This window comes from Lepidochelys kempii, chromosome 13 (genome assembly GCF_965140265.1).
Source record: "Lepidochelys kempii isolate rLepKem1 chromosome 13, rLepKem1.hap2, whole genome shotgun sequence".
Classification (NCBI taxonomy): Eukaryota; Metazoa; Chordata; order Testudines; family Cheloniidae; genus Lepidochelys; species Lepidochelys kempii.
This window is the reverse complement of record NC_133268.1, coordinates 37,849,859-37,984,250: the sequence shown is the minus strand read 5'-3', so window position 1 is coordinate 37,984,250 and position 134,392 is coordinate 37,849,859. Positions and strand designations below refer to the sequence as shown.

The window sequence follows — 134,392 nt, the reverse complement described above, 5'->3', positions numbered from 1 at the left end:
AAAACCTCCTAAGCTTACTTTTACCAGCTTAGGTTAAAACTTCCCCAAGGTACAAACTATTTTACCCGTGGACTTCCACTGCCACCACCAATCTTTATCTGGGTTCCTGAAAAATCATAGTTTGGACACATCTTTCCCCCCAAAATCCTCCCAACCCTTGCACCCCACTTCCTGGGGAAGGTTTGGTAAAAATCCTCACCAATTTGCATAGGTGACCACAGACCCAAACCCTTGGATCTTAGAACAATGAAAAAGCATTCAGTTTCCTTACAAGAAGACTTTTAATAGAAGTAAAAAGAAAAGAATCACCTCTGTAAAATCAGGATGGTAGATACCTTACAGGGTAATTAGATTCAAAACATAGAGAATCCCTCTAGGCAAAACCTTAAGTTAAAAAAAAAGACACACAGACAGGAATATTCATTCTATTCAGCACAGCTATTTTCTCAGCCATTTAAAGAAATCAGAATCTAACACCTACCTAGCTAGATTACTTACTAAGTTCTAAGACTCCATTCCTCTTCTGTCCCCGGCAAAAGCATCACACAGACAGACACAGACCCTTTGTTTTTCTCCCTCCTCCCAGCTTTTGAAAGTATCTTGTCAACTCATTGGTCATTTTGGTTAGGTGCCAGCGAGGTTACCTTAACCCTTTACAGGTGAGAGGATTTTTCCTCTGGCCAGGAGGGATTTTAAAGGGGTTTACCCTTCCCTTTTATATTTATGACACAAGGCCACTTCTGCCTCGCTTTCCCTGCCAGCCTGGGACTCCAGCACCCTGCCTGGTTGGGGCCAGACACGCCAGCCTGCTCCAGCACAGACCCAGGTCTCAACCACATGCCCCAAAGCTGCAGACTTAACTGAAAGCACGTTTGACCCTCAGATGCCCAACTCCCAATGGGGTCCAAACCCCAAATAAATCCATTTTGCCCTGTATACAGCTTATACATGATAAACTTATAAATTGTTCACCCTCTATAACACTAATAGAGAGATATGCACAGCTGTTTGCCCCCCCCCCGAAGTGTTAATACATACTGTGGGTTAATTAATAAGGCAAAAGTGATTTTATTAAATACAGAAAGTAGGATCAGATGGGGTCATGTGTAAGAAAGAAAGGAAGAAAGATGTGTATGTCTGAGAATGGACGGAGGGTAGATAGACACCGGGGGGCTGGGACATACAGTGGGTACCACTGTACTGGGACATACAGTGGGTACTCCTTGGTTAAATCCCCCCAAACCACCCTGAAATGCAGCTACCAATTCTTAACTCCTTTTATTTTCGATCAAACACACAATTCCCATCTAAGTTGCGAGTTAAACGATGGAGCAAATGAGACTCTTCTCCCTCGCCAGAGTCCACGTTGACCAGACCTCAGGACACTACAGCCCTGCACACACACACACACAAGGAAATCCAGTCCCTGCCGTGGGATGGTGGTAGAGGATTGAGGGGCACGGGGCTGAGCTCAAGCTCCAGCGTGGGCTGCCCCACGGGGACGTCCGGGGAAGGACTCTGCCCTCGCTGCTCTGGGTTCTGCAGAGCTCAGACCCTTCAGCGGCCGTTGTCGCGCCCTCCGCGCTGCCGTGGAACATGGTCCCTCCCTGTGTCCGGAGAGGGGGCCGGAGCCCAGGAGGGCTGAAGATGGAGGGAGGGAATGAAGAGGACGAAGCAGTGCTGTCCCCTCACCGCACCTGTGGGACACAGAGAGCAGAGGGGTTCAGCCGGTGCCGCTCACGGGCAGCATCCTCGGCTGGGAGAGCAAGGCCAGAAGGGACCCTTGGGACCATCTAGCCTCGCCCAGCCATGCCTGCATCCTGCCAGGATGTCTGGGTTGAGCTGGAGCTCATCTTCCAGACAGAGACACCAGCCTTGTCAAACCGCCTCAGGGAACGGCCACTGCCCACCGGGTGCCGCACACCAAGTCCCTGGGGAGCCGCAGCTGCCTCCGCCAATTCTCCCTGCTTCTGGTACCAGCCCCATTGCAACGCAGCCCAGCACAGAACCGGCTTCACGGGCACCTCTGGCCCTTTGTGCTTCTGGGCCTGACCACAGATCCTTAGTGATCACGGCTGAGTGCTTATTGATTGACACTCATTGAGCCTTGCTCTTGGAACATTTCCTCTTGCTTCTTAATTAGGGATCGTTCATTTTTGGTCATTGATCATTAATTCCTCATTATTGACAAGTGATTCTTATCAATTGATAATTATTAGCAGCGTATTGATGCTTGATCCTCGATTCTTTAACATTAATTACTGATCTGTGAGTGTTGATTATTGATAATTAATTGCAGATTAATGGCTATTCAGCATTAAGTACAGATCACTCCGTACTGACCAGGGATAGTCAATTCGTGATTATTGATTTCTCAGTGATAAACAATTGGAATTGATAATAGACTGTCGATACTCATATATTGATCACTGCCGCATTAACCTTGATGGGAGCTCATTAATTAGTGATGACGGGTGGTGGATTATTAATAAGTAATCATTCCTGATTCTCTCTCATTGATCGTTGGTCACTGTCAGGAATCAGGGCTGGCAGCAGAGCCAGTCCCAGGCAACCTGACGTGCGCACCTGGCCTGGAACCGGCTGCCTGATTGGCTCCACCCTGATTGCTTGGCAGAGTCAGCAGCCCGGTTCATGAGCCCAGCAGAAGTTCAGCAGCTGCCCAAAGAATTTCCCCAGGGCTGCAATACCAGCTGTGACTCCTTGTTCCAGCCCTGCACCTGCCTTCTTCCCTTCTGGGTCCAGCCCAGCTCCTGCCTTTTTCCCGTCTGGGTCCAGCCCGATTCCTCCCCTCTTCCCGTCTGGGTCCAGCCCAGCTGCTGTCCTGCACCCAGGCTTTCATCCCTCCACGTAACCTGTTCCTAAACCTGAGCTCTGACTCCTGACTTTGCTGTTAGCCTCTGACAACCGTAACATCATAGAGCTGTGGGACAGGGAGAGACCTCCACAGCTCACCTAGTCCCCTCTCCATCCCTGGCAGGTATTTCTCTAACCTGCTCCTAAAAACCTCCAACAATGGCGGATCCACAACCTCCATGGGCAATTCGTTCCAGTATTTACCCAGCCTGACAGTTAGGAAGGTTTTTCCAATATCCAACCTAAACCGCCCTTGCTGCAATTATCGCCCATTGCTTCTTGTCCTGGCCTCCGAGGTTAACAAGTACAATTTTTCACCCTCCTTTTTAGAACAACCTTTTATAGATTTGGAAAATGTTATAATCTCATTCCCCCACCCAGGCCACCCCAGTCTTCTCTTCTCCAGTTTTCTAGCCCTTGAATGATTTTCATTGCTCTCCTATGGTCTTTCTGCAAATTTTCCACATCTTTCCTGAAATATGGTCCCCAGAACTGGATACAAGACTCCAGATGAGGCCTTATCAGTACGGAGTAGAGCAGACTAATTACTTCTCGTATCTTCCTTACAACATTCCTGCTAATACATCCCAGAATTCGTTTTTTTCCCGGTAGTATTACATTGTTGACTCATATTTAGCTTGTGATCCCCTGGGACCCCCAGATCCCTTTCGGCAGTACTCCTCCCTAGGCCGTCATTTCCCATTTGTGTGTGTGCAACTGATTGTTCCTTCCTAAGTGGAGTACCTGGCATTGTCCTTATTGAATTTCATCACTGAATGTGGGTGACTAAGTAGTTCCTGCGGCTGGCGGCTGGCTGCATGCTGATGACGTGGGATCGATTCTTGAGCACGGGTTGTTGCTCTCAGCGGTGACGCGGGACCATGAAGGCAGCTGTTGCTCTTACCTTAAGTAGCGTGATGCCGGCGCTGTACAACAGGCTGAGCAGGAAGAGAGCAATGAAGGCAACAGGTGTCCAGAGACCGTCAGATTCCTCCTATCCTCCTTCAACAGAGATGCCTTGGTCCTCCACTAGGCAGTGAGGAGCTGGGGATGAGACAAACGTGCCGGTTAGAGAGGCCTCTTCGTTAACCCAGGGAGCTGAGTGGGCACAGTGGGGAGCTCCGATCTGGGCTCTGGGCAGGAGATCCCTGTCCAGGGTCAGAGACAGAGGGTCCCTGCCAGGGGAGACCGGGCAGGCTGCAGGGGGAGACCCCCCGTCACAGGCTGCAATTCTCACAGCAGCCTCAGGGATTTCAGCCCCAACTTCCATTAAATTTCATGCCCTTTGGCTCCTTTACACACCCCAGCCACCCCGAGCATGCGATTCCCCTCCCCAGGCCAGCAACAGAGCTGGGCTGAGACCTGCCAATGCATAGCTCAATGGGGCCATGCGCACCCATCCAACAGCGGCATCTTCCCAGCCAATGCCAGCTTGAGCCATGCTGGGACCAGTTCTCGGGCAGCAGAGGCACCAATTCCCCCCGATCCCTATTCTGGGGACCTGGGGAATTTACCCACAGAGCTGTTCTGAGACCTCCCTCAACTCATATCATCCCACAGGCAGTGAGGTCCAATGAACAGAGCACTAGGATGGGACTCAGGACCCCCATGGGTCTATTTCCAGCTCTGTCATTGACTTTGCAGGACCTCAGGCTGTGGCAGTTCAATGATGAGACAGAACACAGCTTTATGCAAGCAAGCAGGCTGGTCAGCTGAGATGGGCTGTTCTGCCCCCCACCTTCCACCTTCTCCTTTTATTATATTTCTCTCCCCTAAGCATTACACACTGCTACCGCAAAAAGATACACAAAGGAATGTATGACGTTGATTAATATACTTATTTACCATCCTTTATCTACTACAATCCTGGTTCTCAGGCCTTGAGCCCAGGCTAAGAAAGCTTCCCACAGTCACTGTCCCAACAATCAAGTTCTCATGGTTCATATCTAGCCCTTGTCCTTGGATAGAGCAATGTGTGCATTGCTTCTACAAAACAGTCAGGGTGTGCCCTGCCTGCTTCCAGGTGGAATAGCTAAACATGAACCCTTCATCAGGCAATTCACTCCCCTCTCTGTGCCTCAGTTTCCCTTCACATCCTTTCTCTGTTTGGACATTTAGCTCTCCTGGGCAGAGACTATCTCTTACTCTATCTGTGTGCAGCTCCTAGCTTTTTGGGGTCCCAAACTCAGTGGAGACCTCTACACACAACTGTAATACACCTAATAACGGGGCCATATGATGGGAACAACTTTTAAGCCACTACCCGCTTGGACTCCATTTCAACCCATGCTCCTAGAAGGGGAAAGATCTGTAGCCCATCACCACATTTGGGCAACACTTGACCAGCCCACCCTCAAGCCCTACGAAAAGGGGGGAAAGGGACGGCCAGCCCATCAGCAACACCCTGAGCTGCCCCATATTCTCAGACACTGGAACAGACGTGATGGCCCCCAACTGACTTCTCCCTTGGGGTGACTCTGCCACCATCATACAGCAGTGACCTCAGTCCCTGTAGGCAGACGTCTCCATGGCCCATTTCTAATTCCTTCAGCCGTCTATGTGGTTGTGTCATGGGGACTGAGTAAAGACCTCTCCCAACTCATCCCACATGGGACACCTCGCAGTCAGAGCCCCTTTCATCCACCACCAGCCTGGGCTCCCCTGGGAACCCGTTCCCAAGAGTTGGAAGGACTCACAGCCCAGCATTCCCTGAGCCTGTCCATGTGTCTTGTCAATGGCATGAACATCGACTGGGAAATGGCCTGGAGCCTCCTCAAATTAGTACACACCTGGGCACTCAAAGGGCTGGCATGAGAGGCCTCAGCTGTCTGGATGTACCAGCTGAAATCTTAATTCACTCACCAGTGCACTCTATGGCCCAGGTAGTGGATGGATAATTGACGTGACCTTCCTAGCTCTGAAACCTTGACTGGTGCATTTGTAGATCTTAAGGCAAGAAGGGACCATTACAGTAACAAGCCTGACCTCCTGTATATCACAGGCCAGAGAATCTCACCCAGCTACCCCTCTATGCAGCCCCATGACTTGTCTTTGCTGGGAGCATATTTTCCAGAATGGACCCCAGGCTGGATGTACAAATCTCGAGATGGCGACTCCACCTCTACCACTGGAAGTTCGTTCCAATGGTCCAATGTATATATTTATACATAGCAATCATGTCTCCTCTCAGCCTTCTTTTGGTTAGGCTAAACAAAACAAGTTCCTTGAGTCTCCTTTCATAAGACAGGTTTTCCATTCCTCGTTTCATCCTAGTAGCCCTTCTCTGTACCTGTTCCAGTTTGAATTCATCCTTCTTAACCATGGGAGACCAGAACTGCACCCAGTATTCCAGGGGAGGTCTCACCAGTGCCTTGTATAACGGTACTAACACCTCCTTATCCCTACTGGAAATACCTCGCCTGACGCATCCCAAGACCGCATTAGCTTTTTTCATGGCCATGTCACATTGGCAGCTCATAGTCATCCTGTGATCAACCAATACTCCAAGGTCCTTCTCCTCCTCTGTTACTTCCAAGTAATGTGTCCCCAGTTTATAACAGAAATTCTTGTTATTAATCCCTAAATGCATAACCTTGCACTTTTCACTGTTAAATTTCATCCTATTACTAAAAAGAAAAGGAGTACTTGTGGCACCTTAGAGACTAACCAATTTATTTGAGCAAGAGCTTTCGTGAGCTACAGCTCACTTCATCGGATGCATACCATGGAAACTGCAGAAGACATTATATACACACAGAGACCATGAAACAATACCTCCTCCCACCCCACTGTCCTGCTGGTTTCCACGGTATGCATCCGATGAAGTGAGCTGTAGCTCACGCTCAAATAAATTGGTTAGTCTCTAAGGTGCCACAAGTACTCCTTTTCTTTTTGCGAATACAGACTAACACGGCTGTTACTCTGCATCCTATTACTATTACTCCAGTTTACAAGGTCATCCAGATCTTCCTGTATGATATCCCGGTCCTTCTTTGTATTGGCAATACCTCCCAGCTTTGTGTCATCCCCAAACATTATTAGCACATTCCTGCTTTTTGTGCCAAGGTCAGTAATAAAAAGATTAAACAAGATTGGTCCCAAAACCGATCCCTGAGGAACTCCACTAGTAACCTCCTTTCAGTCTGACAGTTCACCTTTCAGTGTGACCCGCTGTCGTCTCCCCTTTAACCAGTTACTTATCGACCTTTCAATTTTCATATTGACCCCCATCTTTTCCAATTTAGCTTATAATTCTCCATGTGGAACCGTATCAAATGCCTTACTGAAATCGAGGTAAATTAGATCCACTACGTTCCCTTTGTCTAAAAAATCTGTTACCTTCTCCAAGAAGGAGATCAGGTTGGTTTGGCACGTATTTTGTCCCATTTACCTTTGACCTCAATGTCCTTAACTACTTTCTCCTTCAACATTTTTTCCAAGACCTTGCATACTACAGATGTCAAACTGTAGTTACTCGGATCGCTCTTTTTTCCTTTCTTAAAAATAGGAACTATGATAGCAATTCTCCAGTCATATGGTACAACCCCTGAGTTTACAGATTGATTAAAAATTCTTGCTAACGGGCTTGCAATTTCATGTGCCGGTTCCTTTAATATTCTTGGATGAAGATTATCTGGGCTCCCTGATTTAGTCCCATTAAGCTGTTCGAGTTTGGCTTCTACCTCGGATGTGGTAATATCTACCTCCATATCCTCATTCTCATTTGTCGTCCTACCATTATCCCTAAGCTCCTCATTAGCCTTGTTAAAGACTGAGGCAAAGTATTTGTTTAGATATTGGGCCTTGCCTAGATTATCCTTAACCTCCACTCCATCCTCAGTGTTTAGCGGTCCCACTTCTTTCTTTGTTTTCTTCTTATTTATATGGCTTGTGACAGGGCAAGGCCAGATGGCTATGGAAAAGTAGTGGGAGATAGATAGATTAGCTCCAGGCTAAACAAATCCCTGGTACCAGGATAAGTGAAATGGCAGCTGTTCCAGGTCAATTAAGACATCTGGGGCCAATTAAGAACTTTCCAGAAGGCAGGGAGAAGGCTAGGTTGATTGGGACACCTGAAGCCAATCAGGGGCTGGCTGAAACTAGTTCAAAGCCTCCCAGTCAGTCAGGTGGGTGTGCATGTCAGGAGATGTGGGAGGAAGTTGCGCTGTTGGAGAGGCTGAGTAGTACACACCATATCAGACACAAGGAAGGAGGCCCTGAGGTAAGGGTGAAGTGGAGCTTGAGGAAGTGAGGGCTGCTGTGGGGGAAGTAGCCCAGGGAATTCTACATGTCATGTTTCTAAAAGGTCAGCTACCATAGCTGATACTATTAGGGTCCTGGGCTGGAGCCCGGAGTAGACGGTGGGCCCGGGCTCCCCACCACCACCACCGTTGCCCCCTGATTAATCACTGAGACTGGGAGACAACAGAGACTGTGCAAGGAAGGATAACTTCTCCTCACCTCCCTCACTGGCTTATGATGAAAATGGCTCAGTAGACTGTGACCCTTGTCTCTAGAGAGAGAAGGGTTACGGGGAGGGTCACAGTGAGCCTCTGAGGCTAGCAAAATGCACCAGGAAACACGGGACCCACAGAGGCAAGGACAGAGCTTTGTCACAGGCTATAGAACCTTTTACTATTGCTTTTTGTTGCGGTCCAAATACAAGACAGAACAAGGCTTTAAGCAAGCAAGCAGGCTGGTCTGTCTTGTCAGCTTTCCACCCTCTCTTTTATTCTCCCCCTCCTCCTGCGCATTACATACTCCAACAGATAAAAGGAATACACTGGCTTTGTTTAATATTCTTATTTACCAATTTCTATCTACCGCATTCCATGCTCTCGGGCCTTGAGCCCAGTCCTGGGAGGCTTCCCACAGTTCATGTCCTCTGGGCGAGTTTCCAACATTCATGCCCTTGAGAGGAGCCGTGTGTGCACTGCTCCTACACAACACTCAGGGTGTGCCCTGAATGTTGCCAAGTGCATGAACCCTGCATGAATCCTTCATCCCCTCCTTTTTTGTTTATTTGTGCTCGGCCATCTCATGGTAGCCATCAATTTGCTTTTCAAGCCATTAACTCCCAGACAGACAAGGTCATAACTCGTGGAGCCTGCCAGGGCGGGTCTCGACAAAGCCTTAACAAAAAGGAAATACATTGCACATAGCAACAGCAAAAAATAAGCCCAAGAGGGTAAAGTGTAGTTGGCCGGGCCCCAATTAGCCATGCTAGAGTACTGGGAAGAGAGGTTCGCGTAAGCAGCAAGCATCATCTCATTCCCTATTTCCTCAGGGTGATCACATACTGGAATAAGGCACGTACCTAACAATTCTTCAGCTGCTACAAAATCAGATAAACAAAAGTGGGTAACATTTGCTATTGAAGCCAATCTTTCCCATAGGTTATATGTCATTCGGGCCCGTAACGGAGGAGGCGCTGCCGAGTCAACCCCTACAGGAAATAGCAGGCACATAAGGCACACAATCAATACACAATTAGCAGTGATTTGGGCGAGAATGGCCACAAACAGAGTCTCAGGAGTCTCTGGCTGTTGATCTGCTGCCAGTCTTCGTTGAGCCGCGGCAACCAATGCTTTCACTACTCCCCATGTCACGGGCTGGCTTGGGATGCTACGTCTCCTCCATCTCCATCCCGCCATTGTCGACCCGGGAGGCACCACGTTCTCCTCCAAGGTCAGCTGAAACTCCGGTATGGGGTTCGACAGCCCCTGGTGTCACGCCATGCTGTTTCAGTGCCGGTCGCACACACCGGGCCGGAACCCACAACACTCCTGCAGGGAGAGACAGAGCAGCATATCCCCGACCCCAAGTAATTAAAGGTACTGGGCCCAACCATTGCGGATCGGGCAGCTGACGGTAATAGACACGCGGTCTTTCCAGTACCTCGGACTTATGAAAATGCCAATCCGCGGGGGTCTGCTGATCTGTATTCAGTATTAAATTATTTAAAGTAAACAAAAGGACATGCAATTGTTGCTGAATGTCTCCTAAGGTTCGGAGATGCAGCTCCCCTTGTTTTAATTGTTTATCAAGCAAGGGAAAAGAAGTCCAGGATAGCTGGCTGTATTTCAAGGAATCCCTGTTGAGCTTACAGGGACAAACCATCCCGATGTGTCGAAAGAATAGTAAGTATGGCAGGCGACCAGCTTGGCTTAACGGTGAAATCCTAGCAGATCTTAAGCATAAAAAAGAAGCTTACAAGAAGTGGAAGTTTGGACATATGACCAGGGGAGAGTATAAAAATATTGCTCGGGCATGTAGGAATGAAATTAGGAGGCCCAAATCGCACCTGGAGCTGCAGTTAGCGAGAGATGTCAAGAGTAACAAGAAGGGTTTCTTCAGGTGTGTTGGCAACAAGAAGAAAGCCAAGGAAAGTGTGGGCCCCTTAATGAATGAGGGAGGCAACCTAGTGACAGAGGATGTGGAAAAAGCTAATGTACTCAATGCTTTTTTTGCCTCTGTCTTCACGAACAAGGTCAGCTCCCAGACTGCTGCGCTGGGCATCACAACATGGGGAGTAGATGGCCAGCCCTCTGTGGAGAAAGAGGTGGTTAGGGACTATTTAGAAAAGCTGGACGTGCACAAGTCCATGGGGCCGGACAAGTTGCATCCGAGAGTGCTAAAGGAACTGGCGGCTGTGATTGCAGAGCCATTGGCCATTATCTTTGAAAACTCGTGGCGAACGGGGGATGAAGGGTTAATGTTTAGCTATTCCACATGGAAGCAGGCGGGGCACACCCTGACTGTTTCCTAGGAGCAATGCACACATTGCTCTATCCAAGGACAAGGGCTAGATATGAACCATGAGAACTTGATTGTTTGGACAGCAACTGTGGGAGGCTTTTTTAGCCTGGGCTCAAGGCCTGAGAACCAGGATTGTAGTAGATAGAGGATGGTAACTAAGCATATGAATCAACGTCATACATTCCTTTGTGTAGCAGTGTGTAATGCTTAGGGGGAGAAATATAATAAAAGGAGAAGGTGGAAGGCGGGGGGGCAGAACAGCCCATCTCCGCTGACCAGCCTGTTTGCTTGCATAAAGCTGTGTTCTGTCTCATCACTGAACCGCCACAGGGGGAAGTCCCGGATGACTGGAAAAAGGCTAATGTAGTGCCAATCTTTAAAAAAGGGAAGAAGGAGGATTCTGGGAACTACAGGCCAGTCAGCCTCACTTCAGTCCCCGGAAAAATCATGGAGCAGGTCCTCAAAGAATCAATCCTGAAGCACTTACATGAGAGGAAAGTGATCAGGAACAGTCAGCATGGATTCACCAAGGGAAGGTCATGCCTGACTAATCTAATCGCCTTCTATGATGAGATTATTGGTTCTGTGGATGAAGGGAAAGCAGTGGATGTATTGTTTCTTGACTTTAGCAAAGCTTTTGACACGGTCTCCCACAGTATTCTTGTCAGCAAGTTAAGGAAGTATGGGCTGGATGAATGCACTATAAGGTGGGTAGAAAGTTGGCTAGATTGTCGGGCTCAACGGGTAGTGATCAATGGCTCCATGTCTAGTTGGCAGCCGGTGTCAAGTGGAGTGCCCCAGGGGTTGGTCCTGGGGCCGGTTTTGTTCAATATCTTCATAAATGATCTGGAGGATGGTGTGGATTGTACTCTCAGCAAATTTGCGGATGATACTAAACTGGGAGGAGTGGTAGATATGCTGGAGGGCAGGGATAGGATACAGAGGGACCTAGACAAATTGGAGGATTGGGCCAAAAGAAATCTGATGAGGTTCAATAAGGATAAGTGCAGGGTCCTGCACTTAGGACGGAAGAACCCACTGCACAGCTACAGACTAGGGACCGAATGGCTAGGCAGCAGTTCTGCAGAAAAGGACCTAGGGGTGACAGTGGACGAGAAGCTGGATATGAGTCAGCAGTGTGCCCTTGTTGCCAAGAAGGCCAATGGCATTTTGGGATGTATAAGTAGGGGCATAGCGAGCAGATCGAGGGACGTGATCGTCCCCCTCTATTCGACATTGGTGAGGCCTCATCTGGAGTACTGTGTCCAGTTTTGGGCCCCACACTACAAGAAGGATGTGGATAAATTGGAGAGAGTCCAGCGAAGGGCAACAAAAATTATTAGGGGTCTGGAACACATGACTTCTGAGGAGAGGCTGAGGGAACTGGGATTGTTTAGCCTGCAGAAGAGAAGAATGAGGGGGGATTTGATAGCTGCTTTCAACTACCTGAGAGGTGGTTCCAGAGAGGATGGTTCTAGACTGTTCTCAGTGGTAGAAGAGGACAGGACAAGGAGTAATGGTCTCAAGTTGCAGTGGGGGAGGTTTAGGTTGGATATTAGGAAAAACTTTTTCATTAGGAGGGTGGTGAAACACTGGAATGCGTTACCTAGGGAGGTAGTAGAATCTCCTTCCTTAGAAGTTTTTAAGGTCAGGCTTGACAAAGCCCTGGCTGGGATGATTTAATTGGGGATTGGTCCTGCTTTGAGCAGGGGGTTGGACTAGATGACCTCCTGAGGTCCCTTCCAACCCTGATATTCTATGATTCTATGAGATGGGGGATCAGGGCTCTATTCCCACCTCTCCCACTGACCTGCAGTGTGACCAGAGACAAGCCACCTGGGCTGGGGTCTTTAAAGGACTCTTAGGAAATTAGGTGCCAGTGAAGATAAACTCACAATTGCAGTGGGAGTTGGGTGTCTTGCTTCTTTATAGCATCCCTATTTTAATCCTTTTGTGCCAAAATATCCCATCCCAGCCTCTGTCTGCTTAGACTATCAGCTCCTTGGTTCCAGGACATTTGCTCTGTGTGTGTTCATACAGGGCCCATCCAATGGGGCTCTGACCTCAGTCAGGAGATCTAGGAGTTGCAATATCATAAATAATAATGGATGGATAGCAACTCACTGCAGAGGGATGGACAGGTAGAAACATGACAATGCATGAAGATGGATGGATGCAGAGAGAAGATTGCATAATTTTGCATGCATGGACATTGTAGAATCAAAGCAACAGGTATAGAATCATGCGATATCAGGGTTCGAAGGAACCTCAGGAGGTCATCTAGTCCAAGCCCCTGCTCAAAGCAGGACCAATCCCCTATTTTTGCCCCAGATCCCTAAGTGGCCCCCTCAAGGATTGAACTCACAACCCTGGGTTTAGCAAGCCAATGCTCAAAATACTGAGCTATCCCTCCCCCAGAGCCTAGGATGGGTGGATGGATCCTGTTTGGAAGAATGAATTGATGTAGTCTATAAAGAAAGAAAGAAAGAAAGAAAGAAAGAAAGAAAGAAAGAAAGAAAGAAAGAAAGAAAGAAAGGTGGGGGGATACATCTAGATATTGTGGGAAGAAGTGTGGATGGGTGGATGAGACACAGAGACAGTCTCCGCCAGAAGACACACCCTTCATCACAAACTCTGGCATGCTGCATTTTTATTTGGGCATATTCCACACACAGCCACGCTCTGTACACCAGAGCTCCCACAGCTTTACACACAGGCTAAGAGGAATCCCAGAGCCCACGAGGTTCCCTGGCCATCTCAGATACGCCGTGAGGAGCCCACGCGGCTCTGCTCCTCAGTAGCAGGTGACGTCGGTATCGGACAAGATCACAGAGACATTGACGGCGGTGGGTTTACCGGAGGCTTTGTCCACGCTCCGGTGGACGAAGGTCATGGGCAGACCCTCGTGCCCCACCACGCAGGCGTACGTGTCCCCCCGCTCCCATTCAGATGCCAAGACATTGAACTTGCTGTAGATGAAGTAGCGCTCCTCCTTCCCGGCCTCCCGGACGGGGCCGATGTTGGTGTAGGCTTCCTGGGGCACGGGCCGGTCCTGCTGGGTCCATGTCACCAAGATGGCTCTGGGCCGGAAGCCGGAGGCCAGGCAGGTGATGGTGGCCGATTCCCGGAGAGCCAGCTCCTCAGCGTGAGGAGGGGAGATGTAGACAGAAGGGGCCCGGAGGGAAACCACTGCCATGAGAAACAGCAAAGGGTTGATGCGAAGGATTGGGACCCAGGAGTCCTGGCTACCACCCTCCACCCTCATCACCCTGCTATATCCCACGAGACCCCCCACTCCCGACCCAGACCCATGGATACAATCCAGGAGTTCGGCCCACACTAACCCACCAGATCCAAATACCTTCCCTGAAAAGGGGCTAGAACTCAGGACTCATGGCTTCCAGTCTCCCTATTCTAACCCACGACATCCCACTCCCCTCCCAGAGACAGAAAAAGAACCCAGGAGTCCTGACTCTGTCCCCCTCTGTCTCATAAATTTGCCCATTTCATCCCACCCACAAATTTGCGACTCCCAGTCCCAAAGACCTCAAGCCGGATCACAGCTAGCACCCCCTAGAGACAGAAGGTCCCGTGTCCCATTCCCCACATCCTGAGCCAGCCACTCTCCCAAGCCTGCAGCCAGATTAGAGCTGGCGCCCCCTACAGGTGAAAGGCTGAGTTCTTACTGTGTCTCTTGCGGATGCTCTTGACAATGGCCGACGGGATGTCTTGGTGCTTCACGGTGCAGGTGAACTCCTCCCCCGCCTGCCACTCCTCCACGCACACCCGCAGGATGCTGGTTGCACTGTAGGTGCCATCTTCCTGCAGCACTGGCTCCCTGGAGACCACAGCCAACGGGCCCCCACTACCCCGGTTCCAGGAGACCTCCAGGCTGCCGGGGATTTCCATGCCACTCACCAAACAACTGATGGTGGCGTTCTGCCCTATGTAGAGCTTCTCCAGGGAAGGGGGAAGGAGAGAGACCTCCAGAGGGTGTCGATTACAGTTGCTGACACCTGGTGGGGGGCAGGAGGCAGCGTTGAGGGCTGGGGTGAGCAAATATTTCAACAGGCATGAGGTGGTAACTGAGTGCCTCTCTCTCAGGGGCGCAAAGCCCAGGGGCTGTTTGGGAAAGGGGCTGAGGGTCACTGGAGGTGAAAATAGGGCACTGGGTTCCCTGGTAGAAGGGGCGGGACCCTCATCTTATGGAGCAGGGGGAAAATGGCTGAGATTTTCCAACCAACCGAGAGATTGGGATTCCTGTGTCCCATTATGTTTATTTGGGTCTCCGGGTCACAGGAGCAAATCTGAAGATCTCTGGTTTTGTTGGGAAAAAGTCCCATTGCGGAAAACATGGCTGGGAACAGACCAGCCATGGTGGCTCAAATCTGACGGGAGTCCTGGCACCCGGGGACAATGTCTTCTATTGAATGTTGTGTGAAGGATATGCATGGTGTCACTCATGAGATTAGTTTCTAAAGTGGATGCTGCTGGAGCTGGGATTCCAGATTCATATGGACGCCCAAGCCCCACTGTGGGGTTTATCTCCTTTGTTTGCATGAATTCATCAGCTTCTGAATCCGATATGGAATCTGCCCCACCCCAGCTCATCTTTTCCTTGAGAACAGATTTTAATTGGGTGCCTGTCATGGCTGCAAATCCATGAAGACTTTCCTAATGTGCCAGCAACAAATTTGAAGAATAAGAAGGGACAATAAGGGCAAAATTGTGAATCTGCCATCGTGGGAATCCATGTTCAAGTGTGGAGCAAACAACACCCAGGGCGATCCATGGTTAAGAAGAAAAGAACATTTTCAGCGAACCACCTCCCAGCCATGAAAGATCTCTTTGAACTTTCCCTAAGAGCAAGAGTGTCCACCCCAATGTCTTGGCCAAATCACAGCCCAATGAGATTACATTCTGCACCCTCCCTTAAATTCTCTCTTGCAATTAGGACAGTTTTCCTGCACTTCCTTTAGTGGTGATATGCTCTGTGAGGCTGTGGAATCATCTCCTCCAGGGGTGGGGTGGGATCCCCATTACTTGGGGCATTTCGGACTGGATAATGCCTTGGAAATACAGGGAACTCTCCTGCACTGGAGTGGAGGGGACATTCTCCACCCAGCTCAGGTGGCAATAAGTCTTGGTTTCACCAAAGACAGCATCATAATGGAGATAGAAATCCTTCATTGCCACCCCTCCCATGAGGGCTCACATGGAGTCATGCGGTTGTTCATGCCATTGGCTGGACAGGATAAGAACACGTGTGAACATCCCCAAATTAAAACCTGCCTCTGAGAATCCACTTACCGAGGGACACCTTTTCCACAACCCTCTTGGGCTCTTCCATGGCTGGGTGATGCACCACCCAGGTGTAATTTCCTTCTCCTTGACTTTGCTCAACCTTCAGGATGCTGTAGGCAGAGAAAGTGCCATTTCCTGACACAGGGCCACTGTTGTAACTGGACTTGAGTTCCGGGGAGTTATTCTTCAACCATGACATGCTGATCTCTTCAGGGTAAAAGCCACTAGCTTCGCAGATGAGAATAAAGGAGACACTGTTCCCAGAGATGTCTTCGTGGTAGGCTCGGGAGACGGTGACTGTGGGCTCCTTCTTACTGATGCTTAAATGAAAAAAAAGAGGGGCAAGAGAAAAATAAGATTTGGTTAGCATGTCTAAGTTACGGACTTAGATCCAGCAGCTATCACTGTGTGAAGGGGCCAGGGAGGGCAGTTGTTCAGAGTATGTGTGAAACTAGACCAGGCAAAACAAAAAGCCAACCATTGAGCATCATCTCCCTTGAAACTCAAAGACTCAACTGGACCATCACCCAAAGACTCAACTGAACTCCAAAGCCTTCCCCGCAGAATGTACAGTGAACTTCAACCTTAAAAGGCAACAACTTAACATCATTATCTTCATCTTCATCACCATCGTCATATTCATTTTCTTCACCTCCCTTGTCTTCATAATTACTTCCTTCCTCTTTATCATCCTCTGTTTCAGATCAAAATCTTCATCATCATCCTTTTCCTCTTTATCTTCATCATCTCCTTCAGCATTCTAACATTCTTTCTCTTTTCTCCTTCAGCATCTTCATTTCCTTCTTCATTGTCATTGACATCATCTTCATCCCCTTCGAGATCATCATCCTAATCATTATCCTCAGCTTGGTTTTACCGTAATGCAGATGGGCAGGGGACTTTCAGCTAGTCCTGCGTCCCAAACCTGAACCCTCACCCCAAGCCTTGAACCACACTATTTCCTCTTCACCCCAAGTCTCCGCCATGCATCATCATGACATTGGGTCACCAACCCATTTGCTCACTCAGATGGAGCCTCTTCCCTCCTTCAAACGCTCACAGCAAAATTCAACACAATCAAGATTTTCAAAGGCTGGCTAAGGGACTTGGACATCTTGGGTATTTCAATGGGATTTGGGAACCTAACTCCACTGGACACTCTTAGAGAGTCTCACAAGAAATATCCCTGAAAAGCCGAATGCCGGATGACAAGCACCAGCCTGATTTCCAGAGATAAGAAGAACAAATGCACATCAGACCAGAGTCACAAATAGGACACTCAAAGTCCCTCAAAGGCCACATCCCCGGATCCCAGGGAGCCAAGGGAGTGAAAGTTTTAGAGGAGCTGGCATTCAATGATAAGAAGAAAGTGAGTACTGGGAAAACCTCTAAACTGGATATTAACGGTGATCCCCTGAATGAGAGATTCACAGGGGAAATATTAATTACGGCTGAAATACACCCCTGTGCTGAGGGCCTCGGCTCTGCTAAAGAGTTATTTGAGGGGTTTAACTGGGACTTCAAGGCTTCCTAGGACTTGTGTGGGGTGAGTTTCACCCTCTAATCCCAGTTAACAGTGACTGGAGTTTGCCTTTCCCTTTGAGATGACAAGGCTACTCACCTGTATTGCTCATGGTTATGTCCTGGGTTAGTTCTCCAGAACAGAGTGTGGTCACTTTGCAGGTAAATATGGTGCCTTGTCCCCATTGGGCAGTGACACAGGGGGAGAACTGACAAGGCTGGTGGTCCCGTTGCTGTTCTTCTTGAAAGTTTCTGTCTTCGCCACAGAGCTGACTTGCCCATCCACTTTCTATGCGATTCTGCTGGCTGCTAAGTCATAACCCAAAACTAGACAGGTAACATGACCAGAATTTTTGATAACGTCTTCATAGGAGGGTTTGGTTAAGTAGATGGTTGGGTCAAGTGAACTTCTGAGGCAGGCTGAGAAATGCAAAGAGATGTCATTGACCAGCATAAATAATGTGGAAAGGCAGAAAAAGACTATCGAAATCTAATCTAATCTAATCTATCCATCCATCCATCCCCATCAGAACACTGGTAGTATCCACCCCATCCATCCATCCATCCCCCCATTATATCTCTTTCTCTTCCCTTCCACCTACAGTATCAATTTCTCTGTGGTACTCCTATGTCTCCCATCACACTGGGGTCTAGGTGCAGTCCCACCTACCCTTAGGCAGGGCTGGTTTCTGAGTAACTCTCCACCCCACCTCCCCACCATGCAGAGGCGTAGCCCCTCACCCAAGCACTTGCTGGCATTGTGCATGGAGAGCTCTGTTCCCACTGCTGGGTGGGTCACTTGACAGGTGTAGACATCCCCCGTCTCCCAGCTCTGCCTGGTGACGGTCATGCGGCTCTGCCCCATGTAGGAGCCATCTGTGCCCATTGCAGAGGAAAAAGCCAGGGTGCGGGGGCTCCTCTCCTTTCCATTCACCAGCCATTTCACGTTGGCTTTGCCGGGTTTGAAGCTCAGGAGGAGACAAACCAGCTCCAGCTGGCTCTTTGTGGCGCTGTCCTCACAGGTGGGGACCAGGAGGTGAACCTGGGGTGGCATTGTCAAACCACACACTGAGAGCAGAGAGAGGGGAAAACACAGTCCAACGTCACTCTCTGTAGATCCCCACTCCCCTTCCCAAGAGAGTGCTAACTCTACAGTCCTCCCAGCACTGGCAAAAACCCCACCTTGTTGTGCTGTGTTTACACTGCGTACTTTATTCAGCCTCTAGGGATTAACTTCACAGCCATGTAAGGGATTAAAACAAATGGGAACAGGGCCCTTAAATCATTTAGGCAAATATTGAATGCCTCCGTGCATTCTTTCTGCACATGCTGCTGGAGTGTGTTCTCCCTGGTAAACAGCAGGGACAAAGCTGGAACTTGAGCTGTGTTTCTTTGAACTTCTTTTCCTTAATTAATGTCCCATTTAAGGGGGACTGTGGCGCTGTAGAGCATGACATGGCATCAGAAGAAAACCTGGGAGAGGACTGACTGTGTCTGATTATGGAAAAAGGGTCAAATGCTCAGGTGATGTAAGTCGACACAGGGCAACTGACTTCCGTGGAGATCAGTCGATTTACACCCATTCAAGTTCTGACCCCAGAATGCCTAGGTTTGCTGCTCTGGGGTTGTATCCATTTCAAAAGATGCCCGAGAACAGCCGGAGTGCAAGAAACACACACAGCTCCATGACAAAGAGGTGTAAGCGAGTGCTAGCTTGTAAGGGGGTGTAGCCCCGTTAGGGCCAGTGGTTGCTGGGAATTGGAGTTTCATGGGGCTGCTTGCTGCAGTCTATATAAGGGAAAGCTTCTGGCTCAGTGCTGAGGAAAGCACCTGAGGGGGAAATATCTAGATGTGGACCAGGCAGGAGGGTTAGGAACCATGCGGGAAAGGGGACCTTGTGGGAAAGGGGGGGTGTGCTCCCCATCCAGCTGGCTGAACGCTGGGGGGGCCCCGGGTGGCTGGGAGCCTGTGCTCTGAGTTCCACTGGTTTTGCTTTGAGTCCTTCTGTGTGAACAAACCTGGCCTTTGGACTGAAGCAGCGAATGAGCTTTGTTCTACCCCCCCGGTGGGAGGAGTCTGGGTCTGGGTTTGGGTTTGGGTTTGGGTTTGGGTGAGGGTGAGGGAGTAAGGCAGTGAGCCGAAGATTTCCCCTGTACAGAAGGGCAGCATGAGGCTTAGGTGCCATTTCAGACCAGCTGCGTGTCTAAGATTTCCCAAGGTGCCTGAGGGATTTACGTGCCAAGTGCCCAGGGGAACCGGGGGCCTAAATATTTTAGGCAGGGCTGAAAAACCTCCCCTTTAGTGGAACATAGGTCTCTGCCCAGGGGTGCGTTTCACCCTGAGGTTTCCCTCATTCCAGGGCCCACGGAGAGGGGCACTGGGGGCGGGAGTTCTGCAATGACAAAGCACCAGGGCTCAGTGTGTTTCAACACGGGGCCAAACTTTCCCCACTCTTGCAGGGTGAGATTTTTCCAAAGGCACCTACGGGATGTGGATTAAGATTAACTGGCTCCCAGACCCTCTAGGCGCTTTGAAAATCTCAGCCTGGCTGCCCCCTCCTCCCCCCGCCGCATGTCTTACATTCCTGAGGGAACTTCCCGGACACTGTCTTCCCTGTGCCTTGATGCGTCACGTCGCACTGGTAGGGGTCGCCCTGCCGGGAACTGTCGGAGGGGATCAGCAGGCTGCTCTGGGTGTGGAGCCCATTGCTCATCGTCACCTCTGGGAATGTTTTGACCCCCTTGGTCACTTGGCCAGAATTCCACTTGATGTCCACTGGTGATGGCAAATAGCCAGTTACGAGGCAGGCCAAGCTGGTGTCCGGGGGCACATTGCTGGTCTTGCTGCAGCAGGGAACCAGGGGGAAGACGGAGGGGGCTGTGCGGGTCGCTGGAAAAAGAAAGAGAATATGAGAGAAACCATCAAAAGGGGAAACTCTGAAAACCAGGCCACTGATCTACCAGTGTAAACCTGGAGCAACTCCAGTGGACTCGCTCTGGTTTTGTGCAAGTGATGCTGAAAGGAGACTCTGGTCCTTTAGAAGGCAGAAATATTCCCCACACGTGAAGGATTCATGCAGGGTTCATGCACTTGACAACATTCAGGGCACACCCTGAGTGTTGTGTAGGAGCAGTGCACACACGGCTCCTCTCAAGGGCATGAACGTTGGAAATTCGCCCAGAGGACATGAACTGTGGGAAGCCTCCCAGGACTGGGCTCAAGGCCCGAGAGCAAGGAAATTGGTAAATAAGAATATTAAACAAAGCCAGTGTATTCCTTTTATCTGTTGGAGAATGTAATGCACAGGAGGAGGGGGAGAATAAAAGAGAGGGTGGAAAGCTGACAAGACAGACCAGCCTGCTTGCTTGCTTAAAGCCTTGTTCTGTCTTGTATTTGGACCGCAACACACACGCCTCACAATGTGAGTCCAGCCCTCCTCAGCTCTCCAGTGTGAAGCGAGCATCAGTACTGTTATTGAACAGATGGGGAAACTGAGGCCTGGAGAGATGACGTGTGAAGAGTTCATGTAGCGTTCATGCACCTGGAAACAGTCAGGGCACACCCTGACTGTTGTGTAGGAGCAATGCACACATTGCTCTGCTCTGTCCAAGGACATGGACCATGAAAACATGGACCATCTGGGAAGTCAAAATAAGGACATCAACCGTGGGAAGCTTCCTCGGCCTAGGCTCAAGCCCTGAGAACAAAGACTGTAGTAGATAGAGGCTGGTAAATAAGAATATTAATCAAAGTCATATTATTTCCTTTGTTGATGCCTTTTGCGGTCGGAGTATGTAATGCGCAGGGGGGAGAGAAATTAAAGAGGGGTGGAAAAGCTGAAAGGGGCAATCCAGTCACCAAACCAGCCTGCTTGCTTGCCTAAAGCCGTGTCCTGTCTTGTATTGAACTGCCACAACGTGGCTTCCCCAAGGTGACAGGGGGAGTCTGTGGGAGATCTGGGAACCGAAGCCAGCTCCCTAAGTCCCTTCCTCTGTTTGATGACAAGACCGTTTGCTAAAGCTAGGGAAGAGCCCTCCATGAGTCATAGATGGATGAGATAACTCAACACGCGCGCTGTCTCCTCTGGTCCCTGCCCTTCTGTGCAAACAGATCTTTCAAACCATACACCTCGGATTCTGGGCTCTTCAGTCTGCCTCTCCGGGACACTGACAGGTCCAGGGGAAATTCACTGAGGATGAAATATTCACTCCCAGCTGGCTTTCCCAATTTTACAGTATTTTGGGGGTTCCAGTCCTTATTTCTGGATTCTGGTGGACTCTCCATGACACGGAGTCCTTAAAGCCAGCTTTGGCCTCTCTTTCTAACTGCTCTGCTCGACCAGAAGGTGGGGCTTGGGCCAGGGATCGCCGGGGGACGTGCCAATCACGGTGATCCCTTCTTCTGCCCTAAAACTCCACGAATTGATGAGTTTAAACAGGTCAAATTGCAGTGAACATTCCACCACCAGTCATCGTGCGACAAACCACCCAACTACTTCTCACCACCTTCGCAGGGGCAAGGACCAGAAGAGACCCTTTGTGTAATAAAGACAAACTGCCAGGAGACGTTAAAATAAAGAAAAGATGGCTAGAAGCGAGACACGAAACTTGTGTGCAACGATGTACAGGACATCTATCTATCCCCACTATCAATCTATCCATCCTGGGTGGTTGAGAGTCAGGACTTCTGGGTTCTATCCCCAGTTCCAGGACAGCCCTAAAGTTGTCTTCTTCACCCTCCCACACAGCAGGTTCTCAAAAAGAGCCCCCAGGAGGCCTCAATCTTTTCTGAGCTTTGGGACCTTCCTGGCTGAATCTCTGGGGAAAACCGACAAACAAACAACATGGGCTGAAAAGGGGAAGTTTCCACAAGTGAAAGTCACACCAATGTTGTTTTTTCACCCCGGTTTTAGCCCCCTGGGCTCACCCACCTGTCCAAATTTCACACCTTCTCACGAGCTGTAACAGTGAAAGCTCCCCAGTGGGCATCATCTATTGTTTTCAATCTATAATTATCTTGACTACCCTCTGCGGGGGGAAGAGAGGGGATGTCTGACAGGCAAAGATACCTCAGAAGAGCTACGCGACAGCCACAGAGCAGAGCTGGACTCCCGGACAGAACCCCTCGGTCTACAGTGCCGGACCACGACCCAACATGGTGAGTAAATTACAGGAAAGTGGCTGCTGTTGGCTTCTCACATGAGTGCAGAGGGTGTTTTAACCCTATCAGAGATAAATGGGGATAAGCTGGGGAGGCCAGACGGTGCCCCCCGCCCCCCACAGAGACTGGGGGGGGAGGGATAGCTCAGTGGTTTGAGCATTGGCCTGCTAAACCCAGGGTTGTGAGTTCAATCCTTGAGGGGGCCATTTGGGATCAGGGGCAAAAATTGGGGATTGGTCCTGCTTTGAGTAGGGGGTTGGACTAGATGACCTTCTGAGGTCCCTTCCAACCCTGATATTCCATGAGTCCATGAGGGGAACAGAGGTGCTTATCTCACACTCCACCTATAAGCTGGGATAAGGGGGTAGGGATATCTCAGTGGTTTGAGCATTGGCTTGCTAAAGCCAGAGTTGTGAGTTCAATCCTTGAGGGGGCCATTTAGGGATTGGGGGCAAAAATTGGGGATTGGTCCTGCTTTGAGCAGGGGGTTGGACTAGATGACCTCCTGAGGTCCCTTCCAACCCTGATATTCTATGATTCTATCGGATAACAGTTTTGAAAGAACTGTAGGGAGCGAGCCCAGGGCTAGGCTAGCAGGGGCTGCAGGTTACGATTGAGGGGCACTAGCAGAGCTGGCGGGGGGGGGCAGGCAGGGCTGAGCTAGCAGGGGCTGTGGGTCGGGAGTGAGGGGCATCAGCAGAAGTGGGGACAGCCCAGAGCTGGGCTAACAGGGGGCTGCAGGTCCGGAGTGAGAGGCACCGGCTCAGCTGCAGGGGGATGCCAGGACTGGGATAGCAGGGGGCTGCGGGTCGGGAGTGAGGAGCACCAGCAGAGCTGGGTGGGGGAGCCCCAAGCGGGGCTAGAAGGGGCTGCCGCTCAGGTGCGAGGGGCCCCCACAGAGCTGGGCGGGAGCCAGGGTTGGGCTAGCAGGGGGCTGCGGGTCGGGAGTGAGGAGCACCGGCAGGGCAGTGGGGCAGAGCAGGGCTGGCAGGGGCTGTGGGTTGGGAGTGACAGGCACCGGCAGGTCTGGGGAGAGCCCAGGGCTGGGCTAGCAGGCAGCTGGGGGTCAGGACTCAAGGCCATAAGCAGACGTCGGGCGCTCAGGGTTGGGGGGCTGAAACTAGAGGTTTGGGGGAACAGCTGAATTGTTTCTAAGGGGCTTTTGTTGTCTCCTCTCTTTAGCCCAGTCGCAAATATTTGCTACCAAAAACTTTCTAAACTGGGGTATAAATTTCCCTTTCCATGTCCCTTGTCAGAGGTAAAACCCTCAACTCGCCGAGTGCAGGAACACGTCTCTCTGAGCCGTCCCAGCCTCCCTCCACCAGCTCTGTGCTCATGCTCCATGCTGAGGGCTGAGCGTGGGGAGTTCCCAGCACAGCTAGATGTCAGCTTGGCTGCCTGGGGCTGGACGTAACTGGCAGCCCCTCTTCGGGCAACAGCTCAGAGTTCAGGCTCCTAATTTGGCCTTTGAGTTGAACTGGCTCCGTTTTTGCGGCGCATTCAGCTGGAGACGCGTCTGGCTTCCTTTCCAGGGGGGACGAGCTCTGACGTCTCCGGCTAAAGCCCACTGGAGATGCAGACCCTGGTAACTGCTCCCCAAGGTGCCTCAAGTTTGGGCTTCTAGAAAGTGAGGCCACTGAAATTCTTGGGAGATTTCTCCTGTAGAGTTTAGGAAAGTGTCCAGCAAAATCTTCATCCAAATTGGTTAGAATATGAGTGTTTCTTGAGTGGGAATCTGGCTAGAAAGGTCGTGCGCGAGGGGGCGTGAAAACCAGTCGACGACTGAGTTTGGGGGAGGGAAGGTTTTTTACTCTAACCCCAGAACTCTGACCCTAAACCAAACCTTAAACCCAACTACTTAGACCCCCAACTCTGTCCTAACTCCCTAACCAGGATCCTAACCCCAGTGTCCTTACCCCTGACAGATGCACCAACTCCTTAACCCCAACACCCTAATCCTCGCCCTTTCCCTATAGTCCTATCCTCATCCTGAACCCCAGCTCTCTAGCCCCTACTCCCCAACTCTGATCCTCTCGTCAAACCCAACGCCTAACCCTAACATCCCAACCTGATGCCCCCAACCCTGACTTTAGATTGTTTAGGCTGCAATGGTCCTGGGATCAGTAAAGTCCTCATCCTTATTTCTCTGTAATGCTCCTGGCACGATGGGTCCCTGATCCTAGATTAGGATTTCTAGTATGACACTGTGATACAAGTACTAATGACCAATTATACCCCTAACCATAACCCCAGCTCTTACCCTTACCTCCCCACCTTCTCCCTCTGAGCACTAGGGTTTCCATGTTTCCAGTGGGGTATCAAGCATCCCAGCATCAGAATTATGAGTCATCGTGGCAAACTGCCCCTTGGGATAGGACCCAAGAGTCTCACTAACTCCCTCTGGGAAATGACAGCACAACCGGTAGGAATCTGATGGATCAATGCCTACAAAATTGGCTAGAAATCCAATCACAACATGTCAAAAATAGAACTTGAGAGTGGAAAGGTATTTGACCCACCATTAAACCATCACCCTTAATTTTACCCCAGCAACCTCTAGCCCTTAACCCCAGCACCTAACCCTAACCCTTAATCCTCCTCCCCATGTATAATGATAATCCGAACTCTAACCCAAAGGGCCCAAATGTCCCGGGTTGATTTGGACAGTCCCAGTCTTTCCTACCAGTGTCTCAAGTCAGTTCCCAGGACTCTAATAACGTGTGTTTGAGCAACAGAATTACTAATTGGCCACTAGGGACTGATGATGTTGGCAGTGAACCTAGGAGCCTCGTGAGAATATAACATTTAATATTCATACCCAAGCTAAAATTGCTGGTCTAACTTCTGCATGTCTTCAGCTGGAGACCGGAAGACCCAAACGTTTCTGGTACCACACTTCTTCCGAGAGCCCAGAAGGGTCCCCCAATTTCAGTTCCTTGGTCAAAAACTTGGGTTGTTTTCTAGCTGCAGGCGCTGTGATTTCTCCAAGGAGAATTTCTCTGCCACTTGAGCACTTCAGCACCTAATTCCTGGGTTTTCTACCCAGCTGTGCCACTGACCTGCTGTAACCAGGTTCCTTCCTCGCCCTCTGCCTCAGTTTCCCCTCTGACCCTTCCTTTACCTTGCCTATTTGGCCTGTAAGTTCTTTGGGGTAGGGACTGTCTGTCATTGTGTCTCCCTGCAGCACCCGTGTAATGGGGCCCCCGACCACAGACAGGGCCTGTTTAGCACTAAGTGATTTGGGGGCCCTGCTCCTGGTGACTCTGTGACTCTGCCGGGAAGACGGGGGCAGCCTCTCTCAGGCACCCACTTACACACAGACCTTGCATCAGTCTCACGACAAGCTGTCTGCTGTGCTGAATGGAGCAGAGTGGGGCTCCGTTAGGGGACGCTCTCCCCCGGCATTGAGTGCTGGGCCCAGGGCCACGCTAGGGCCCCCGTGCTGCATGGAGCGGGGTAGGGGCTGCGTCTCATGGCCTCGCTCTCTCTCCCTTTGCAGTCAGCCCCACGGCCCCGTCTGTCTTCCCCCTGACCTCCTGCACCGGCGACGACACCCCCCAGGTCACCTTCGGCTGCCTGGCCAAAGGATACTTCCCCGAGCCGGTCACCGTGACGTGGAGCCCAAGCGTCGCCCCCTCGGGCGTGAAGACCTATCCCTCCCTGCTGCAACCTTCCAGCGGCCTCTACGCGCTCAGCAGCCAGGTCACCGTCCCGGCCAGCAGCTGGGAGTCTAACACCTATAGCTGCAACGTACAACACCAGCCCACCAGCTCCAGCATCTCCAAGGAAATCCCAAGTAGGGACAGCGCGGCGCAGCCCGGGGGGCGGGGAAGGGGAGGGGCTGGGGGTCTCTCAGGTCCCTGATCCAGTGACTGTGGCAGGGAGAGAGGATGGGAGCCTGCCGGCGCTGTGAGCCGAGGGAGTCGCTGTGGTGGGTGGATGGACGGAGAGAGAGAGACACAACGCCGAGAGAAGTGACGGGTGCTGCAGTGGAGGAAAAGGGGCAGGGGGCTCCGTCGGGGGCGCCGTGCTGCAGGGAGCAAGGTGGGGGGGCTCAGCAGGGGTCTGTACAAAAACTAACCCCTGCCACCCTTCTCCCAGAGGTCCAGCACTCTGAACCCGAGGTGGAAGTCCTCCAGTCCTGCACCCACAAGCCAGGCACCGTGCAGCTGGTGTGCTTCATCTCCGGCTTCTCCCCCAAGCCTTTGAGCGTGGAATGGCTCGTGGACGGCAAGCGTGGGCTACTTCCTGGTCACACCGACCCTGCCAAGAAGGACGCCGACAGCCGCACCTTCAGCACCCGCAGCAACACCACTGTCTCCCAGGACGAGTGGCGGGAGGGCAAGACGTACACCTGCCACGTGTACCACCCGGGCACCAAGACCACAAACCAGGACCATGCCCGCAAGTGCGAAGGTGACGGTCACTCCCACTAGGCTGCCTCGGAAGAGACGGGGCCGTGGCAGATGTAGAGGGAGTGGGGCCCTGTGATCAGCATCATTTTGGGGGCCCCCCCTTGGGACCCAGCCGAGAAAAAGATCATTCTCTCTTCTCCGCCCCGACCCCATTTCTCATCCTTGTTTTCTTCCTCCTCCTCCTGTAAGTAATAGCAAGTAAATGAAAATAAAGGGAGGTACCTTGACTGGTGTTGTCGTCAAACTTATTTTCCCACAGACCACTTGAAAATCGCTGGGGGTCTCGGCGGACACGTAATGATCTTTCCAAATATTGCGTGTACCATTTGTAAAAAAATGTAAGAAAAGGTGGGGTGCGGGGTCTGGGAGGGAGTTAGGGTGCGGGAGGGGGCTCAGGGTTGGGGGTGCAGGGTCTGGGAGGGAGTTAGGGTGCAGGAGCAGGCTGGGGGTTGGGGTGCAGGGTGTGGCCAGGAGTTAGCGGGAGGGATGGGCTCAGGGCTGGGGCAGGAGATTGGGGTGTGGATCACTTCCCTGGGGCAGCTCCCGTTTGGTGCGAGGAGTGCAGGTGCAGATGTGGGGATCTGCAGGAGCCAGGGAGGGAGTGGGGGTTGCCGGAGTCAGGGAGGGCAGGAGGCTGGGGGGCTGTGGGGGGGGTGCAGGAGTCAGGGAGGGCAGGAGGCTGGGGGGCTGTGGGGGGGTGCAGGAGTCAGGGAGGGCAGGAGGCTGGGTGCTGTGGGGGGTGCAGGAGTCAGGGAGGGCAGGAGGCTGGGGGGCTGTGGGGGGGGTGCAGGAGACAGGGAGGGCAGGAGGCTGGGTGCTGTGGGGGGTGCAGGAGTCAGGGAGGGCAGGAGGCTGGGGGGCTGGGGGGGTGCAGGAGACAGGGAGGGCAGGAGGCTGGGGGCAGTAGGGGGGTGCAGGAGACAGGGAGGGCAGGAGGCTGGGGGCTGTGGGGGGGGTGCAGGAGACAGGGAGGGCAGGTGGCTGGGGGCTCTGGGGGGTGCAGGGTCTGAGAGGGAGTTAGGGCACGGGAGGGGGCTCAGGGCTGGGGCAGGAGGTTGGGGTGCACAGCGCTTACCTGGGGCAGCTCCATTTGGTGCCAGGGGTGCAGGTGGGAATGTGGGGGGGGTCCAGGAATCAGGGCAGGGGGCTGGCACATGGGGGTGCTCCCAGTCCCCTCTCCCGAGCGGCTCACGGCAGGGCCTGGGGGGGTATGTGTAGGGGGACTGCGGGGACCAAGCTTCTCCCCCGCAGCTGCCCGGCCCTGGACCCCCCCTGTGTTTTACTGTCAATCCGCATCTGCTCCTGCCGGCTCCAGGGGCTCCTCTGCAGGCTCCGCCCCACCCCGGCATCACGCTCCCCCCTCCCCCACCTCTTCCCTGCCCCTCCCCAGCGCTGCCCCTGCCCCCGAACAGCTGTTTGTCGGCGCTCGGGCCTGCCGCACTCCCCCCGCACATCTCCCCCCGTGAGCCGGCAGGGGGCTGGGAGCACCCCCACACACCCAGCCCTGACTCCTGAACCCCCCCACATTCCCACCCCCACCCTCCGCACCAAATGGAGCTCCCCAGGGAACTGGTCCACACCCCAACCTCCTGCCCCAGCCCTGAGCCCCCTTCCTCACCCTAACTCCTGGCCACACCCTGCACCCCAACCCCCAGCCTGCTCCTGCACCCTAACTCCCACCCAGACCCTGCACCCCCAACCCTGAGCCCTCTCCCGCACCCTAACTCCCTCCCAGACCCTGTACCCCCAACCCTGAGCCCCCTCCCACACCGCAACTCCCTCCCAGCCCCCCACACCCCATGCCTGAGCCCCTTCCGCACCCTAACTCCTGGCTACACCCCTCACCCCACCTTTTCTTACATTTTTTTACAAAGGGCTCTTATCCGAAGCGCTTTACAATCGTTAGCGAACGGTACACGCAATATTTGGAAAGATCATTACGTGTCCGCTGAGACTCCCAGTGATTTTCAAGTGGTCTGTGGGAAAATAAGTTCGACAACAACAACAGTCAAGGTACCTCACTTCATGTTCATTTAGTTCTGTCCCGGAGTCCCCGGCCGATGCTCCGGAGCTGCTCCCCATGAAGCCAGGCAGGACTCTGGGGCAGTCGCTTTCCTGGGAGCAGCCTGTCTGCAGGACACACAGCTCACCCGGCTCCACCTTCCTGGCTCTGACCTCGGAGCCTTCAGCCTCCTCTGCCCCTCCCTGCGCTTCCCCCAGCGAGTCCGCCCAGGCGGGGTCCTGGGGAAGCCAGAGGGTCCTGCCCCCCAACTCCGCAGTCAGACGTGACTCTCAGCCAGCCAGTAAAACAGAAGGTTTATTAGACGACAGGAACATGGTCTAACCCAGAGCTTGTAGGTGCAGAGAAGGGACCCCTCAGCTGGGTCCATTCTGGGGGGCAGTGAGCCAGACAACCCCGTCTGCACTTCACTCCATGTCCCAGCCAGCCCCAAACTGAAACTCCCTCCAGCCCCTCCTCCTCTGGGCTTTCCCCTTTCCGGGGCCAGGAGGCCACCTGATTCCTTTGTTCTCCAACCCTTTAGCTCTCACCTTGCAGGGGGGAAGGGCCCAGGCCACCAGTTGCCAGGAAACAGGGTGTCGGCCATTCTCTGTGTCCAGACCCCTGCACACACCTGCCCTCTAGGGCTCTGCAATGATCATACACCCTTACCCCACCACCTCGATACTTAAGAACTGCATAGGGGAAACTGAGGCACCCCCACAATATTCAGAGGAAACATTAAGAACAGTCCTGCTTCATCACAACTTCCTATTAATTACAGGAGGAGGGTGAAGAAAACAAGAATGAGAAATGGGGGCGGGGGGATAAGAGAGAATGATCTTTTTCTTGGCTGGGTCCCAAAGAGGGGCCCCAAAAATGAAACTGAGCCCAGGGCCCCATTAACTCTAAATCTCCCACTGGGCAGGACCAAGCTTCTGCCCTCGCAGCTGCCTGGCTCTGGGGCCCCCTGTCATTGAGGGGCCCTCTGCCAGGGCACCCTGTGTTTTACTGGAAATCCACCTCTGGGGAGGTGGATGCCAGGGTGGGCTCCAGGGGGAAGAGGAGACTGGGATGGGCTTGGGCAGGGGAACCCAGGGCTACCTGCTGATCTGGGCTCTCCTGTCCCCAAAAGAAACAACATCTCCCAGCAACATCCAGGTCGTCCTCGTACCCCCATCTCCCGCCGCCCTGTATGTGGCCCAGAGCCCCATGCTCACCTGCCTGGTGGTCAACCTGCCTAGCAACTCCAGCCTACGAGTGGTCTGGTCCCGGGAGAAACCAGAGTCTATTAGCCCTGATCGCCTGGACATCGGGGAGCAGTTCAACGGCACCTTCACCGCCTCCAGCTCCATGCCCATCTTCACCCGCGACTGGGATGCCGGAGAGACCTTCACTTGCAAAGTGGAGCACTCAGAGCTGCCCTCGCCCCTCATCAAATCCATGTCCAAGAAGCCAGGTAGGAGGAGAGCAGGGTCCCTAAGGGGAGAGACTCCCCTATCCCCACCCCAGCAGGGAGGGATGCTCCTTAAGGGGAAGCCCCAACCCCCAACAACCTGGGATCCCGGCCTTGGGTCCCTTTGCATCCCCACGTGAGATGGAGACCATCCTATCCCCCATCCTGCTCTCCAGGACTACCAGCTCCCAGTCCCCAGCCCCTCCATCCTGGAGGAGAGAGGGGATGTTTCTACCCCCCCACACACACACACACACATTCCTTCTCCCCGCGTGGCCCAGCTGAGTGATGTGCATGGCTCCCCTGTGTCCTCCGTCCCCACGCACCGAAGGCAGGCGCTCTGGCCCAGGCATTTACCTCCTGCGCCCCCACAACGATGAGCTGAGCAGCTCCGACGACTCCGTCAGCCTCACCTGCCTGGTGCGGGGCTTCTTCCCCGAGGACATCTCGGTGCAGTGGATGAAGAACCACAAACCCGACGAGAGCATGGAATACATCACCACCCAGCCCATCAAGGACGGAGCCGGCGACTCGAACTTCTTCCTCTACAGCAAGCTGAAAGTCAGCAAGGCCAGCTGGAACAGCGGGGACACCTACACCTGCATGGTCATCCACGAAGCCTTGCAGATGAAGTTCACCCAACGCAGCGTCAGCAAAGTCTCTGGTAAATGAAGACGTCTCCTCCCAGCCCCACTGCTAGTATTGTCCAGTACAACTTCCTGTAAATAATCTCTGTGCCCGCAATGACAACAAATGAATAAACAGAACGAGTCTGAGCTCACCCCCAGGTCTCCTTGTTGTGGTGTCACTGGGTGAAATCTGCGGGTTGCCCAAGGTGGACAAGGTCCCAGGTTGCAGGCTGGGAGAAGCCGAGATGCTACAAGTCTGGGGATGCCAATTCCCAGATCCTGAATGGGTGGATACATATACACCATGGATGGATGGGTAGATACATGGGTAAAGGCCATGGAAGGAAGGATTGGTAGATACCATGGAAGGAAGGATTGCTAAATACACGGCTTGATGCCATGGAACGAAGGATGGGTTGGTGCCATAGGAAGGAAGGATGGGTAGATACATGGATACAAAAACAACACAGAAGCAGTGATGGAGAGGGGGGTAGATGGACAGTTACACACACACATACTACAGAGCCCATGACCAAGCCCAGGTCAGTAGGAAGGCCAGATGTTCAGAGAGATGGTTAGATGGATACATACATACTTGAGAGGGAAGGACTAATAGACCAACAGATATCACAGAGAGTGTGTTAATAGAGACATATGGTCATGGATGGTTGGAGATGGATAATATATAAAGGGATGATAGATAAGTGGATGGGGTTGCATGGATGGATGGAAGACATGGGTGAGGATGAATGGGTGGATGGTTAGGGATGATGATGGAGATGGATGGATGGATGAAAGGGGAGGTAGGAGAATGGATGGGTAAGGATCTATATGGATGGATGGAAGATATGGAGGATGGTTAGAGATAAGTATGGATGGAGCGTGGGATGGCTGGGTGGCTAGGTGTATCGGTGGATGGCCAAGCCATCCCTGGCATCTCACCGAGGCGAGATCCTCTCTAGGCTATAACCCATGTGTACCCAGAGGGGCACTGTATCAGGATCAGGATTTACCCTACACCCCCGTCCACTTCAGAGAGGAGCAGATGCCCCATGGGGATTTTCCAGACAGAGTCAGTGGTGGGAAGGTAATTAAAATACCCTGACTCCCACATCCACCTCCTCTGCTGGCTAGGAGGCTAAGGGGTTTCCCTCCACCCCTCACCCTCAGTGGCAGCTGGGGAGGGGGAGATAGGACAACATCAGGCAAACACCTCACAGCAGGGATCAGCTCCTGGGACTCAGTCCCTACAAAGTAGCAGCAGTAGTAGGGCTGTTATCTGGAGAGGACACTTAGCAGGGACTCAGTTAAAGTCTCACTAGCTCTGGTGACATAGGGGGCCCAGGCAGTGGGGTGGGAAGGTGAGGCAGATACCCCTATGGCCCCCCACATGAGTCCCATCTCCTACCCAGCCCCTCACTCACACACCTTCCCCCCCATGCGTGTATCAGCCCCAAGGCTGGATGGGCGAGCGCAGGGCTCAAACCCACCAGTGCCGAGCACAGAGCTCGCACCTGGCATTAAAGAGGGGGTAGCCTGCAGCGGCAGTGTTAGGGCTGTTATCCTGGGGGCCGTGCAAGGGCACACAGAGAAAGAGAGCGTGCGGCTTGGCTGAGAGAAAGCTCAGTCATAGAATCATAGAATCATAGAATATCAGGGTTGGAAGGGACCCCAGAAGGTCATCTAGTCCAACCCCCTGCTCGAAGCAGGACCAATTCCCAGTTAAATCATCCCAGCCAGGGCTTTGTCAAGCCTGACCTTAAAAACCTCCAAGGAAGGAGATTCTACCACCTCCCTAGGTAACGCATTCCAGTGTTTCACCACCCTCTTAGTGAAAAAGTTTTTCCTAATATCCAATCTAAACCTCCCCCACTGCAACTTGAGACCATTACTCCTCGTTCTGTCATCTGCTACCATTGAGAACAGTCTAGAGCCATCCTCTTTGGAACCCCCTTTCAGGTAGTTGAAAGCAGCTATCAAATCCCCCCTCATTCTTCTCTTCTGCAGGCTAAACAATCCCAGCTCCCTCAGCCTCTCCTCATAACTCATGTGTTCCAGTCCCCTAATCATTTTTGTTGCCCTTCGCTGGACTCTCTCCAATTTATCCACATCCTTCTTGAAGTGTGGGGCCCAAAACTGGACACAGTACTCCAGATGAGGCCTCACCAATGTCGAATAGAGGGGAACGATCACATCCCTCCATCTGCTCGCTATGCCCCTACTTATACATCCCAAAATGCCATTGGCCTTCTTGGCAACAAGGGCACACTGCTGACTCATATCCAGCTTCTCGTCCACTGTCACCCCTAGGTCCTTTTCTGCAGAACTGCTGCCTAGCCATTCGGTCCCTAGTCTGTAGCTGTGCATTGGGTTCTTCCGTCCTAAGTGCAGGACCCTGCACTTATCCTTATTGAACCTCATCAGATTCCTTTTGGCCCAATCTTCCAATTGGTCTAGGTCCTTCTGTATCCTATCCCTCCCCTCCAGTGTATCTACCACTCCTCCCAGTTTAGTATCATCCGCAAATTTGCTGAGAGTGCAATCCACACCATCCTCCAGATCATTTATGAAGATATTGAATAAAACCGGCCCCAGGACCGACCCTTGGGGCACTCCACTTGATACCGGCTGCCAACTAGACATGGAGCCATTGATCACTACCCGTTGAGCCCGACAATCTAGCCAGCTTTCTACCCACCTTATGGTGCATTCATCCAGCCCATACTTCCTTAACTTGCTGACAAGAATACTATGGGAGACGGTGTCAAAAGCTTTGCTAAAGTCAAGAAACAATACATCCACTGCTTTCCCTTCATCCACGGAACCAGTAATCTCATCATAAAAGGCGATTAGATTAGTCAGGCATGACCTTCCCTTGGTGAATCCATGCTGGCTGTTCCTGATCACTTTCCTCTCATGCAAGTGCTTCAGGATTGATTCTTTGAGGACCTGCTCCATGATTTTTCCAGGGACTGAGGTGAGGCTGACTGGCCTGTAGTTCCCAGGATCCTCCTTCTTCCCTTTTTTAAAGATGGGCACTACATTAGCCTTTTTCCAGTCATCCGGGACTTCCCCGGTTCGCCACGAGTTTTCAAAGATAATGGCCAGTGGCTCTGCAATCACAGCCGCCAATTCCTTCAGCACTCTCGGATGCAACTCGTCCGGCCCCATGGACTTGTGCACGTCCAGCTTTTCTAAATAGTCCCTAACCGCCTCTATCTCCACAGAGGGCTGGCCATCTCTTCCGCATTTTGTGATGCCCAGCGCAGCAGTCTGGGAGCTGACCTTGTTAGTGAAAACAGAGGCAAAAAAAGCATTGAGTACATTAGCTTTTTCCACATCCTCTGTCACTAGGTTGCCTCCCTCATTCAGTAAGGGGCCCACACATTCCTTGGCTTTCTTCTTGTTGCCAACATACCTGAAGAAACCCTTCTTGTTACTCTTGACATCTCTGGCTAGCTGCAGCTCCAGGTGCGATTTGGCCCTCCTGATAACATTCCTACATGCCCGAGCAATATTTTTATACTCTTCCCTGGTCATATGTCCAACCTTCCACTTCTTGTAAGCTTCTTTTTTATGTTTAAGATCCGCTAGGATTTCACCATTAAGCCAAGCTGGTCGCCTGCCATATTTACTATTCTTTCGACTCAGTCCAGGGCAGATGGACACACCTGTCACATGGAATGACCCAGGGACCCTCCCACCTGGGCTGTCGTGTTTCTACACACAGAGACACACACACAACACAGATTTCAGAGTAGCAGCCGTGTTAGTCTGTATTCGCAAAAAGAAAAGGAGTACTTGTGGCACCTTAGAGACTAACCCATTTATTTGAGCATGAGCTTTCTTGAGCTACAGCTCACTTCATCGGATGCATACTGTGGAAACTGCAGCAGGCTTTATATATACACAGAGAATATGAAACAATACCTCCTCCCACCCCACTGTCCTGCTGGTAATAGCTTATCTAAAGTGATCATCGAGTTGGGCCATTTCCAGCACAAATCCAGGCTTTGTCACACACACACCCCCGCCCCCCGGGATTTGTGCTGGACATGGCCCACCTTGATTACCATGCACATTGTAGGGATAGTGGTCACTTTGGATGAGCTATTACCAGCAGGAGAGTGCGTTTGTGTGTGTATGGGGGTGGGGGGGTGAGAAAACCTGGATTTGTGCTGGAAATGGCCCACCTTGATTATCATGCACATTGTAGGGAGAGTGGTCACTTTGGATGAGCTATTACCAGCAGGATAGTGAGTTTGTGTGTGTGGTTTTTGGAGAGGGGTGAGGGGGTGAGAGAACCTGGATTTGTGCAGGAAATGGCCCACCTTGATTATCATGCACATTGTGAAGGGAGTTGTCACTTTGGATGGGCTATCACCAGCAGGAGAGTGAGTTTGTGTGGGGGGGGTGGAGGGTGAGAAAACCTGGATTTGTGCTGGAAATGGCCCAACTTGATGATCACTTTAGATAAGCTATTACCAGCAGGACAGTGGGGTGGGAGGAGGTATTGTTTCATGGTCTCTGTGTATTTAATGTCTGCTGCAGTTTCCACGGTATGCATCCAATGAAGTGAGCTGTAGCTCACGAAAGCTCATGCTCAAATAAATTGGTTAGTCTCTAAGGTGCCACAAGTACTCCTTTTCTTTTTACACAACACAGAGAGAGACAAACATGCACCCACACAGATCCATGCACCTGTTCTCCAGACATCTCTAGGGCAGGGGGCTCAGTAGGGGGCACCGTGCTTCAGAGAGCACTATCTATTATGTATCAGAGAGAAACATTAGATCCCATCCTTAAAATTCTTGTGGCTCTGTTCTTAAAAACAACAGTGTTCAAAATCCCCACAGCCGAGGCAACTCCAGGTTGGCAAGAGAGTCCTGTATAAACAGGCCCAGAGGTGGCTGTGTTCCATCTGATGTGGCTTCTGGGTGTATAGTTACATTGGGATCAGGGTCATAGAGGCACACGTGTGAAATCCATCCATCCTGGTCTTTCGGAAGCTCCTGCACCATGGCAGCATCCCGGCACCTCGCCCACCTCAGAGGGATCCTGAGCCTCCTTTCACAGGCAGAGAAACTGAGGCCCAGAGAAATTCAACAAGCTTCAGTGCCAGGCTGTAGGGCCACGGCCACATGGGACAAGTGAGATGAGACCTGGGAGGCTCTGCATCCTTCATTTCATCACAGCGGGCAGGGGTGGGTGAACGGATGGAGGGGTTCCTCTTAGGGGTGGACTGCTGGGTGGATGTGGGAGTTGCTATCATGCATGGATGGATGGATAGAGGGGTGTGTCTAGGGATGATGAGTTTTGGTCATGGATGGATGGATGTACCTAAAGGTGGATGGCTGGAGGGGTGTATCTAGGAATGGTTGGATGGATGGAGGTATTTAAGGATGGACTGATGGATCGATGGGTGGTTTGTGGTCATGGATGGATGGAGGAGTGAATGGGGATGGGCAGATGGATGGATACATCTAGAGATGGATGAATGGAAGGGATGAAATGTCTAGGGATGTCTAGGGATGAAATGATGGATGCTTTGTGGTCAGGGATGGGTGGATGTATCCAGAGATAGATGAGTGGAGGGATGGAAGGATGGAGAGAGAAGGGGATAGGCGGGTTGGTGCTGGACTCACAGTCCGAGCTCTCTCTGTCACAGTGGCTGAGTTGGAGTTGATGTCTCTTTCTCTCCCCCCAGCAGAGGTGATCGTGTCAGGTGAGTTTTGCAGTGAGGATGGAGACAAGGAGATAGACGGCCTCTGGTCCACCATCTCGGTCTTCATCACCCTCTTCCTCTTGAGCGTGTGCTACAGTGCCACCATGACCCTGTTAAAGGTGAGAGAGAGAGAGAGAGAGAACGAATATAGGAACGAAAGAATGAATGAGTTTAGCACAGTAGAGAGTGTAAGTATGTTGCCGTTGTTTACATGTTAGTTTGAACAATCCCAGGAAAGCTCAGACGTGGATTGGCACCTCCCAAATTCATTGTCAGTTAAGTGTTTCTTGATTGGCCACTTACTGAGAATAGTCCTTTCCCAAGAACCTGAGCAAATGCTTGACTGAGGCTACTTAGAATCAAAACACATTGAGATACAAGTCCATAGCCAAAATCCATAACTTCAACTACAAAAATAATACACACACACACACAGGATCATCACAACCAGCAAATCATAACCTTGTCATAGACACCTCACTCCACAACCTTTGTACAATATTTGCTGCAAATATATAACAGTGGTTGCAACAATGATCCATGCGGTCACAGTTCATGTCAATAACATCACAGAGGGCAGCATGGAAGGGAAAGAAAGAACAGAAGAAGGAAAGAGAAAGAAGAATAGGTGAATAAGACAGAGACTGAGTGAATGAAACACAGACATAAAAGCAGGAAGGGATGACACAGACAGACAGACCGAGCCGCTCCCCCAGCCCTGACCCCTCTCACCCCTGCTCTCTCTGCCCCCCTGCAGGTGAAGTGGCTGTTCTCCGCCATGGTGCAGCTGAGGCAGGCGAGTGGCCCCGAGTACAAGAACGTTGTCCAGCGCGTGGTGTAGGGGCCGCTGCCCCCGTCCGCCCGGAGACAAGGGGCCGGGACTCCCGGCTCTATTGGTGACACCACCCTGAGTCCCACAGCTGCCCCCCGCTAGCGCTGTGCCCCTGGGAGACCCCCCTGGGGGGAGCGAGGAGCTCACCCCACATGGCCTAATCTGCCCTCAGCCACTGGGGACGTTGCCCCGCTGGGAACTGGGCTGAGACCAGACAACTTGCTTCATGCAGGAAACCAGCGCCCCTAGCGAGGAAACAACCCGAGTCCCACTTCCCACCCTCTCGAGCCCAACAGCCCCCTGCTCTCGGACTGGATCAGAGCCAGCGCCCCTAGAGCAGAAAGGCCCCCATATCCCCTTCCCCACCCCCTGCGCCAGCCAGCCCCCCGCCCTGGGGCAGGACCATAGCCAGAGTTGTGTCTGTCGTGCTGTATGTTGCATATTTAGCTCTTCATTGGGATTTTTATGGGTGGTGTGTGGGTGTGACTTGTGTTATGTGCACTGAGTGACAATAAATAAATAAATAAATAGATATACAAATCAGGCTCCATCTCATTCATAACCTCCATCCCCGACTTTCAGGGACCCCTGACACCCTCTAGAGGGTCATGTCGTGTCTGTAGGGGGCACCTCCCAGCATGGAGAATAAAATGAAGGATGCCCGCTGCACTGGCCCCAATGGCAGATGGGGGCCTAGCTACGAACCCAGAGAGCTGGGACTGATGGGCACTAAGGGGAGATCTCTGGGGCAGGGAATACCACTGATCAGCCAAGAAAGAAAGAAAGAAAGAAAGAAAGAGAGTTATGTGCATGTCTGAGAATGGACAGATGCGTAGATAGAGCTGGGATAGATAGATAGATGCGTAGACGGGGCTGGGACATACAGTGGGTACCGTTCTCCTTGGTTAAATCCCCCCAAACCACCCTGAAATGCAGCCACCAATTCTTAACTTCTTCTATTTTCGATCAAACACACAATTCCCGTGTAAGTTGCAAGTTAAACGGTGGATCAAATGAGACTCTTCTCCCTCGCCAGAGTCCACGTTGACCAGACCTCAGGATACTACAGCCCTGCACACACACACACACAAGGAAATCCAGTCCCTGCCGTGGGATGGGGGTGGAGGATTGAGGGGCACGGGGCTGAGCTCAAGCTCTAGCATGGGCTGCCCCACGGGGACGTCGGGGAAGGACTCTGCCCTCGCTGCTCTGGGTTCTGCGGAGCTCAGACCCTTCAGCGGCCGTTGTCGCGCCCTCCGCGCTGCTGTGGAACATGGTCTTTCCCGGTGTCCGGAGAGGGGGCCGGAGCCCGGGAGGGCTGAAGATGGAGGGAGGGAATGAAGAGGACGAAGCAGTGCTGTCCCCTCCTAGGAGCCCGGAGCCGGGCACTCACCGCACCTGTGGGACACAGAGAGCAGAGGGGTTCAGCCGGTGCCGCTCACGGGCAGCATCCTCGGCTGGGAGAGCAAGGCCAGAAGGGACCCTTGGGACCATCTAGCCTCGCCCAGCCACGCCTGCATCCTGCCAGGATGTCTGGGTTGAGCTGGAGCTCATCTTCCAGACAGAGACACCAGCCTTGCCAAACCGCCTCAGGGAACGGCCACTGCCCACCGGGTGCCGCACACCAAGTCCCTGGGGAGCCGCAGCTGCCTCCGCCGATTCTCCCTGCTTCTGGTACCAGCCCCATTGCAACGCGGCCCGGCACAGAACCGGCTTCACGGGCACCTCTGGCCCTTTGTGCTTCTGGGCCCGACCACTGATCCTTGGAGGTCACAGCTGAGTGCTTATTGATTGACGCTCATTGAGCCTTGCTCTTGGAACATTTCCTCTTGCTTCTTAATTAGGGATCATTCATTTTTGGTCATTGATCATTAATTCCTCATTATTGACAAGTGATTCTTATCAATTGATAATTATTAGCAGCGTATTGATGCTTGATCCTCGATTCTTTAACATTAATTACTGATCTGTGAGTGTTGATTATTGATAATTAATTGCAGATTAATGGCTATTCAGCATTAAGTACAGATCACTAGGTACTGACCAGGGATAGCCAATCCATGATTATTGATTTCTCAGTGATAAACAATTGGAATTGATAATAGACTGTTGATTCTCATTTATTGATCACTGCCGCATTAACCTTGATGGGAGCTCATTAATTAGTGATGACGGGTGGTGGATTATTAATAAGTAATCATTCCTGATTCTCTCTCATTGATCGTTGGTCACTGTCAGGAATCAGGGCTGGCAGCAGAGCGAGTCCCAGGCAACCTGACGTGCGCACCTGGCCTGGAGCCGGCTGCCTGATTGGCTCCCCCCTGATTGCTTGGCAGACTCAGCAGCCCGGTTCATGAGCCCAGCAGAAGTTAAGCAGCTGCCCAAAGAATTTCCCCAGGGCTGCGATAGCAGCTGTGACTGCTTGTTCCAGCCCTGCGCCTGCCTTCTTCCCTTCTGGGTCCAGCCCAGCTCCTGCCTTCTTCCCGTCTGGGTCCAGCCCAGCTGCTGTCCTGCACCCAGGCTTTCTTCTCTCCAGGTAACCTGTTCCTAAAGCTGGGCTCTAACTCCTGACTTTGGTGTTAGCCTCTGACAACCGTAACATCATAGAGCTGTGGGACAGGGAGAGACCTCGACAGCTCACCTAGTCCCCTCTCCTGCCCTGAGGCAGGACTAAGTCATACTTATTCCATCCCTGACAGGTATTTCTCTAACCTGCTCCTAAAAACCTCCAACAATGGAGGATCCACAACCTCCCTGGCAATTTGTTCCAGTATTTACCCAGCCTGACAGTAAGGAAGGTTTTTCCAATGTCCAACCTAAACCGCCCTGTCTGCAATTATCGCCCATCGCTTCTTGTCCTAGCCTCCGAGGTTAACGAGTACAATTTTTCACCCTCCTTTTTAGAACAACCTTTTGTAGATTTGAAAAATGTTATAATCTCATTCCCCCGCCCAGGCCACCCCAGTTTTCTCTTCTGCAGTTCTTTCAATCTTCCCTCACAGCTCATGTTTTCTAGCCCTTGAATGATTTTTGTTGCTCTCCTATGGCCTTTCTCCAAATTTTCCACATCTTTCCTGAAATATGGTCCCCAGAACTGGACACAAGACTCCAGATGAGGCCGTATCAGTACGGAGTAGAGCAGACGAATTACTTCTCATATCTTCCTTACAATATTCCTGCTAATACATCCCAGAATTCATTTTTTTCCCCGATAGTATTACATCGTTGACTCATATTTAGCTTGTGATCCCCTACTACCCCCAGATCCCTTTCGGCAGTACTCCTCCCTAGGCCGTCATTTCCCATTTGTGTGTGTGCAACTGATTGTTCCTTCCTAAGTGGAGTACCTGGCATTGTCCTTATTGAATTTCATCACTGAATGTGGGTGACTAAGTAGTTCCCGCGGCTGGCGGCTGGCTGCATGCTGATGGCGTGGGATCGATTCTTCAGCACTGGTTGTTGCTCTAAGCAGTGACAGGACCATGCTGTTGCTGTTTCCTTAAGCAGCGTGATGCCGGCGCTGTACAACAGGCTGAGCAGGAAGAGAGCTGTCAAGGTTCCTTCCCCACTCTGAACTCTAGGGTACAGATGTGGGGACCTGCATGAAAACCTCCTAAACTTACTTTTACCAGCTTAGGTTAAAACTTCCCCAAGGGACAAACTATTTTACCCTTAGCCCTTGGACTTCCACTGACACCACCAAACTTTATCTGGGTTCCTGAAAAAATGTAGTGTGGAAACGTCTTTCCCCCCAAAATCCTCGCAATCCTTGCACCCCACTTCCTGGGGAAGTTTGGTAAAAATCCTCACCAATTTGCATAGGTGACCACAGACCCAAACCCTTGGATCTTAGAACAATGAAAAAGCAATCAGTTTGCTTACAAGAAGGCTTTTAATAGAAGGGAAAAAAAGAATCACCTCTGTAAAATCAGGATGGTAAATACCTTACAGGGTAATCAGATTCAAAACACAGAGAATCCCTCGAGGCAAAACCTTAAGTTACAGAAAGACACACAGACAAGAATATTCATTCTATTCAGCACAGCTATTTTCTCAGCCATTTCAAGAAATCAGAATCCAACGCATCTCTACCTAGATTACTTACTAAGTTCTAAGCCTCCATTCCTGTTCTGTCCCCGGCAAAAGCATCACACAGACAGACACAGACCCTTTGTTTTTCTCCCTCCTCCCAGCTTTTGAAAGTATCTGGTCTCCTCATTGGTCATTTTGGTCAGGTGCCAGCAAGGTTACCTTTAGCTTCTTAACCCTTTACAGGTGAGAGGATTTTTCCTCTGGCCAGGACGGATTTTATATTTATCTCTTCCCTTTATATTTATGACAAGCCCCCCAAATCTCAGCTAGGGTGAAACGCTGGCTGTGATTTCTTCCTGGAGCTCTAGGAAAAAACAGAGTTAATAAGACACATGCACCTCTAAATATACTACCAAGTACATAAAGACTAACAATATTTTCCACATCTCAAGGACGATTTTAACCAGTTGATTCTGGGAAACTTTCACGGGAGAGTGCATCAGCCACTTTGTTAGAAGCTCCTGAGATGTGTTGGATGTCGAAATCAAAATCTTGGAGCGCGAAACTCCACCGAATAAGTTTTTTGTTATTTCCCGTGGCGGTATGAAGCCACTGTAGTGCAGCATGGTCAGTTTGCAGGTGGAAACGCCATCCCCAGACGTATGGGCGTAGCTTTTCCAGAGCGTAGACAATGGCGTAACATTCTTTTTCACTGACTGACCAGTTGCTTTCCCTCTCAGACAGCTTCTTGCTGAGAAACATTACAGGGTGGAATTCTTGATCCAGTCCTTCCTGCATTAAAACTGCTCCCACACCACGGTCCGACGCATCTGTGGTTACTAGGAACGGTTTGTCAAAGTCTGGGGCCCTTAGCACAGGGTCAGATACGAGTGTCGCTTTAAGCTGGTTAAAGACCTTCTGACACTCTTCGGTCCACTGAACGGCATTTGGCTGTTTCTTTTTGGTTAGGTCTGTCAGTGGGACGGCGATTTGGCTGTATTGCAGTACAATCACCTGTAATATCCGGCCAAGCCTAAGAAGGATTGAACCTGTTTTTTTGACTTTGGGACAGGCCACTTTTGGATAGCATCCACTTTGGCCTGTAGGGGGCTGATAGTTCCTTGACCCACCTGGTGTCCAAGGTAAGTCACTCTGTTTAGACCTATTTGACACTTCTTAGCCTTAACAGTTAGTCCTGCCTCCCTTATGCGCTCAAGGACTTTTTGTAGATGTTCCAGGTGTTCTGCCCAGGAATCCGAAAATATGGCCACATCCTCAAGGTAGGAGACTGCATATTCTCCTAATCCCGCTAGGAGACCATCTACAAGTCTTTGGAAGGTGGCGGGTGCATTTTGCAGCCCGAAAGGGAGGACATTAAATTCATACAGCCCGAGATGTATGGTGAAGGCTGACCTTTCCTTGGTGGATTCATCTAGCGGTACCTGCCAGTACCCCTTGGTTAAGTCCAAGGTAGAGATGAACTGGGCCCGTCCCAGTTTCTCTAATAGTTCATCTGTGCGTGGCATTGGATAGTTGTCTGGGCGAGTTACAGCATTTAGCTTACGGTAGTCCACGCAAAAACATATCTCCCCATCTGGTTTGGGAACTAGAACCACTGGAGATGCCCGTGCACTGCCAGAGGGGCGGATTACACACATCTGTAACATATCCTGGATCTCCCGGTCTATAGCAGTTTTAGCTTGAGGAGACACCCGGTAAGGTTGGACTTTAATTGGGTGAGCATTACCTGTGTCAGTGGAGTGGTATGCCCATTCAGTCAGTCCTGGGGTGGCTGAGAACGTCGGCTCGTAGCTAGTGCACAGCTCCTCGATCTGCTGTCGCTGCATACGCCCAAGGGTCAGGGAGAGGTTCACCTCTTCCACATCACCAGCACTTTTCCCTTCGTAGTAGACACCTTCAGGCCACTCAGCGTCCTCTCCGCCCTGGGCTGTAAACTGACAAACCTTTAATTCTCTGGAATAAAAGGCCTCCAGACAATTAATATGGTACACTTTAGGCTTTCGGTTGGAGGTGGGAGGTTGGAGGTGTTAATTATGAGATAATTAACAGCTCCCAGGCGCTCCTGGACTGTGAATGGCCCTTCCCACGATGCTTCCATTTTATGGGCCTGGAGCACCTTTAAGACCATGACCTGGTCCCTACTTTGAAGGAACGCTCTCTGGCATGTTTATCATACCAGGCTTTTTGCTCTTTTTGAGCATCCTGTAAGTTTTCTTTAGCAAGGGCTAAAGAGGTTCAGAGGGTGTTTTGTAGGTTGGTTACAAAGTCCAGAATGTTAGTTCCTGGAGAAGGTGTAAATCCCTCCTATTGCTGCTTCACCAACTGTAATGGCCCCTTAACCTCACAGCCATATACAAGTTCAAATGGGGAGAACCCTAAACTGGGATGTGGTACAGCTCTGTAGGCAAAGAGCAACTGCTGCAACACTAGGTCCCAATCATTGGAGTGCTCATTTACAAATTTACGTATCATGGCCCCCAAAGTTCCATTAAACTTCTCCACCATGCCATTTGTTTGATGGTGGTAAGGAGTGGCTACCAAGTGATTTACCCCATGAGCTTCCCAGAGGTTTTCCATAGTTCCTGCCAGGAAATTAGTCCCTGCATCTGTGAGGATGTCGGAGGGACAACCTACCCTGGCAAAAATGTCTGCAAGTCCTGGCACACACTTTTAGCCCCGGTGTTGCTTAGAGCTACTGCTTCCGGCCATCGGGTGGCAAAATCCGTGAAAGTCAGTATGTACTGCTTTCCTCTGGGTGTCTTTTTCAGAAAAGGACCCAGAATATCCACAGCTACTCGCTGAAATGGAACTTCACTGATGCGGAGTGGCTGGAGAGGGACTTTGACCTGGTTTTGGGGTTTTCCCACTCTTTGGCATACTTCACAAGACCGGACATAGGTAGAAACATCCTTGCCCATTCCCTCCCAGTGGAATGACCCCCCCAAACGGTCTTTGGTCCTGTTCACCCCAGCATGGCCACTAGGATGATCGTGGGCTAAGCTCAAGAGCTTGGCCTGGTATTTAGTTGGAACTACCAACTGTCTCTGAGGATGCCAGTCTTCCTGGTGTCCACCAGAAAGAGTTTCCTTCTATAAAAGTCCTCTTTCTACAACAAACCTGGATCGATTAGAAGAGCTGAGAGGTGGAGCGTTGCTCCGTGCTGCCGTCCAAGCTCTCTGGAGGCTTTCATCTGCTTCCTGTTAGGTCTGGAACTGTTCCCTTGATGCTGGAGACATCAGTTCCTCATTGGATTGTGGACCTAGGCTTGGTCCCTCTGGAAGCGATGTAGGGGATGGGGCTGTTTCCATTGACTGTGAACCGCTCTCCACTGGGACACTATGTTGGGGTTAAGGCTCCGGCTGAGCCTCTTGTGTAGGGTTATCGGCTACTGCCAGTTCAGGTTCAGTGGGGCTCTCTGGTGTTGAGGTTGCAAGTACTGGATTCAGTGCTAGCAATGGGTCCGGTGCTGGTTGTTCCGCTGGTTCCAGTTCTGGGACTGGTTCCGTCTGGGTCTCTGGGACTGGATCCACTACTGCTGTTGCAGACATTGGCCTGGGGTCCGGGTCCATCACCTCTGACCGGGTCCTGATAGAAGTTTCTGGAACAGAGCTAGGCCTCACGGCTTGTTTAGCCTGGCTGTGGGTGACCATTCCCACCCTCTTGGCCCGCTTCACATGATTGGCCAAGTCTTCCCCCAACAGCATGGGGATGGGATAATCATCATAGACTGCAAAAGTCCACGTTCCTGACCAACCCTTGTACTGGACAGGCAACTTGGCTGTAGGTAAATTGAAAGAGTTGGATTTGAAGGGTTGAATTGTCACTTGAATCTCTGGGTTGATTAAATTGGGGTCCACTAAGGAAGCATGGATAGCTGACACTTGTGCTCCGGTGTCCCTCCACGCGGTGACCTTCTTCCCGCCCACACTCACAGTTTCCCTCCGCTCCAAGGGTATCTGGGAGGTATCTGGGCCTGCAGATCTCTGGTGTGATTCCGGTGCAATGAACTCTAATCTGTTGGGGTTCTTGGGGCAGTTGGCCTTTACATGCCCCAGCTCGTTACATTTAAAACATCGTCCAGCTGACGGGTCACCGGGGCGAGGTGGGTTGCTGGAGAACGGGGTGGTGGGATGATAAGGGGTCTGGAGGGTTCTTTGGGAGGTAGGTGGGGCTTTGGGCGGCCCCCGGTAATAGGGTGTGGTCTGGGGTGGTCCCTTCTGGTCTCCGCTCCAACTGCGACCAGTTTTCTTCTTCTCTGCCACCTCCACCCATCTGGCTCCAATCTCTCCTGCCTCGATTACAGTTTTGGGCTGCCCATCTAGGATGTATCTTTCTATTTCCTCAGGAACACCCTCTAAGAATTGTTCCATTTGCATTAGGAAGGGCAAATTTACTGGAGATTCAACACTTGCTCCTGATATCCAGGCATCCCAGTGTTTCACAATGTGGTAGGCATGTCGGGTAAATGACACATCTGGTTTCCACCTTAGGGCTCTGAACCTCCGACGAGAATGCTCGGGTGTTATCCCCATTCTGACTCTCGCCTTGGATTTAAACAGTTCATACTTGTTCATGTGTTCTTTAGGCATTTCAGCCGCCACCTCAGCTAAGGGTCCACTGAGCTGCGGCCTCAGCTCCACCATGTATTGGTCGGTAGAGATGCTGTACCCAAGGCAGGCCCTTTCGAAGTTTTCTAAGAAGGCCTCAGTATCATCACCTGCCTTGTAGGTGGGGAACTTTCTGGGATGGGAAGTGGTACCTGGAGAAGGATTGCTAGGGTTTGTTGGTATATTCTGCTGAGCCTTTACCTTCTCCATCTCCTCCACATGCTTCCTCTCTTTTTCCTTCTCCTCCAGTTCTTTGGCCCTTGCCTCCATTTCTTTATCCCTTGCTTCCATAGCTCTCCTGTGAGCAGCCGCTTGGTGGTGTTCTGCCTCTTTCGCTGCCTCCATCTCTTTGTCCCTTGCCTCCATCTCCCTCCTGTGGGCAGCCTCCTGTACATCCTTCTCCATCCGCATGAGTTCTATCTGTCTTTCATGTTCCTTTTGTTTTTCAGCAGCCTCAAATCTGGCTAATTCCAGCTTTTGTTGAGCCATGGAGTCTGTCATCCTAACCTCTCTGTTTTTAACTAACTTTACACCCGAGGTTTAGAAATAAAAGGAACAAAACTTAGCTTGTAAAATTGTGTTGTGCTGGAATAGGATACCTATTCTCTGATAGTGATTGTCAGCCTACAGAAAAAAACAATTCCTTTTGTCTCTGCTCTGGCCCCAAATCAAAGCAAAAAAGCTTCCAACGATTTCCAGTTGGATACCTGCTTTCTAGCAGCCCAAAGGAAAAAATTTCCTTTTCAAATCTGTGCTCCTTGTCCAAAAAAAAAATTAAAATCCTAAAAAACCCAAAAACTAACACTTTTGTATTCAGACAAATAGGTGGAAATCCCCTCTAGTTGCTCTTAGGTCTGTGAAAACTTGAGAATTTCCCTGCAGGAGGTTAACTACTCTGCCTTAATCCCACCGCTCTGCCACCATGTCAAGGTTCCTTCCCCACTCTGAACTCTAGGGTACAGATGTGGGGACCTCCATGAAAACCTCCTAAACTTACTTTTACCAGCTTAGGTTAAAACTTCCCCAAGGTACAAACTATTTTACCCTTTGCCCTTGGACTTCCACTGACACCACCAAACTTTATCTGGGTTCCTGAAAAAACATAGTTTGGAAACGTCTTTCCCCCCAAAATCCTCCCAACCCTTGCACCCCACTTCCTGGGGAAGGTTTGGTAAAAATCCTCACCAATTTGCATAGGTGACAACAGACCCAAACCCTTGGATCTTAGAACAATGAAAAAGTGACCAGTTTTCTTACAAGAAGAACTTTAATACAAGAAAAAGTAAAAAGAATCACCTCTGTCAAATCAGGATGGTAAATACCTTACAGGGTAATTAGATTCAAAACACAGAGAATCCCTGGCCAAACCTTAAGTTACAGAAAGACACACAGACAAGAATATTCATTCTATTCAGCACAGCTATTTTCTCAGCCATTTCAAGAAATCAGAATCTAACATATACCTAGCTAGATTACTTACTAAGTTCTAAGCCTCCATTCCTGTTCTGTCCCCGGCAAAAGCATCACACAGACAGACACAGACCCTTTGTTTTTCTCCCTCCTCCCAGCTTTTGAAAGTATCTGGTCTCCTCATTGGTCATTTTGGTCAGGTGCCAGCAAGGTTACCTTTAGCTTCTTAACCCTTTACAGGTGAGAGGATTTTTCCCCTGGCCAGGAGGGATTTTATACTTCCCTTTATATTTATGACAAGAGCAATGAAGGCAACAGGTGTCCAGAGACCGTCAGATTCCTCCTCTCCTCCTTCAACAGAGACGCCTTGGTCCTCCACTAGGCAGTGAGGAGCTGGGGATGAGACAAATGTGCCGGTTAGAGAGGCCTCTTCATTAACCCAGGGAGCTGAGTGGGCACAGCAGGGAGCTCCGATCTGTGCTCTGGCAGGAGATCCCTGTCCAGGGCCAGAGACAGAGGGTTCCCTGCCAGGGGAGACAGGCAGGCTGCAGATGGAGACCCCCCGTCACAGGCTGCAATTCTCACAGCAGCCTCAGGGATTTCAGCCCCAATTTCCATTAAATTTCACGCCCTTTGGCTCCTATACAAACCCCAGCCAGCGGCACGACATGCCTGTCCCCGAGCATGCGATTCCCCTCCCCAGGCCAGCAACAGAGCTGGGCTGAGACCTGCCAATGCATAGCTCAATGGGGCCATGCACCCCCCATCCAACAGCGGCGTCTTCCCAGCCAATGCCAGTTCATTCCAATGCTTCCCTTCCAGATCTTGTGCCTGTGGCAGGGTGTGCATACCCGCACTAGCCAGGAAAGGGTTAATCACACCCTAGGGGTGGAGGAAGTCCTTCACCTCACACCATGCTAAGCAAGCTCCAAATGCTGTGCTGGTAGGAAGAAGAGCAGGCCAGCTCACTCTGCACTGACCGCCAAGGAGGAAGGACACTTGGTCGAGGCTCCAACCCAGGAGCCATTACAGCCCTTGCCTGTGGAAGGTGGACATCTCGAGACACAGACCTGGGACCTCTTGCCTTCAGCTGACCAGCTGGAGTCGGAGTCACAGGGAAATACCTGCTCCGAGGAGCTCGCAGACCCCAAAGTGATATGGACTGCAGCTTCAGGAAGCCCGGTAGCAAGTGACCCAGGGAGGTGGAGGGAGTGGTATCTCCCACCCGTCTAAGGTCAGCATGTTGCAATCAGGGGAGGAAAACGATAACAGACAATGCGGAAATGGCAGAGGTGCTTAATGACCTCTGTGTTTCCGTTTTCACCAACAAGGTTGGTGGCAATTGGACGTCTAATGTAGTGAATGCCGGTGAAAATGAGGTAGGATCAGAGGCTAAAATAGGGAAAGAACAAGTTAAAAATTACTTAGCCATGTTAGATGTCTTCAAGTCACCAGGGCCGGATGAAACACATCCTAGAATACTCGAGGAACTGACTGAGGGGATATCTGAGCCATTAGCGATTATCTTTCAAAAGTCATGGAAGTTGGAGGAGATTGCAGAAGACTGGAAAAGGGCAAATCTAGTGCCCATCTATAAAAATGGAAATAAGGACAACCTGGGGAATTACAGACCAATCAGCTTAACTTCTGTACCCGGAAAGATAATGGAGCAAATAATGAAGCAATCAATTTGCAAACATGTAGAAGAAAACAAGGTGATAAGTAACAGCGTGGATTTGTCAAGAACAAATCGTGTCAAACCAACCTGATAGCTTTTTTTGACAGGGGAACAAGCCTTGTGGATAGGGCGGAAGCGATAGACATGGTATATCTTGACTTTAGTAGGGCTTTTGATACAGTCTCATGGGACCTTCTCATAAACAAACTAGGTAAATGCAGACTAGATGGAACTACTATGAGGTGGGTGTATAACTGGTTGGAAAACCATTCCCAGAGAGTAGTTATCAGTGGTTCACAGTCATGATGGAAGGGAATAGTGAGTGGGGTCCCGCAGGGATCAGTTCTGGGACCAGTTCTCTTCAATATCTTCATCAATGATTTAGATAATGGCATAGAGAACACACGTATAAAGTTTGTGGATGATACCAAGTGGGAGGGGTTGCAAGTGCTTTGGAGGTTAGGATTAAAATTCAAAATGATCTGGACAAAGTGGAGAAATGGTCTGAAGTAAAAAGGATGAAATTCAATAAGTACAAATGCAAAGTACTCCACTTGGGAAGGAACAATCTTCCACTCTACTCCGTGCTGATTAGGCCTCAACTGGAGTATTGTGTCCGGTTCTGGGTGCCACATTTCAGGAAAGATGTGGACAAATTGGAGACAGTCACAGAAGAGCAACACAAATGATTAGAAGTCTAGAAAACATGAGCTTTCAGGGAGGATTAAAAATTGGGATTGTTGAGGCTGGAAAAGAGAAGGTTGAGAGGGGACATGATAACAGCTTTCAAGAACATAAAAGGTTCTTACAAGGAGGAGGGAGAAAAATTGTTCTCCTTAACCTCATAGGGTAGGACAATTAGCAATGGGCTTAAATTGCAGCAAGAGAGGGGTCGGTTGGACACTAGAAAAAACTTCCTGTCAGGGTGGTGAAGCACTGGCATAAATTGCCTAGCGCGGTTGTGGAATCTCCATCACTGGAGATGTTTAAGAGCAGGTTAGACAAACACCTGTCATGGGCGGTCTAGATAATACTTAGTCCTGCCGTGAGTGCAGGGGCCGGGACTAGATGAGCGCTCAGGTGAGCCCGTGTCCCACTGCCCTTGCCTCATCCCCTCCGGTGACAGCCCCTGGGTTTGGCCATTACCACACTGCCCTGCATTTGAGGTCCTCTCTATTCACTCTGGCCGCTAGGCCACACTCCCCTACACTCAAGGGCTGCTATATTGACTCTAGCCCCAAGAAAACAAAGTCCTGCACTTCAGGGCTGATATATTCACCATGGGCACTAGGCCACACCACTCTGTGCTCATGGGTTCCCTTTAACAGACTTATCCTCCAGGAACTTATCTAATTTCCTTTTTGAACCCACTTATACTTTGGGCCATCACAACATCCCCTGACAACTACTTCCACACGTTGACTCTGTTGTGTGAAGAAGTTCTTTCTTGTGTTTGTTTGAAACCAGCTGCCATTTAATTTCATTGGGTGAACCCAGGTTCTTGTATTATGTGAAGGGGAAAATAACACTTCCTGATTTACTTTCTCCACACCCGCCATGATTTTATAGACCTCTGTCATATCCCCCTTAGTCATTTCTTTTCTAAGATGAAAAGTCCCAGCCTGTCTAATCTCTCCTCAGTCGGAAGCTGTTCCATCCCCATGATCAATGTTGTCCCTTTTCTCTGTACCTTTTCCATTTCTAATACATCTTTCTTGAGATGAGGTGACCAGAATTTCACGCAGTATTCAAGCTGTGGGCATACCATGGATTTATACAGTGGCATTATGAGATTTACCGTCTTAATATCTGTCCCTTTCCTAATGGTTCCTACCATTGTTACCTTTTCTGACTGTCACCCTGTGTTGACTCCAGAACTGAATGCCGTATTCCAGTATCGGTCTCCCTAACCCCGTACACAGAGGTGAAATCACTTCCCCTGCACACCACCCCCATGTTTATACATCCAGGGACAGAGCTGGGAGGAATGAAGGCTCCTAACTCAGTCTCACCCTCCCACCTCACTCCCTAAACACATAAAACCAGATTCCTGGGCGCTCTGCCTCTAACCTTATGTGGTCAAGTGAGGATGCATCTCCTAAGGCTTCTCACGCCAGAGTGGCTAGGGCTACATTGTGAGACAGGTGCAATAGTTACGAAACAAGTCTTGGAGATGGGGGATCAGGGCTCTATTCCCACCTCTCCCACTGACCTACAGTGTGACCTGAGACAAGCCACCTGGGCTGGGGACTTTAAAGGACTCTTAGGAAATTAGGTGCCAGTGAAATAAACTCACAATTGAATGGGAGTTGGGTGTCTCGTTCCATTTTAGCTTAACAATTTTAATCCTTTTGTGCCAAAATATCAGCTCCTTGCTTCCAGGACGTTTGCTGTGTGTGTGTTCATACAGGACCCATCCAATGGGGCCCTGACATCAGTCAGGAGATCTAGGAGCTGTAATATCATGAATAATAATGGATGGATAGCAACTCCCTGCAGAGGGATGAACAGGTGGAAACATGACACTGCATGAGGATGGACGGATGCAGAGAGGAGATTGCATAATTTTGCATGCATGGATGGACAGATATTGTGCAATCAACGAGACAGGTACTGCAGAGGGTAGGATGGATGGATAGATCCTGTGGAAGGATGAACTGACGTAGACAATCCATAAGGAAAAGAGGATGGCTAAAGAGAAAGAAAGAAAGAAAGAAAGAAAGAAAGAAAGAAAGAAAGAAAGAAAGAAAGAAAGAAAGAAAGAAAGAAAGAAAGAAAGAAAGAAAGAAAGAAAGAAAGAAAGGTGGGGGGATACATCTAGATATTGTGGGAAGAAGTGTGGATGAGACACAGAGACAGTCTCCGCCAGAAGACACACCCTTCATCACAAACTCTGGCATGCTGCATTTTTATTTGGGCATATTCCACACACAGCCACGCTCTGTACACCAGAGCTCCCACAGCTTTACACACAGGCTAAGAGGAATCCCAGAGCCCACGAGGTTCCCTGGCCATCTCAGATACGCCGTGAGGAGCCCACGCGGCTCTGCTCCTCAGTAGCAGGTGACGTCGGTATCGGACAAGATCACAGAGACATTGACGGCGGTGGGTTTACCGGAGGCTTTGTCCACGCTCCGGTGGACGAAGGTCATGGGCAGACCCTCGTGCCCCACCACGCAGGCGTACGTGTCCCCCCGCTCCCATTCAGATGCCAAGACATTGAACTTGCTGTAGATGAAGTAGCGCTCCTCCTTCCCGGCCTCCCGGACGGGGCCGATGTTGGTGTAGGCTTCCTGGGGCACGGGCCGGTCCTGCTGGGTCCATGTCACCAAGATGGCTCTGGGCCGGAAGCCGGAGGCCAGGCAGGTGATGGTGGCCGATTCCCGGAGAGCCAGCTCCTCAGCGTGAGGAGGGGAGATGTAGACAGAAGGGGCCCGGAGGGAAACCACTGCCATGAGAAACAGCAAAGGGTTGATGCGAAGGATTGGGACCCAGGAGTCCTGGCTACCACCCCCCACCCTCATCACCCTGCTATATCCCACTAGACCCCCCACTCCCGACCCAGACCCATGGATACAATCCAGGAGTTCGGCCCACACTAACCCACCAGATCCAAATACCTTCCCTGAAAAGGGGCTAGAACTCAGGACTCATGGCTTCCAGTCTCCCTATTCTAACCCACGACATCCCACTCCCCTCCCAGAGACAGAAAAAGAACCCAGGAGTCCTGACTCTGTCCCCTTCTGTCTCATAAATTTGTCTGTTTCATCCCAACCACAAATCTGTGACTCCCAGTCCCAAAGACCTCAAGCCGGATCACAGCTAGAGACAGAAGGTCCCGTGTCCCATTCCCCACATCCTGAGCCAGCCACTCTCCCAAGCCTGCAGCCGGATGGCAGCTGGCGCCCCCTACAGGGGAAAGGCTGAGCTCTTACTGTGACTCTTGCGGATGCTCTTGACAATGGCCGACGGGATGTCTTGGTGCTTCACGGTGCAGGTGAACTCCTCCCCCGCCTGCCACTCCTCCACGCACACCCGCAGGATGCTGGTTGCACTGTAGGTGCCATCTTCCTGCAGCACTGGCTCCCTGGAGACCACGGCCAACGGGCCCCCACTACCCCGGTTCCAGGAGACCTCCAGGCTGCCAGGGGTTTCCATGCCACTCACCAAACAACTAATGGTGGCGTTCTGCCCTATGTAGAGGTCCTCCAGGGAAGGGGGAAGGAGAGAGACCTCCAGAGGGTGTCGATTACAGTTGCTGACACCTGGTGGGGGGCAGGAGGCAGCGTTGAGGGCTGGGGTGAGCAAATATTTCAACAGGCATGAGGTGGTAACTGAGTGCCTCTCTCTCAGGGGCGCAAAGCCCAGGGGCTGTTTGGGAAAGGGGCTGAGGGTCACTGGAGGTGGAAATAGGGCACTGGGGTCCCTGGTAGAAGGGGCAGGACCCTCATCTTATGGAGCAGCAGGGAAAATGGCTGAGATTTTCCAACCAACAGAGAGATTGGGATTCCTGGGTCCAATTATGCTTATTTGGGTCTCTCGGTGCCAGGAGCAAATCTGAAGGTCTCCAGCTTTGTTGGGAGAAAGCCCCATTGCGGAAAACATGGCCAGGGACAGACCTGCCATGGTTGCTCAACTCTGGGTCCTTCCAGCCAGAAATTCATGAGCTTGATGACCCACCTGAGCTCAATGCATTTATTCCCCTTTCCCAGAGATGGCAGCTGGTACACAGGACAAATGACCTGCCCATGGTCATGACTGGCACCCAGATCCTCCTGCTCTAACCACTAGACCCCACACTGCACCCACAGCTCAGGACAGAACTTGTGTTCCCTAAACCCTACCCTCTGCACAGGGAGAAGGGCCATTTATATTTCACACCTGTGCTCTGCTGAGGTCCCTCAAGACATGAGTCCCGCAACTCCCACTGCAAGCCGATGGAGGAGGGGAGACCTCGAATCACTTTAGAAATCTCAGCAGGGAAACCCAGACTGATGGGAGCCCTGGCACCCAGGGACAATGTCCTCTCTTGAATGTTGTGTGAAGAATATGCATGGTGTCGCTCATGAGATTAGTTTCTAAAGTGAACGTCCAAGCCCCACTGTGGGGCAATGGAGCTGAGAGGTTTCTCTCCTTTGTTTGAATGAATTCATGGGCTTCTGAATCCGATATGGAATCTGCCCCACCCCAACACATCTTTTCCTTCAGAACAGATTTTAATTGGGTGCCTGTCATGGCTGCAGATCCATGAAGACTTTCCTAATGTGCCAGCAACAAATTTGAGGAATAAAAAGGGACAATAAGGACAAAATTGTGAATCAGCTGTTAGGATATAGATATTCAGGCCTGTCTGCAAAGGCCTGTACTCTAAGAATTTAGGTGTATTCTTATCACTTGGCTAGTTCTAGAGGTATAAAAGAAAGAATCAAAACCACTGTCTGCTGGTGTAAGGGCCTTCTCTTACTGTGACAGTCTGAGGCCCTGTGCTTAGGCTCAGGCCTTTGGCTAAGCAGCAGAGGCAGCCATAAGCTGGGAAGCGAACGGTCACCTCCTCACATCCCAAACTAGTCACACTGAAATAAGGTGCTATTGGGCTGTTAGGCACTATCAGGACAGGATTGTATTCCTATCACCTCCAGAGAAAGGGAAGTGCCTAGAAAATGTAAAAGGAAACTTAGTTTGATAGCATCCTGTCTGGCAAGAACTCACTTATCAATAGCTGGGATGTGAAATCCTCACTTCTGTATTGTTTTGTCATTATAGTTCCCACTTTGCTGTTGTTTGTCTGTATAATCTCTGTCTGGTTCTGTGATTGTTCCTGTCTGCTGTATAATTAATTTTGCTGGGTGTAAACTAATTGAGGTGGTGGGATATAATTGGTTACATAATCATGTTACAATATGTTAGGATTGGTTAGTTAAATTTCAGGAAAATGATTGGTTAAGGTATAGCTAAGCAGAACTCAAGTTTTACTATATAATTTGTAGTCAATGAGGAAGTGACGGGGTGTGGGTGGGGGTGGGCATGTGGGTGTGTGAGATGGGAACAGGGAATGGGGGTAAGAAAATTGGAATCATGTTTTGCTAAAGGGGGAGATGGGAACAGGGAATGGGAGTAAGGAAGTTGGAATCATGTTTGGCTAAGGGTAGGAATGGGAACAGGGACACAGGTGTAAGGCTCTGTGGTGTCAGAGCTGGGAAGGAGGATACTAAGGAAGGAAACTGGAATCATGCTTGCTGGAAGTTCACCCCAATAAACATCGAATTGTTTGCACCTTTGGACTTCGGGTATTGTTGCTCTCTGTTCATGTGAGAAGGACCAGGGAAGTAAGTGGGTGAAGGAATAAGCCCCCTAACATCAGCCACCTTGGGAATCCATGTCCAAGTGTGGAGCAAACAACTCCCAGGGGGATCCCATGGTTAAGAAGGAAAGAAATTTTTCAGTGAACCACCTCCCTGCCATGAAAGTCTTCCGTGAACTTTCCCCAAGAGCAAGAGTATCCATCCCAATGTCTTGGCCAAATCACAGCCCAATGAGATTACATTCTGCACCCTCCTTTAAATTCCCTCTTGCAGTTAGGACAGTTTTCCTGCAATTCTGTTAGTGGTGATGGGGTCTATGAAGCTGCAGAATCATCTCCTCCAGGGGTGGGGTGGGATCCCCATTACTTGGGGCATTTCAGACTGGATAATGCCTTGGGAATACAGGGCACTCTCCTGCACTGGAGTGGAGCGGAGGTTCCCACCCAGCTCAGGTTGCAATAAATCTTGGTTTCACCAAAGACGGATCTCTTTCTCCATTATGATGCCTTCATTGCCACCCCGCCTCCCCCCACCAGGGCTCACATGGAGTCATTCAGTTGTTTATGCCATTGGCTGGACGGGATAAATACATGTGTGGACATCCCCAAATTAATACCTGCCTCTGAGAATCCACTTACCGAGGGACACCTTTTCCACAACCCTCTTGGGCGCTTCCATGGCTGGGTGATGCACCATGCAGGTGTAATTTCCTTCTCCTTGACTTTGCTCAACCTTCAGGATGCTGTAGGCAGAGAAAGTGCCATTTCCTGACACAGGGCCACTGTAACTGGACTTGAGTTCTGGGGAGTTATTCTTCAACCATGACATGCTGATCTCTTCAGGGTAAAAGCGACTAGCTTCGCAGAAGAGAGTCAAGGACACTCTGTTCCTGGAGATGTCTTTGTGGTCGGCTTGGGAGACAGTGACTGAGGGCTCCTTCTCACGGATGCCTAAATGAAAAGGAAGAGGGGCAAGAAAAGAATAAGACTTGGTTTGTCTGTCTAAGTTAAGGACTTAGATCCACCAGCTATCTCTGTGTGAAGGGGCCAGGGAGGGCAGTTGTTCAGGGTACGTGTGAAGCTAGACCAGGCAAAATAAAAACCCAACCCTTGAGCATCATCTCCCTTGAAACTCAAAAAGCTTGGATCTTCACCCAAAGACTCAACTGAACTCCAAAGCTTTCCCCGCAGAATGCACAGTGAACTTCCAGATCCTCAACCTTCAACGGCAACAACTTAATATCATCATCTTCATCTCCATCACCATATTCATCTTCTTCACCTCCCTTCCTTCCTCCTTATCTTCATCTTCTCCAGCATTCTAACGTTCTTTTTTTTTTTTCTCCTTCAGCATCTTCATTGTCATCGACATCTTCAGCCCCTTCGAGATAATCATCATCCTAATCGTTATCCTCAACTTGGTTTTACAGTAACACAGATGGGCAGGGGTCTTTGAGCTAGTCCTGTGTCCCAAACCTGAACCCTCACCCCAAACCTTGAACCACACGATCTCCTCTTCACCCCAAGTCTCCGCCATGCATCATCATGACATTGGGTCACCAACCCATTTGCTCACTCAGATGGAGCCTCTTCCCTCCTTCAAATGCTCACAGCAAAATTCAACACAACTGAGATTTTTCAAAGGCTGGCTAAGGGACTTGGACACCTTGGGTATTTCAATGGGATTTCGGCACCTAACTCCACTGGAGACTTAGAGATTCTCATCAGAAATATCCCTGAAAGACCAGATGCCTGCAACAAGCACCAGCCTGATTTCCAGAGGTAAGAAGTACATATGCACATCAGACCAGAGTCACAAATAGGACACTAAGTCCCTAACAGGCCACGTCGCTGGATCCCAGGGAGCAGAGAGAGTGAAATTCTTGGAGAATCTGGAAATTAACGTTAAAGCAGGGAATACTGGGGAAACTGTGCAAGTGGAAATTAATGAGAGATAGAGAATGAAAGATTCATAGGAGAAATAATAATTATACCTGCAATACATCCCTGTCCTAAGGACTTGGGCTCCGCTAAAGTCCTAGGACTTAGAGGCTGCCTAGGACTTGTTCGGGGTGAGTTTCACCCTCTAATCCCAATTAACAATGACTGGAGTTTGCCTTTTCCTTTGAGATGCCAAGGCTACTCACCTGTATTGCTCATGGTTATGTCCTGGGTTAGTTCTCCAGAACAGAGTGTGGTCACTTTGCAGGTAAATATGGTGCCTTGTCCCCACTGGGCCAGTGACACAGGGTGAGAACTGACCAGGTTGGTGGTCCCGTTGCTGTTCTTCTTGAGAGTTTCTGTCTTTGCCACAGAGCTGACTTGCCCATCCACTTTCCATGCGATTCTGCTGGCTGCTAAGTCATAACCCAAAACTAGACAGGTAACATGACCAGAATTTTGATGACATCTTCATAGGAGGGTTTGGTTAAGTAGATGGTTGGGTCATGTGAACTTCTGAGGCAGGCTGAGAAATGCAAAGAGATGTCATTGACCAGCATAAATAATGTGGAAAGGTAGAAAAAGACTATCGAAATCTAATCTAATCTATCCATCCACCTCCATCAGAACACTGGTAGTATCCATCTCATCCGTCCATCCCCCCATTATATCTCTTTCTCTTCCCATCCACCTACAGTATCAATTTCTCTATGGTACTCCTGTCTCCCACCACACTAGTGTCTAGGTGCAGTCCCACCTACCCTTAGGCAAGGCTGATTTCTGAGTAACTCTCCACCCCACCATGCACAGGCATAGCCCCTCACCCAAGCACTTGCTGGCGTTGTGCATGGAGAGCTCTGTTTCCACTGCTGGGTGGGTCACTTGACAGGTGTAGACGTCCCCCACCTCTGCCTGGTGACAGTCATGCGGCTCTGTCCCATGTAGGAGCCATCTGTGCCCATTGCAGAGGAAAAGGCCGGGGTAGGGGGGGCTCCTCTCCTTTCCATTCACCAGCCATTTCATGACAGTTTTCCCGGGTCTGAAGCTCAGGAGGAGGCAAACCAGCTCCAGCTGGCTCTCTATGGCACTCTCCTCGCAGGTGGGGACTAGGAGGTAAACCTGGGGTGGCACTGTCAAACCACACACTGAGAGCAGAGACAGGAGATGTCAAGGTTCCTCCCCCACTCTGAACTCTAGGGTACAGATGTGGGGACCTGCATGAAAACCTCCTAAGCTTAGTTTCACCAGCTTAGGTTAAAACTTCCCCAAGGTACAAATTAATTTTATCCTTTGCCCCTGGATCCACTGCCACCACCAAACTTTAACTGGGTTTGCTGGGAAAAGTAGTTTGGACACGTCTTTCCCCCCAAAATCCTCCCAACCCTTGCACCCCACTTCCTGGGGAAGGTTTAGTAAAAATCCTCACCAATTTGCATAGGTGACCACAGACCCAAACCCTTCGATCTTAGGGCAATGAAAAAACATTCAGTTTTCTTACAAGGAGACGTTTAATAGAAGTAAAGGAATCACCTCTGTAAAATCAGGATGGTAGATACCTTACAGGGTAATTAGATTCAAAACATAGAGAATCCCTCTAGGCAAAACCTTAAGTTACAAAAAGGACACACAGACAGGAATAGTCCTTCTATTCAGCACAGTTCTTTTCTCAGCCATTTAAAGAAATCATAATCTAACACATACCTAACTAGATTACTTACTAAAAGTTCTAAGACTCCATTCCTGTTTTATCCCCAGCAAAAGCAGCATACAGACAGACACAGACCCTTTGTTTCTCTCCCTCCTCCCAGCTTTTGAAAGTATCTTGTCTCCTCATTAGTCATTTTGGTCAGGTGCCAGTGAGGTTACCTTTAGCTTCTTAATGCTTTACAGGTGAGAGGATTTTTCCTCTGGCCAGGAGGGATTTTAAAGGGGTTTACCCTTCCCTTTATATTTATGACAAAGGAAAACACAGTCCAGTGTGACTCTCTGTAGATCCCCACTCCCCTTCCCAAGAGAGTGCTAATTCTACAGTCCTCCCAGCACTGGCAAAAACCCACCTTCTTGTGCTGTGTTTACACTGCATACTTTATTCAGCCTCTAGGGATTAACTTCACAGCCATGTAAGGGATTAAAACAAATGGGAACAGGGCCCTTAAATCATTTAGGCAAATACTGAATGCCTCCGTGCATTCTTTCTGCACATGCTGCTGGAGTGTGTTCTCCCTAGTAAACAGCAGGGACAAAGCTGGAACTTGAGCTGTGTTTGTTTGAACTTCTTTTCCTCAATTAATGTCCTGTTTAAGGGGGACTGTGGCGCTGTAGAGCATGACATGGCATCAGAAGAAAACCTGGGAGAGGACTGACTGTGTCTGACTACAGAAAAAGGGTCAAATGCTCAGGTGATGTAAGTCGACACAGGGCCACTGACTTCCATGGAGATCAGTCAATTTACACCCGTTCAAGTTCTGACCCCAGAATGCCTAGGTTTGCTGCTCTGGGGTTGTATCCATTTCAAAAGATGCCCGAGAACAGCCGGAGTGCAAGAAACACACACAGCTCCATGACAAAGAGGTGTAAGCGAGTGCTAGCTTGTAAGGGGGTGTAGCCCCGTTAGGGCCAGTGGTTGCTGGGAATTGGAGTTTCATGGGGCTGCTTGCTGCAGTCTATATAAGGGAAAGCTTCTGGCTCAGTGCTGAGGAAAGCACCTGAGGGGGAAATCTCTAGATGCGGACCAGGCAGGAGGGCTAGGAACCATGCGGGAAAGGGGACCTAGTGGGAAAGGGGGCGTGTGCTCCCCATCCAGCCGGCTGAACGCTGGGGGGGCCCTGGGTGGCTGCGAGCCTGTGGTCTGAGTTCCACTGGTTTTGCTTTGAGTCCTTGTGTGTGAACAAACCTGGCCTTTGGACTGAAGCAGCGAATGAGCTTTGTTCTACCCCCCCGGTGGGAGGAGTCTGGGTCTGGGTTTGGGTTTGGGTGAGGGTGAGGGAGTAAGGCAGTGAGCCGAAGATTTCCCCTGTACAGAAGGGCAGCATGAGGCTTCGGTGCCATTTCAGACCAGCTGCGTGTCTAAGATTTCCCAAGGTGCCTGAGGGATTTACGTGCCACGTTCCCATGGGAAATGGGTACCTAAATATTTTAGGCAGGGCTGAAAAATCTCCCCCTTCGTGGAACATAGGTCTCTGCCCAGGGGTGCATTTCACCCTGAGGTTTGCCTCATTCAGGGGCCCACGGAGAGGGGCACTGGGGGCGGGAGTTCTGCAATGACAAAGCACCAGGGCTCAGTGTGTTTCAACATGGGGCCAAACTTTCCCCACTCTTGCACGGCGAGATTTTTCCAAAGGCACTTACGGGATGTGGATTAAGATTAACTGGCTCCCAGACCCTCTAGGCGCTTTGAAAATCTCAGCCTGGCTGCCCCCTCCTCCCCCCGCCGCATGTCTTACATTCCTGAGGGAACTTCCCGGACACTGTCTTCCCTGTGCCTTGATGCGTCACGTCGCACTGGTAGGGGTCGCCCTGCCGGGAACTGTCGGAGGGGATCAGCAGGCTGCTCTGGGTGTGGAGCCCATTGCTCATCGTCACCTCTGGGAAAGTTTTGACCCCCTTGGTCACTTGGCCAGAATTCCACTTGATGTCCACTGGCGATGGCAAATAGCCAGTTACGAGGCAGGCCAAGCTGGTGTCCGGGGGCACATTGCCGGTCTTGCTGCAGCAGGGAACCAGGGGGAAGACGGAGGGGGCTGTGCGGGTCGCTGGAAAAAGAAAGAGAATATGAGAGAAACCATCAAAAGGGGAAACTCTGAAAACCGGCCACTGATCTACCTACATCCGTCCATCCACCTCCCTCTGTGGCCTGATGGCTGCCTGGCCCAGTGGCCAATTCACTGGGAAAGGAGTCAGGACTCTGAGGTTCTATTCCCAGCTGCTGTGGGACCGTGGGCCTGTCGCAGACCTTCTCTCGCCCTTTAACTTTCCATTGTGAAGTGGTGTCGGAGCGATGGACGAAAAACACGAGAAATGGGATTCTGACCTCGGCTGCTCCAGTGTAAACCTGGAGCAACTCCAGAGGACTAGCTCTGGTTTTGTGCAAGTGATGCTGAGAGGAGACTCTGGTCCTTTATAAGGCAGAAATATTCCCCACGCGCCTCACAATGTGAGTCCAGCCCTCCTCAGCTATCCAGTGTGAAGCGAGCATCAGTACTGTTGTTGAACAGATGGGGAAACTGAGGCCTGGAGCGATGACGTGGCTTCCCCAAGGTGACAGGGAGAGTCTGTGGGAGATCTGGGAACCGAAGCCAGCTCCCTAAGTCCCGTCCTCTGTTTGATGACAAGACCATTTGCTAAAGCTAGGGAAGAGCCCTCCATGAGTCATGGATGGACAAGATAACTCAACACGCGCGCTTTCTCCTCCTGTCCCTGCCCTTCTGTGCAAACAGATCTTTCAAACCATACACCTCGGATTCTGGGCTCTTCAATCTGCCTCTCCGGGACACTGACAGGTCCAGGGGAAATTCACTGTGGATGAAATATTCATTCCCAGCTGGCTTTCCCAATTTTACAGTATTTTGGGGCTTGCAGTCCTTATTTCTGGATTCTGGTGGACTCTCCATGACACGGAGTCCTTAAAGCCAGCTTTGGCCTCTCTATCTAACTGCTCTGCTGGACCAGAAGGTGGGGCTTGGGCCAGGGATCGCCGGGGGACGTGCCAATCACGGTGATCCCTTCTTCTGCCCTGAAACTCCATGAATTGATGAGTTCTAAACAGGTCAAATTGCAGTGGACATTCCACCACCAGTCTTGGTGCGAGGAACCACCCAACTACTTCTCACCACCTTCACAGGAGCGAGAACCAGAAGAGACAATAAAGACAAATAATAAAGACAAACTGCCAGGAGATGTTAAAAGAATTAAAAGATGGATAGAAGGAGACATGATACTTGTGTGCACCTAGGTACAGGACATCTATCTATCCCCGAATACACCCACTATCAATCTATCCATCCTGGGTGGTTGAGAGTCAGGACTCCTGGGTTCTATCCCCAGTTCCAGGACAGCCGTAAAGTCTCCTTCTTCACCTTCCCGCACGGCAGGTTCTCAAAAAGAGCCCCCAGGAGGCCTCAATCTTTTCTGAGCTTTGGGGCCTTCGTGACCGAATCTCTGGGGAAAACCGACCAACAAAACAAACAAACAACATGGGCTGAAAAGGGGAAGATTACAGAAGTGAAAGTCACACTGAGGTTGTTTTTTCACCCCGGTTTTAGCCCCCTCGGCTTCCCCGCCTGTCCAATTTTCACACCTTCTCACCAGCTGTAACAGTGAAAGCTCCCCAGTGGGCGTCATCTATTGTTCTCAATCTATAATTATCTTGACTACCATCTGGCGGGGAGGAGAGGGGATGTCTGACAGGCAAAGATACCTCAGAAGAGCTATGCGACAGCCACAGAGCAGAGCTGGACTCCCGGACAGAACCCCCCGGTCTACAGTGCCGGACCACGACCCAACATGGTGAGTAAATTACAGGAAAGTGGCTGCTATTGGCTTCTCACATGAGTGCAGAGGGTGTTTTAACCCTATCAGAGATAAATGGGGTGGAGAGTGTGCTAGAGAGGGGAGCAAGACACCTGGGTTCTCTCCCCAGCTCTGGGAGGGGGGCGGGGTCTAGTAGGTTAAAACAGCGGGTCAGGGATCCAGGACTGTTGTGCTCTGTTCTCACCTATGAAGGGCAGTGGGGTACGCCCCCTGTGTGGACCCAAAACCAGAGCAGGGTGCAGAACATGGCTCCCCTGCAGAGCCTGGATATGCTGGGGAGGTCGGGATGGGTAACATAGGCAGCGCTGTGCCCCCTGCCCCCAACAGAGACAGGGGAACAGAGGTGATTATCTCACACTCCACCTATAAGCTGGGATAACAGTTTTGAAAGAACTGTAGGGAGCGAGCCCAGGGCTGGGTTAGCAGGACCTGCGGGTCGGGAGTGAGGGGCAACCGCAGAGCTGTGGGGGAGCCAGGGCTGGGCTCGCACGCTGCTGTGGGTCAAGAGTGAGGGGCACCAGCAGGGCCGGGGAAGCAGGGCTGAGATATCAGGGGGCTTCAAGTCAGCATTGAGGGTCACTGGCAGAGCTGGGTGGGGGATCCCAGGGCTGGGCTAGCAGGGGGCTGAAGGTCAGGAGTGAGGGGGCACCAGCAGAGCTGCGGGGGCAGGGCTGAGATATCAGGGGGCTGTGGGTTGGGAGTGAGGCACCAGCAGGTCTGGGGGAGCCCAGAGCTGGGCTAGCAGGAGGCTGGGGGTCAGAACTCAGGGACATAAGCAGACATGGGGCACTCAGGGTTGGGGGGCTGAAACTAGAGGTTTGGGGGAACAGCTGAATTGTTTCTAAGGGGCTTTTGTTGTCTCCTCTCTTTAGCCCAGTCGCAAATATTTGCTACCAAAAACTTTCTAAACTGAGGCATAAATTTCCCTTTGCATGTCCCTTGTCAGAGGTAAAACCCTCAACTCGCCGAGTGCAGGAACACGTCTCTCTGAGCCGTCCCAGCCTCCCTCCACCAGCTCTGTGCTCATGCTCCATGCTGAGGGCCGAGCGTGGGGAGTTCCCAGCACAGCTAGATGTCAGCTTGGCTGCCTGGGGCTGGATGTAACTGGCAGCCCCTGTTCGGGCAGCAGCTCAGAGTTCAGGCTCCTAATTTGGCCTTTGAGTTGAGCTGTCTCCATTTTTGCGGCACACTCAGCTGGAGATGCGTCGGGCTTCCTTTCCAGGGGGGACGAGCTCTGACATCTCCGGCTAAAGCCCACTGGAGATTCAGACCCCGGTAACTGCTTGAGTAGCAATCTGGCTAGAAAGGTCGTGAGCTAGAAGTCATGATAACTAGTCAACTACTGAGTTTGGGGGAGGGAAGCTTTTTTAACCTAACCACAGAACTATCACCCTAAACCAACCTTAAACCCAACTACTTAGACCCCCAACTCTGACCTAACTCCCTAACCAGGATCCTAACCCCAGTCCTAACCCCCGACACATGCACCAACTCCTTAACCCCAACACCCTAATCTCGCCCTTTCCCTATAGTCCTATCCTCATCCTGAACCCCGGCTCTCTAGCCCCTACTCCCTAACTCTGACCCCCAACTCTGATCCTCTCATCAAACCCAACCCTAACCCTAACGTCCCAACCTTATCCCCCCAACCCTGACTTTAGATTGCTTAGGCTGCAATGGTCCTGGGATCAGTAGAGTCCTCATTCTTATTTCTCTGTAAAGCTCCTGGCGCAATGGGTCCCTGATCCTAGATTGGGTTTTCTAGACACTTTGATGCAAGTACTAACTACCAATTATACCCCTAACCATAACCCCAGCTCTAACCCTAACCTCCCAACCTTGACCCTCTGAGCTTTAGGGTTTCCATGTCTCCAGTTGTGTATCAAGCATCCCAGCATCAGAATTATGCGTCATCGTGGCAAACTGGCCCCTTGGGATAGGACTACAGAGTCTCACTAACTCTGGGAAATGGCAGCAGAACCGGTAGGAATCTGATGGTTGAATGGCTTCAAAATTGGCTAGAAATCCAATCACAACACATCAAATATTGAACTTGAGAGTGGAAAGGTATTTCACCCGAACCATTAAACCGTCACACTTAATTATAGCCCTTAACCCCAGCACCTAACCCTAACCGCTAACCCTTAATCCTCCTCCCATGTATAATGATAACCCGAACTCTAACCCAAAGGGCCCAAATGTCCCGGGTTGATCTGGACAGTCCCAGTCTTTCCTACCAGTGTCTCAAGTCAGTTCCCAGGACTCTAATAACGTGTGTCTGAGCAACAGAATTGCTAATTGGCCGCTAGGGACTGATGATGTTAGCAGTGAACCTAGGACCCTAGTGAGAATATAACATTTAATATTCGTACCCAAGCTAAAATTGCTGGTCTAACATCTGCATGTCTCCAGCTGGAGACCGGAAGACCCAAACGTTTCTGGTACCACACTTCTTCCGAGAGCCCAGAAATGTCCCCCAATTTCAATTCCTTGGTCAAAAACTTGGGTTGTTTTCTAGCTGCAGAGGCTGTGATTTCTCCAAGGAGAATTTCTCTGCCACTTTGTCACCTAATTCCCTTTGGTTCCTCGGGAAAATCCCGGTGCAAATAACTGGGAACAACCCTCCACTCTGGGAAATCAACCCATGTCCCTGCTGAACCACGGCACCAGCACAATGCATCACCCAGTCCATAGAGCAGAGGTTGGGGTTGGGACAGAGGACTCCTGGTTTCTGTACCTGGCTGTGCCACTGACCTGCTGTGACCAGGTCCCTTCCTCGCCCTCTGCCTCAGTTTCCCCTCTGACCCTTCCTTTACCTTGCCTATTTGGCCTGTAAGTTCCTTGAGGTAGGGACTGTCTGTCATTGTGTCTCTCTGCAGCACCTGTGTAATGGGGCCCCCGACCACAGACAGGGCCTGTTTAGCGCTAAGTGATTTGGGGGCCCTGCTCCTGGTGACTCTGTGACTCCGCCGGGAAGACGGGGGCAGCCTCTCTCAGGCACCCACTTACACACAGACCTTGCATCAGTCTCACGACAAGCTGTCTGCTGTGCTGAATGGAGCAGGGTGGGGCTCCGTTAGGGGACGCTCTCCCCCGGCATTGAGTGCTGGGCCCAGGGCCACGCTAGGGCCCCCGTGCTGCATGGAGCGGGGTAGGGGCTGCGTCTCATGGCCTCGCTCTCTCTCCCTTTGCAGTCAGCCCCACGGCCCCGTCTGTCTTCCCCCTGACCTCCTGCACCGGCGACGACACCCCCCAGGTCACCTTCGGCTGCCTGGCCAAAGGATACTTCCCCGAGCCGGTCACCGTGACGTGGAGCCCAAGCGTCGCCTCCTCGGGCGTGAAGACCTATCCCTCCCTGCTGCAACCTTCCAGCGGCCTCTACGCGCTCAGCAGCCAGGTCACCGTCCCGGCCAGCAGCTGGGAGTCTAACACCTATAGCTGCAACGTACAACACCAGCCCACCAGCTCCAGCATCTCCAAGGAAATCCCAAGTAGGGACAGCGCGGCGCAGCCCGGGGGGCGGGGAAGGGGAGGGGCTGGGGGTCTCTCAGGTCCCTGATCCGGTGACTGTGGCAGGGAGAGAGGATGGGAGCCTGCCGGCGCTGTGAGCCGAGGGAGTCGCTGTGGTGGGTGGATGGACGGAGAGAGAGAGAGACACCACGCCGAGAGAAGTGACGGGTGCTGCAGTGCAGGGAAAGGGGCAGAGGGCTCTGTCAGGGGCGCCGTGCTGCGGAGAGCAAGGTGGGGGCGCCGGGGAGCGGGGAGCAAGGTGGGGGGGCTCAGCAGGGGTCTGTACAAAAACTAACCCCTGCCACCCTTCTGCCAGAGGGCCAGCACTCTGAACCCGAGGTGCACGTTCTATACTCCTGCACCGCCAAGCCAGGCACCGTGCAGCTGGTGTGCTTCATCTCCGGCTTCTCCCCCGAGCCTTTGACGGTGCAATGGCTGGTGGACGGCCAGCCCGGGATACTTCATGGTGACACCGACCCTGCCAAGAAGGACGCCGATGGCCGCACCTTCAGCACCCGCAGCAAGGCCAGTGTCTCCCAGGACGAGTGGCAGGAGGGCAAGACGTACACCTGCCAGGTGTACCACCCAGGCACCAAGACCACAAACCAGGACCATGCCCGCAAGTGCGAAGGTGACGGTCACCCGCACTAAGCTGCCTTGGAAGAGACGGGGCCGTGGCGGATGTAGAGGGAGTGGGGCCCTGTGATCAGCGTCATTTTTGGGGGGCCCCTTTGGGACCCAGCCAAGAAAAAGATCACTCTCTCTTCTCCACTCCACCCCCGTTTCTCATTCTTGTTTTCTTCCTCCTCCTCCTGTAAGTAATAGCAAGTGAATGAAAATAAAGGGAGGTACCTTGACTGGTGTTGTCGTCAAACTTATTTTCCCACAGACCACTTGAAAATTGCTGGGGGTCTCGGCGGACACGTAATGATCTTTCCAAATATTCTGTGTACCGTTCGCTAATGATTGTAAAGCGCTTCGGATAAGAGCCCTTTGTAAAAAAATGTACGAAAAGGTGCGGTGAGGGGTGTGGCCACGAGTTAGGGTGCGGGAGGGGGCTCAGGGTTGGGGGTGCAGGGTCTGGGAGGGAGTTAGGGTGCGGGAGGGGGCTGGGGGTTGGGGTGCAGGGTGTGGCCAGGAGTTAGGGGGACGGATGGGCTCAGGGCTGGGGCAGGGGATTGGGGTGTGGATCACTTCCCTGGGGCAGCTCCCATTTGGTAAGAGGGGTGCAGGTGTGGATGTGGGGGTCTGCAGGAATCAGGGAGGGCAGGGGGCTGGGAGTGGGGTGGGGATTGGTGGTTGCCGGAGTAAGGGAGAGCTGGAGGCGGGAGGGCTCTGTGGGGGGCAGGAGGCTGTGGGAAGTGCGGGGGGTGCAGGAGTCAGGGAGGGCAGAAGGCGGGGGGGCAGCGGGAGGTGCAGGATTCAGGGAGGGCAGGAGGCTGGGGGGCTGTGGGGGGCTGAAGGAGTCAGGGAGGGCCGGATGCTGGAGGGGGTGGGGGGTGCAGGAGTCAGGGAGGGCAGGAGGCTGGGGGCTGTGGGGGGCTGAAGGAGTCAGGGAGGGCCGGATGCTGGAGGGGGTGGGGGGTGCAGGAGTCAGGGAGGGCAGGAGGCTGGGGGCTGTGGGGGGCTGAAGGAGTCAGGGAGGGCCGGATGCTGGAGGGGGTGGGGGGTGCAGGAGTCAGGGAGGGCAGGAGGCTGGGGGGCTGTGGGGGGTGCAGGAGACAGGGAGGGCAGGAGGCTGGGTGCTGTGGGGGGTGCAGGAGACAGGGAGGGCAGGAGGCTGGGAGCTGTGGGGGGGGTGCAGGAGACAGGGAGGGCAGGAGGCTGGGGGCAGTAGGGGGGTGCAGGAGACAGGGAGGGCAGGTGGCTGGGGGCTCTGGGGGGTGCAGGGTCTGAGAGGGAGTTAGGGCGCGGGAGGGGGCTCAGGGCTGGGGCAGGAGGTTGGGGTGCACAGCGCTTACCTAGGGCAGCTCCATTTGGTGCCAGGGGTGCAGGTGGGAATGTGGGGGGTCCAGGAATCAGGGCAGGGGACTGGCACATGGGGGTGCTCCCAGTCCCCTCCCCCGAGCGGCTCACGGCAGGGCCTGGGGGGGTATGTGTAGGGGGAGTGCGGGGACCAAGCTTCTCCCCCGCAGCTGCCCAGCCCTGGACCCCCCCTGTGTTTTACTGTCAATCCGCATCTGCTCCTGCCGGCTCCAGGGGCTCCTCTGCAGGCTCCGCCCCACCCCGGCATCACGCTCCCCCCTCCCCCACCTCTTCCCTGCCCCTCCCCAGCGCTGCCCCTGCCCCCGAACAGCTGTTTGCCGGCGCTCGGGCCTGCCGCACTCCCCCCGCACATCTCCCCCCGTGAGTCGCCAGGGGCAGGGGGCTGGGAGCACCCCCACACACCCAGCCCTGACTCCTGAACCCCCCCACATTCCCACCCCCACCCTCCGCACCAAATGGAGCTCCCCAGGGAACTGGTCCACACCCCAACCTCCTGCCCCAGCCCTGAGCCCCCTTCCTCACCCTAACTCCTGGCCACACCCTGCACCCCAACCTGCTCCTGCACCCTAACTCCCTCCCAGACCCTGCACCCCCCACCCTGAGAAACCTCCCACACCCTAACTCCCTCCCAGACCCTGCACCCCAACCCTGAGCCCCGTCCCACACCCTAACTCCCACCCAGACCCCACACCCCCCCAACTCTGAGCTCCGTCCCACACCCTAACTCCCTCCCAGACCCCACACCCCCAACCCTGAGCCCCCTCCCGCACCCTAACTCCTGGCCACACCCCTCACCCCACCTTTTCTTACATTTTTTTACAAAGGGCTCTTATCCGAAGCGCTTTACAATCATTAGCAAACGGTACACGCAATATTTGGAAAGATCATTACGTGTCCGCCAAGACCCCCAGCGATTTTCAAGTGGTCTGTGGGAAAATAAGTTTGACGACAACACCAGTCACAGTATCTCACTTCATTTTCATTCACTTGCTATTACTTACAGGAGGAGGAGGAAGAAAACAAGAATGAGAAATGGGGGCGGGGGGGAGATAGGAGAGAGTGATCTTTTTCCTGGCTGGATCCCAAGGAGGGGCCCCACTAACTCTAAATCTCCCACTGGGCAGGACCAAGCTTCTGCCCTCGCAGCTGCTGGCCCTGAGGCCCCCTGTCATTGTGGGGCCCTGTGTTTTACTGGAAATCCGCTTCTGGGGAGGTGGATGCCGGACTGGGCTCCAGGGGGAAGAGGAGACTGGGATGGGCTTGGGCAGGGGAACCCAGGGCAACCTGCTGACCTGGGCTCTCCTGTCCCCAGAAGAAAAAACATCTCCCAGTAACATCCAGGTCTTCCTGGTGCCCCCATCTCCCGCCGCCCTGTATGTGGCCCAGAGCCCCATGCTCACCTGCCTGGTGGTCAACCTGCCTAGCAACTCCAGCCTCCAGGTGGTCTGGTCCCGGGAGAAGCCAAAGTCCATGAGCCCTGATCGCCTGGACATCGGTGAGCAGTTCAACGGCACCTTCACCGCCTCCAGCTCCATGCCCATCTTCACCCGCGACTGGGATGCCGGAGAGACCTTCACCTGCAAAGTGGAGCACTCAGAGCTGCCCTCACCCCTCATCAAATCCATCTCCAAGAAGCCAGGTAGGAGGAGAGCAGGGTCCCTAAGGGGAGAGACTCCCCTATCCCCACCCCAGCAGGGAGGGATGCTCCTTAAGGGGAAGCCCCAACCCCCAACAACCTGGGATCCCGGCCTTGGGTCCCTTTGCATCCCCACGTGAGATGGAGACCATCCAATCCCCCATCCTGCTCTCTGGAGCTACCAGCTCCCAGTCCCCAGCACCTCCATCCGGGAGGAGAGAGGGGATGTTTCTATCCCCCCACACACACACACACCCACACACACACACACACACACGCACATTCCTTCTCCCCGCGTGGCCCAGCTGAGTGATGTGCATGGCTCCCCTGTGTCCTCCGTCCCCATGCACCGAAGGCAGGCGCTCTGGCCCAGGCATCTACCTCCTGCGCCCCCACAACGATGAGCTGAGCAGCTCTGAAGACTCCGTCAGCCTCACCTGCCTGGTGCGGGGCTTCTTCCCCGAGGACATCTCGGTGCAGTGGATGAAGAACCACAAAGCCAACGAGACCATGGAATACATCACCACCCAGCCCATCAAGGACGGAGCCGGCAACTCGAACTTCTTCCTCTACAGCAAGCTGAAAGTCAGCAAGGCCAGCTGGAACAGCGGGGACACCTACACCTGCACGGTCATCCACGAAGCCCTGCAGATGAAGTTCACCCAACGCAGCGTCAGCAAAGTCTCTGGTAAATGAAGACGTCTCCTCCCAGCCCCACTGCTAGTATTGTCCAGTACAACTTCCTGTAAATAATCTCTGTGCCCGCAATGACAACAAGTGAATAAACGGAATGAGTCTGAGCTCACCCCCAGGTCTCCTTGTTGTGGTGTCACTGGGTCAAATCTGCAGGTCGCCCAAGGTGGACGAGGTCCCAGGTTGCAGGCTGGGAGAAGCCGAGAAGCTACACGTCTGGGGATGCCAATTCCCAGATCCTGAATGGGTGGATACATATACACCATGGATGGATGGGTAGATCCATGGGTAAAGGCCATGGAAGGAAGGATGGGTTGATGCCATGGAAGGAAGGATTGGTAGATACCATGGAAGGAAGGATTGGTAGATACACGGGTTGATGCCATGGAACGAAGGATGGAATGGTGCCATAGGAAGGAAAGATGGGTAGATACATGGATACAAAAACAACACAGAAGCAGTGATGGAGAGGGGGGTAGATGGACAGTTACACACACACATACTAAAGAGCCCATGACCAAGCCCAGGTCAGTAGGAAGGCCCAGTGTTCAGAGAGATGGTTAGATGGATACTTACATACTTCAGAGGGAAGGACTAATAGACCAACAGATATCACAGAGAGAAGGAGAGAGAGAGATTATTATTTGGATTAAAGTAGCACTTCCACCCCCAACTCAGAGAGGGCCCTGATGGGCTGGGTATGGCACAGACACAGTGGGAGACAGTCCCTGTGTCAAAGGGCTCACACCTTACAGAGAAGGAGGGAGACGAAACAGAGACACCAAGAGGGGAAGGGACCTGCCCAAGGTCACGTCCATTACTGAGCTAGAAACAGAACCCAGGTGTTCTCAAAGTCCCACCTAGTCCCACTAGACTGCGCTGCACTGCGGGAATGGTGGGTGGATGGTTCCCAGGTGCGGTGCCAATGGATAAGTGGATGGGGATGGGTGGATAAATTTATGGTGAAGGTAGGAAGGGTATCCGCTGTGAAGGATGAAGGGATGGATAAATGGATGGCCATAGGTGGACTATGATAGATGGAAGGCTAGAGATGAGGATAGGTGGGGACGGATGGATGTATAAATGAACGGATGAGTGGGTGCATATGGTAGTGGATCAGTACCGATAGGGATGGATGGTGATAGGAAAATGAGAATGGATGGACGGATGGATGGATGGGCTGGTAGTGATCGTGAGTGATTGATGAGGATGAATGGATGGGTGAATATGGCAATGGATGGATGGATGACTGATTGTGTTAATGGAGACATATGGTGATGGATGGTTGGAGATGGATAATATATAAAGGGATGATAAATAAGTGGACGGGGGTGCGTGGATGGACGGAAAACGTGGGGGAGGATGAATGGGTGGATGGTTAGGGATGATGATGGAGATGGATGGATGGATGAAAGGGGAGGTAGGAGAATGGATGGGTAAGGATCTATATGGATGGATGGAAGATATGGAGGATGGTTAGAGATAAGGATGGATGGAGCGTGGGATGGCTGGGTGGGTAGGTGTATCGGTGGATGGCCAAGCCATCCCTGGCATCTCACCGAGGCGAGATCCTCTCTAGGCTATAACCCATGTGTACCCAGAGGGGCACTGTATCAGGATCAGGATTTACCCTACACCCCCGTCCACCGCAGAGAGGAGCAGATGCCCCATGGGGATTTTCCAGACAGTCAGTGTGGGGAAGGTAATTAAAATACCCTGACCCCCACACACACCTCCTCTGCTGGCTAGGAGGCTAAGAGGTCTCCCTCCACCCCTTACCCTCAGTGGCAGCTGGGGAGGGGGAGATAGGACAACATCAGGCAAACACCTCACAGCAGGGATCAGCTCCTGGGACTCAGTCCCCACAAAGTAGCAGCAGTAGTAGGGCTGTTATCTGGAGAGAACATTAAGCAGGGACTCACATAAAGTCTCACTAGCCCTGGTGACATAGGGGGCCCAGGCAGTGGGTGGGACAGACAATGCAGTTGCCCCATCTCTTAAACAGCCCCTCACTCGCACACCTTCCCCCCCATGTGTGTATCAGCCCCAAGGCTGGATGGGCGAGCGCAGGACTCAAACCCACCAGTGCAGCACACAGACCTCGCACCTGGCATTAAGGAGTGGGTAGCCTGCAGCAGCAGTGTTAGGGCTGTTATCCTGGGGGCTGTGCAGGGGCACACAGAGAAAGAGAGTGGGAGGGTTGGCTGAGAGAGAGCTCAGTCCAGGGCAGATGGACACACCTGTAACATGGCATGACCGAGGGACCCTCCCACCTGGGCTGTCGTGTTTCTACACACAGAGACACACACAACGCAGAGAGAGACAAGCAGATTCATGCACCTGTTCTCCAGACATCGCTAGGGCAGGGGGATCAGTAGGGGGCACCGTGCTTCAGGGAGCATCATCTTTCATATCAGAGGGAAACGTTAGATCCCATCCTTAAAATACTTATGGCTCTGTTCATAAAAGCGACAGTGTTCAAAATCCCCACAGCCGAGGCAACTCCAGGTTGGTAAGAGAGCCCTGTGTAAACAGGCCCAGAGGTGGCTGCGTTCCATCTGAAGTGACTCCTGGGTGTTTAGATACATTGGGAGCAGGGTCATAGAGGCACACGTGTGAAATCCATCCTCCTGGTCTTTAGGGAGCTCCCCCACCATGGCAGCATCCCGGCACCTCGCCCACCTCAGAGGGATCCTGAGCCTCCTTTCACAGGCAAAGATACTAAGGCACAGAGAAATTCAACACTCGGCCAATCTTCAGTGCCAGGGTGTAGGGCCACGGTCACATGGGACAAGTGAGATGAGACCTGGGAGGCTCTGCATCCTTCATTTCATCATAGCGGGCAGGGGTGGGTGGATGGATGGAGGGGTGCGTCTGGGGATGGTTGGAGGTGTCTAGAGATTGATGGACGGATTGATGGGTGGTTTGTGGTCATGGATGGATGGAGGAGTCAATGGGGATGGGCGGATGGATGGATACATCTAGAGATGGATAAATGGAAAGAGGCATGTGTCTAGGGATGGAATGATGGATGGTTTCTGGTCAGGGATGGATGGATGTATCCAGAGATAGATGAGTGGAGGGATGGAAGGATGGAGAGAGAAGGGGATAGACGGGTTGGTGTTGGACTCACAGTCCGAGCTCTCTCTGTCACAGTGGCTGAGTTGGAGTTGATGTCTCTTTCTCTCTCCCCAACAGAGGTGATCGTGTCAGGTGAGTTTTGCAGCGAGGATGGAGACAAGGAGCTAGACGGCCTCTGGTCCACCATCTCGGTCTTCGTCACCCTCTTCCTCTTGAGTGTGTGCTACAGCGCCACTGTGACCCTGTTCAAGGTGAGAGAGAGAGAACGAACATAGGAATGAAGCAATGAACGAGTTTAGCACAGTAGAGGGTGTAACGATGCTGTCTTTGGTGGGACACTTCTGAGAGTATCAACTCAGGACAAATTGCTTAGAGCAAGGCAGTTACAGCCCAAGGCTGGGGTTTCTCCACTTCTAAGGCACACCAAACCAGCCCAGCAGAAAGGACTTTGGTTTTACCGCACTGCCTAACCACAAGTCACACAAGCAATTCCTTTAGACACTCTAGTTTCCCAGTATCACCATCAATGCCACTCATTATGGGGACGAATGGTTATCAAAACCAATACCCAGTAATTCTCACAATCCCAAAGGACCAACCCCCAGACCCAGGTCAATATACAAATCAGATCTTACCCCCATTTTTACAGTTCTTGGTAATAGCAACACATTCGTTGCAAAAATTACCATGAGCAATAACAACAAATTCATTGCAAGCGTCCATCTACAATCATTTTTGTCATGCCACATCTTTGGCTCAATATCACTGGGGTTTGGGCCTTTCAGGGTTACCCTCTGCAAAATTAAGTTCTCTTTTTCCTCCTTCTCCTGAAGGATCAGACCCTGATTTCTCTTGCTTAACAGAATTCACTGGCTGCTAGGGTGGGCTCTCTGTGCTAACAGCTATTAGCAAGTCTTTCTTCCCCCAGTCTCCAAGGTAATTTGCATCCACACAGACAGGAGCCTGTTCACCAGTTTTCAGATTCTTAACTGCTACCAATTCCAAGGCTGGACTCTGTCTTGAAGAGATACCACACCAATCCAAACAGTCTGAGGGTGAAACTTTGCTTGTCTCTCCCCTGCATCCTCAAGCATTCAGCTATAAAATTGTTCGGCTCTAAAACATTAGTAGAATAGAATATCAGGGTTGGAAGGGACCTCAGGAGGTCATCTAGTCCAACCCCCTGCTCAAAGCAGGACCAATCCCCAATTTTTGCCCCAGATCCCTAAATGGCCCCCTCAAGGATTGAGCTCACAACCCTGGGTTTAGCAAGCCAATGCTCAAGCCACTGAGCTATCCATCCCCTCTGTAGCCAAATCTGTCCTCAGACCCTGAAGCATAGACGGCTCACTCACAGAATCAGCACAGAGACATTCCTCTCTCAACAACCTCATCTCCCCAGCAAACTGGTCAAGCACAGCCACTTGCAAAATTGGGATGGAAGGTAACTTTACAGGGTAAATAAAAAGATTTAAAACACAGAGGATTCCCCTCTGACTCTGCTTCTCAGACGCAAAACAGGAATAAAATTACCGCTTAGCATAGGGAAAATTTACAAGTTAAAACAAAAAATAATCTAACGCATTTCCTTGCTATTACATACAATTTCTGTAATTTTAGACATATTATTTCAGGCTCTTTTTAGGAGCTGGGTTACCTGCTCCATCTCTTTCTTTGTTCTGAGAGGGAACAACAAAGAGAGCACAAACAATCTGAAAGTATCTTCTTTCCCCATTGGTCCTTCTGCTCAGGTGCCAACTAAGTTAATTGAACTGATTAATCCCTCACAGGTAAGTGATTCTGTACCTCTGGCCAGGAGGGATTTTATGTTACTGCATACAGAAAGGTTGGAACCCTTCCCTTTATATTTATGACACAGAGAGTAATGGCAAAGTTCTTGGTCCAGGCTTGTACCAGTGATACAGGTTCAAATCCAGTCTCTGGAGTACATCCACAGAGGGGATGGGTCATTCAGTCCTTTGTTCAGAGCTTCAGTTTCTAGCAAGGTTCCTCCAGAGGTCTGAAGCAGAATCAAGACAAAATGGATGAGTTTTCCGGGCCTTTTATATTCTCTGTCCTTTCTTTTTACTGTGGAAACTCACAGCACCAAGATGGAGTCTGGAGTCACATGGGCAAGTCACATGTCCATGCACGGCTCAGTTTGCAGGCCGATGCCATTGTTTACATGTTAGTTTGAATGTTCCCAGGAAAGCTCAGACGTGGATTGGCATCTCCCAAATTCATTGTCAGTTAAGTGTTTCTGGATTGGCCACTTACTGAGAATAGTCCTTTCCCAAGAACCTGAGCAAATGCTTGACTGAGGCTACTTAGAATCAAAACACATTGAGATACAAGTCCATAGCCAATATCCATAACTTCAACTACAAAATTGATACACACACACACACACAGGATCATCACAACCAGCAAATCATAACTTTGTCATAGACACCTCACTCCACAACCTTTGTGCAACATTTCCTGCAAATATATATCAATGGTTGCAACAATGATCCATGCGGTCACAGTTCATGTCAATAACATCACAGAGGGCAGCATGGAAAGGAAAGAAAGAAAGGAAGAAGGAAAGAGAAAGAAGAATAGGTGAATAAGACGGAGACTGAGTGAATGAGACACAGACATAAAAGCAGGAAGGGATGACACAGACAGACAGACCGAGCCGCTCCCCCAGTGCTGACCCCTCTCACCCTTGCTCTCTCTGCCCCCGTGCAGGTGAAGTGGCTGTTCTCCACCGTGGTGCAGCTGAAGCAGGCGAGTGGCCCCGAGTACAAGAACGTGATCCAGCGCGTGGTGTAGGGGCCGCTGCCCCCATCCACCCGGAGACAAGGGGCCGGGACTCCCGGCTCTATTGGTGACACCACCCTGAGTCCCACAGCTGCCCCCCGCTAGAGCTGTGCCCCTGGGAGACCCCCCTGGGGGGAGCGAGGAGCTCACCCCACATGGCCTAATCCACCCTCAGCCACTGGGGACGCTGCCCTGCTGGGAGCTGGGCTGAGACCAGACAACTCGTACCATGCAGGGAACCAGCGCCCCTAGCGAGGAAACAACCCGAGTCCCACTTCCCACCCTCTCGAGCCCAACAGCCCCCTGCTCTCGGACTGGATCAGAGCCAGCGCCCCTAGAGCAGAAAGGCCCCCATATCCCCTTCCCCACCCCCTGCGCCAGCCAGCCCCCCGTCCTGGGGCAGGACCATAGCCAGAGTTGTGTCTGTCGTGCTGTATGTTGCATATTTAGCTCTTCATTGGGATTTTTATGGGTGGTGTGTGGGTGTGACTTTTGTTGTGTGCACTGAGTGACAATAAATAAATAAATAAATATACAAATCAGGCTCCATCTCATTCATAACCTCCATCCCCGACTTTCAGGGACCGCTGACACCCTCTAGAGGGTCATGTCGTGTCTGTAGGGGACGCCTCTAGGCATGGAGAATAAAATGAAGGATGCCCACTGCATTGGCCCCAGTGGGAGATGGGGGCCTAACTACGAACCCAGAGAGCTGGGGCTTCGTCCCTCAGCCTATAAAGGCTGGGACTGAGGGGCAGAAAGGGGAGATCTCTGGGGCACATCTTCTGTGATGGGTTGGATCACAGAACCCACCTGATGTGCCAAGGTGTCAAGGTTCCTTCCCCACTCTGAACTCTAGGGTACAGATGTGGGGACCTGCATGTAAACCTCCTAAGCTTACTTTTACCAGCTTAGGTTAAAACTTCCCCAAGGTACAAACTATTTTACCCGTGGACTTCCACTGCCACCACCAATCTTTATCTGGGTTCCTGAAAAATCATAGTTTGGACACGTCTTTCCCCCCAAAATCCTCCCAACCCTTGCACCCCACTTCCTGGGGAAGGTTTGGTAAAAATCCTCACCAATTTGCATAGGTGACCACAGACCCAAACCCTTGGATCTTAGAACAATGAAAAAGCAATCAGTTTCCTTACAAGAAGACTTTTAATAGAAGTAAAAAGAAAAGAATCACCTCTGTAAAATCAGGATGGTGAATACCTTACAGGGTAATTAGATTCAAAACATAGAGAATCCCTCTAGGCAAAACCTTAAGTTAAAAAAAAGACACACAGACAGGAATATTCATTCTATTCAGCACAGCTATTTTCTCAGCCATTTAAAGAAATCATGATCTAACACATACCGAGCTAGATTACTTACTAAGTTCTAAGACTCCATTCCTCTTCTGTCCCCGGCAAAAGCATCACACAGACAGACACAGACCCTTTGTTTTTCTCCCTCCTCCCAGCTTTTGAAAGTATCTTGTCAACTCATTGGTCATTTTGGTCAGGTGCCAGCGAGGTTACTTTAACCCTTTACAGGTGAGAGGATTTTTCCTCTGGCCAGGAGGGATTTTAAAGGGGTTTACCCTTCCCTTTATATTTATGACACAAGGCCACTTCTGCCTCGCTTTCCCTGCCAGCCTGGGACTCCAGCACCCTGCCTGGTTTGAGCCAGACACGCCAGCCTGCTCCAGCACAGACCCAGGTCTCAACCACACGCCCCAAAGCTGCAGACTTAACTGAAAGCACGTTTGACCCTCAGATGCCCAACTCCCAATGGGGTCCAAACCCCAAATAAATCCATTTTGCCCTGTATACAGCTTATACATGATAAACTTATAAATTGTTCACCCTCTATAACACTGATAGAGAGATATGCACAGCCGAAAGTGTTAATACATACTGTGGGTTAATTAATAAGGCAAAAGTGATTTTATTAAATACAGAAAGTAGGATCAGATGGGGTCATGCGTAAGAAAGAAAGAAAGAAAGAAAGAAAGAAAGAAAGAAAGAAAGAAAGAAAGAAAGAAAGAAAGAAAGAAAGAAAGAAAGAAATGTGTATGTCTGAGAATGGACGGAGGGTAGATAGACATCGGGGGGCTGGGACATACAGTGGGTACCGTTCTCCTTGGTTAAATCCCCCCAAACCACCCTGAAATGCAGCTACCAATTCTTAACTTCTTCTATTTTCGATCAAACACACAATTCCCCTCTAAGTTGCGAGTTAAATGATGGAGCAAATGAGACTCTTCTCCCTCGCCAGAGTCCACGTTGACCAGACCTCAGGACACTACAGCCCTGCACACACACACACACAAGGAAATCCAGTCCCTGCCGTGGGATGGGGGTGGAGGATTGAGGGGCACGGGGCTGAGCTCAAGCTCCAGCGTGGGCTGCCCCACGGGGACGTCCGGGGAAGGACTCTGCCCTCCATGCTCTGGGTTCTGTGGAGCTCAGACCCTTCAGCGGCCGTTGTCGCGCCCTCCGCGCTGCCGTGGAACATGGTCCCTCCCAGTGTCCGGAGAGGGGGCCGGAGCCCAGGAGGGCTGAAGATGGAGGGAGGGAATGAAGAGGACGAAGCAGTGCTGTCCCCTCCTAGGAGCCCGGAGCCGGGCACTCACCGCACCTGTGGGACACAGAGAGCAGAGGGATTCAGCCGGTGCCGCTCACGGGTAGCATCCTCGGCTGGGAGAGCAAGGCCAGAAGGGACCCTTGGGACCATCTAGCCTCGCCCAGCCACGCCTGCGTCCTGCCAGGATGTCTGGGTTGAGCTGGAGCTCATCTTCCAGACAGAGACACCAGCCTTGCCAAACCGCCTCAGGGAATGGCCACTGCCCACCGGGTGCCTCACACCAAGTCCCTGGGGAGTCGCAGCTGCCTCCGCTGATTCTCTCTGCTTCTGGTACCAGCCCCATTGCAACGTGGCCCGGCACAGAACCGGCTTCACGGGCACCTCTGGCCCTTTGTGCTTCTGGGCCTGACCACTGATCCTTGGAGGTCACGGCTGAGTGTTTATTGATTGACACTCATTGAGCCTTGCTCTTGGAACATTTCCTCTTGCTTCTTAATTAGGGATCATTCATTTTTGGTCATTGATCATTAATTCCTCATTATTGACAAGTGATTCTTATCAATTGATAATTATTAGCAGCTTATTGATGCTTGATCCTCGATTCTTTAACATTAATTACTGATCTGTGAGTGTTGATTATTGATAATTAATTGCAGATTAATGGCTATTCAGCATTAAGTACAGATCACTAGGTACTGACCAGGGATAGTCAATTCGTGATTATTGATTTCTCAGTGATAAATAATTGGAATTGATAATAGACTGTTGATTCTCATTTATTGATCACTGCCGCATTAACCTTGATGGCAGCTCGTTAATTAGTGATGACGGGTGGTGGATTATTAATAAGTAATCGCTCCTGATTCTCTCTCATTGATCGCTGGTCACTGTCAGGAATCAGGGCTGGCAGCAGAGCCAGTCCCAGGCAACCTGACGTGCGCACCTGGCCTGGAGCCGGCTGCCTGATTGGCTCCCCCCTGATTGCTTGGCAGACTCAGCAGCCCGGTTCATGAGCCCAGCAGAAGTTAAGCAGCTGCCCAAAGAATTTCCCCAGGGCTGCGATAGCAGCTGTGACTGCTTGTTCCAGCCCTGTTCCTGCCTTTTTCCCGTCTGGGTCCAGCCCAGCTCCTGCCTTTTTCCCGTCTGGGTCCAGCCCAGCTGCTGTCCTGCACCCAGGCTTTCGTCCCTCCAGGTAACCTGTTCCTAAACCTGAGCTCTAACTCCTGACTTTGGTGTTAGCCTCTGACAACCGTAACATCATAGAGCTGTGGGACAGGGAGAGACCTCGACAGCTCACCTAGTCCCCTCTCCTGCCCTGAGGCAGGACTAAGTCATACCTATTCTATCCCTGACAGGTATTTCTCTAACCTGCTCCTAAAAACCTCCAACAATGGAGGATCCACAACCTCCCTGGCAATTTGTTCCAGTATTTACCCAGCCTGACAGTAAGGAAGGTTTTTCCAATGTCCAACCTAAACCGCCCTTGCTGCAATTATCGCCCATCGCTTCTTGTCCTAGCCTCCGAGGTTAACTAGTACAATTTTTCACCCTCCTTTTTAGAACAACCTTTTATAGATTTGTAAAATGTTATTATCTCATTCCCCCGCCCAGGACACCCCAGTTTTCTCTTCTCCAGTTCTTTCAATCTTCCCTCACAGCTCATGTTTTCTAGCCCTTGAATGATTTTTGTTGCTCTCCTATGGCCTTTCTCCAAATTTTCCACATCTTTCCTGAAATATGGTCCCCAGAACTGGACACAAGACTCCAGATGAGGCCGTATCAGTACAGAGTAGAGCAGACGAATTACTTCTCGTATCTTCCTTAGAACACTCCTGCTAATACATCCCAGAATTCGTTTTTTTCCCGGTAGTATTACATTGTTGACTCATATTTAGCTTGTGATCCCCTGGGACCCCCAGATCCCTTTCGGCAGTACTCCTCCCTAGGCCGTCATTTCCCATTTGTGTGTGTGCAACTGATTGTTCCTTCCTAAGTGGAGTACCTGGCATTGTCCTTATTGAATTTCATCACTGAATGTGGGTGACTAAGTAGTTCCCGCGGCTGGCGGCTGGCTGCATGCTGATGGCGTGGGATCGATTCTTGAGCACGGGTTGTTGCTCTCAGCGGTGACGCGGGACCATGAAGGCAGCTGTTGCTCTTACCTTAAGCAGCGTGACGCCGGCGCTGTACAACAGGCTGAGCAGGAAGAGAGCAATGAAGGCAACAGGTGTCCAGAGACCGTCAGATTCCTCCTCTCCTCCTTCAACAGAGACGCCTTGGTCCTCCACTAGGCAGTGAGGAGCTGGGGATGAGACAAACGTGCTGGTTAGAGAGGCCTCTTCGTTAACCCAGGGAGCTGAGTGGGCACAGCGGGGAGCTCCGATCTGGGCTCTGGGCAGGAGAGAGGCCAGGGGAGACCGGGCAGGCTGCAGGGGGAGACCCCCCGTCACAGGCTGCAATTCTCACAGCAGCCTCAGGGATTTCAGCCCCAACTTCCATTAAATTTCACGCCCTTTGGCTCCTTTACACACCCCAGCCACCCCGAGCATGCGATTCCCCTCCCCAGGCCAGCAACAGAGCTGGGCTGAGACCTGCCAATGCATAGCTCAATGGGGCCATGCACACCCATCCAACAGTGGCATCTTCCCAGCCAATGCCAGCTTGAGCCATGCTGGGACCAGTTCTCGGGCAGCAGAGGCACCAATTCCCCCCGATCCCTATTCTGGGGACCTGGGGAATTTACCCACAGAGCTGTTCTGAGACCTCCCTCAACTCGTATCATCCCACAGGCAGTGAGGTCCAATGAACAGAGCACTAGGATGGGACTCAGGACCCCCATGGGTCTATTTCCAGCTCTGTCATTGACTTTGCAGGACCTCAGGCAATTCACCTCCCCTCTATGTGCCTCAGTTTCCCTTCACATCCTTTCTCTGTTTGGACATTTAGCTCTCCTGGGCAGAGACTATCTCTTACTCTATCTGTGTGCAGCTCCTAGCATTTTGGGGTCCCAAACTCAGTGGAGACCTCTACACACATCTGCAATACACCTAATAACAGGGCCATATGATGGGAACAACTTTTAAGCCACTACCCGCTTGGACTCCATTAAAACCCATGCTCCTAGAAGGGGAAAGATCTGTAGCCCATCGCCACATTTGGGCAACACCTGACCAGCCCACCCTCAAGCCCTACGAAAAGGGGGGAAAGGCACGGCCAGCCCATCAGCAACACCCTGAGCTGCCCCATATTGTCAGACACTGGAACAGACGTGATGGCCCCCAACTGACTTCTCCCTTGGGGCGACTCTGCCACCATCACACAGCAGTGACCTCAGTCCCTGTAGGCAGACGTCTCCATGGCCCATTTCTAATTCCTTCAGCCGTCTATGTGGTTGTGTCATGGGGACTGAGTAAAGACCTCTCCCAACTCATCCCACATGGGACACCTCGCAGTCAGAGCCCCTTTCACCCACCACCAGCCTGGGCTCCCCTGGGAACCCGTTCCCAAGAGTTGGAAGGACTCACAGCCCAGCATTCCCTGAGCCTGTCCATGTGTCTTGTCAATGGCATGAACATCGACTGGGAAATGGCCTGGAGCCTCCTCAAATTAGTACACACCTGGGCACTCAAAGGGCTGGCATGAGAGGCCTCAGCTGTCTGGATGTACCAGCTGAAATCTTAATTCACTCACCAGTGCACTCTATGGCCCAGGTAGTGGATGGATAATTGACGTGACCTTCCTAGCTCTGAAACCTTGACTGGTGCATTTGTAGATCTTAAGGCAAGAAGGGACCATTACAGTAACAAGCCTGACCTCCTGTATATCACAGGCCAGAGAATCTCACCCAGCTACCCCTCTATGCAGCCCCATGACTTGTCTTTGCTGGGAGCATATTTTCCAGAATGGACCCCAGGCTGGATGTACAAATCTCGAGATGGCGACTCCACCTCTACCACTGGAAGTTCGTTCCAATGGTTCCCTTCCAGATTTCGTGCCTGTGATGGGGTGTGAATACCTTCACTGTCCAGGAAAGGGTTAATCCCACCCCAGGGGCGGAGGAAGTCCTGCCCCTCAGGTCAGGCTAAGCGTGCTCCAAATGCCGTGCTGGTAGAAAGAATACCATCTCCTCCATAAACTTATCAAGCTTTGTCTTGAAGCCAGATATGTCTTTTGCCCCCACTGCTTCCCTTGGAAGGCTGTTCCAGAACTTTACTGCTCTGATGCTTAGGAAGCTTCATCTAATTTCAAGTCTAAACTTCCTGATGGCCAGTTTATATCCATTTGTTCTTGTGTCCACATTGGTACTGAGCTTCAATAATCCCTCTCCCTCCCTGGTATTTATCCCTCTGATATATTTATACATAGCAATCATATCTCCCCTCAGCCTTCTTTTGGTTAGGCTAAACAAGCCAAGCTCCTTGAGTCTCCTTTCATAAGACAGATTTTCCATTCCTCGTTTCATCCTAGTAGCCCTTCTCTGTACCTGTTCCAGTTTGAATTCATCCTTCTTAACCATGGGAGACCAGAATGGCACCCAGTATTCCAGGGGAGGTCTCACCAGTGCCTTGTATAACGGTACTAACACCTCCTTATCTCTCCTGGAAATACCTCGCCTGATGCATCCCAAGACCGCATTAGCTTTTTTCACGGCCTTGTCACATTGGCAGCTCATAGTCATCCTGTGATCAACCAATACTCCAAGGTCCTTCTCCTCCTCTGTTACTTCCAAGTAATGTGTCCCCAGTTTATAACAGAAATTCTTGTTATTAATCCCTAAATGCATAACCTTGCACTTTTCACTATTAAATTTCATCCTGTTACTATTACTCCAGTTTACAAGGTCATCCAGATCTTCCTGTATGATATCCCGGTCCTTCTTTGTATTGGCAATACCTCCCAGCTTTGTGTCATCCCCAAACTTTATTAGCACACTCCTGCTTTTTGTGCCAAGGTCAGTAATAAAAAGATTAAACAAGATTGGTCCCAAAACCGATCCCTGAGGAACTCCACTAGTAACCTCCTTCCAGTCTGACAGTTCACCTTTCAGTGTGACCCACTGTAGTCTCCCCTTTAACCAGTTACTTATCGACCTTTCAGTTTTCATATTGACCCCCATCTTTTCCAATTTAGCTAATAATTCTCCATGTGGAACCGTATCAAATGCCCTACTGAAATCGAGGTAAATTAGATCCACTACATTCCCTTTGTCTAAAAAATCTGTTACCTTCTCCAAGAAGGAGATCAGGTTGGTTTGGCACGATCTACCTTTTGTAAAGCCATGTTGTATTTTGTCCCATTTACCTTTGACCTCAATGTCCTTAACTACTTTCTCCTTCAACATTTTTTCCAAGACCTTGCATACTACAGATGTCAAACCAACAGATGTCAAACTGTAGTTACCCGGATCACTCTTTTTCCCTTTCTTAAAAATAGGAACTATGTTAGCAATTCTCCAGTCATACGGTACAACCCCTGAGTTTACAGATTGATTAAAAATTCTTGCTAACGGGCTTGCAATTTCATGTGCCAGTTCCTTTAATATTCTTGGATGAAGATTACCTGGGCTCCCTGATTTAGTCCCATTAAGCTGTTCGAGTTTGGCTTCTACCTCGGATGTGGTAATATCTACCTCCATATCCTCATTCTCATTTGTCGTCCTACCATTATCCCTAAGCTCCTCATTAGCCTCGTTAAAGACTGAGGCAAAGTATTTGTTTAGATATTGGGCCATGCCTAGATTATCCTTAACCTCCACTCCATCCTCAGTGTTTAGCGGTCCCACTTCTTCTTTCTTTGTTTTCTTCTTATTTATATGGCTTGTGACGGGGCAAGGCCAGATGGCTATGGAAAAGTAGTGGGAGATAGATAGATTAGCTCCAGGCTAAACAAATCCCTGGTACCAGGATAAGTGAAATGGCAGCTGTTCCAGGTCAATTAAGACATCTGGGGCCAATTAAGAACTTTCCAGAAGGCAGTGAGAAGGGACACCTGAAGCCAATCAGGGGCTGGCTGAAACTAGTTCAAAGCCTCCCAGTCAGTCAGGTGGGTGTGCATGTCAGGAGATGTGGGAGGAAGTTGCGCTGTTGGAGAGGCTGAGTAGTACACACCATATCAGACACAAGGAAGGAGGCCCTGAGGTAAGGGTGAAGTGGAGCTTGAGGAAGTGAGGGCTGCTGTGGGGGAAGTAGCCCAGGGAATTCTACATGTCATGTTTCTAAAAGGTCAGCTACCATAGCTGATACTATTAGGGTCCTGGGCTGGAGCCCGGAGTAGATGGTGGGCCCGGGCTCCCCCCCCCCACCGTTGCCCCCTGATTAATCACTGAGACTGGGAGACAACAGAGACTGTGCAAGGAAGGATAACTTCTCCTCACCTCCCCCACTGGCTTATGATGAAAATGGCTCAGTAGACTGTGACCCTTGTCTCTAGAGAGAGAAGGGTTACGGGGAGGGTCACAGTGAGCCTCTGAGGCTAGCGAAATGCACCAGGAAACACGGGACCCACGGAGGCAAGGACAGAGCTTTGTCACAGGCTATAGAACCTTTTACTATTGCTTTTAATTCCCTTTCCAAGGTCCAACTCTACATGGCTTTTGGCCTTTCTCACTTTATCCCTCCATGCTCTGACCTCAGCAAGGTAGCTTTCCTTGCTGATCCCTCCCATCTTCCACTCCCTGTAGGCTTTCTGCTTTTTCTTAATCACCTCTCTGAGATGCTTGCTCGTCCAGCTTGGTCTACAACTCCTGCCTATGAATTTTTTCCCCTTTCTTGGGATGCAGGCTTCCGATAGCTTCTGCAGCTTTGACTTGAAGTAATTCCAGGCCTCCTCTGCCTTTAGATCCACAAGTTTTTCAGTACAATCCACTTCCCTAACTAATTTCCTTAATTTTTTAAAGTCAGCCTTTTGGAAATCAAAAACCATAGTCACAGATCCATTTTTGTTTATCCTTCCGTTTAGTTTGAACTGAATTAGCTCATGATCGCTCAAACCAAGCTTGTCCCATACAATCATTTCTTCTATGAGGTCCTCGCTGCTCACCAAAACCAAATCTAAAATGGCGTCCTCTCTTCTCAGTTCAGCAACTACTTGGTGAAGGAATCCATCAGCTACCGTATCCAGGAAAATCTGAGCCCTATTATTATTACTAGCACTTGTCCTGCAGTCTATATCAGGAAAGATGTGGACAAATTGGAGAAAGTCAGAGAAGAGCAACACAAATGATTAGAAGTCTAGAAAACATGAGCTTTCAGGGAGGATTAAAAATTGTGATTGTTGAGGCTGGAAAAGAGAAGGTTGAGAGGGGACATGATAACAGCTTTCAAGAACATAAAAGGTTCTTACAAGGAGGAAGGAGAAAAATTGCTCTCCTTAACCTCATAGGGTAGGACAATTAGCAATGGGCTTAAATTGCAGCAAGAGAGGGGTCGGTTGGACACTAGAAAAAACTTCCTGTCAGGGTGGTGAAGCACTGGCATAAATTGACTAGCGCGGTTGTGGAATCTCCATCACTGGAGATGTTGAAGAGCAGGTTAGACAAACACCTGTCATGGGCGGTCTAGATAATACTTAGTCCTGCCGTGAGTGCAGGGGCCGGGACTAGATGAGCGCTCAGGTGAGCCCGTGTCCCACTGCCCTTGCCTCATCCCCTCCGGTGACAGCCCCTGGGTTTGGCCATTACCACACTGCCCTGCATTTGAGGTCCTCTCTATTCACTCTGGCCACTAGGCCACACTCCCCTACACTCAAGGGCTCAAACAAAATCCTGCACTTGAGGGCTGATATATTGACCATGGGCACTAGGCCACACCGCCCTGTGCTCATGCGTGCCCTTTAATAGACTTATACTCCATGAATCTATCTAATTCTTTTTTGAACCCACTTATATTTTGGGCCATCACAACATCCCCTGACAACTACTTCCACACATTGACTCTGTTGTGTGAAGAAGATCTTCCTTGTGTTTGTTTGAAACCAGCTGCCATTTAATTTCATTGGGTGACCCCAGGTTCTTGTATTATTTGGAGGGGAAAATAACACTTCCTGATTTACTTTCTCCACACCCGCCATGATTTTATAGACCTCTCTCCTATCCCCCTTAGTCATTTCTTTTCTAAGATGAAAAGTCCCAGCCTGTCTAATCTCTCCTCAGGCGGAAGTTGTTCCATCCCCGTGATCAATGTTGTCCCTTTTCTCTGTACCTTCCCCATTTCTAATACATCTTTCTTGAGATGGGGCGACCAGAATTGCATGCAATATTCAAGCTGTGGGCATACCATGGATTTATACAGTGGCATTATGAGATTTACTGTCTTAATATCTGTCCCTTTCCTAATGGTTCCTACCATTGTTACCTTTTCTGACTGTCACTCCGTGTTGACTCCAGAACTGAATGCTGTATTCCAGTATCAGTCTCCCTAACCCTGTACACAGAGGTGAAATCATTTCCCCTGCACGCTACCTCCATGTTTATACATCCAGGGACAGAGCTGGGAGGAATGAAGGCTCCTAACTTAGACTCACCCTCCCACCTAGCTCTCTAAACACATAAAACCAGATTCCTGGGCACTCTGCCTCTAATCTTATGTGGTCAAATGAGGACGCATCTCCTAAGGGATCTCACGCCAGAGTGGCTAGGGCTACATGGCTGGACAGGTGCAATAGTTAAGAAACAAGTCTTGGAGATGGGGGATCAGGGCTCTATTCCCACCTCTCCCACTGACCTGCAGTGTGACCAGAGACAAGCCACCTGGGCTGGGGTCTTTAAAGGACTCTTAGGAAATTAGGTGCCAGTGAAGATAAACTCACAATTGCAGTGGGAGTTGGGTGTCTCACTTCTTTATAGCATCCCTATTTTAATCCTTTTGTGCCAAAATATCCCATCCCAGCCTCTGTCTGCTTAAACTATCAGCTCCTTGGTTCCAGGACATTTGCTCTGTGTGTGTTCGTACAGGGCCCATCCAATGGGGCTCTGACCTCAGTCAGGAGATCTAGGAGTTGCAATATCATGAATTTAATGGATGGATAGCAACTCACTGCAGAGGGATGGACAGGTAGAAACATGACAATGCATGAAGATGGATGGATGCAGAGAGAAGATTGCATAATTTTGCATGCATGGACATTGTAGAATCAAAGCAACAGGTATAGAATCATGCGATATCAGGGTTCGAAGGAACCTCAGGAGGTCATCTAGTCCAACCCCCTGCTCAAAGCAGGACCAATCCCCTATTTTTGCCCCAGATCCCTAAGTGGCCCCCTCAAGGATTGAACTCACAACCCTGGGTTTAGCAATGCTCAAAATACTGAGCTATCCCTCCCCCAGAGCCTAGGATGGGTGGATGGATCCTGTTTGGAAGAATTAATTGATGTAGTCTATACATAAGGAAAGGAGGATGGCTGGAGAGAAAGAAAGAAAGAAAGAAAGGTGGGGGGATAGATCTAGATATTGGGGAAGGAAGCGTGGATGAGACACAGAGACAGTCTCCGCCAGAAGACACACCCTTCATCACAAACTGTGGCATGCTGCATTTTAATTTGGGCATATTCCACACACAGCCACGCTCTGTACACCAGAGCTCCCACAGCTTTACACACAGGCTAAGACGAATCCCAGACCCCACGAGGTTCCCTGGCCATCTCAGATACGCCGTGAGGAGCCCACGCGGCTCTGCTCCTCAGTAGCAGGTGACGTCGGTATCGGACAAGATCACAGAGACATTGACGGCGGTGGGTTTACCGGAGGCTTTGTCCACGCTCCGGTGGACGAAGGTCATGGGCAGACCCTCGTGCCCCACCACGCAGGCGTACGTGTCCCCCCGCTCCCATTCAGATGCCAAGACATTGAACTTGCTGTAGATGAAGTAGCGCTCCTCCTTCCCGGCCTCCCGGACGGGGCCGATGTTGGTGTAGGCTTCCTGGGGCACGGGCCGGTCCTGCTGGGTCCATGTCACCAAGATGGCTCTGGGCCGGAAGCCAGAGGCCAGGCAGGTGATGGTGGCCGATTCCCGGAGAGCCAGCTCCTCAGCGTGAGGAGGGGAGATGTAGACAGAAGGGGCCCGGAGGGAAACCACTGCCATGAGAAACAGCAAAGGGTTGATGCGAAGGATTGGGACCCAGGAGTCCTGGCTACCACCCTCCACCCTCATCACCCTGCTATATCCCACGAGACCCCCCACTCCCGACCCAGACCCATGGATACAATCCAGGAGTTCGGCCCACACTAACCCACCAGATCCAAATACCTTCCCTGAAAAGGGGCTAGAACTCAGGACTCATGGCTTCCAGTCTCCCTATTCTAACCCACGACATCCCACTCCCCTCCCAGAGACAGAAAAAGAACCCAGGAGTCCTGACTCTGTCCCCTTCTGTCTCATAAATTTGCCCGTTTCATCACACCCACAAATTTGCGACTCCCAGTCCCAAAGACCTCAAGCCGGATCACAGCTAGCACCCCCTAGAGACAGAAGGTCCCGTGTCCCATTCCCCACATCCTGAGCCAGCCACTCTCCCAAGCCTGCAGCCGGATGGCAGCTGGCGCCCCCTACAGGGGAAAGGCTGAGTTCTTACTGTGACTCTTGCGGATGCTCTTGACAATGGCCGACGGGATGTCTTGGTGCTTCACGGTGCAGGTGAACTCCTCCCCCGCCTGCCACTCCTCCACGCACACCCGCAGGATGCTGGTTGCACTGTAGGTGCCATCTTCCTGCAGCACTGGCTCCCTGGAGACCACAGCCAACGGGCCCCCACTACCCCGGTTCCAGGAGACCTCCAGGCTGCCGGGGATTTCCATGCCACTCACCAAACAACTGATGGTGGCGTTCTGCCCTATGTAGAGGTCCTCCAGGGAAGGGGGAAGGAGAGAGACCTCCAGAGGGTGTCGATTACAGTTGCTGACACCTGGTGGGGGGCAGGAGGCAGCATTGAGGGCTGGGCTGAGCAAATATTTCAACAGGCATGAGGTGGTAACTGAGTGCCTCTCTCTCAGGGGCGCAAAGCCCAGGGGCTGTTTGGGAAAGGGCTGAGGGTCACTGGAGGTGGAAATAGGGCACTGGATTCCCTGGTAGAAGGGGTGGGACCCTCATCTTATGGAGCAGTGGGGAAAATGGCTGAGATTTTCTAACCAACCGAGAGATTGGGATTCCTGGGTCCAGTTATGCTTATTTGGGTCTCTGGGTCCCAGGAGCAAATCTGAAGGTCTCTGGTTTTGTTGGGAGAAAGTCCCATTGAGGAAAACATGGCTGGGAACAAACCAGCCGTGGTGGCTCAAATCAGGGTCCTTCTGGCCTGAAATTCATGAGCTCGATGACCCACCTGAGCTCAGTGCAGTTATCCCCATTTCCCAGAGATGGCAGCTGGAACACAGGACAAATGACCTGCCCATGGTCATGACTGGCACCCAGATCCTCCTACTCTAACCACTAGACCCCACACTGCACCCACAGCTCAGGATGAAACTTGTGTTCCCTAAACCCTACCCCCTGCACAGGCAGAAGGGCCATTTATATTGCACACCCATGGCCTGCCGAGGTTCCTCAGGGCGTGAGTCCCTCAACTTCCACTGCAAGCCGATGGGGGAGGGGAGACCTCGAATCACTTTAGAAATCTGAGAAGGGAAACCCAGACTGATGGGAGTCCTGGCACCCAGGGACAATGTCCTCTATTGAATGTTGTGTGAAGGATATGCATGGTGTCACTCATGAGATTAGTTTCTAAAATGGATGCTGCTGGAGCTGGGATTCCAGATTCACATGGATGCCCAAGCCCCACTGTGGGGCAATGGAGCTGAGGGGTTTCTCTCCTTTGTTTGCATTAATTCATCAGCTTCTGAATCCGTTATGGAATCTGCCCCACCCCAGCTCATCTTTTCCTTGAGAACAGATTTTAATTGGGTGCCTGTCATGGCTGCAGATCCATGAAGACATTCCTAATGTGCCAGCAACAAATTTGAAGAATAAGAAGGGACCATAACGGCAAAATTGTGAATCTGCCACTGTGGGAATCCATGTTCAAGTGTGGAGCAAACAACACCCAGGGCGATCCATGGTTAAGAAGAAAAGAACATTTTCAGCGAACCACCTCCCAGCCATGAAAGACCTCTTTGAACTTTCCCCAAGAGCAAGAGTGTCCACCCCAATGTCTTGGCCAAATCACAGCCCAATGAGATTACATTCTGCACCCTCCCTTAAATTCTCTCTTGCAATTAGGACAGTTTTCCTGCACTTCCTTTAGTGGTGATATGCTCTGTGAGGCTGTGGAATCATCTCCTCCAGGGGTGGGGTGGGATCCCCATTACTTGGAGCATTTTGGACTGGATACTGCCTTGGAAATACAGGGAACTCTCCTGCACTGGAGTGGAGGGGACATTCTCCACCCAGCTCAGGTTGCAATAAGTCTTGATTTCACCAAAGACAGCATCATAATGGAGATAGAAATCCTTCATTGCCACCCCTCCCACGAGAGCTCACATGGAGTCATGCGGTTGTTCATGCCATTGGCTGGACGGGATAAGAACATGTGTGAACATCCCCAAATTAAAACCTGCCTCTGAGAATCCACTTACCAAGGGACACCTTTTCCACAACCCTCTTGGGCTCTTCCATGGCTGGGTGATGCACCACACAGGTGTAATTTCCTTCTCCTTGACTTTGCTCAACCTTCAGGATGCTGTAGGCAGAGAAAGTGCCATTTCCTGACACAGGGCCACTGTAACTGGACTTGAGTTTCGGGGAGTTATTCTTCAACCATGACATGCTGATCTCTTCAGGGTAAAAGCCACTAGCTTCGCAGATGAGAGTAAAGGAGACACTGTTCCCAGAGATGTCTTCGTGGTAGGCTCGGGAGACAGTAACTGTGGGCTCCTTCTTACTGATGCCTAAATGAAAAGGAAGAGGAGCAAGAGAAAAATAAGATTTGGTTAGCATGTCTAAGTTACGGACTTAGATCCAGCAGCTATCACTGTGTGAAGGGGCCAGGGAGGGCAGTTGTTCAAAGTTATGTGTGAAACAAAAAGCCAACCATTGAGCATCATCTCCCTTGAAACTCAAAGACTCAAGTGGACCATCACCCATAGACTCAGCTGAACTCCAAAGCCTTCCCCGCAGAATGTACAGTGAACTTCAACCTTAAAAGGCAACAACTTAACATCATTATCTTCATCTTCATCACCATCATCATATTCATTTTCTTCACCTCACTTGTCTTCATAATTACTTCCTTCCTCTTTATCGTCCTCTTTTTCAGATCAAAATCTTCATCATCATCCTTTTCCTCTTTATCTTCATCATCTCCTTCAGCATTCTAACATTCTTTCTCTTTTCTCCTTCAGCATCTTCATTTCCTTCTTCATTGTCATCGACATCATCTTCATCCCCTTCGAGATCATCATCCTGATCGTTATCCTCAGCTTGGTTTTACCGTAATGCAGATGGGCAGCGGACTTTCAGCTAGTCCTGCGTCCCAAACCTGAACCCTCACCCCAAGCCTTGAACCACACTATCTCCTCTTCACCCCAAGTCTCCGCCATGCATCATCATGACATTGGGTCACCAACCCATTTGCTCACTCAGATGGAGCCTCTTCCCTCCTTCAAACGCTCACAGCAAAATTCAACACAATCAAGATTTTCAAAGGCTGGCTAAGGGACTTGGACATCTTGGGTATTTCAATGGGATTTGGGAACCTAACTCCACTGGACACTCTTAGAGAGTCTCACAAGAAATATCCCTGAAAGGCCGAATGCCGGATGACAAGCACCAGCCTGATTTCCAGAGATAAGAAATACAAATGCACATCAGACCAGAGTCACAAATAGGACACTCAAAGTCCCTCAAAGGCCACATCCCCGGATCCCAGGGAGCCAAGGGAGTGAAATTCTTAGAGGAGCTGGCATTCAATGATAAGAAGAAAGTGAGTACTGGGAAAACCTCTAAACTGGATATTAATGGTGATCCCCTGAATGAGAGATTCATAGGGGAAATATTAATTACGGATGAAATACACCCCTGTGCTGAGGGCCTCGGCTCCGCTAAAAGAGTTATTTGGCGGGTTTAACTGGGACTTAAAGGCTTCCTAGGACATGTGTGGGGTGAGTTTCACCCTCTAATCCCAATTAACAATGACTGGAGTTTGCCTTTCCCTTTGAGATGCGAAGGCTACTCACCTGTATTGCTCAGGGTTATGTCCTGGGTTAGGTCTCCAGAACAGAGTGTGGTCACTTTGCAGGTAAATATGGTGCCTTGTCCCCATTGGGCCAGTGACACAGGGTGAGAACTGAAAAGGCTGGTGGTCCCGTTGCTGTTCTTCTTGAGAGTTTCTGTCTTTGCCACAGAGCTGACTTGCCCATCCACTTTCCATGCGATTCTGCTGGCTGCTAAGTCATAACCCAAAACTAGACAGGTAACATGACCAGAATTTTTGATGACATCTTCATAGGAGGGTTTGGTTAAGTAGATGGTTGGGTCAAGTGAACTTCTGAGGCAGGCTGAGAAATGCAAAGAGATGTCATTGACCAGCATAAATAATGTGGAAAGGCAGAAAAAGACTATCGAAATCTAATCTAATCAAATCTATCCATCCATCCATCCCCATCAGAACACTGGTAGTATCCATCCATCCATCCATCCCCCAATTATATCTCTTTCTCTTCCCTTCCACCTACAGTATCAATTTCTCTGTGGTACTCCTATGTCTCCCATCACACTGGGGTCTAGGTGCAGTCTCACCTACCCTTAGGCAGGGCTGGTTTCTGAGTAACTCTCCACCCCACCTCCCCACCATGCACAGGCGTAGCCCCTCACCCAAGCACTTGCTGGCATTGTGCATGGAGAGCTCTGTTCCCACTGCTGGGTGGGTCACTTGACAGCTGTAGACGTCCCCCCTCTCCCAGCTCTGCCTGGTGACGGTCATGCGGCCCTGCCCCATGTAGGAGCCATCTGTGCCCATTGCAGAGGAAAAGGCCGGGGTGGGGGGGCTCCTCTCCTTTCCATTCACCAGCCATTTCACGTCGGCTTTCCCGGGTCTGAAGCTCAGGAGGAGGCAAACCAGCTCCAGCTGGCTCTCTGTGGCGCTGTCCTCGCAGGTGGGGACCAGGAGGTGAACCTGGGGTGGCATTGCCGAACCACACACTGAGAGCAGAGAGAGGGGAAAACACAGTCCAGCGTCACTCTCTGTAGATCCCCACTCCCCTTCCCGAGAGAGTGCTAACTCTACAGTTCTCCCAGCACTGGCAAAAACCCCACCTTGTTGTGCTGTGTTTACACTGCGTACTTTATTCAGCCTCTAGGGATTAACTTCACAGCCATGTAAGGGATTAAAACAAATGGGAACAGGGCCCTTAAATCATTTAGGCAAATACTGAATGCCTCCGTGCATTCTTTCTGCACATGCTGCATGGAGTATGTTCTCCCTGGTAAACAGCAGGGACAAAGCTGGAACTTGAGCTGTGTTTCTTTGAACTTCTTTTCCTTAATTAATGTCCTGTTTAAGGGGGAGTGTGGCGCTGTAGAGCATGAATGGCATCAGAAGAAAACCTGGGAGAGGACTGACTGTGTCTGACTACGGAAAAAGGGTCAAATCCTCAGCTGATGTAAGTCGGCACAGGGCCACTGACTTCCGTGGAGATCAGTCGATTTTCACCCGTTCAAGTTCTGACCCCAGAATGCCTAGGTTTGCTGCTCTGGGGTTGTATCCATTTCAAAAGATGCCCGAGAACAGCCGGAGTGCAAGAAACACACACAGCTCCATGACAAAGAGGTGTAAGCGAGTGCTAGCTTGTAAGGGGGTGTAGCCCCGTTAGGGCCAGTGGTTGCTGGGAATTGGAGTTTCATGGGGCTGCTTGCTGCAGTCTATATAAGGGAAAGCTTCTGGCTCAGTGCTGAGGAAAGCACCTGAGGGGGAAGTCTCTAGATGCGGACCAGGCAGGAGGGCTAGGAACCATGCGGGAAAGGGGACCTTGTGGGAAAGGGGGCGTGTGCTCCCCATCCAGCCGGCTGAACGCTGGGGGGGCCCCGGGTGGCTGGGAGCCTGTGCTCTGAGTTCCACTGGTTTTGCTTTGAGTCCTTGTGTGTGAACAAACCTGGCCTTTGGACTGAAGCAGCGAATGGGCTTTGTTCTACCCCCCCGGTGGGAGGAGTCTGGGTCTGGGTTTGGGTTTGGGTGAGGGTGAGGGAGTAAGGCAGTGAGCCGAAGATTTCCCCTGTACAGAAGGGCAGCATGAGGCTTAGGTGCCATTTCAGACCAGCTGCGTGTCTAAGATTTCCCAAGGTGCCTGAGGGATTTATGTGCCAAGTGCCCAGGGGAACCGGGGGCCTAAATATTTTAGGCAGGGCTGAAAATCCTCCCCTTTAGTGGAACATAGGTCTCTGCCCAGGGGTGCGTTTCACCCTGAGGTTTCCCTCATTCCAGGGCCCACGGAGAGGGGCGCTGGGGGCGGGAGTTCTGCAATGACAAAGCACCGGGGCTCAGTGTGTTTCAACACGGGGCCAAACTTTCCCCACTCTTGCAGGGTGAGATTTTTCCAAAGGTACCTACGGGATGTGGATTAAGATTAACTGGCTCCCAGACCCTCTAGGCGCTTTGAAAATCTCAGCCTGGCTGCCCTCTCCTCCCCCCGCCGCATGTCTTACATTCCTGAGGGAACTTCCCGGACACTGTCTTCCCTGTGCCTTGATGCGTCACGTCGCACTGGTAGGGGTCGCCCTGCCGGGAACTGTCGGAGGGGATCAGCAGGCTGCTCTGGGTGTGGAGCCCATTGCTCATCGTCACCTCTGGGAAAGTTTTGACCCCCTTGGTCACTTGGCCAGAATTCCACTTGATGTCCACTGGTGATGGCAAATAGCCAGTTACGAGGCAGGCCAAGCTGGTGTCCGGGGGCACATTGCCGGTCTTGCTGCAGCAGGGAACCAGGGGGAAGACGGAGGGGGCTGTGCGGGTCGCTGGAAAAAGAAAGAGAATATGAGAGAAACCATCAAAAGGGGAAACTCTGAAAACCGGCCACTGATCTACCTACATCCGTCCATCCACCTCCCTCTGTGGCCTGATGGCTGCCTGGCCCAGTGGCCAATGCACTGGGAAAGGAGTATCTGAGGTTCTATTCCCAGCTGCTGTGGGACCGTGGGCCTGTCGCAGACCTTCTCTCGCCCTTTAACTTTCCATTGTGAAGTGGTGTCGGAGCGATGGACGAAAAACACGAGAAATGGGATTCTGACCTCGGCTGCTCCAGTGTAAACCTGGAGCAACTCCAGTGGACTCGCTCTGATTTTGTGCAAGTGATGCTGAGAGGAGACTCTGATCCTTTAGAAGGCAGAAGTATTCCCCATACGCCTCACAATGTGAGTCCAGCCCTCCTCATCTCTCCAGTGTGAAGCGAGCATCAGTACTGTTGTTGAACAGATGGGGAAACTGAGGCCTGGAGAGATGACGTGGCTTCCCCAAGGTGACAGGGGAATCTGTGGGAGATCTGGGAACTGAAGCCAGCTCCCTAAGTCCCTTCCTCTGTTTGATGACAAGACCGTTTGCTAAAGCTAGGGAAGAGCCCTCCATGAGTCATGGATGGATGAGATAACTCAACACGAGCGCTTTCTTCTCCGGTCCCTGCCCTTTCTGTGCAAACAGATCTTTCAAACAATACACCTCGGATTCTGGGCTCTTCAATCTGCCTCTCCGGGACACTAACAGGTCCAGGGGAAATTCACTGAGGATGAAATATTCACTCCCAGCTGGCTTTCCCAATTTTACAGTATTTTGGGGGTTGCAGTCCTTATTTCTGGATTCTGGTGGACTCTCCATGACACGGAGTCCTTAAAGCCAGCTTTGGCCTCTCTTTCTAACTGCTCTGCTCGACCAGAAGGTGGGGGCTTGGACCAGGAATCCCTGGGGGACATGCCTATCACAGTGATCCCTTCTTCTGCCCTGAAACTCCACGAATTGATGAGTTTAAACAGGTCAAATTGCAATGGACATTCCACCACCAGTCATGGTGCGAGCAACCACCCAACTACTTCTCACCATCTTCGCAGGGGCAAGGACCAGAAGAGACCCTTTGTGTAATAAAGACAAACTGCCAGGAGACATTAAAATAAAGAAAAGATGGCTAGAAGCGAGACACGAAACTTGTGTGCAACTATGTACAGGACATCGATCTATCCCCGAATACACCCACTATCAATCTATCCATCCTGGGTGGTTGAGAGTCAGGACTCCTGGGTTCTATCCCCAGTTCCAAGACAGCCGTAAAGGCTTCTTCTTCACCCTCCCGCATGGCAGGTTCTCAAAAAGAGCCCCCAGGAGGCCTCAATCTTTTCTGAGCTCTGCGGCCTTCGTGACCAATCTCTGGGGAAAACTGACCAACAAAAAACATGGGCTGAAAAGGGGAAGTTTACACAAGTGAAAGTCACACCAATGTTGTTTTTTCACCCTGGTTTTTTCACCTCGCCAGCCTGTCCAATTTTCACACCTTCTCACCAGCTGTAACAGTAAAAGCTCCCCAGTGGGCGTCATCTCTTGGTTTTAATCTATAATTATCTTGACTACCATTTGGGGGGGAGGAGAGGGGATGTCTGACAGGCAAAGATACCTCAGAAGAGCTACGCGACAGCCACAGAGCAGAGCTGGACTCCCGGACAGAACCCCCCGGTCTACAGTGCCGGACCACGACCCAACATGGCCGGTGATTTGGTGAGTAAATTACAGGAAAGTGGCTGCTGTTGGCTTGTCACACGCGTGCAGAGGGTGTTTTAACCCTATCAGAGATAAATGGGGGGCAGAGTGTGCTGGAGAGGGGAGCAAGACACCTGGGTTCCCTCCACAGCTTTGGGAAGGGAGTGGGGTCTAGTCAGAGCAGGGGGCTGGGAGCCAGGACTCCTGGGTTCTCTCCCCAGCTCTGGGAGGACAGTGGATCTAGTCAGAGCAGGGGGCTGGGAGCCAGGACTCCTGGGTTCTGTCCCCAGCTCTGGGAGGGCAGTGGGGTCTAGTCAGAGCAGGGGGCTGGGAGCCAGGACTCCTGGGTTCTCTCTCCAGCTCTGGGAAGGCAGTGGGGTCTAGTCAGAGAAGGGGGCTGGGAGCCAGGACTCCTAGGTTCTCTCCCCAGCTCTGGGAGGACAGTGGGGTCTAGTCAGAGCAGGGGACTGGGAGCCAGGACTCCTGAGTTCTCTCCCCAGCTCTGGGAGGACAGTGGGGTCGAGTCAGAGCAGGGGGCTGGGAGCCAGGACTCCTGGGTTCTCTCTCCAGCTCTGGGAAGGCAGTGGGGTCAAGTCAGAGCAGAGGGCTGGGAGCCAGGACTCCTGGGTTCTCTCTCCAGCTCTGGGAGGACAGTGGGGCCAAGTCAGAGCAGGAAGCTGGGAGCCAGGACTCCTGGGTTCTCTCCCCAGCTCTGGGAGGACAGTGGGGTCTAGTCAGAGCAGGGGGCTGGGAGCCAGGACTCCTGGGTTCTCTCTCCAGCTCTGGGAAGGCAGTGGGGTCTAGTCAGAGCAGGGGGCTGGGAGCCAGGACTTCTGGGTTCTCTCCCCAGCTCTGGGAGGACAGTGGGGCCAAGTCAGAGCAGGAGGCTGGGAGCCAGGACTCCTGGGTTCTCTCTCCAGCTCTGGGAAGGCAGTGGGGTCTAGTCAGAGCAGGGGGCTGGGAGCCAGGACTCCTGGGTTCTCTCTCCAGCTCTGGGAAGGCAGTGGGGTCAAGTCAGAGCAGAGGGCTGGGAGCCAGGACTCCTGGGTTCTCTCTCCAGCTCTGGGAAGGCAGTGGGGTCTAGTCAGAGCAGGGGGCTGGGAGCCAGGACTCCTGGGTTCTCTCCCCAGCTCTGGGAGGGGAGCAGGGTCTAGTAGGTTTGAACAGCAGGTCAGGATGCCAGGGCTTTGAGCAGGGGGTGGGACTAGATACCTCCTGAGGTCCCTTCCAACCCTGATATTCTATGTTTCTATGATTGACTGTTGTGCTCTGTTCTCACCTATGAAGGGCAGTGGGGTACGCCCCCTGTGTGGACCCAAAACCAGAGCAGGGTGCAGAACATGGCTCCCCTGCAGAGCCTGGATATGCTGGGGAGGTCGGGATGGGTAACACAGGCAGCGCTGTGCCCCCCGCCCCCTGCAGAGACAGGGGAACAGAGGTGCTTATCTCACACTCCACCTATAAGCTGGGATAACAGTTTTGAAAGAACTGTAGGGAGCGAGCCCAGGGCTGGGTTAGCAGGGCCTGCGGGTCGGGAGTAAGGGGCACCCGCAGAGCTGTGGGGGAGCCAGGGCCTGGCTCGCATGCTGCTGGGGGTCAAGAGTGAGGGGCACCAGCAAGGCCGGGGGGGCAGGGTTGGGCTAGTGGGGTCTGTGGGTTGGGAGTGAGGGGCACAGGCAAGGCCCAGTGGGGAAGGGCTGAGATATCAGGCAGCTTTAGGTCAGCATTGAGGGGCACTAGCAGAGCTGGGTGGGGGAGCCTAGGGCTGGGCTAGCAGGGGATGTGGGTCAGGAATGAGGGGCACCCGCAGAGCTGTAGGGGGAACCCAAGGCTGAGATAACAGGAGGTTGCAGGTCGGGAGTGAGGGGCACCAGCAGAGCTGCGGGGGCAGGGCTGAGATATCAGGGGGCTGTGTGTCGGGAGTGAGGGGCACCGGCAGAGCTGTGGGAGACCAGGGCTGAGCTAGCAGGGGGTTGGGGGTCAGGACTCAGGGCCATTAGCAGACGTGGGGTACTCAGGGTTGGGGGGCTGAAACTAGAGGTTTGGGGGAACAGCTGAATTGTTTCTAAGGGACTTTTGTTGTCTCCTCTCTTTAGCCCAGTCGCAAATATCTGCAACCAAAAACTTTCTAAACTGAGGTATAAATTTCCCTTTGCATGTCCCTTGTCAGAGGTAAAACCCTCAACTCACCGAGTGCAGGAACACGTCTCTCTGAGCCGTCCCAGCCTCCCTCCACCAGCTCTGTGCTCATGCTCCATGCTGAGGGCTGAGCGTGGGGAGTTCCCAGCACAGCTAGATGTCAGCTTGGCTGCCTGGGGCTGGACGTAACTGGCAGCCCCTCTTCGGGCAACAGCTCAGAGTTCAGGCTCCTGATTTGGCCTTTGAGTTGAACTGGCTCCGTTTTTGCGGCGCACTCAGCTGGAGACGCGTTGGGCTTCCTTTCCAGGGGGGACGAGCTCTGACGTCTCGGGCTAAAGCCCACTGGAGATGCAGACCCCGGTAACTGCTCCCCAAGGTGCCTCAAGTTTGGGCTTCTAGAAAGTGAGGCCACTGGAATTCTTGGGAGATTTCTCCTATAGAGTTTAGGAAAGTGTCCAGCAAAATCTTCGTCCAAATTGGTTAGAATATGAGTGTTTCTTGAGTGGGAATCTGGCTAGAAATGTCGTGAGCGAGGGGGCGTGAAAACCAGCCGACTACTAGGTTTGGGGGAGGGAAGCATTTTTACCCTAACCACAGAACTATGACCCTAAACCAAACCTTAAACCCAACTACTTAGACCCCAAACTCTGACCTAACTCCCTAACCAGGACCCTAACCCCAGTGTCCTAACCCCCAACAGATGCACCAACTCCTTAACCCCAACACCCTAATCTCGCCCTTTCCCTATAGTCCTATCCTCATCCTGAACCCCGGCTCTCTAGCCCCTACTCCCTAACTCTGACCCCCAACTCTGATCATCTCATCAAACCCAACCCCTAACCCTGACGTCCCAACCTTATCCCCCCAACCTTTAGATTGCTTAGGCTGCAATGGTCCTGGGTTCAGTAAAGTCCTCATCCTTATTTCTCTGTAAAGCTCCTGGGGCGATGGGTCCCTGATCCTAGATTGGGTTTTCTAGACACTGTGATACAAGTGCTAACAACCAATTATACCCCTAACCATAACCCCAGCTCTAACCCTAACCTCCCAACCTTGACCCTCTGAGCACTAGGGTTTCCGTGTCTCCAGTTGGGTATCAAGCATCCCAGCATCAGAATTATGAGTCATCGTGGCAAACTGGCCCCTTGGGATAGGACCACAGAGTCTCACTAACTCCCTCTGGGAAATGGCAGCAGAACCGGTAGGAATCTGATGGTTGAATGGCTTCATAATTGGCTAGAAATCTAATCACAACACATCAAATATTGAACTTGAGAGTGGAAAGGTATTTCACCCGAACCATTAAACCATACCCTTAATTATAGCCCTTAACCCCAGCACCTAACCCTAACCGCTAACCCTTAATCCTCCTCCCCATGTATAATGATAACCCGAACTCTAACCCAAAGGGCCCAAATGTCCCGGGTTGATCTGGACAGTCCCAGTCTTTCCTCCCAGTGTCTCAAGTCAGTTCCCAGGACTCTAATAACGTGTGTTTGAGCGACAGAATTGCTAATTGGCCACTAGGGACTGATGATGTTAGCAGTGAACCTAGGAGCCTAGTGAGAACATAACATTTAATATTCATTCCCAAGCTAAAATTGCTGGTCTAACATCTGCATGTCTCCAGCTGGAGACCGGAAGACCCAAACGTTTCTGGTACCACACTTCTTCCGAGAGCCCAGAAGTGTTCCCCAATTTCAATTCCTTGGTCAAAAACTTGGGTTGTTTTCTAGCTGCAGAGGCTGTGATTTCTCCAAGGAGAATTTCTCTGCCACTTTGGCACCTAATTCCCTTTGGTTCCTCGGGAAAATCCCGGTGCAAATAACTGGGAACAACCCTCCACTCTGGGAAATCAACCCATGTCCCTGCTGAACCACGGCACCAGCACAATGCATCACCCAGTCCATAGAGCAGAGGTTGGGGTTGGGACAGAGGACTCCTGGTTTCTGTACCAGGCTGTGCCACTGACCTGCTGTGACCAGGTCCCTTCCTCGCCCTCTGCCTCAGTTTCCCCTCTGACCCTTCCTTTACCTTGCCTATTTGGCCTGTAAGTTCCTTGAGGTAGGGACTGTCTGTCATTGTGTCTCCCTGCAGCACCCGTGTAATGGGGCCCCCGACCACAGACAGGGCCTGTTTAGCGCTAAGTGATTTGGGGGCCCTGCTCCTGGTGACTCTGTGACTCCGCCGGGAAGACGGGGGCAGCCTCTCTCAGGCACCCACTTACACACAGACCTTGCATCAGTCTCATGACAAGCTGTCTGCTGTGCTGAATGGAGCAGGGTGGGGCTCCGTTAGGGGACGCTCTCCCCCGGCATTGAGTGCTGGGCCCAGGGCCACGCTAGGGCCCCCGTGCTGCATGGAGCGGGGTAGGGGCTGCGTCTCATGGCCTCGCTCTCTCTCCCTTTGCAGTCAGCCCCACGGCCCCGTCTGTCTTCCCCCTGACCTCCTGCACCGGCGACGACACCCCCCAGGTCACCTTCGGCTGCCTGGCCAAAGGATACTTCCCCGAGCCGGTCACCGTGACGTGGAGCCCAAGCGTCGCCCCCTCGGGCGTGAAGACCTATCCCTCCCTGCTGCAACCTTCCAGCGGCCTCTACGCGCTCAGCAGCCAGGTCACCGTCCCGGCCAGCAGCTGGAAGTCTAACACCTATAGCTGCAACGTACAACACCGGCCCACCAGCTCCAGCATCTCCAAGGAAATCCCAAGTAGGGACAGCGCGGCGCAGCCCGGGGGGCGGGGAAGGGGAGGGGCTGGGGGTCTCTCAGGTCCCTGATCCGGTGACTGTGGCAGGGAGAGAGGATGGGAGCCTGCCGGCGCTGTGAGCCGAGGGAGTCGCTGTGGTGGGTGGATGGACGGAGAGAGAGAGACACCACGCCGAGAGAAGTGATGGGTGCTGCAGTGCAGGGAAAGGGGCAGAGGGCTCCAAAGGGGGAGCTGTGCTGTGCGGAGCAGGGGGCTCAGAAGGGGGCGCCGTGCTGCAGGGGGAGGGGGCTCAGTAGGGGTCACCGTGCTGTGGGGAGTGAGGGCGGCCCAGGAGGGGTCTGTACAACAACTAACCCCTGCCACGCTTCTTCCAGAGCCCATCCCCATTGAACCCCATGCCCCCGAGGTGCATGTCCTCCACTCCTCCTGCACCAACCACCCAGGCACCATCCAGCTGGTGTGCTTCATCTCCGGCTTCTACCCCGAGCCTTTGAAGGTGGAATGGCTGGTGAACGGTGAGAGTGGGCTACTTCCTAGTGACACCGACCTTGCCAAGAAGGACGCCGACGGCCACACCTTCAGCACCCGCAGCAATGCCAGTGTCTCCCAGGACGAGTGGCTGGAGGGCAAGACGTACACCTGCCAGGTGTACCACCCAGGCACCGGAAGCAAAAAGCAGGACCACGCCCACAAGTGCAGAGGTGACACTGAGCAGGGCCAGGCTGCCTAGGAAGGGGAGGGGGACACCGGGCTGGGCTCGAGCGGGGAGAGGAGTGGGGAGGAGACTGGGATGGGCTTGGGCAGGGGAAACCAGGCCTAGCCACTGACCTGGTCTCTCCTGTCCCCAGAAGAAACAACATCTCCCAGCAACATCCAGATCTTCTTGGTGCCCCCGTCTCCTGCTGCCCTGTATGTGGCCCAGAGCCCCATGCTCACCTGCCTGGTGGTCAGCCTGCCGAGCGACTCTGGCCTCCAGATAGTCTGGTCCCGAGAGAAGCCAGGGTCCATTGTCCCTGATCCCCTGACCCTCCATGAGCACTTCAACGGCACCTTCACCGCCTCCAGCTCCATGCCCATCTTCACCCGCGACTGGGAAGCCGGAGAGACCTTCACCTGCAAAGTGGAGCACTCAGAGCTGCCCTCGCCCCTCATCAAATCCATCTCCAAGAAGCCAGGTAGGAGGAGAGCAGGGTCCCTAAGGGGAGAGACTCCCCTATCCCCACCCCCAGCAGGGAGGGATGCTCCTTAAGGGGAAGCCCCAACCCCCAACAACCTGGGATCCCGGCCTTGGGTCCCTTTGCATCCCCATGTGAGATGGAGACCATCCAATCCCCCATCCTGCTCTCTGGAGCTACCAGCTCCCAGTCCCCAGCACCTCCATCCGGGAGGAGAGAGGGGATGTTCCTACCCCCCCACACACACGCACGCACATTCCTTCTCCCCGCGTGGCCCAGCTGAGTGATGTGCATGGCTCATCTGTGTCCTCCGTCCCCACGCACCGAAGGCAGGCGCTCTGGCCCAGGCATCTACCTCCTGCGCCCCCACAACGATGAGCTGAGCAGCTCTGAAGACTCCATCAGCCTCACCTGCCTGGTGCGGGGCTTCTTCCCCGAGGACATCTCGGTGCAGTGGATGAAGAACCACAAAGCCAACGAGAACATGGAATACTTCACCACCCAGCCCATCAAGGACGGAGCCGGCGACTCGAACTTCTTCCTCTACAGCAAGCTGAAAGTCAGCAAGGCCAGCTGGAACAGCGGGGACACCTACACCTGCATGGTCATCCACGAAGCCCTGCAGATGAAGTTCACCCAACGCAGCGTCAGCAAAATCTCTGGTAAATGAAGACGTCTCCTCCCAGCCCCACTGCTAGTATTGTCCAGTACAACTTCCTGTAAATAATCTCTGTGCCCGCAATGACAACAAGTGAATAAACGGAACTAGTCTGAGCTCACCCCCAGGTCTCCTTGTTGTGGTGTCACTGGGTGAAATCTGCAGGTCGCCCAAGGTGGACGAGGTCCCAGGTTGCAGGCTGGGAGAAGCCGAGATGCTACACATCTGGGGATGCCAATTCCCAGATCCTGAATGGGTGGATACATATACACCATGGACGGATGGGTAGATACATGGGTAGAGGCCTTGGAAGGAAGGATGGGTAGATGCTCTGGAAGGAAGGATGTGTTGATGTCATGGAAGGAAGGATGGATAGATATATGGTTAGATGTCATGGAAGGAAGGGTTGGTAGATATATGGTTTGATGCCATAGAAAGAAGGATGGGAGATACAGGGGTAGATGCCAGAGAAGGAAGGCCGGGTTGATGCCATAGAAGGAAGGATGGGTTGATACCATGGAAGGAAGCATCGGTAGATACATGGGTTGATGCCATAGAAGGAAGGATAAGTCGATACATGGTTAGATGCCATGGAAGGCAGGATGGGTAGCTATATGGTTACATGCCATGGAAGGAAGGATGGGTTGATGCCATGGAAGGAAGGATGGGTAGATACATGGGTTGATGCCATGGAAGGAAGGATGGGTTGGTTCCATAGGAAGGAAGGATGGGTAGATACATGGATACATACACACCACAGAAGCAGTGATGGAGAGGGGGGTAGATGAACAGTTACACACATACATACTATAGAGCCCATATCCCAGCCCAGCTCAGTTAGAAGGCCAGGTGTTCAGAGAGATGGTTAGATGGATACTTACATACTTGAGAGGGAAGGACTAATAGACCAACAGATATCACAGAGAGAAGGAGAGAGAGAGATTATTATTTGGATTAAAGTAGCACTTCCACCCCCAACTCAGAGAGGGCCCTGATGGGCTGGGTATGGCACAGACACAGTAGGAGACTGTCCCTGTGTCAAAGGGCTCACACCTTACAGAGAAGGAGGGAGACGAAACAGAGACACCAAGAGGGGAAGGGACCTGCCCAAGGTCACGTCCATTACTGAGCTAGAAACAGAACCCAGGTGTTCTCAAAGTCCCACCTAGTCCCACTAGACTGCGCTGCACTGCGGGAATGGTGGGTGAATGGTTCACAGGTGGGGTGCCAATGGATAAGTGGATAGGGATGGATGGATAAATCTATGGTGAATGTAGGAGGGGTACCCCTTCTGAAGGATGAAGGGAGGAATAAATGGATGGCCCTAGATGGACTGCGATAGATGGATGGCTAGAGATGGGGATGGGTGGGGACGGATGGATGTATAAATGAATGGATGGGTGGGTGCATATGGTAGTGGATCAGTACCAATGGGGATGGATGGTGATAGGAAAATGAGAATGGATGGGGATGGACGGACAGATGGATGGATGGGATGGTACAGATGGTGAATGATAGATAGATGAGGATGAATGGATGGGTGAATATGGCAATGGATGGATGGACAACTGACTGTGTTAATGGAGACATATGATGATGGATGGTTGGGGATACATAATATATAAAGGGATGAGTGGAGGGCAACAAAAATTATTAGGGGGCTGGAGCACATGACTTATGAGGCGAGGCTGAGGGAACTGGGATTGTTTAGTCTGCAGAAGAGAAGAGTGAGGCAGGATTTGATAGCTGCTTTCAACTCCCTGAAAGGGGGTTCCAAAGAGGATGGATCTAGACTATTCTCAGTGGTAGCAGATGACAGAACAAGGAGTAATGGTCTCAAGTTGCAGTGGGGAGGTTTAGGTTGGATATTAGGAAAAACTTTTTCACTAGGAGGGTGGTGAAGCACTGTAATGGGTTACCTATGGAGGTGGTGGAATCTCCTTCCTTAGAAGTTTTTAAGGTCAGGTTTGACAAAGCCCTGGCTGGGATGATGTAGTTGGGGTTGGTCCTGATTTGAGCAGGGGGTTGGACTAGAACCTCCTGAGGTCCCTTCCAACCCTGAGATTCTATGATTCTATGATAGATAAGTGGATGGGGTTGCATGTATGGATGGAAGATATGGGTGAGTATGAATGGATGGATGGGTAGGGATGATGATGGAGATGGATGGATGGGGAGGTAAGAGAATGGATGGTATAGATCTATATGGATGGATGGAAGATATGGAGGATGGTTAGAGATAGGTGGGTAGGTGTATCAGTGGACGGCCAAGCCATCCCTGGCATCTCATTGAGGTGAGATCCTCTCTAGGCTATAACACATGCATACGGGAGAAGGGGAGATAGGACAACATACAGCAAACACCCCACAGCAGGGATCAACTCCTGGGACTCCTGGGACTCAGTCCCCACAAAGTAGCAGCAGTAGTAGGGCTGTTATCTGGAGAGGACATTAAGCAGGGACTCACTTAAACTCTCACTAGCTCTGGTGACATAGGGGGCCCAAGCAGTGGGGTGGGACAGATGATGCAGGTACCCCTATGGCCCCCCACATGAGCCCCGTCTCCTACCCAGCCCCTCACTCACACATCTTCCCCCCCATGTGTGGTGTATCAGCCCCAAGGCTGGATGGGCGAGCGCAGGACTCAAACCCACCAGTGCCAAGCACAGAGCTTGCACCTGGCATTAAAGAGGGGGTAGCCTGCAGCAGCAGTGTTAGGGCTGTGGGGGCACACAGAGAAAGAGAGTGGGAGGGCTGGCTGAGAGAGAGCTCAGTCCAGGGCAGATGGACACACCTGTCACATGGCATGACCGAGGGACCCTCCCACCTGGGCTGTCGTGTTTCTACACACAGAGACACACACAGAGACAAGCAGATTCATGCACCTGTTCTCCAGACATCTCTAGGGCAGGGGGATCAGTAGGGGGCACCATGCTTCAGGGAGCAGCATCTTTCATATCAGAGAGAAACGTTAGATCCCATCCTTAAAATACTTGTGGCTCTGTTCATAATCCCCACAGACGAGGCAACTCCAGGTTGGCAAGAGAGCCCTGTGTGAATAGGCCCAGAGGTGGCTGTGTTCCATCTGAAGTGACTCCTGGGTGTTTAGTTACATTGGGATCAGGGTCATAGAGGCACATGTGTGAAATCCATCCATCCTGGTCTTTAGGGAGCTCCCCCACCATGGCAGCATCCCGGCACCTCGCCCACCTCAGAGGGATCCTGAGCCACCTTTCACAGGCAGAGAAACTAAGGCATAGAGAAATTCAACCTTCAGCCAGTGCCAGGATGTAGGGTCATGGCCACATGGGACGAGTGAAATGAGACCTGGGAGGCTCTGCATCCTTCATTTCATCACAGCAGGCAGGGGTGGGTGGATGGATGGAGGGGTGCATCTAGAGGTGGGTGGATGGATGGAGGTGTCTAGAGATGGACGGTGGAGGCATGGACGGACAGATGGAGGGAGGGAGGGAGGGGTGTGTGTAGGGATGATGCTTTTTGGTCATGGATGGATGGATGGATGTACCTAAAGATGGATGGCTGGAGGGATGCATCTAGGGATGGTTGGATGGTTGGAAGTGTCTAAGGATGGACTGATGGATCGATGGGCGGTTTGTGGTCATGGATGGAATGGAAAGGCATAGAAGATGGAGGGATGTCTAGGGATGGATCGATGGATGAATAGATGTTTTGTGGTCATGGATGAATGGAGGGGTGAGTGAGGATGGATGAATGGATGGATGGATGGATTTAGAGATAGATGGATGGTTTCTGGGGATGGATAGTTTGTGGTCATGTATGGATGGATGTATCTAACGAGGGATGCGTGGAGGAATAGATAGATGGATGAGTGGAGGTGTCTAGGAATAGATAGATATATCTAAAGATGGATGGGTGGAGAGATGGATGGATTGATGGATGGAGGTGTCTAGGGATGGATGGATGGATGGATGGATGGATGGATGGATGGATGGATGGATGGTTTGTGGTCATCGATGAATGAAGGGGTGAATGGGGATGGGCGGATGGATGGATAAATCCAGAGATTTATAATGGAAGGAGGGGTGTGTATCGGGATGGAATGATGGATGGTTTGTGGTCAGGGATGGATGGATGTACCCAGAGATAGATGAGTGGAGGGATGGAAGGATGGAGAGAGAAGGGGATAGGCGGGTTGGTGTTGGACGCACAGTCTGAGCTCTCTCTGTCACAGTGCCTGAGTTGGAGTTGATGTCTCTTTCTCTCCCCCCAACAGAGGTGATCGTGTCAGGTGAGTTTTGCAGTGAGGACGGCGATGAGGAGCTTGACGGCCTCTGGGCCACCATCTCGGTCTTCATCACCCTCTTCCTTTTGAGCGTGTGCTACAGCGCCACCGTGACCCTGTTCAAGGTGAGAGAGAGAGAGAACGAACATAGGAACGAAGGAATGAACGAGTTTAGCACAGTAGAGGGCAGCTTGGAAGGGAAAGAAAGAACTGAAGAAGGAAAGAGAAAGAAGAGTGGGTGAATAAGGCAGAGACTGAGTGAATGAGACACAGACATAAAAGCAGGAAGGGATGACAATGACAGGCAGACAGACCGAGCAGCTCCCCCAGCCCTGACCCCTCTCACCCTTGCTCTCTCTGCCCCCCTGCAGGTGAAGTGGCTTTTCTCCACCGTGGTGCAACTGAGGCGTGCAAGGGGCCCCGAGTACAAGAACGTGATCCAGCGCGTGGTGTAGGGGCCGCTGCCCCCGTCCGCCCGGAGACAAGGGGCCGGGACTCCCGGCTCTATTGGTGACACCACCCTGAGTCCCACAGCTGCCCCCCACCACTGCTGTGCCTCTGGGAGACCCCCCTGGGGGGAGCAAGGAGCTCACCCCACATGGCCTAATCAGCACTTAGCCACTGGGGACGCTGTCCTGCTGGGAGCTGGGCTAAGACCGGACAACTTGTACCATGCAGGGAACCAGCGCCCCTAGCAAGGAAACAACCTGAGTGCCACTTCCCACCCTCCTGAGCCCAACAGCCCACTGCTCTGGGACTGGATCAGAGCCAGCGCCCCCTAGAGCGGAAAGGATCCATGTCCCATTCCCCCACCCTGGGGCTAGATTGGAGCTGGTGCCCCCTAGTGGGTAAGGACTCTGTGCCCCATTCCCTGTCCTCCTGAGCCAGTCAGCCCCCCACCTGGGCCTGAATCACAAGTGGCTTTGTCTCTGTTGCTCTGAATGTTGTGTATTTAGCTCCCGGCTCTTTTTTGTGACTTTTGTGGTTTGCACTGAATGACCGTAAATAAATAAATATTCAATGCGGGCTCCTTGTCGTTCACAGCCTCCATCCCTGACTTTCAGGGGCCCCTGAGACCCTCCACTGTGTCATGGGGGAAGAGGTGCCACCGGGCATGGGGAATAGACTGAGTGGTGCCCTCTGAACTGACCCCAGTGGGAGATGGGGGGCCTAGCTACAAACCCAGAGACCTGGGACTTTGTCCCTCATCCTCTTCAGGCTGGGAGAGAGGATCAGTAAGGAGAGATCTCCAGGGCTGGAAAAAGTTACCACTAATAAGAAAGAAAGAAAGAAAGAAAGAAAGAAAGAAAGAAAGAAAGAAAGAAAGAAAGAAAGAAAGAAAGAAAGAAAGAGTATGGAGGGAGAGAGTTTGATTGATCAATTACTAGAACAAATTATTAAACAATCAATTTGTAAGCACCTAGAGGATAAGAGGGTGATAAGGTAGAGCCAGCAGGAATTTGTCAAGATTAAATCATGCCAAACCAACCTAATTTCCTTCATTGATATGGTTACTGGCCTGGTGGATGGAGAGGAAGCAGTAGATGTGATATACCTTGATGTTAGTAAGGCTTTGACACAGTCCCACATGATACTGTTGTAAGCAAACTAGGGCAATGTGGTCTAGATTAAATTACTGTAAGGTGGGTGCACAACTGATTGAAAGACCATTCTCAAAGAGTAGTTATCAACGGTTTTCTGTCAAGCTGGGAGGGCGTATCTAGTGGGAATCCCACAGGGGTCAGTCCTGGGTCAGGTATTATTCCATATTTTCCTTAGTGACTTGGATAATGGAGCGGAGACCATGCTCATAAAATCTGTAGATGACACCAAGCTAGCAAGGGTGGCGAGCTCTTTGGGGAACGGGATTCAAATTCAAAAGGACTGCACTTAGGAAGGAGAAATTCAATGTACAACTACAAAATGGGGACAGACCAGCTAGACAGTAGCATCCTGCAAAGGTTCTGGGGGGTTAAGTGAGTCAGAGACCAGACATGAGTCAACAATGTGATGCGGCTGCAAAAAAAGGCTAATATCATTGCGGGGCGAACAAAAGGGTCATGTGTAAGACACAGGAGGGAATTGCCCGGCTCTACTCGGCACTGTGACTGAGTGCCATGTGGAGTCCTGTGTCCAATTCTGGGTGCCATGTATGTCATAGTAGATATATCTACCAATGTGATCTATGCCATCATGAGCCAGCAATGCCCCTCTGCCATGTACATTGGCAAACCGGACAGTCTCTACATAAAAAAATCAAAGGGCACAAATCAGACATCAGGAACGGTAACATACAAAAGCCAGTGGGAGAACACTTCAATCTCCCTGGACATTCAATAACAGATTTAAAAGTAGCCATCCTGCAACAAAAAAACTTCAAAAATAGACTTCAAAGAGAAATCGCAGAACTACTATTAATTTCCAAATTTAACACCATTAATTTTGGGCTTGAACAGGGATTGGGAGTGGCTGGCTCACTACAAAAGCAACTTTCCCTCTCTTGGTACTGACACCTCCGCATCTATTAGTGGGAGTGGACCACGTCCACTCGGATCAAATTGGCCCTGTCAAGACTGGTTCTCCACTTGTGAGGTAATTCCCTTCCCTTCATGTGTCTGTATAATAACGCCTGCATCTGTAATTTTCACTCCATGCATCTGAAGAAGTGGGTTTTTTACTCACAAAAGCTTATGCCTGAATAAATCTGTTATTCTTTAAGGTGCCACTGGACTCTTCGTTGTTTTTGTGGATACAGACTAACATGGCTACCCCTTGGATAGGAAACACTTTGTAACTCTAAGGCTAGATCAGCTCTGGAACAGGCTTCCAAGGGAGGTTGTGGCATCCCCATCCCTGGAGGTTTTTAAGACCAGGTTGGACAAAACCCCTGCCAGGGCTGGTCTAGGTGTACTTTGTCCTGCCTCAGAGCAGGGGGCTGGATATGGTCCCTCCAGCCAGATATTTCTGTGATTTTCTGATAGATAGATTAGCTTAGCTTTGGCTAGCCTCTCTAGCCATGTTGCTGTCTTTGCGGGGTGGGCGGCCCGGCTGGCTGAATCTCACCAGGGCAGGTGTTTCCTGTTTTTCTCACACCCTGCTCTGCCTTGTGTCCCCAGAGGCAGAAATGCAAAGTCGGCTCTCTCTGGTGAGTCAGTGTGAAGAGCTGGAAAGTCCCGGAGGAAGGGGGAGGGAGGGACAGGTTAACCCAGCACCCCTTAATTGTTACCCTCCCTCTTAGAAACTTGCCCCAAATTTCTACTCTGAATTTGTCCAGCTTCAGTTTCCAGCCCTTGGACCCATCTGCTGGATGGGAGCCCTCAGAAATCTTTTTCCCCACAGTCCTCAAATCGCCCTATAACCTGCCCTTGTATCAATGGACTAGATTGGCTACGAAAGCACTAGCCCTGTCTGCAGCCCTGGGGCGACTGCGGCTGGAACCCTGGATAGATTCCGGGCCACCAACAAGAAGGTGAAGGGGTGATTCAATCTCAGCTGACCAGCACCTACCTGGGGGACAGAAAGTTGATGGTGGGGGGCTCTTCGCTCTGGCCAACAAAGGTCTAGCCGGGGCTGGTGGCTGGCAGCTGAAGCAAGACAAATTCAGCATGGAAATTCAGGGGTCACATAGCTTCTGTTGGCTGAGCTCACGGCTCACCCCTGGGGCTCCTTACGTTCTTCCTTTCTCCCACACACACACATTCCCTGTAGGCTGCCCTTCAAGCCCCTCTGTTTCAGGGACTCCCCAGTCTGCCCCCCATGCCAGCAGCTGTGTCTTCCCACTTCCTCCTGCAGCTGGGACCCCCATTCTCCCACCCATGCTGGGACTGCTGCATGCACCCCCTGCACCACCATTTCCTGCCTGCTTCCCCCTGTATGACTGGTCTGGCTGGTCAGCCATTCAGGGTCTCATCGTAGTATCACAGAAACATCGGGCCAGCGGGGTCCGTGGGAGGTCACCAAGTATAGCCCCCCAGCGCTGAGGCAGGACCCAGTAAATGGGCAAGCCCAGGGCCAAGCCACCCCTGATCACAGGACGAGCCCCACCTGAGAGGGGCCAGGTGCTCCTGGTATAAAAGGCATCAGGATTCAGTGCTAGGAGGGCCCAGCTGGGGGACAGGCTGGTGGGAAGTGACCGTAGGACACAAGAATACTCCCGCCTAAGCAAGGAACCCTGGGAATGCCCCTGAGTAACTGGGCAAAAGCATGGCTGCAGGGGAGCCCCAGAGAGCCTGGAAGGTTTTGTTTCTGGTAAAGACAGGTTTGAAACTTAATTTGGGACCCCATAAGGGGTGGGCTAAAGACTGACTCAGGCAGAGGGCTGAGCCACCTGGCAGAGAAACCCCCACAGCACTGCTGCAACCGTCCACTGGGGCGCTGGCCCAGTGAGGGGGCCCAAGGGGTGAGTGGGAGTCTGTGCCAGTCTAAACATAAGAACATAAGAACAGCCATACCAGGTCAGACCAAGGGTGCATCTGATCCAGTATCCTGTCTGCTGACAGTGGCCAGTGCCAGGTGCCCCAGAGGGAATGAACAGAACAGGGAATCATCCAGTGATCCATCCCCTGTCACCCATTCCCAGTGTGACATTCTGTACCCCAAAGCAACACCCTGGCACCTCCATATTTACCATGGTGACAGGATTATGATATGTTTTGTGCAAAGCATGCCTTGTTCTAAAAGTCTTGATCCGTTGCACATGAATTTCCTGTTGTATTGTATGTGCTGTCTTTGTATCTGAAGTTATGAATATTGACTATGTACCAGTATTTCAAATGTGTTTGCTCTTGGGGTCACACCCACAAAGTGGTTTACATCCCGTCTGGCCAGCACATTGTGGTTGAACCTTTCAAGTTGACAGCCCATCAGTGAACACAATGGGCCATGGAAGAAGCTTATCCCCACCTGATGGACTTTCCTGTGAACGTTGTAGCCAGAATATGGGGAATGACCCCTGCTATGACTCATGGAAGCATGCAAGGGCATGTGGCCAGCTCATGTGACACTGGACTCCATCTTGTGCCTGAACTTTCCCACTAATTATGCTGGGAACTTTGGTTGGGACAACGAAGTTCCCTCCACATGGAAGAAGCTATAAAAGGGGAAGTGACATCATCACGTGGCCTCACTGCCCCCCTCACAACTCAACACCTGGAAACACCAGAGGAACAAAGACTGAACTGGGGAGGTCCTCCCTGGTGGGAAAGGAGTAATCCATCCCAGCCTGTGTATGGAAGATTGGTGAACTGTTTGTACCATCAGGGTGAGACACAGCTTGTTTCAAATCCTGTCTAATGTATAGAACTTAGATTGCAATTTTGTTTTATTTCTTAGGTAACCAACTTTGATCTTAGGCTATTACTTACAATCACTTAAAATCTATCTTTCTGTCTTTAATACATCTGTATTATATTTTTTTACTTAAAACACTGTTTTGTTGAAGCACAAAGGGAAATCTGCTCAGGAACAGGGGCTGGTGCCACACAGAGGGAGGGGCACACTGGATAATAACTTACACTGATCAGGCTTTTGACCAGGGCAAGATGGTACAGCTCTGGGGTTGTAGGCTGGGGAGCTGGGAGAATTGGCTGGAACCTCTCTATTGTTGGTTCATGAGCGGCTGGCGAAAGCATTCATGTAACTGCAGCTGGGTGTGTCCCTACTTGCATAAGGCTGTGTGAGTGCAGGACTGGGGAGGGCTCTGCAGCTTATCACAGCATCACAGTGAGAGAGGGAGCCCAAGTTGGTAAGACAGAGGACTCAGTAGTACCCCATTTCCAGGTTGCACCCCAGGGAAGTACATCACACCCAACTTCTGGCAAACAGAGGCTAGGGACAGCATCCCTGCCCATCCTGGCTAATAGCCATTGTTGGACCTATCCTCCATAAACTTGTCTAGTTCTTTTTTGAACCCTGTTATAGTCTTGGCCTTCACAACATCCTCTGACACACAGTGGTTGACTGTGTGTTGTATAAATAAATACTTCCTTTTGTTTGTTTTAAACCTGCTGCCTATTAATTTCAGTGGGTGACCCCAGGTTCTTCTGTTATAAGAAGGAGTAAATAACACTTCCTTATTTTCTTTCTCCCCACCAGTCATGATTTTATAGACCTCTATCATATCCCCCCTTAGTCGTCTCTTTTCCAAGCTGAAAAGTCCCAGTCTTATTAATCTCTCCTCATATGGAAGCCGTTCCATACCCCTAATCATTTTTGTTGCCCTTTTCTGAATCTTTTCCAATTCCAATATATCTTTTTGGGGAAGGGGAGACCACGTCTGCACGCAGTATTCAAGGTGTTTATATAGAGGCAATGTGATATTGTTGTTCTGAAAGGCATTAATGCTGCCACCCACCAGTGGTTTGATCTATACACAATTGCAGAGGTGGTAGGTCAGTGCCTCTGTGATGTGTCTCCTGTGGCTCTTTGCAGCACATGTTGTTAAAACACTGTGTGATTTAGTTAGTAACCAATCTAAGTTATTAACCCAGCGGGACGCTTTTACTATGTCATTAACCAATTCAGTTATTAACTTATTTACTGTGAGAATATATATGTACTAAATATTTCCATCAAACTACTTAAATATGACTCTATAGCACCATAGGAAATAAAACTATCAATTCACACCACTGGGGCTCTTTCTGGTAACGCTGATCACTAATTTGGCTCCTAAACCACTGAGGTCGGAGCACAAGTGTTGATGTTATGGTTTGCTGGTGCGTGCGTTTGGAGCGGGGGGCAGGAAGAGGCGGAGCAAGGACGGGGCGTGGGGGGAAGAGGTGGAAGAGATGTGGGAAGAGGTGGAGTCAGTATGGGGCCTTGGGGGAAAGAGGTGGAGTGGGGGCAGGAAGAGGAGGAGCAAGGGCAGGTCTTGGGGGGAAGAGGCAGAACGAGGGCAGGCCCTGTGGGGGAAGAGGCAGAGCAGGGGCAGGAAGAGGTGTAGCGCGGGTGGGGCCTTGCCTCCAAGGGCAGGTGCCCCGCATCAGGCATTTCTTGTCCCATTTGGGGAGGCTTTGCCTCCCCAAGCCTCTTATGCCCACCCCCCCAGAGCACCCATGGAGTCAGCACCCATGGGTCCAAGTATCACTAAGCTACAGGCTGTGATAACTGACAGGGACTCCATGTGCCCCCCATTTTCCCCCTTCTGCTTGCCAATTGTCCCCAAATCAATCGGGTTCTGGCCCTCGGTGCCTAGAACATTCCCGGAAGTGCTGGGACTAAGCGGGTGAGCTGTTAAAGAGCTATTGCGCTGCGGACAGACCCAGAAATGCTCAGCTAACAAGGTGCAAACGTTTAACCATGAGGGGAATTCTCCATCGGGGTGGGTGGGTTCTCTGTCACTGGCAATGGTGTTAAAGCAAGACAGGATGATTTTCTAAAAGATCTGCTCTAGTCCAAGCAGAAACTAACTTGGGGAAGTCCCAAGGCCTGTGTTACAGGGTAGGCCAGACCAGATGGTCACAGGGTTCCTCGTGGGCTTATAATCCATGAATTGGACAGAGAACCCAGTCACGGTTTCACTAAGGCTTTAGACAAGGCATTGCCCTCTTAATGGGCATCACACCAGGAGCTCAGATCAGTTTTGTGTGACTGCTAAGTCCTTTTCCAAGTCCCCAGTCCATCAGCTGATGCAGGGAACCCACCTTCCTTTGTTCCTAGATGCACAACCTTGCCTTTGGTTGTGTTAAAACACACGTTGATCAAGCAGACCCAGCATAGCAAGCAATCCAGAGCATGCAATATGGCCGCCTTGTCCCAGCAGTAGTTTCCACTCTGCCTTTTTTGCCTCATCATTGGCCCTTTTTGCGGGAGTCAGAGGGGGATTTTACCTCTGTGTACAGCAGTGGGGAAGCCAAGCCTGGAACCCCGCCTCCAGTTCTGGGGTCTGCAGCTTGAAAGGGTGCCGAAAAGAGCCACAAAAAATTATTCAAGGCCTGGAGAAAACGCCTGACCATGAGAGACTTCAAAAGCTGCGTTGTTTGTGCTCTTCCAACGGAAGACTGAGAAGAGACGGGGTTACAGTGCAGAAAGACCCGCATGGGGAGAAAGTACTGGGAACCGAAGGGCTCTTTATCCTAGCAGAGAAAACCAGCAGGCTGAATGTGAAAACCAAACCAAGCCAGATTAGAAGGGAGGTGCAGATTTCTAACAGGGAGGGAGATTCCACCAAGGAACTGGTGGATTCTCCATCTTCTGGCTGCCTTCTGGGAAGATGGTTTGGTCAAACACAAGTTATAGGGCTCAATATAGGGGTACCTGGGTGAACTACTTCCACCTGTGGAGGTCACACTAGATGAACTAATGTTGCCTTCTGGCCTTAAACTCTCTGAATCATCTTTCATTTTCCTTGAGATTGTCAGGAAAGAGAGTGAACAGAACTGGGCCACCGGCAGCAACCCCCATTAGGTGACGATTCCATCTGAAGAACCTATTAGCCAGTTTGCAATAGGAACAACATTAAAAGGGCGTTCTGCAAAACCCAATCAGAACATCCTAAGTCAGATGCCTTCACAGACGTCTCAGCAACGGGTGACAATGCGGCTCCCTTTATCCACCACAAAAGAAACCGAGTTAGGCTCATGAGATCGATTCGCCACAACGCCGTGTTGATGTTCATGAATGGTGCACCTTGCTTTTAACTCATAACGAATTGTAGCCCCTATCAGCTGTTCCACGACTTAGGCCGGGATTGGTGTCCAGCTAACTAGCCCATAGTTACCCATGTCATCCTGCACCTGCATGGATGGATGGAGGGAAGGATAGACAGACAGATGGATCAATCAATGGATCAGACTAGCCCCTGATTTCACTGTGTCTCTCCAAGCCCCACCCTGTCCCAACGAGTTTCTCATGAAATAAAACTGCTGAATAAACAGTTATACGTTATTTTGAAATGTAGAAGGCCCTTTGTAAATTCATGGGGATCAATTTCACAACATTGTCCACACTTTGGCATGCAACTCATGATTGGCTGGGTGTTTGAGGTGCCCTGAGCCCCAGGTTCTCGGTCGGTGGCTCCCCACTGCGCCCCACCCCTTCTCCCCTCCACGCTGGAGCCTGCAGCTGGCCCCTGCTGCCCCACTATGCAAATTCCCCACACGGCTTCACACCTCCAGGATAATTTTAGCCAGGAGCTGCTGGGGCGAGCGGGGCCAGGGACCGAAAGCACCTCAGCGTGGAGCCTGGGGAAAGTCCCCACACTTGGGGATCAGCTGCTGCTGTTTGTTCTGGCCAGTGAGTGTACGGTCATCACCACCCCAGGGACAGAAATGTATCAGCCCAGCTACCTCCATACACACCCTTCTATCCATCCCGGGGCGCCCCACCCCAACCTGGAGAAAGGGTCTAGGACTCTGGTTTTACTGCGGGCTGGGAGGGGCTGGGAGCCAGGACTCCTGGGTTCTCTCCCCAGCTCTGGGAGGGGAGTGGGGGCTGGTGGGTTAGAGCTGGGGGGGCTGAGAGTCAGGACTCCTGGGTTCTCTCCCCAGCTCTGGGAGGGGAGTGGGGGCTGGTGGTTAGAACAGGGAGAATGGGGACCCAGGACATTTTTATGATGGTGTTGGGCTGAGAACTGCAGCCCATGTCTCCCTCTCTGCTTCATTTACTTGGGGCCAGGCTATCACAAACCCCAGCAGCTCCCACTGTGGGTTGCTGAGGTCTGGGGAAACCTCCAGGTACAGATTCTATGTCACTGCCCATCACCCCGCTGTCTGGTGCTGCACTGGGGGAAGAGCGCATCACAGCCCCTGCCTCACTGAGAGCCCCTTTGCCCTGGGGCAGCAGCCCCCCATTCTCCGCTAGGCGGGGTGTCCTGCTCAGGGCCAGCTACATGGTATGGAGCTGGGAGTAGAGATCGCTGTGGGGGGGATCCCCAGTGGGTGAAAGTGGCTGGAGCATCCCTGCCCACCTCGTGAGCTGTGAACATCCCCCGGCACACACAGACTCTGGGCAGGACGGACAGACAGAGACAGAGGAGAGACAGACAGACAGTGAAGGGCCCAGAGAGACAGGCCCAGACAGACAGACAGACAGAGACAAGCCCAGACAGGCAGAGACAAGCCCAGATGGACAGACAGAGACAGACAGACAGACAAAGACAGGCCAGACAGACGGACAGCAGCCCCGCCACCCCTCGCCAGCCGATCGCCCAGGCTGAGCCGTTGCAGGGAGCTAGGGTGACCAGACAGCAAGTGTAAAAAATCGGGACGGGGGTGGGGGGTAATAGGAGCCTATATAAGAAAAAGCCCCCAAAATCAGGACTGTCCCTATAAAATCGGGACATCTGATCACCCTACAGGGAGCAGAGAAGCTCCTCCGACCTGGGCCCATGGGCAGAGTTCGAGGGAAGCACAGACCCTGGGCAGGTCGGCCCATCCAGAACAGACAGGGCGTCCACAGGGAGGGGCAGGTCAGCACTGAGCCCAGGCCCCTCCGGCCGCCTGCCTTGGACTCCACTGTCTGTCTGTCTGTCTCCTTCTGTCGTTTCTGCCCAAGGCTGCAAGCTGCCCACACTTGGCACTTATCGGCTGCAGATGTCAAAGTGCTTTACAAAGAAGGGCAGCCTCATTACTGCCACCACCCAGATGGGGAAACTGAGGCATGGGGGGGACATGAGTGACCCAAGTTCCCCCTCCCCGCCACAACTGGCCAATGGCAGAGCCAGGAATAGAGTCCCCTGACTCCCAGGCCACTCACACAAATGAGATTTCAGATCGCTGCGTGGTGGATCAAAGTCACACAAAGCAGGAAGGATCTGCCAGTGGCTTTCAGCTGCCTCAGCCCTGGGCGAACAGATGGCATGTGAATCCCTGGGCAGCAACCGCCCTGGGTTAGAGACGGCTCAGCTCACGCCAGGGGGTTTCCAGCCACTAGCCACGTGGCCAGTGTGCTAAAAAAAAACCCTTGCAGGCAGAGATTCATTCGTAGATTTCCAGGCCCCCGGGAGGATCCTCCAGGCCAGCTTCCTGTCTCTCACAGGCCATAGGGTTTGCCCCAGAAGGTGGATTGAAGCATCTTCAGAAAGCTATTGAATCCCATCTTAAGGATCCCCAAGCTCTTTGGAGCAAGGATCATCTTTTAATGGGTGTCCAGCCAGAGCCCAGGACAACAGGGCCCTGATCTTGGTCAGGGTCTGGGCAGCGCCCGGAGCGATGGGGCCCTGACCTGGGCAGCGCACGGCGCAACGGGGCCCTGATCTCGGTCGGGGTCTGGCCAGCGCCTGGCATAACGGGGCCCTGATCTCAGTCGGGCTCTGGGCAGCGCCCAGCCTGATGGGGCCCTGATCTCAGCCGGGGTCTGGGCAGCGCCCAGCACAATGGGGCCCTGATCTCGGTCAGGGTCTGGGCAGCGCCCAGTCTGATGGGGCCCTGATCCTGGGTCTGGCCAGCGCCTGGCACAATGGGGCCCTGATCTCGGTCGGGGTCTGGGCAACTCCTGGTGCAATGGGAGCCCAAAAAAAGTCATTTATTTACACCATATGCACCAGTCGCGATGCAGAATGGTCACATGCTGGCGAACCCCATGTGCCAGACACCAATGTCCAATTTCCCAGAGAGCAACCCCGCCCCACAAACTAACCCTAGTGATGTTATGACACAGCAGCAAATTCCCCTGCTGTTTGCAACAGGTGCTCCAACTGAAAAGCACGTCACAAAACCCTGAGCAAGGCCGCAGCCTCCTCCAGGACTGAGAACCCACTTGCAGGCTCCATAATGATTAAGTGTAACAGTGTCATCTAGTGGGGCCTGAGATCGACAGGGTGTCACGGAGTGGGGGGGGAGTCCAGGCCCTGCACCCCTCTTCCTGGGATCCACTGAGACTCTCAGCCAGCCAGTAAAACAGAAGGTTTATTGGACAACAGGAACAGTCCCAAACAGAGCTTGTGGGTACAACCAGGACCCCTCAATCACGTCCTTCTGGGGGAGCAGGGAGCTTAGACCCCAGCCCTGGGGTTCCCTGTGTTCCTCCACCCAGCCCCAAACTGAAACTAAACTCACCCAGCAGGTTCCCTGCTGCAGGCTCCGTCCACATTCCTGGGCAGAGGTGTTACCTCCCCCTCCCCCTCCTGGCTCAGGTGACAGGCTCTCAGGTCTCCCATCCCCAGGGCACATTCCCAGGTCAACACTCCCCCCTCCCTGCTGAGTCACATCGTCACATCTCTCCTCCCTTCGAGACTGAACTGAGCGGGGTCACGCTGACCAGTGACCTGGGGAAGTTCGGGGCCCCCTCTCCGGGACAGCGCATCCGCTATCAGGTTGGCACTTCCCTTCACGTGGACCACGTCCATGTCGTAATCCTGCAGGAGCAGGCTCCATCTCAGGAGTTTGGCGTTGGCTCCTTTCATCTGGTGCAGCCAGGTCAGGGGAGAGTGGTCGGTGTACACGGTGAAGTGCCGCCCGAAGAGATAGGGCTCTAGTTTCTTGAGGGCCCACACCATGGCCAGGCACTCCTTCTCGATGGCCGCGTAGTGTTGCTCCCGGGGTAGCAACTTCTTGCTCAGGTACACGATGGGGTGTCTCTCCCCCTTTTCATCCTCCTGCATTAACACCGCCCCCAGTCCCGTGTCTGAGGCGTCGGTGAACACCACAAAGGGCTTGTCAAAGTCTGGGTTTGCCAGAACTGGGCCACTGACCAGAGCCTCCTTCAGCGCCCGGAAAGCCTCCTGGCACTGCTCGGTCCAGACCACCTTGTCTGGCTTCCCCTTCTTGCATAGCTCCGTGATGGGGGTGGCGATGGCGCTAAAGTGCGGCACAAATCTTCGGTAGTATCCTGCCATCCCAATAAAGGCTTGGACCTGCTTTTTGGTGTGGGGAGCGGGCCAGTCTCTGATCACCTCCACCTTGGCTGGTTCCGGCTTTAGGCGGCCGCTCCCCACCCGATGGCCCAGGTAAGATACTTCCGCCATCCCCACCTTGCACTTCTCCGCTTTTACAGTCAGCCCAGCCCCCTGGAGTCGGTCCAGCACTTGTCTAACCTGGGACACGTGGTCCTCCCAGGTCTGGCTAAAGACACAGATGTCATCAATATACGCCACGGCAAAACTCTCCATCCCCCTCAGGAGCTGGTCCACTAGGCGCTGGAAGGTGGCCGGCGCTCCCTTGAGGCCGAAAGGCAGGGTCAGGAACTCATAGAGCCCCAGAGGGGTGATAAAGGCCGATTTCAGTCGGGCATCTGCATCCAGCGGCACTTGCCAGTAGCCCTTTGTAAGGTCCATGGTGGTGAGGTACCGAGCTCCTCCCAGCTTGTCTAGGAGCTCGTCCGGCCTGGGCATGGGGTAGGCATCAGATACAGTGATGGCATTGAGCTTCCGATAGTCCACACAGAACCGGACCGACCCGTCCTTTTTGGGGACCAGCACCACCGGCGAGGCCCAAGGGCTGGCAGATGGCTGGATCACCCCCAAAGCCAGCATGTCCCGGACCTCTCTTTCCAGGTCCTGAGCAGTTTTCCCTGTGACTCGGAAGGGGGAGCATCTTATCGGCGGGTGTGACCCTGTCTGCACCCGGTGGACAGTCAGATTAGTGCGTCCAGGCTGGTTGGAAAACAGCTGTCGGTACGGATGCAGCACCTCCCTGACCTCAGCTTGCTGGGCAGGGGTTAGCTGATCCGAGAGGGGAATTGTTTCCAGGGGGAAACCAGCTCTGGTCCCAGGGAATAGATCTACTAAAGGGTCATCTCCCTGCTCTTCCCACTGTCCACACACGGCCAGCACCACATTCCCCCTGGCATAATATGGCTTCATCATATTCACATGGTACACCCGGCGGTGGTGCGCCCGGTTTGACAGCTCCACCACATAGTTTACCTCATTGAGCTGCTTGACGACCTTGAAAGGGCCCTCCCAGGCGGCCTGTAGTTTGTTCTTTCTCACGGGGATGAGAACCATCACCTGATCCCCGGTGGCGTAGGCACGGGCCCGCGCCGTGCGGTCATACCAGACCTTCTGCTTCCTCTGGGCTCTGGCCAGATTCTCCCTGGCCAGGCCCATGAGTTCAGCCAGTCTCTCTCGGAAGATCAGGACATACTCCACCACTGACTCTCCATCGGGAGTGGCCTTCCCCTCCCACTCGTCTCTCATCAGGTCCAGGGGGCCCCTCACCCTCCTGCCATATAACAGTTCGAAAGGCGAAAATCCGGTAGACTCCTGGGGCACCTCCCTGTATGCGAACAGCAGGTGAGGTAAGTACTTGTCCCAGTCCTGCGGGTGCTGATTCATAAAGGTTTTCAGCATCATCTTTAGCGTCCCGTTAAACCTCTCCACCAGCCCATTAGACTGGGGGTGATAAGCTGAGGCCCAGTCGTGCCAGACCCCACATTTCTCCCACAAGCACCGGAGCAGGGCCGACATGAAGTTGGAGCCTTGGTCTGTCAAGACTTCCTTGGGGAACCCCACTCGGCTGAAAATGGTCAGGAGCGCGTCGGCCACGGTGTCTGCTTCAATGGAAGCTAAGGGCACTGCCTCGGGGTAGCGGGTGGCAAAATCTACCACCACCAGAATGTATTTCTTCCCCGACCGGGTCGTCCTGCTGAGAGGCCCCACGATGTCCATGGTCACCTTCTGGAAAGGCTCCTCTATGATGGGCAAAGGTCTCAAAGCCGCTTTCCCCTTGTCCCGGGCCTTCCCCACCCTCTGACAGGGGTCACAGGATCGGCAATACTGCCGGACCGTGGTAAAGACCCCGGGCCAGTTCTGTAGCAACCTCTGCCGGGTGCGCCGGATTCCCTGGTGCCCTGCGAGGGGGATGTCATGGGCCAGGTACAGGAGCCTGCGGCGATACTTCTGGGGGACCACCAGCTGCCTCCTGATCCCACAGGACTCTACTTCCCTTGTGGGAGCCCATTCTCGGTACAGGAACCCCTTCTCCCACAGGAACCTCTCCTGGCAGCCTCTCCTCATGGTCCGTACCACCCTGAGGTCGGCCAGGTCCCTGAGCTTCTGCAAGGAGGGATCTTTCCTCAACTCGGCCTGGAACTCAGCAGCTGGGGCAGGGACGGGGCCCGGTTCCCTCTCGCTGGCCAGGTCTGAGGCCTCCGCCTCTCTGAGCCGTGCCCCTCGGCCCTCCCTCCCCACCAGGGTAGGGTCCTGCGCCTCCGGTGTGATACCCTCCCCGAGGTCAGGGCGCAGTGCCCCTCGCCGGCTCTGGCTACGCGTCACAACCAGGGCGGCCTGGGGCTTGCTTGGCCAGTCCTCTAGGTCTCCCCCCATCAAAACTTCAGTGGGCAAATGGTGGTGTACCCCCACATCCTTGGGGCCCTCCTTGGCCCCCCATTTCAGGTGTACCCTTGCCACGGGCACCTTAAATGGGGTCCCGCCCACCCCTGTCAGGGTCAGATAGGTGTTGGGCACCACCCGATCTGGGGCCACCACCTCGGGCCGGGCCAGCGTCACCTCCGCGCCCGTATCCCAGTATCCATTGACCTTCCTCCCATCCACCTCCAGGGGAACAAGGCACTCTCTCCGGAGGGACAGCCCCGCGCCCACCCTGTAAACTGAGCACCCTGAGTCCAGAGCCTCCAGCCCTCTGGTGGAGCTGGCCTGGGGTACTCTTCCCTCCGGGGCAGGTGGTAAACTGGTAGGCCCCCTTTCCTGGGTCGTCTGCCCCTCGTCCAGCTGGGTCCCTACCCAGTTAACCCTGGGTAGGTTGGGTCTGCTCAGTCTGTCCCTGAGCCCGGGGCACTGGGACCGTACGTGGCCTCTCTGGCCACAGTGATAGCAGCTCAGGTCACGTTGGTCCCCTCGAGCAGGTCGGAGGGGCCCGACGCCAGGCGTTCCCCTTGGGAGGGGGTTCTCCCTATTTCCCCGCTGGGAGGCCCCCTGGTGACTCTCTCTCTGCATCGGGGGGGGCCTGTTCTTTTGGGGCTCCTCCCGGCTACCCCCTGACCGACTGTTCACAAACTCGTCGGCCAGCTGCCCTGCGTGCTGGGGGTTCTCGAGCTTTTTGTCCATCAACCACAGCCTCAGGTCGGAAGGGCACTGTTCATACAGCTGCTCCAGTACGATTAGGTCCAGCAGGTCCTCTTTAGCTCGGGCCCCAGCTGTCCACTTGCGGGCATACCCCTGCATCCGGTTGGCCAGTTGTAGGTAGGTGACCTCAGGCGTTTTACGCTGACTCCGGAACCTTCTCCGGTACATCTCGGGGGTCAGCCCAAACTCACGGAGCAGGGCCTGCTTGAACAGTTCATAGTCCCCTGCCTCCGCCCCTGTCATTCGGCTGTACACCTCCACGGCTTTGGGGTCCAGTAAGGGGGTGAGAAACTGGAGCCTGTCTGCAGGGTCAACCCTGTGCAGCTCACAGGCATTCTCAAAGGCCGTCAGGAAGCTATCCATGTCCTCCCCCTCCTTCCTCTGAGCCAGGAAGCACTTATCAAAGTTCCTTGCCGTCTTGGGTCCCCCCGCACTCACCGCAGCCGCAGCCGGGGCCCCACTGCTCCTCAGCCTGGCCAGCTCCAGTTCATGCTGTCTTTGTTTCTCCTTCTCCTGACGCTCCCTCTCCTTCTCCTCCTGCTCATGTTGACGTTGTTTCTCCTTCTCCTCCTGCTCATGTTGACGTTGTTTCTCCTCATGTTGACGTTGTTTTTCATGATCCTCCAGCTCCCTCATTTTCATCTCCCTCTCCCATTCCAGCCGCCTCCGCTCCAGGGATGGGGAGCTCCGCTGGGAGGATCCCCTGCTGGGTGCCGGGGTCAGGGTGCCCTCGGTATTCGCTGGGCTTCCCCCAACCCCTCCCCCGGACATAGGTAGGAAGGGTCTCGGGATGTCCTCAGCAGCAGTCTGACCCCTCCCAGCCCGGTCAGGCCCCAGGGCCCACGCTGCGTCCCCCGGGCAGCTTCCCTCGGGGACAGGGATCGGGTCATCCAAGCGATCCCTCTCCTCCAGCTGGGCAATCAGCTGTTCCTTGGTGGACCTCCCGATGCGCAGCCCCCTCTGCCTGCACAGCTCCACCAGGTCGCTCTTCAGGCGTTTAGCGTACATCTCCCTGCTGGCCACTCGCAGGCCGGGCAGCTTCCCACGGTTTCCAGGAAAAGCCCCTCGTGTGCCAGTCCTTCTTGAGGTCACCGACTCTTTGCCAGGGTCGAGCTGCAGACTCCTCCGCCCCTGGGACCGCTCGCTGCAATCCCCTGGGGGACCCTGTTACTGCAAAAGTCTTTCTCTCTGGTCACACATTCCCAGGGGTTAACCGCCCCCCGAAACCGTCTCTCTCTGAATCTTCAGCACGCCTGGTCCCCGTCAATTCCCCTTCGTTTTACTGCTCCCCAGTCACTTACTGCAGGAAGCGCCGTTCACGGGGTGCAGTAGATCCCACCGCTGCCACCAGTTGTCACGGAGTGGGGGGGGAGTCCAGGCCCTGCACCCCTCTTCCTGGGATCCACTGAGACTCTCAGCCAGCCAGTAAAACAGAAGGTTTATTGGACAACAGGAACAGTCCCAAACAGAGCTTGTGGGTACAACCAGGACCCCTCAATCACGTCCTTCTGGGGGAGCAGGGAGCTTAGACCCCAGCCCTGGGGTTCCCTGTGTTCCTCCACCCAGCCCCAAACTGAAACTAAACCCACCCAGCAGGTTCCCTGCTGCAGCCTCTGTTCACATTCCTGGGCAGAGGTGTCACCTCCCCCTCCCCCTCCTGGCTCAGGTGACAGGCTCTCAGGTCTCCCATCCCCAGGGCACATTCCCAGGTCAACACTCCCCCCTCCCTGCTGAGTCACATCGTCACACAGGGAAAGTTCACTGACCTGGAGAGTCATGTAAACTGGGATGGTCAAACAGAACCAAGCCCACTTCTGGGTCTAATCTAGGTTGGGTTCTTCTCAGTTCATGGGAAACCATTTCCAAGCGGCCGACCTGCTGTAAGTAGTCGATATCTCCGCATGCTTGGACTTTCTTCCTTCTTGGAGCAGAAAACGTAGGGCAGTCACAAAACAAAGCCCAGAGAAAATCGATCCCACCTCTGGGTCTAACCGGAGTTGGGTTCTTCTCAGTTCATGGGGAGACCACTTAGTTCTTCATAAACTTGTCCTGTTAGACTTCTCCATGAGGTCAACTTAACCCAAAACCCTGGGCTAATGACTCAAGAGACCCGGAGCCATTTCAAAAGGTCTTGGGACAGAATGATTATCAGACTGGGTCAAACCACTTCTCCTGGGTTCTCTCCCTGGCTCTGGGAGGGGGGTGGGAGCCAGGACTCCCGGGTTCTATCCCCAGCACTGAGAGGGGAGTGGGGTCTAGTGGGTAGAGCAGGGGGGGCTGGTAGCCAGGACTCCTGGGTTCATCTGCAGTTGGAAAAGGGAAACCAGGTCCTGTTATGGAGCCAGGACCTGACTCCATCTTCAGCTTCTTCTGCTGCCATGTGGCCATTTCTCACCAGTGCCCCCAGTCTAAAATAAAGTCCTGTTAACTCAACCCCAGCCCCAGGGGCCCTGCTGAGCCGTTGTCCCTTTAATTGGGTCATTTACTTTGTGCGTCGCTGCCCACCCCACTGCAGAGAAGGGGAGAAGCTTGTCAGGGGCAGGGCAGGGTCTCAGCCTGGGAGCCAGGATGTTGGGGTAGGATTTTATATTTGCATTAAAGGTCATACTTTATCCTGCCAGCCACCCTTTTTGAATAGCCAAAAGGAATGACCCCCTGGAGCACCGGGTTTAGGATAAGTTGTATTATAAAAAATGGGGTCTTGTTTTCTATATGCATTATAAACTTCCCTCTTGTCATTTCTTTGTTTTAAGGTTTAGTGAGTAAAAGACAGGGCCATGAACTGTGTCTATGTTAATTAACTTAAAGGAATGCTGAAGGCCCAAGCCACAGCGTGAACTGTTTTAATTATAAGATTTAGCAAGGCTTAATTTACAATGTCTTTTGCTCAGTACAAAACACTGCTGTTTATGTACCTTTGAAGGTCTCTGTAAAAGACTGGTTGCATGAATGAGGAGTGCATGCATCCAGAACAGATAAGGTGTGAAGGCCATTGTCGGAGCCAGATGGTCAAAAAAAAAAAGAATGAAAAAATTTAACAGATTTATCAATGCCAAAGAACCACCAATGCGCAGGCAGGACTGAGGGAAGACAGATTGACGACCCTAAGGTAAAGGCTGGCACCCCTAAAAACAAGACAATTAATTAAATCAAAAGAACAGAATGGCCCTTTGGAAGGTGCTTTAAAATGTTAACATCAAAAAAACACCAATTAAAAAGTAACTGTTCACAGACTAACCCAGCAAAATCCATAAACTTCAATAACAAGAAAAGACTGTAAGAACAGGGTGCTTGGCCATGGGACTTTGGGTTCGTCTTGCCACTACTCCAGGAGCATCTGATCGCAAGCAACAGAGCCCAGCTCCCCTCTGCAACCAATCTGGCTGGCCCCTCAATTAATCCAAACTCTGAACTAGTAGCTAGAAATCTCGACTGGCAGGAGAGTGCAAGGCGCGTGTGTGTGTGACTGAAAAGCACACGCCAGCTGCTGTATTCGCAATAAATGTGGCACTTTGCCCTCTCCCCTGTAAAAGATCTTGTGTGCTTTGTACGGCATCACAAGGACTCCTGGGTCCCCTCCCTGGCTCTGGGAGGGGACTGGGCTGTATAGGGCAGGGGAGTAGGAGCCAGGACTCCTGGGTTCCCTCCCTGGCTCGGGGAGGGGAGTGGGGTGTATGGAGCAGGGGGGTAGGAGCCCGGACTCCTGGGTTCTTGGGTTGGGAAGGGGAGGCAGAGTCAGTTCAGGACAGGCTGCCGCCATGTGGCCATTTCTCCCATTGCGCCCACTCAAACCACAGGCCTCTTCAATACACCCGGCGTCCCCCGGGGCTCTTTAATTAGCTGTTTTCACTTCCCCATCCACTGCCTGGCCCATCGGTGTGAATCACAAAAACACCTCGGGGGCGGGGTCTGCGCCAGGCCTCCTGGGTTCTGCCCCCGTCTCGTGTTTTCCCCAGGAACTGAAGTTGGACCACGGGGGGTTGTATGTGGGGGTGGGAAAATGACTAAATGAGTGATACTGAGCAGTTGCCCACAGGGGAGGGATGAGAGTTCAGAGGGGGCCTAGGAGCCAGGACTCCTGGGTTCTTTCCCTGGCTCTGGGAGGGGAGTGGGGGGCTAGTGGTTGGAGGGTGGGGCAGGATCGAGGACTCCTGGATTCTTTTACTGGCTCTGGGAAGGGAGTGGAGTCTGGTGGCTAGAGGAGGGGCTGGGAGCCAGGAGTCCTGTGGTCTTTCCCTGGCTTTGGAAAGGGAGCATAAGAATGGCCATACTTCGCCAGACCAAACGTCCATCTAGCCCGGTGTCCTGTCTTCCGACAGTGGCCAATGCCAGGTGCCCCAGAGGGAATGAACAGAACAGGGAATCACCAAGAGACCCATCCCCTGTCACCCAGTCCCAACATCTGGCAGCCCGAGCTCTGAAGCCACCTGGCACAGGGGGCTGCATCCCTGGCCAGCTTGGCCAATAGCCATCACTGGACCCAGCTTCCAGGAACGTGACTCACTGTGTGTCAAACCCCTTCTACTTCTGGCCTCAGCCCATCCCCTGGCAGTGAGTTCCACAGGTTAACTTGGCGCCATGGGAAGAAATATTTCCCTAGGTTTGTTTTAAAGCTGCCACCTCTTCCTGTCATCGGGTGACCCCTAATTCTTGTGTTATGCGAAGGAGCAAATAACAAGGCCCTAGTCACAGTCTCCGCCCCAGCCCTCTGCCGTGGGCCCACGGTCGCCCCTTCTCCCCGCCGAGCAGGCCCCGGCTTTCCTGTCTCTCCTCACACGGAGCCCGCTCCAACCCCCACAGCCTGGTTCTGGCCTTTCTCCCAGTGCCCTGGATCTGTGTGTGCAGGATGCCAGGGGTGGGCATTGGGATGCCAGGGGTCAGCAATGGGGTTTCCTGTCTCGTTCTCTCTCCTAACGCGCCGGGAGCTTTTCCGAGGGCGGCTGGGCAGCGAGTGGCTGTCTGCCGGGAATGAACCGTGGCTCCGAGATCTCTCGCGTGGCAGCAGCTAATTTAGCCCCCATCATTGTGTCTCTAGAGGGGGGGTATTTTTCCCATTGTATGTTACTTTGCATTTATCAACACCGACTTTTGGGGCAGGTAGGAGGAGCCCGGACGCCTGGGTTCCGATTTTGGGAAGGGGAGACAGAGTCAGTCAGGAACCCAGGAGCTGCCTCATTTGTGGGCCTCTGCTGCCACCAAGTGGCCATTTCACCCATCGCACCCACGCTCAGCACAGGCCTCTTCGGCAACCCCAAAGGCCCCAGAGTGACCTGACTCTGTAATTAGCTCCTTTCACTTCCCCATTCGCTGCAGGCTCATTGGGGCGACCCACAAAAACAACTCGGGCGCAGGGACTCCTGGGTTCTGCCCCATCTCGTGTTTTCCCCAGGAATTGAAGTTGGGGGGGGGATCGAATTTATGGGGGGTGGCGGTTCGGAAAATGACTAAATTGTCAACACTGTGACCACAGGGGAGGGATGGGATCCTGGACTCCTGGGTTCTCAACTCAGCTCTGGGAGCGGGGTGGGGTTTAGTGGTTAGAGCAGTGGGGGCTGGGAGCCAGGACTCCTGGGCCCATCTGCAGTTGGAAAAGGGAGACCAGGTCCTGTTATGGAGCCAGGACCTGACTCCATCTTCGGCCTCTGCTGCCCGCTTGTGGCCGCATCTCACCACTGCCCCCAGTCTAAAATAAAGTCCTGTTAACTCAACCCCAGCCCTCAGGGGCCCTGCTGAGCCGTTGTCTCTTTGTCAGGCATAGGGCAGAGTCTCAGCCTGGGAGCCCGGACTCCTGGGTTCTCTCCCTGGCTCTGGGAGGGGAGTGAGGTGGGGTCTGGTGGTCAGAGGAGGGGCTGGGAGCTGGGAGCCGGGAGCCCTGAGCTCTATCCCTGGCTTTGGGGAGAGAATATAACAATGGCCAGACTGGGTCAGACCCAAGGTCCATCTAGTCCAGTATCCTGTCTGCCAACAGTGACCAATGCCAGGTGTCCCAGAGGGAATGAACAGAACAGGGAATCCTGAAGTGATCCGCCCCCCCTCGCCATGCCCAGCATCTGGCAGTCAGAGCTTTGGGGACACCCAGCACAGGGGGCTGTGTCCCTGACCAGCTTGCCAAGAGCCATCGCTGGACCACACCTCCAGGAATGTGGCTCATTCTGTTTCAAACCCCCTTCTACTTCTGGCCTCAGCCCATCCCCTGGCAGTGAGTTCCACAGGTTAACTGAAATCCTGCCTGCTGGAAACCTGCTGCATGTTCATGAGCTCCCAGTTTGTGTCAGCCCTAGTCACAGTCTCCGGCCCAGCCCTCTGCCGTGGGCCCGCGGTCGCCCCTTCTCCCTTCTGAGCAGGCCCCGGCTTTGCCATCTCTGCTCACAGGGAGCCCACTCCAGCCCCCACAGCCTGGTTCTGGCCTTTCTCCCAGTGCCCTGGATCTGTGCGTGCGGGATGCCAGGGGTGGGCACTGGGATGCCAGGGGTCAGCACTGCGGTTTCCTCTCTCGTTCTCTCTCCTAACGCGCCGGGAGCTTTTCCGAGGGCGGCTGCACGGCGAGTGTCTGTTTGCCAGGAATGAACCGTGGCTCTGAGATCTCTCGCGTGGCAGCAGCTAATTTAGCCCCCATCATTGTGTCTGTAGAGGGGGGTTATTTTTTCCCATTGTACGTTACTTTGCATTTATCAACACTGACTTTTGAGGGACGTAGGAGGAGCCCGGATGCCTGGGTTCTCTCCCTGGCTCGGGGAGGGGAGTGGGCTGTATGGGGCAGGGGGGTAGGAGCCCGGACTCCTGGGTTCTTGGGTTGGGAAGGGGAGGCAGAGTCAGTTCAGGACAGGCTGCCGCCTAGTGGCCATTTCTCCCATTACACCCACTCAAACCACAGGCCTCTTCAATACACCCGGCGTCCCCCGGGGCTCTTTAATTAGCTGTTTTCACTTCCCCATCCACTGCCTGGCCCATCGGTGTGAATCACAAAAACACCTCGGGGGCGGGGTCTGCGCCAGGCCTCCTGGGTTCTGCCCCCATCTCGTGTTTTCCCCAGGAACTGAAGTTGGACTGTGGGGGGTTGTATGTGGGGGTGGGAAAATGACTAAATGGGTGACACTGAGCAGTTGCCCACAGGGGAGGGATGAGAGTTCAGAGGGGGCCTAGGAGCCAGGACTCCTGGGTTCTTTCCCTGGCTCTGGGACGGGAGTGGGGGGCTAGTGGTTGGAGGGTGGGGCAGGATCGAGGACTCCTGGATTCTTTTACTGGCTCTGGGAGGGGAGTGGAGTCTGGTGGCTAGAGGAGGGGCTGGGAGCCAGGAGTCCTGTGGTCTTTCCCTGGCCTTGGAAAGGGAGCATAAGAATGGCCATACTTTGTCAGACCAAACGTCCATCTAGCCATCTAGCTTCCCAGCGGTGAGTGGGTGGCAGGAGGAGGTATCTCTCCCCCAAACCCCCTCACCCAGGCAACACGGTTGGGGCCGGGGTGAGGAAAGCAGAGTGGGCTGCTCCCGGCCCCCTGCTAATCCCCTGGGCCTGTGGGGCCCCCAAAGTGGCCCCCCCACAGCTCCTGCCTCCCAGACTCTGGGGCCCCACACAGCCCCCTCCCCCTGCGGGGGGCTGCATAGGACACCCATATGGCTAGGGACAGCCCTCTGTGTCAGACCACAGGTCTATCTAGCCCAGTGTCCTGTCTGCTGACAGTGGCCAGTGCCAGGTGCCCCAGAGGGGATGAACAGAACAGGGAATCACCAAGTGACCCGTCCCCTGTCACCCAGTCCCAGCTCCTGGCAGCCCAAGCTCTGGAGCCACCTGGCAAAGGGGCTGCATCCCTGGCCAGCTTGGCCAATAGCCATCACTGGACCCAGCTTCCAGGAACGTGACTCACTGTGTGTCAAACCCCTTCTACTTCTGGCCTCAGCCCATCCCCTGGCAGTGAGTTCCACAGGTTAACTTGGTGCCATGGGAAGAAATATTTCCCTAGGTTTGTTTTAAAGCTGCCGCCTCTTCCTTTCATCGGGTGACCCCTAATTCTTGTGTTATGTGAAGGAGCAAATAACAAGACCCTCATCACAGTCTCCGCCCCGGCCCTCTGCCATGGGCCCACGGTCGCCCCTTCTCCCTGCCGAGCAGGCCCCGGCTTTGCCATCTCTCCTCACACGGAGCCCACTCCAGCCCCCGCAGCCTGGTTCTGGCCTTTCTCCCAGTGCCCTGGATCTGTGTGTGCAGGATGCCAGGGGTGGGCATTGGGATGCCAGGGGTCAGCAATGGGGTTTCCTGTCTCGTTCTCTCTCCTAACACGCCGGGAGCTTTTCCGAAGGCGGCTGGGCAGCGAGTGGCTGTCTGCCGGGAATGAACCGTGGCTCCGAGATCTCTCGCGTGGCAGCAGCTAATTTAGCCCCCATCATTGTGTCTCTAGAGGGGGGGTATTTTTCCCATTGTACGTTACTTTGCATTTATCAGCACTGACTTTTGGGGCAGGTAGGAGGAGCCCGGACGCCTGGGTTCCGATTTTGGGAAGGGGAGACAGAGTCAGTCAGGAACCCAGGAGCTGCCTCATTTGTGGGCCTCTGCTGCCACCAAGTGGCCATTTCACCCATCGCACCCACGCTCAGCACAGGCCTCTTCGGCAACCCCAAAGGCCCCAGAGTGACCTGACTCTGTAATTAGCTCCTTTCACTTCCCCATTCGCTGCAGGCTCATTGGGGCGACCCACAAAAACAACTCGGGCGCAGGGACTCCTGGGTTCTGCCCCATCTCGTGTTTTCCCCAGGAATTGAAGTTGGGGGGGGGATCAAATTTATGGGGGGTGGCGGTTCGGAAAATGACTAAATTGTCAACACTGTGACCACAGGGGAGGGATGGGATCCTGGGCTCCTGGGTTCTCAACTCAGCTCTGGGAGCGGGGTGGGGTTTAGTGGTTAGAGCAGTGGGGGCTGGGAGCCAGGACTCCTGGGCCCATCTGCAGTTGGAAAAGGGAGACCAGGTCCTGTTATGGAGCCAGGACCTGACTCCATCTTCGGCCTCTGCTGCCCGCTTGTGGCCGCATCTCACCACTGCCCCCAGTCTAAAATAAAGTCCTGTTAACTCAACCCCAGCCCTCAGGGGCCCTGCTGAGCCATTGTCTCTTTGTCAGGCATAGGGCAGAGTCTCAGCCTGGGAGCCCGGACTCCTGGGTTCTCTCCCTGGCTCTGGGAAGGGAGTGAGGTGGGGTCTGGTGGTCAGAGGAGGGGCTGGGAGCTGGGAGCCGGGAGCCCTGAGCTCTATCCCTGGCTTTGGGGAGAGAATATAACAATGGCCAGACTGGGTCAGACCCAAGGTCCATCTAGTCCAGTATCCTGTCTGCCAACAGTGACCAATGCCAGGTGTCCCAGAGGGA

The 134,392-nt window shown here is 52.4% G+C and overlaps 1 pseudogene and 5 gene segments (V, D, J or C); 3 read left to right on the top strand and 3 right to left on the bottom strand.

The window, feature by feature from the left end:
* Nucleotides 1–1,688: 1,688 nt before the first annotated feature.
* Nucleotides 1,689–21,929, bottom strand: LOC140896785 (Ig mu chain C region membrane-bound form-like; annotated as a pseudogene).
* A 4,134-nt stretch (nt 21,930–26,063) lies between these two features.
* LOC140896784 (immunoglobulin heavy constant epsilon-like) lies at nt 26,064–31,159 on the top strand. The segment is given in 5 exon segments: nt 26,064–26,073; nt 26,117–26,413; nt 26,719–27,033; nt 30,167–30,490; nt 30,819–31,159. Coding segments are annotated over 5 exon segments (1,287 nt in total).
* Nucleotides 31,160–38,907: 7,748 nt separating this feature from the next.
* On the bottom strand, nt 38,908–61,499 carry LOC140896783 (Ig heavy chain C region, secreted form-like). The segment is given in 9 exon segments: nt 38,908–39,071; nt 48,023–48,136; nt 52,537–52,869; nt 53,357–53,686; nt 56,362–56,673; nt 57,870–58,189; nt 58,488–58,808; nt 61,107–61,415; nt 61,490–61,499. Coding segments are annotated over 9 exon segments (2,213 nt in total).
* Nucleotides 61,500–61,660: 161 nt separating this feature from the next.
* Nucleotides 61,661–77,030, top strand: LOC140896782 (Ig gamma-1 chain C region, membrane-bound form-like). The segment is given in 8 exon segments: nt 61,661–61,708; nt 63,051–63,168; nt 66,387–66,683; nt 67,019–67,333; nt 70,001–70,327; nt 70,680–71,012; nt 74,216–74,349; nt 76,832–77,030. Coding segments are annotated over 8 exon segments (1,656 nt in total).
* A 2,492-nt stretch (nt 77,031–79,522) lies between these two features.
* LOC140896781 (Ig mu chain C region membrane-bound form-like) lies at nt 79,523–96,492 on the bottom strand. The segment is given in 9 exon segments: nt 79,523–79,531; nt 81,640–81,779; nt 89,214–89,546; nt 90,044–90,373; nt 92,037–92,348; nt 93,636–93,956; nt 94,273–94,599; nt 96,100–96,408; nt 96,483–96,492. Coding segments are annotated over 9 exon segments (2,091 nt in total).
* Nucleotides 96,493–96,648: 156 nt separating this feature from the next.
* On the top strand, nt 96,649–109,529 carry LOC140896780 (immunoglobulin heavy constant gamma 2-like). The segment is given in 7 exon segments: nt 96,649–96,781; nt 102,683–102,979; nt 103,352–103,678; nt 103,826–104,152; nt 104,482–104,814; nt 109,066–109,199; nt 109,446–109,529. Coding segments are annotated over 7 exon segments (1,635 nt in total).
* The last annotated feature ends 24,863 nt before the right edge of the window (nt 109,530–134,392 follow it).